The sequence below is a fragment of the Zootoca vivipara genome, chromosome 5, assembly GCF_965207765.1.
Source record: "Zootoca vivipara chromosome 5, rZooViv2.hap1.1, whole genome shotgun sequence".
Classification (NCBI taxonomy): domain Eukaryota; kingdom Metazoa; phylum Chordata; class Lepidosauria; order Squamata; family Lacertidae; genus Zootoca; species Zootoca vivipara.
The window spans coordinates 76,370,245-76,502,986 of record NC_142588.1 but is presented as its reverse complement, the minus strand read 5'-3'; the positions used below and the strand labels follow the sequence as shown (position 1 = coordinate 76,502,986).

General features: G+C 46.5%; 1 protein-coding gene, 1 long non-coding RNA gene and 1 other non-coding gene across 4 annotated transcripts; all 3 read right to left on the bottom strand.

The window, feature by feature from the left end:
* Window positions 1-64,289: 64,289 nt before the first annotated feature.
* Window positions 64,290-71,225, bottom strand: LOC148685741 (uncharacterized). The gene is made up of 3 exons (XR_015949885.1): window positions 70,875-71,225; window positions 67,877-70,359; window positions 64,290-64,512 (listed from the first exon to the last, which is right to left on the bottom strand). It is a non-coding gene; the product is annotated as an uncharacterized LOC148685741 (long non-coding RNA).
* Window positions 71,226-88,076: 16,851 nt separating this feature from the next.
* On the bottom strand, window positions 88,077-118,924 carry TIPARP (TCDD inducible poly(ADP-ribose) polymerase). Of its 2 annotated transcripts, none has more exons than XM_035133175.3 (6): window positions 118,363-118,924; window positions 114,482-115,434; window positions 93,947-94,115; window positions 92,660-92,841; window positions 90,231-90,500; window positions 88,077-88,882 (listed from the first exon to the last, which is right to left on the bottom strand). In XM_035133175.3, the coding sequence occupies exons 2-6, from the start codon at window positions 115,396-115,398 to the stop codon at window positions 88,435-88,437; spliced, it is 1,986 nt and encodes a 661-aa protein (XP_034989066.1). In that variant the 5' UTR covers window positions 115,399-115,434; window positions 118,363-118,924; the 3' UTR covers window positions 88,077-88,434. The 2 variants fall into 2 exon arrangements, with proteins under 2 accessions (XP_034989066.1, XP_060130441.1); XM_060274458.2 differs by lacking the exon at window positions 118,363-118,924 and adding an exon at window positions 116,076-116,396.
* Window positions 97,405-97,477, bottom strand: TRNAV-AAC (transfer RNA valine (anticodon AAC)). The gene has a single exon. It is a non-coding gene; the product is annotated as a tRNA-Val (tRNA).
* Window positions 118,925-132,742: the final 13,818 nt, after the last annotated feature.

Genomic DNA, 132,742 nt, shown 5'->3' with positions numbered 1-132,742 from the left:
GCCTCCTTTTGTAGGATGTTGTATGGGAGGAAAGGGGCAGTGATTTGCAACCTCCCAAATGCTGCATCAACTGTGGTTTGTTTAGGTCCACTGAGCATACCTGCCAAGTTGCTGTCAGAGAAATAAGGGACCGGGCCGGACTGGAAGTAGCGCTGCCGCCATTTTGGAACTGGGCGGAGCATGCTCAGAAGTGACTTTTGATGCTGCTTTGCCCAGTTCCAAAATGGCCACCACGCCAGAAGTCGCACTGCAGCCATTTTGGAACTGGGCACAGCAGCATCAAAAGTCGCTTCTGAGCATGCTCCGCCCAGTTCCAAAATGGCCACCGCACCAGAATAAACCAGGGGGAAACAAAAAAATCCGTTTTTTTAGCTAGGAGCAGCTGGAAAAACAGGGATTTCCCAGGGAAAACGGGAGACTTGGCAGCTATGCCACCGAGCTGGACGCCAGAGAAAGTTGTTTGGTGTCATAGTTGCCAGTACCTAAACAATTGCCTAGCAATAAGAACATAGAACAGCTGGGCTGGAGCAGACCAATGTAGTCCAGCATGTTGTTTCCACAATCAGACACCCCATTAAGTTAATTGAGTTTAATAGTCTGCTGTTCTTCACTCCCAACTGGTATTTAGAGACATAACGCTTCTCATCCTGGCAGGAGCATATAGCCACCACGGTCAGTAGCCATAGCAGTCTATGAATTTGCCTAATTCCCTTTTAAATCCACATATTTGTATAAAAGTAGTGTTGCCATACATCTGGAATTTCCCAGACGTAGCTGGTATTCAGCCTTCGTAAGCAGCGTCCGGGCAGAAATCACTGAAATGTCTGGGAAAATCCGGACGCATGGCAGCTCATGTTGGTAGTGTAGATTTTGAGGGATTTCATTACAAATAGCTCAAAAACTCGTTCTCTCTTTTCAGACTGTTGGCAAAATTTTAAAAAGCTCAACTACTTTGTCCCTCCCCCCAGAAAAACCTTTTGTGTCTGGATTTTCACTTTTTGAAATATGGCAACCCTATATATAGAAAGGCATTATGCTATTGACAGCTTTGTTTTCTATACTGTACCTGTTTTATTTTCAATATCTGCTCTCCCCCAACCGCCCCCATACTCTCATAAATCAGGTGTGTGGAACTTTTCTCATCCCAATGGCCCCATGCCCCATGGGGTAACCTTTCAGGGGCCAGCGGTGGGCAGAGAAAAAATAGAGCAGTGAATGTAACTTTTAATCTTTGTATCGTTAGCTAGTTTCCACACACACATACCTGACTTTATACATCCTTTTCTTTAGCCAGGCCAGCGAGAGGCAGTATCAGAGTTTAATTCCAGGCAGACAAGAATTGAGGAAGGTGCAAATCAGGGCCAGGGAGGGGTATGGCCTGGGAAGAGTCCCAAGGTCCAGGCAGAGAGTCCTGGGGGCCACATTCTGCCACCAGTCAAAAGTCCGTCCGTCCCTCAAAGAGATATGTTCTTCTCCCAGCTCTAAAAAGGTTTGTGTGGCTTCACTGAATCACTGATTTTATGGAAAGAAATTGGTGGTCCAGTGACAGCTTGTGGGGAGAATTTGGAAGAGCAGTAAATGCTGGCTGTCTCCTGGCCTATATACATTAATTAGGGAGTAGCAGTCCCTTAGCAGAAATAATAAATAGATGGCTCATGGAAAGGAGACTTCTGGAACATGTTTGTGTACATGACACAGCCTTGTTTATGTAATCTCTTCTTCCTGTGCACACTGCCCTGTAATAGATGTACGTTGTACACCCTGTTTGTGTACAATTATATGCTCTAGGTCACCTTTCCAACCCTCTCCTCCTACGGAATACAAGCCTTGTGTCTCCCAAAGGGTCCAGTCCAAAGATGCTGTAAAGGTAAAGGTAAAGGGACCCCTGACCATTAGGTCCAGTCGTGACCGACTCTGGGGTTGCGCGCTCATCTCGCATTACTGGCCGAGGGAGCCGGCGTATAGCTTCCAGGTCATGTGGCCAGCATGACAAAGCCGCTTCTGGCAAACCAGAGCAGCACATGGAAACGCCGTTTACCTTCCCGCTGTAGCAGTTCCTATTTATCTACTTGCATTTTAACGTGCTTTCGAACTGCTAGGTTGGCAGGAGCTGGGACCAAGCAACGGGAGCTCACCCCGTCACAGGGATTCGAACTGCTGACCTTCTGATCAGCAAGCCCTAGGCTCAGTGGTTTAACCACAGCGCCACCTGTACTGTATGTTTAAAGCGTCTCACAAAATCGCTATATAATCGCTTGTCTTATGCCAAGTCCTGCTTAATCCCAGTCATCAGCAAACAATGCCTTTCTTGGCTTCTCCCGTGGCCAATAAGACACAGCTGCAAGTCAATGTGCTGAGCCAATTTCATGCTTAGTGTAATTCTATTGTTTTAGCCTCCTTCGGAGGAACACCCAAAGGGCAGATCTGACCCATTGCTTCTTTCATGTCGATGACACATTACGTGGCGTGTGAACTGACTGAGGCAGCTGGCCTGATGTGTCATTACTACGCAAGGAAATTAAGGCCAATGAAATTTATGAAGTGCAGAGCCCATCTAGAGACAAACTCCCTGGCTCGGGCTGCTCACGCAGTCGTGCATAGTCTGAAAGCTGGCTGCAAGCTATTAATGGGGATGTCAAAAATGACACCATGCAAGAAACTCCGGAGAAATGTAGCCCCAGAACAGGGTGCAAATGCAACAGAGCCAGACCCTGTCACTGAGAATGCACTCTCTTTGTGTGTGTTCTTGTGCTTCTTCCGTCTGCTTATTATTATTATTTGTTTGTTTTTACGATGGTGGGTGGCTTCCCCCCCCCAATTGCTCAGCTGCCTTGAATCTCATTTTGCAGAATGGTGGCATACAAATCTTCCAGTCAAATCTTCCAGGGTTCCCAAATTGTGGTCAATGGACCACCAGTGGGCCACAAGGGTTCACTGTCTGTGAATTTGTGGTTGAAAACAGGAGATTGACACAGGCTGGTTGGTTGGTTGGCATCCGTCTGTCTCGGGAGGCAATGGAGCAGTGCGTCTTTGAGGGTGAAGTCAAACTGTTGAAAGGTGGCAGTAGAGACTGATGCGGGAGAGGCAGGCGCGGTGCTAGGGCTTTTTGCGCCCTAAGCAAAACACTTTCTGGCGCCCCCCGGGCGCATGCGTCATGACGCACGCACGCCGCTGATGCCCCTGCATCCACTCCATTGACGGGAGGAGCGCGGGCCAAGGGGGGAGCTCGGCGCCCTCCTGCCTGTGGAGGGGACGCTTTGAGCTCCTCAGCGGCGGCGCTCTCCTCTGAATAGCTGAAAGGCGGGCAAGGCGGCCCCAGGCTCACGCTCCCCCTGCGCGCCTCCGGAGCTTCGCGCCCAGAGCGCGAGCTTGGGGCCACCTCGCCGAGCCTCTCAGCTGTTCAGTTGAGGCGACACCAGGCTGCTGCTCCCTGCACGAAGCTCCAGAGGCGTGCGGGGATTGCTGGGAGCGTGAGCCTGGGGGCGGGGCTGCCTCCTCCCGCTCTCTGCTCCGCTGGCTGGCGGGCCCTGCTCGCCCTTCTGCCACTGCCGCTTCTCTGCCGCTCCCTGCGCACCTCCAGAACTTCTCGCTGGGAGCGCGAGCCTGGGGATGCCTCGCCCGCCTTTCAGCTGTTCAGAGGAGGTGGCCCCAGGCCTGCGCTCCCGCGCACCTCCGCATAGCAGCCTGATGCAGCACCGGCGGGCGCCGGCGGGCGGCCTGGTCAGCGCCCCCTCCATTTTGGCGCCCTAGGCCATGGCCTAGTTCGTCTTAATGGAAGCGCCGGGGCTGGGGAGAGGCATGTTTTGTTGCAGCTGAGGCAGATGAAGGCATCCAGTTGTGCTGCTGCAGATGCACGATGGTGTGTCTTCTCTCTGCACTTCTCCCAGTGGTCATTTCTCCTCTGGTCACTGCCATGGATGCATGGCCTGACTATCTATCTCCAGGCACTGCGGTTGTCTGCAAGGGATTCCCACACGGCGGGGTTGATGTTTGCCAGCCTTTATGTCATGTTTGCAGACATGTTTGTAACACAGAGTTGGTCTGCCACCGGGCCTGGTGCCTCAAGCCAGCTCATCATAGAGCACATCCCTGGGGTTCTGCAGACATGACCAAGCCAGCATTGACGTTGCTGAGACAGGAGTGCAAACATGGTGGTAATGTGGGCTTGGGAGAGCTCATCTTTGTTTGAGACTGTACTGCCATGCGATGCCCCAAATCGTCCTGATGCGGCACATGTCGAAAGTGTTGAGGCATCGCTCTGGGCGGTTGTGAGCTGCTCATAACTCACTTCCACAAAGCAGCATGCTCGAGGCGCAAGCCTGGTAAACCTTCATCTCGGTATTGAACATCACATTCTCCAATAGCCTTTTGGAGAGGCGAGCCATTGCTGTAGCTGCCTTGCCAATACACTTGTCCAGCTCAGCGTTGCTGGTTACGGTGGAACCCAGGAAGACAAAATTGTTGATCACCTTAAGTGATGTGTGAAGTGCTAGCGACCTCCTGACCCACGATGGTCTTCTTCAGGCTGATGGTGAGGCCAAACTCCCTGCAGGCTTGGGCAGAATAGCTGACGAGCCTCTGCAGTGCTTCCTCAGAGTGCGCTGTCAAGGCTGCATCATTGGCAAACAGGGGTGCCAACTTGAAGAAAATAGGGGGGGGGCAAGTAAGCCCCGCTCTACATAACCAATCACAAGATGTGGTGCCTGCACACCATCTGAATGGCAATGCCCTTAAACTTTTTTTGGGGGGGTGCACCCCCCTCAGATATTTTATTGCGGGGGGCGAAGGGACCTCGGCCCCTAGGTGTTGGCTCCTATGTCTGCAAACAACATCTCTATTACAAAAGTCGTGTGCCTCCCCCTCTATCTGCCCAGCAGTGGCAAGATCCCAGGGGGTTCCAGGCACTCATCCAGGGTCTGTAGAGAACTGAGGCACAGTGGAGACTGTCGTAGCTTTAAGAATTATGATTTATTCACATATTTACACCTTCAGCCAGCATGGAAGGAGTCCAGATCTGAAAGCAGGCATCCCCCAACCTGCGGCCCTCCAGATGTTTTTGCCTACAACTCCCATGATCCCTAGCTAACAGGACCAGTGGTCAGGGATGGTGGGAATTGTAGTCCAAAACATCTGGAGGGCCGAAAGTTGGGGATGTCTGCCTTAAAGCATGGCAATCTCAAGGGGGGGGCTTTATAGAATTATAGAATTGCAGAGTTGGAAGGGAGCTCAAATGCATAGCTGCCGAGTCTCCCGTTTTTCGCGGGAAACCCCCGGATTTTAATCTGTTTCCCGCTGTTCTCCGGAATGGAAAAAAACCCCAGAAATCCCCCGAATTTCCTACCTGCCAGAGGCTCTCTTTCGGGTGCTGCTCTGCCCATGTCTGGGCACCAGAAATCGGGCAGAGTGGCACCAGAAATCGGGCAGAGCGGCACCAGAAGTCGCTTCTACGCATGTCCAGACATGCGTAGAAGCGACTTCTGGTGCCGCGCCGCTGCTGATCCTGCATTTTTCAGCGGGAGACTTGGCAGCTATGCTCAAAGGTCATCTTCTCCTCATCACAGTGCAACACTCCAATCTAAGGCATCTCTCCTAATTCTGCTGTTGCTAAAAACTAAACCTCCTTTATTCAGTTGTATTCTAGTGGTCAGTTCTTTAATATCCTTTGAAGTACAAATGGTTAATCCCCTCAGGTGTTCCCCTGACTTCATCAATACTTGTTGATTGCATAGAATTAAAGACTGGTATGCACATGACATTTACATAGGTTAATTAACTCTTCACATGCTAATTGCTAATACTCAGAACACTAATTAAATACCTCAAACCCTTTGCATAACCCCTTTTCTAATATACAGTATTATATCCTAATAGACTAGTAATAACATACAAGTTTCAATTAAATCTTAATGTTTACTTCACCTAAACATTTAGCACCACAAATCTATTGCGATATTGATTTTTAATTGCATTTTTAATTGCTTCTTTGATTTCTTGTGTTTTCTTGTGCTACAATTTGATTCCTACGGAACTCACATTGTAATACAATAAAATTATATGCAATTCAAACCGTAATACAAGAAAATACAATATATAAGAAACAAAAGAATCAATAGAAATACAATTTTAAAAAACATACAACATTTAGCAAAGCAAATTACCTACAATTGCTACAACAGGACAAAGAATAAATAAATCATTAAATACGTCACCAATCACTCATTAATTTTTAGGTAGTCTATGTTTGGGAACCACTGCTCTAAATCAAATCAATAAAGAATAAGTAACTATGCAACTGCTAACGAACAAGTTCAAACAAATTAAGAACACCTCCCCACACATACGAACAGAAAGGCACAGAGCTTAGTAAAAATATCTCAGTACGAAGTTATGCATGGCAGATGTGTACAGGGATTTGGGGTTTTAAATATAGGAGAAAAATTCGGTTTCCCCGCATCCCCGCCCTCTCAGAAAAGACCTGTGTGTTATAACAGGAGAGAACTGAATTGACTGCCTGGAATATGATTCAAAGGTGACAAATGGGGAAGCAAAGTCTCCTTTGTGGGCTGGCATGATGTGGGCGGGTGCCATTTTCATACTGAAAGTGCAGAAGATCAGAAGATCTATATTGGGAAACCAACAACTCAGAAAGAGAAGGGTGGGTGGCAAAGCCTTCTGAAGCTCCAGTCCCACCCACCCCTTTCTGGCTGCTTCTTCCTCACCATCCTCATGTTCATTGACAAATTTAGAGCCTGGTGATGAAAATCATGCCAGCCCACGCTGGCTGATAACTGAATGGGTGTTGGGAGCAGAACTGAATGGCAGCTCTGACATAAGTAAGGAACGACTCCTCTGCTTTTCTTTTCGAGCCTGTTGCACTTTCTCCTTCATGGCCTGTTTGTGTTGGAAGGCGATATAGAATCATAGAGTTGGAAGGGACCCCAAGGGCCATCTAAGCCAACCCCCTGCAATACAGGAATCTCAGCTAAAGCATCCATGGCAAATGGCCATCCAACCTCTGTTTAAAAACCTCCAAGGAAGGAGAGTCCACCTCCTGAGGGAGACTGTTCCCCTGTCGAACAGCTCTTAACTGTCAGAAAGTTCTTTCTGCTGTTTAGTTGAAATCTCCTTTCTTGTAACTTGAAGCCATTGGTTCAAGACCTACCCTCCAGAGTAGGAGAAAACAAGTTTGTGACAGCCCTTGAGATATTTGAAGGTGGCTACCAGTATCATCTTCACCAGGCTAAACATACCCAGCTCCTTCAAGCACTCCTCGCAAGGCTTAGTTTCCAGACCCTTCATCAACTTGGCTGCCCTCCTCTGCACATGTTCCAGCTTGTCAACATCCTTCTTAAACTGTGGTGCCCACACAGTATTCCAAGTGTGGTCTGCCCAAGGCAGAATAGAGTGGTACTACCGTATTATTTCCCTTGATCTGGACACTATACTTCTGTTGATGCATAGTCTCCAGATATAATATGTTAACAAATTACCCCAGATCCATTTAGCAGCTTCTCGTGTTGGCTAAATCTAGTTGAATTCTGTGATGTCTGAAGATAGCTTTGGAAAGATGTGATAATAAATGAGTTTCTTGTAACTTGTTTAATCTAACTGAAAGATAGCCCAAACCGCCTCCCCCCCCTCCCCGCCAACCCTAAATAATCCTATGCATGCATTTCAATAGTTATGGATGTATCTGAACAGGGCAGCGGCAGGTTTAAGTGTAGTGAAACATTCCACCAAAGAAGACAACAGAGATTTCTCCTAAAATTGCTCTTTCAAGAAGAAGAAGAAGAAGAAGAAGAAGAAGAAGAAGAAGAAGAAGAAGAAGAAGAAGAAGAAGAAGAAGAAGAAGAAGAAGAAGAAGAAGGGGGTTGCTTAATAGAGCAGAAGATGCTGAATTACAGATAAATCTATTACTTACAGTCTCTCGGGTAATGCATTAACCAAATAGGCTTTATGCATGTTAAAAGCGAGGAATTAGAAGGGTTTATAAGAGTCAAATCCTGCCCTAGTTATGCATTTGCTTTGTGTCAGTGGGCATTTTGTTTAGGTGGCAGATCTGTTATGGAGGGGTTAACATTTGTCTTTCCTCCAGGGCAGGACTTTCAAGTGCTCAGCTCCTGAAACTGGGGCGTGATTTTAAAAAGCTCTGCTTCTGAAGCTTTAGGCACCAAACCCTCCCCCCCCCAAACCCCAACAATGTCCAGCTTTTCCAAATAGATTTCCTACATAATCAAATCCTGTATACAATGTGGCTTGTACTTCACTTTCCCATGCGGGGTAGTACTACTTGGTTTTGGTTCAAAAGTGCATTTGGGTCACCATTCGCTTGATTTACAAGAAGACGGAGGAAAGGTAGAGGCAACAGTAGACATTCCGATAAGGCAGTCAATATTATGCTGCACGGTAGTAGATCCTCAGAGTATCACACAAGGTGGGCTCCAGGAGAGGAGATTGTAGCTGTGTTGCAATTGTTCTGCTTGCTGTGCTGCACTGAGTTAAATTATGGCTTGGCTTAGTGTGTCATCTGAATCTGGTTTTAGCTCCATCCAGGCTAACCATGAACTGTAACCAAGGCTTGGCCTTATTGCTCATGGTTTGCCCTGGAGAACTAGACCATGAGCCCAGGTTTGAATGATATGCTAACCAGAGCTTTTTTTTTCCAGCCAGAACTCACCAGAACTCAGGTGGGCACCATTGCCAATCTAAGAGAACGAGGGAGGTGTTCATGGTGAATTCCAGCACCTCTTTTTCTAGAAAAATAGCCCAGGTTCTAACCCAAACCATGCCTCAGGGCAGTACATAGTTTTGTCCCCATCCTCCTCCCTGCCAAGTTCTACAAGAGCAAAACTGAGACTAAGTGGAAGCTGACAGGCAGCGCTGGCTGTGACTCAAAAGGCAGACAGGTGGGGGCTGACGGAGGGCAGGTCGAGGTGAGTGGGACAGTTTCTCATTGACCCAAATGGACCAGCCTCTTCTGGCAGCAGCAGAATGGCCAGAGGAGGAGCAAAGTGGTTGCGATCTCTTTTCTGGGAGCCAGCACACTTGCACATTCATGCTAAACCATGGCTTGGCTTAGTGTGCCACACAAACCAGGCCCACAATAAGTCCTGTGCCCCCAAAGTGTCTGCAGTCAGTTCACTGCTTCCTCATTTTTGTCACTGTCTGCACTGCAAAACTCGCACCCTTTGCATCAGCTCTGCTCTTTTAGGGGCAGGCGATGTCATCATCTCCAAACTCTGACGTGTATCTCATTCACAGACACAAGAGAGACTCCTAGCTATTTCCTAACCATTAGCCAACGGGTCTCTGCTTTTAACCAGCAATCTGCTGAACAAACAGATGGTTGGCCAATCTCTGCAATAATAAAAAGGCATTAAAAGGCAGCGCGGTAGCATAATAACCACAACGAACACCCAGCATACTTGTACTGTACTGAGCGGCAGAAGCTGTACCACCCTGAAGAGGCAGCTCTGGAAACCTAGGAATGTGCTTGGCAAGAGCACAGAGCTGGGATCTCCAGAGCGCTCTCTGTCACTGTTGACTCCTACAGAGGCTGCTCAACCACAGGGAACACTCAGCAGTGCTTGGGCTGAGAAGCAGCGTCTCCCTGTTTGCCTCCCTGCCAGTTCCAGGTTGGCACCTCCAGGGCTCCACGTTCTGCCCTCTCTGTTGCTTCTCCAGCTGAAATCCAGGGAAGGTGGGAAACCTCTGCTCCTCAGGGCAAGAACTTACATCAGGGATAGGGAACCTCAGGTCCAGGGGCCAAATTAGACCCTCCAAGACATGAGGGTCTAATTCCACACACCACAAGCCACGCTCCTTCTCCCCAGGAAGAGCACCCTTCACTGGCCTGGCCTTGCAGCCTCCTTGGGTGTTTCTGCCTGGCTGGAACATGCCTGTAGCGTATGTGGGTTTCTACAAGCTGGCATGCAATAATTACAACAAGAGAGCTGATGGCAAACAGAACAATCAAACAGGGGCAAAGCAACTGCTTATATGTATTTATGAGGGCCTGGGCAACACCCACTCTCAATGTGATTGGCTGTCTAATCCCCCAAGCTGTGAATCGTAACCAAGAGCTTCAGAGCCAGTGGCAGTAGCCCAAACCCTGATAATATGTCGGGATTGGGTATCATGTATCAAATCAAAACACGAGGCTCAGGATCGTAGTCCATGTAGGAATGTTCAGGGAGGCAGGAGAGGATATATTGTTTAATGATATCCTGCCTAACTTGCGTTAGCAAGTTCTATATCCTAGAGTTTAAACATTCCCCTTTAAACGCACAGCGGTTTGCTTGTTGCAAGTTCATCTGAAACTCTCTGCGTAAGATTCCTGGTAAGATCCCTTCTTGTCCCTCTTAAAAAGTATAGACATGGCAATCTTATTAAAGTCTATATTTACTCACATTCATTCAGTTCACAGTTGGATCCCTGAAGGCAGACTTAGGTTACAAAAGTATATATACATGTGGAACTATCCCATAAGGGAGTTAGTCCCAAGTGACTGCAGAAAGGCAATCACTTCTGCTCACACATAGAGAAAAACAAAATGGAGAAGAGAGGAGCAAAAGAAGATGGTGTGCTCCTCTTCCCCAGATTAGGCCACACACACCCTCTAGTCACATGCAGAGCGAGGAAGTTTGTCCCAGCTCAGGAGGAAACAGGAAGTTTCCTCCTGGCAGGTACAAAGCATCTCCTAGCATGTCCATTCTAGGAATGTTCTACTTGAATGTCCATTCTAGGAATGTCCATTCTAGGAATGTTCTACTTGACTGCCACAGTCCAGACTCAAGCTCAGGCAAACACAGACCACTGTATACATCTGTCACTCTGCCCACTTTTGCCTTTGCCCTTATCCAGCACTTCCATGCGGCCCCTAGAAGGTTGTTCTGAATGGAACGTGGCCAGCTTGATGTGGGTGGGCGGGACTGCATTGCAGACCTAGTTTCGCAACACCTCTGCCGGTTACCGAGAGGAGAAGGAGCTTTGTGTGGTGCAATCACTGTGGTGGAGCCAATCTGATGCTCCCAATGCTGTGCTCTCACACCATGCTGAGCTCCCTGCTGCTCTTCCTTGCTCTTGGTAACTGACCAGGGATCACAAGCAACCCTCTTTCACCTGTGCTGGTGTGCCGACCACTAGCAGCCCCTGGGTTGGAAAAGGTTCTCCAGTATGGACATAGGTGAAAGGGAGGCTGACCAACTCTCCAAGCAGACAGAGTAAAATCTGGCAACTGGCAAGAGCAGAAGTGGTGGTGATGACAAAGCCCACACCCTCCAACATTTCTCTGATGAAAATAACATTGCAATATTCCATAATAATACTGTAATAATAATAATTCATCATTATCTGATTGGGTTGCGCAAGCCACTCTGGATGGCTTCCAACATACTGTATATAAAAACATACTAAAACATTTTTTAAAAAAACCTTTCCTATACAAGCCTGCCTTCAGGTGTCTTCTAAAGGCTGTATAATTACTTATCTCCTTGGCTCAGGGGTCGCATGACTCCAAACACTCCAACATTTCTTAGATGAAAATAGGAACATCCTAAGGAAAAGCGGGACGTTCCAGGCATAGCTGCCAAGTTTTCCCTTTTCTCGCGAGGAAGCCTATTCAGCATAAGGGAAAATCCCTTTAAAAAAGGGATAACTTGGCAGCTATGGTTCCAGGATCAAATCAGAAACTGCGATGGCTTCTGTAAATCTGGGACTGTCCCTGGAAAATACAGGCACTTGGAGGGTCTGAAAGCCCTCTAGGTCAAACAACAGGGCCAAGAATGGGTCTGGTGATGCATTTAGGGAGCACTTGGCGTTTTTAAAAGGTCCAATGATAGAACCTGGCATGAAAGTGCAGCACAGGTTAGTGGACAAGGCTGATGGGGTGAGATTCAACCCCCACCCCATTCCAGCCTTCTGTTTCCAGCAATTGACTCCAGAACAAAGCATCACCCTCATTGCCTGGCTTGTCTCTGCGTCTGTGCGGTTGTGCTTTCTCAGCAGGTTGCGTACCAACGAACACACCTAAACTAGGGAGCATATTAAGGGGAAGAGTTTCAGCCTGGTGGTTTCTGAATGAAGCAGGAAACACCATTTGTTTATTACTTTCAGTACCGTCGTCACTTTGCAGTGGAACTTACGTGCTGTTCTGTAATAAACATGGTTTAAACAGGTGTCTGTTGATGTTTCCAATTTCAGTTCTGGTTGAAATGTTTCATTTTTGTAAGAACACAGTGTTTTCAAACGTACTTCAAACATTGATTATTGCCAGTAAAATGGAGCCTGGTCCAATCCTTTCCATGTTGCTTTAAAAACATATATTAAAATACTTCCCCCCCCCTAATTTGAGGATACACTTTTCTACTTTACAAGTGCCTCCCTGAAGACAGAAGGTGGGTGAGGATGAACAACAGAAAGAACCCCTAACTGGAATATCCCCCCCCCCAAGAATTAAGAAGGAAGAAGACTCATGTCTATGAGTTCTAGTGTTATAAGAAAGGGAGAAAGAAAAAAACTCTGTCCACTTTCTGCAATCCATTTATGATGTTACGCGTTTGTGGGGTCAGGGGCAATTACCCCCCAAAACTTAAATTAGTAAATGTTATAATTCAGCTAATATTTGGAGCACTGTATTAAGGAAAGATGCCAGGCGCACTGTAAAAATACAAGCTGTACCGATATCCCTGTTCAGAAGATCAGCCTACAGAGGTGCCATTAAGTGACAAGGGAACAGAGCACCCGGCCATTAAGAGTGATTGACAGTGCTTAGTGGACAGAGATGGAAGGATGAAAGGGGAGGTTGCCATTGTTATTGGGGTGGGACGTAATGTAACTTTTGCAGGAGGCTTTTGAAACAGAGGGTGACAGGGTGGATGAGAAAAGCTGTGTGTAAATGGAAGAGGGAGTTGCATCTGGCAAGGGTTTCTTGGAAGAAGGAGCAGGAAATGGAGAGAGAATTCCGTGTGCGTTGGCTGGGAGAGGCTGCACTGAGAGACCGGGGAGTATGGGCTGGCTTCCGCTCTGGACCCAAACTTGCTGAAGTTATGGGAGAAGCAGCAAGAGATGAGCTTGAGATGTAATGTCCAGCACCCCTTCAACAGAAGGCTTCAGGTTGTGAATATGTGTAAATAAACCATATTTCATGCAGACACTACAACCTCTGTGGTGCTTTAATTTTCCAAACACAAACTTTGAGTGCCAAGAGCCCTGGAATATTGTGTTCCACGCAGCAGGGATTGAGGTGGCCGGTAACAATAATTTTTATAAATTTCCATTATGTCATCAGTTACTTGCCTTTCCTCTAAACTAAAGAGTCCCATGTGCTCCAGCCTTTCCTCATAGGGCCATTGACCCTGGCCTGAAAACACCCACTGTCAGTCACTGTGGACAATGCTGATGGACTAATGGTCTTACTTGGTATAAGGCAGATCCCTGTCTTTTTTGTGTGCCCCTATGCTTATTGCAACTGCTTCTGGCCAGGTGGCGCTGTGGGTTAAACCACTGAGCCTAGGGCTTGCTGATCAGAAGGTTGGCGGTTCGAATCCCTGTGATGGGGTGAGCTCCCATTGCTTGGTTCCAGCTCCTGCCAACCTAGCAGTTCGAAAGCACGTCAAAGTGCAAGTAGATAAATAGGAACCGCTACAGCGGGAAGGTAAACGGCGTTTCCATGTGCTGCTCTGGTTTGCCAGAAGCGGCTTAGTCATGCTGGCCACATGACCTAGAAGCTCTACGCCGGCTCCCTCGGCCAATAATGCGAGATGAGCGTGCAACCCCAGAGTCGGTCATGACTGGACCTAATGGTCAGGGGTCCCTTTACCTTTACCTTTATGCTTATTGCAACTGCTTCTGGCCTCTTCTTTTTGCTTTAATGTTTTTGTTTTAGTTATGGCGCAGCACCACAAAGAGGAGTTCTGGGCTTGAGGGAACTGCGGTCATCACTAACTTCCTTATTCTCAGCGCCTCCGAGCTCTGCCCCCAAGGAATTGGGAAGAAGGGGGTGGTGACAGCAGTGGCTTTTGGCTGCTGTGCTCAGTGGCTGGAAGGAAAAGTGTCGGGTGTGAGGCAACTGCAGGCATTGCTAATGTCCTTGTTCTCACTGCTTCTGGGCCTTACCCCTGATGTGGGCTCAGGGGCCCAGAGAACAAGGAAGTTAGCCGCATCTGTGGCTGCTTCTCGCTCAGCCTCTGTCATGAATGCTTTAGCTGAGATTCCTGCCTTGCAGGGGTTGGAGTGGACTATATGACACTTGGATTCCCTTCCAACTCTACAATGCTATGATTTTATTATTCTAAGGCACAGGCACAAATTTGCATGTGCATTTTCCTCTGTATAGATGCAAATGTATGAGTCTCTAAGCAAATTAAGCTGGTGAGCGGCTGGAATGGGGTTTTGCAGAATGCCCCGCAGCCTTTTAAGCAAAGTAATTTTGCTTAAAATTAAAAAGTGGAGGGGAGTCGGAGAAGACCCACAGAGCCCACCACAAGATTCAGGCTTGGGGTCCTTGGGACATGTTCAAACAGCCCCCCCCCTGATCAAACTCATGCTTAACTCTCCAACAAAAATTATTAGAAATAGCCTGTAGTTAAGACTGCACAGGACAATGCTTCCTTTATGATGCTACCAGCCTGCATCTTATCATTATCACTGGCTATCTGTTTCGGTCATGTTTTGAAGACACACCTTTCCCCCTCCAGGCTTTCCCTGCTCATTAAAAAGCTGGTCCCTGCCTCCTGCATGTTATAATTCCTTATTGCATTTCTGTAACGTTTTGCTGCTGCTTATAGTAGCTTGTATTTATTTTGTATTTGTTTGTGTGTGTGTGTTTCTAAATTTGCTGTACTACATCCAGCAGTTTGTTAATTTATTTATGCAATAAGATTTCTGAACTTAAAGTTAGCTGGATGGCGTCTTGCATATGCCGGACTTGCAAATAAGGGCAGGGGTGAACAAGGTCTATGGGGAAAAGGCATAGGTTGACTTATATTTCCTGCTGAGCAGGAGGAAACTTTAATGATTCCATCCAGCACAGGAAGGTTCCTTTCCATTCTTCTTCTTTTTAAGATTAGGAAACACAGCTCATTCTTCGGTTGGCAAGTGTCGCTTTCAGAATGACATAATTCATCCATGCATAACTAAACTGCACGTATGGGGCTCCAGAAGTGCTTCCTGTTTGCTGAAAAAGCCTGTTTTCTGCTTTTGCTTCTCCACTTCCTAGGAAACAGCATTTCGCGAGAACACGTCTCAAAATGAGCCACAGCTATGGTTTATTTAGAACTATGACCGTGCACAAAACACAAATTCAAAATTAAACTAAACCATTTCCTGGCTGTAAACCAAACCCAAGCATTTGCTATTGATTATGTCAGATGAGCCTGTGTGTGTGTGTGTGTGTGTGTGTGTGTGTGTGTGTTGTGAACTCTGAAGGCTGCGTGAAGGGTGTGCTTCAGAAAGCATAGTCAAACTCCCACATGATGTAGTGATGGCCACCAACTTGGATGATTTCAAAAGAAGATTAGAGGATAAGGCTCTGCTTGGAGAAGAAGGTTTTTGAGGTTTACTAGTCACAATGGCTATGTTCTGCCACCAGTGCTGGAGGTGGTATGTCTCTTAAGACCAGTGTCTGGGAATTTCAGGTGGGGGAAAGCTGTTGTGCTCAGGTCCTGCTTTTGGGCTTCTGGTTGGCCACTGTGAGAACAGGATGGTGGACTAAATGGGTAGGCTAGACTAGGCTGACAGAACATGCCTGGCTGGCTGGCTGATGATTACTCCATCAAGAAGTGACCTTCACAATTGAGCAGAATCTGGGTACCATTATTATTTTACCAGCAGTCCTTCCACTGTTCATGGAGAGGATCAAGGAGCATGGAACAAATGTCTTAAGTTTTGATTTAACTCCAGACCAAGTCTAGCATTCTTCCTACTGCACCATACTGACACCTTGCTTATTTCCCATCTTTGCTGATGCTAGATTGGGGTGGAGCCCCATTCAGTTCAGTGCTCCAAAATCCCCTCTGGGCTCTCGCTCTCAAGGTCTGAACAGAGAAACTTGGGAGGCAAAAATCTCATTTGGTGTATCACGAATGAGCATGTTATTGCAAAATCAGGAAACTGCGAGAAAGTAATTCATACACTCATACACACACAAGAACTTTCCAGGTGACCTGGCAGAATTACTCAGAGGAAGTACTGTTTGCTGTGCAAGCCAAGATATTATGGAGTGACTGTACAAACCCTACACCCGTACTGTCTCAGTTTATGTTATTACTCATTATCGCAGGTGAAGATGAACAAGGTAGCCTAAGGCTGCAATTTCCCGCCTTCTTACCTGGGAGTAGTGGGGCCGCCTTCTGAACAGACAGTCCTTGCCACTAGGCTGCACATCAGCTGCAATCTTAAACCCAGTTAGGCCCACTCTTCATGCTACCTAATCCACATCACAGCTGCTTCCTTGTGGTAATCTTCTGTTCCCACAGTGTCTTGTGTACGTGGCTCCTTGTGCTTGCTTGTTTTTTCCTACTACCATATTTGCACTATACCACCCGATCAGCTTCAGCTGTGCTTTCCTGGACCCCTCTTGAAAGGGCCCATTTGAATGATGCAAAGTATTTCATGCCCTGTTTCCCCACCGTAACTCCAACTCGATTTCCTCCAGTCCTCTCTCTATTGATTCTGGCTGAGCCAAAACAGGGAGAGGGACGCTGCAGCTCATTAATGTGTTTTACCCTGCCTTTTGAGCAACAGCCTCTTCAAGCCAGCTTCCACTTCCCAAAAAAGAAGCAGAACACAAACCGGCGTGTGCAGTGGAAGAGACATATGGATTTCCTCACGTAAGAATCTAAAAGGGTGGGGAAACACATTTCGTTCTGATAAAGAAGGTTCAACAGCCACTTCTTCTCTTTAACATTAAGGAATTTAGCAAGGGTATTGCATAAGGTTAAGATTCAACCACTCATTTGTTCAGTGGAGGAGGGGGCATGAAGAGCCCATCCCCCTCCTCTCACTGAACCTGCCAAGCAGATGATTAACAGAATCTCAACTTTCCCCAGAAACCTTACAACACTGGTGCTAAATTCCTAGCGAGAAGCTACAGTTTTTAGTGCTTGCTTCAGCACCCTCCTTCCGCTGCTGGCTCTGAAACTTGTCCCTCCCTAGTCTCAGGTGTGATGGATGCTGGGAAGGGAGAGAGGTTCATCAAGGCCAGCCAATTCAATCCCCTCCAAATGCTTGGGAGACTATAACTCCCATCAGCCGCAGCCAACATGTGTCCCATTCCTAGAACTGGTTGCTCCATGGACAGAGAAGATTGCTTATCAAACATTCCTATGTGTGCACCAACAAGAGAGCTTGCATAATATCTGCAGCTCCTTTAGGGTGGAGGAAGTTGAGATACAATTTGAGAACACTGTGTACTGCTGCATTGCTCTCATGAATGCGGCCACCAAATTTTCTCCACTAATAGTATACTTCCGACAGTGGTCTCCTGTCTCTCTGCGGTCAAATTCTAGCCACTACGTTTCACCGTCAAATTTTGGTATTCCGTTCCTAGGATGCTTTTTGTGTAATGGTCAACATTCAGGGCAAATCTATCAAAATTCTCAAACTGCAAACAATGACGGGGAAAGTATGAAGCTTAGCACAACAATGTTCTCTCCATAATTGCAGCCATTTAGATGGTGCAGGCAGAGGATGGCGTGACCACCATCGACCCACGTTTCCCCAGACATCTCCCTGACAACATCAAGTTAACAACCCTGTGATGCGACTTCACTGCATTCAGTATTTCCCTACCTTCCAGAAGTGGTGGCCAATGAATTGGATTGCAGGTGTTAATGGAGAAATCTGAGGGCTCCCTTGGACAAAAACAACGACATCAGCCAGGAATACCAGAGCAAATGCCAGGAATACCTAGTAGGCTCGGCCTTTATTGAAGAAGACTGTCGCGACAGGACTCCCACCAGCAACAAGATGAAGCAAGATGGAAGCTCCTACAAAAGGGAACCCAAACTTTTATTAGCTGCTAATCCCCAACCTAGCAGTTCGAATACACATCAAAGTGCAAGTAGATAAATAGGAACCGCTACAGTGGGAAGGTAAACGGCGTTTCCATGTGCTGCTCTGGTTTGCCAGAAGCGGCTTTGTCATGCTGGCCACATGACCTGGAAGCTGTACGCCGGCTCCCTCGGCCAATAACGCGAGATGAGCGCGCAACCCCAGAGTCGGTCACGACTGGACCTAATGGTCAGGGGTCCCTTTACTTTTACCTTTAATCCCCATGTTACACCCCCCCCCCACTACATCATGGTTACATCATGAAAGGGGAGGTCTGGTGGCAGTAATCTGAGCATCGTGGACCCTGCCCCCTGCCTCCCCTTGCCCTCCACCAAACATCCGTCAAGTGTAACAAAAGAGATATTTACATTTCCCTGTTTCCCAGCCAAGTTAATCACACCCTTTTGTCTTCATCTGGGTTTGTTATTTCTGGAAAGGCTAGCAGTATCAGGATGCCAGGAATTATCACTCAGGCAGAGGGGCTGCTGAGTAGCTGAGCTCACATACCCTGTTTCCCCCTTTTTAATACATAGTCATAAAGTAAGCCATGGCAGGGTTTTTAAGCATTTGAGAAATATAAGACATACCCCCAAAATAAGCCATACTTCCGCGCCATGGAAACCAACCCCCACAGGCACCTCCACTCACAGAGTCACTCCATGCGGCCAAGAGCTCTGCTTAACAGCTGATCGCGCTCCCGCCTTGCTGGCTGCATCCCCGTGCTCCGCTTGCCACCACCGCTTGCCACCACCGCTGGGCTCACTGCTTCTTCCTTGCCTGGCCCAGCCAAGGAGCTTGGAGCACCCTGCAGCGGCGGGGGGAGCGCCTGAGCCAGTGGCCTCCGCCTGGCCTGGCCAAGGACGCCTGCTGCCCTGCCGCCCGGAACCGGTGGCTGCTGCAGTGCTGAGCACTCAAGAGAGCACAGCAGCGCCCTGAGCCGTAAAAACCGTACCAGTAATTAAAAAATAAGACATCCCACCGAAAGTAAGCCACCCTGTGTTTTTTTGAGGAAAAAAAGTTATAAGACGGTGTCTTAAAAAGGGGGAAACACGGTATCTACGTACTGTATATGAATTTCTGAAGTTTTCCCAGTGAGCCAGTACATAGATACATTTATCAGTGATTTGTTACATTTGGTATTTGAATAGATAGGAAGAAACTGTGATGAAGTGTTTTGTGGGGGGAAATAACAAAAGTCACAAAAGTGATTGTGCTGATTTTGGTAGTGGGCTGCATGTGCATGATATCTGCTGGAGGGGCAACCCCCCCAAAAAAAACTTTACATAAATTCCTGCAACACAGGTAGCAAGTACTGGATAGGATACCTCATCACATGTTTCTTTTACCGGATAGGGAGGCATCCATGAGCTGGTTTTTGCCCCATAACATCCAGTTCGGTTCTAGGTGCATCAACCTCAATTCACCCCTATGGAGATGGAGTGAGCCAGTTGAATGCTGAAGGGTGGCATCCATGAGCTGGTTTTTGCCCCATAACATCCAGTTCGGTTCTAGGTGCATCAACCTCAATTCACCCCTATGAAGATGGAGTGAGCCAGTTGAATGCTGAAGGGTGGCATCCATGAGCTGGATTTTGCCCCATAACATCCAGTTCGGTTCTAGGTGCATCAACCTCAATTCACCCCTATGGAGATGGAGTGAGCCAGTTGAATGCTAGAAAAGAATTCTGTGCCAATGGCAAGCACTCTCATCATTGGGTTTTCTCTTACATCCAGACAAAGCATCCTTCAGTTCCCAGCCCCCAGCTCCCAACCCATTGTGACTGGTCTCCACATCTGATGAAGTGTGCATGCACACAAAAGCTCATACCAAAATAAAAACTTAGTTGGTCTTTAAGGTGCTACTGAAGGATTTTTTTTATTTTGTTTCGACTCAGACCAACACGTCTGCCTACCTGTAACTGGTGTCCACAAGTCACTTGATTGTTTCACAGCAAGAGGTTGTAGCAATTGACCCTGGAGTGTGCAACACATGTAGCAAGCAGGAAATGTACCAGTTTGGAAGCCTACAGAGCGTCTGTTTTCCAAAGAGCTCAAGCATTATGTGTTTCTTCAGAACTTCAGAAGAGCCTGCTGGATCAGGCCAAAGGCCATCTACTGCAGCATCCTATTTTCATGGTGCACAATCAGATCCCAATGGAAAGCCCGTGGGCAGAATATGAACCCCACCACACCCTCAACACATGATTCTCAGCCATTGGTATTCCCCTGGTTTTTTAAATTTTCTTTCCCTCCTACCCTTGCAAGCAAGCAAGCAAAACAAACACAGGAAACTGGAAGCTGTTGCAGAATTTTGTACAGTGGTACCTCAGGTTAAGTACTTAATTGGTTCCGGAAGTCGGTACTTAACCTGAAGCGAACTTTCTCATTGAAAGTAGTGGAAAGTGGATTAATCCATTCCAGACGATGAAAAACACCCCCTAAAACAGCAATTTAACACCAATTTTACTGTCTAACGAGATCGTTGATCCATAAAATGAAGGCAATAATCAACGTACTGTACTATAAAATAAATAAGACAGTATTGTAGATGAAAAAAATTAACATTTGCAGTGGTACCTCGGGTTAAGTGCTTAATTGGTTCCGGGGTGCCATTTGCACCCTGAAAAGTACTTAACCTGAGTGCCGATAGTGCGTGTGCGCGAAGCGCCGATAGAGTGCTTCTGTGCATGTGCGAAGCGTGCAGATCGCTTCTGCGCATGCACGGTGGAACCCAGAAGTAAACACTTCCTGATCCACGGAGTACTTAACCTGAAAGTACTCAACCTGAAGCGTACTTAACCCGAGGTATGACTGTATAGGAACAGAGCAAACTGCCTTATACAGAATCATAGAATTGTAGAGTTGAAAGGGACTCCAAGGATCCAAACCCCTGCAATGCAGAGTCAGACCATTTGTCCATCTGGTTCAGTATTGTCCACACCACACTGAGTCATAGAATCACAGAATTGTAGATGCTCTTCAGGTATTCAGACAGGTTTCTCTGCAAGCCCTACCTGGAAACTGGTAGTGGCAGTGATGAGAAAAGAGGGCTACACACACACACACACACACGTGCCATTTCCTCTTTCACACAACCACCCATCTTTATATACCGAGGAATGGAAATCAGTGCGGAGACTCGGGATCTAGAGAGAGGGAGCAGAACAGGAGGTTGCAGGTGGAGTCACTCTCTTGTGGCAACTTGCTAAGGGCAGGTATGTGTGAGCGAACCTTCCTCCCTGTCCACAATTGCTTTATGGTCCACGTAACATCATGCAGCACACAGTTAAATAATGGATTTCTCTCCCACTGGAGGCAGCGATGGTCACTGACTTGGGTGGCTTGAAAAGCGCAAGAGACTAATTCATGGAGGATAAAGCTATCAGGGGCTACTAGACATGACGGCTATGCTCTGACTCCACAGTTGGAAACAGTATGCTTCTGAATACCAGCTGCTGGAAGTTAGCGTGGTCTTCTCCCAAGGTCCTGCTTGCAGGTGTCCTATAGGCATCCGGTTGGCCAATGTGAGAAAAGGATGCTGGAGGAGATGGGCCATTGGCCTGCTCATTCATAAGGACGATCCTATGTCCTTATGAAAACCAGCCAAGTGTTTTGTGGCACCTCAAAGACTTAATGAATTTTGTGATGACACAATATTCCTGTGGACTATAGTTCATTTCGTCAGATGCCTTAATGAAATGTGTCCATCTTTAAGACACCCAAGGGCCTTCTGTTGACTTTATTGCAACAGGGTTACTCCTCTGGAATATGAAACAATCCTAAGCCTCTTTTTGTGCAAGGTGGTGTTTGTGTGTGTGTGTTGGGTAGAACAAACTGTCCCGCCCCTTCTTGTCAACATCCTTTCAAACATTTGAAACTATTAACCTGTCTCATCTTCATGTCTTCCCCCTCAGGCTCAACACACCCAACTCCTTCAGCTTCTGCTCCCTTGATTTGTCATCTAGACCTTCTGGAGGGTAGAGTCAGGTTGAACTGACTTGTCTGCCCTGCTTTCCCCTCTCCTTGCCCTTACCTGATGTGATTTAAGTGTACAAAACATGCATACTCCGGATCTCTCAACGCTTAAGGCGTCACCCATCTGCATTAAGTCACCCTGAGAACTCAGCTGTAACTTAAAAGACTTAAACAGTGGCTTTGCTGATTCAGACTAAGCTCTAGCTCAGGTATCCTCAACTTGCGGCCCTCCAGATGTTTTGACCTACAACTCCCATGATCCCTGGCTAACAGGACCAATGGTCAGGGATGATGGGAATTGTGGTCCAAAACATCTGGAGGGCCGAAGGTTGGGAATGCCTGATCTAGCTAGTCTAGCATCCTTTGCAATAATAAGTGGACACCTGGAAGCCCAACTCAAGTTGGCCTATTTCCAATCTACCTGTTCATCCCTGCTCGGTAATAGTGACAGGCAACATGGTGCCCTCCAGATGTTCTTGGACTACAACTCCCATCAGCCCCAGCCAATATGGCCAATGGTAATGGATGGTGGAATTTGTAGTCCAGCATCTGAGGAGTATCCTGTTGGCTAACCCTAAAGACCTTATTTTTCTCTCCTTCAGCGAGTTTTTTCTTAGGTGTCAAACATTGCTACTGACAACTGGGGGGCTCAGAAGTATACATGGCACCCCAGTTAACTCCAGAGTTTATATTTTCAAACACCTTTTGAATTTGGAATCTTGGATTTATCATCTGGTTCATTCAGTGCTCAAGCAGCAGGAGATGCCGGTCTGGGAGATGCAAGCCAGGCCAATGCAAACAAAATGCCTTTATTCTTTTTATCTTAATATTTTATTTTATGCTGCTGAGACCCCAGCAAAACCTTGAGAATAAGATGGTAAATAATTTCTGATGCAGGAAGGAAAACTAATTAAAAAGTAAGAACCAATAATTAAACATAGGAAAGAGGGGAGTAAGATGAGATGCTACGATTATCTTAAAGCTAAGGATGACAGTTCTGCCACTATAATGTAAGGATTTATCACATCTTGTAATTCACTATTCCAAAGTAACATCAGAAATAAAAATACTACAAACCTGTCCTGCTTTTTGCCTTCTCTAACCCTTACTAAGGCCCTTAACTTGGCTTTATGTGCCTTATCCTAAATCCATATGTTCCATTTGTCTATATAGTAAAAGGAGTAGGTTTCTTCCAATTACACCATATTAATTCATTTATAATAATGAATTATTATAGAAATGAATTAGAATTTCTATGTGCTCTGCCACACACAAAAAAGGTCGCTTTAAGTGTCGCCAAATGACTTTTAAACAAAATTATGTTTTATAATTGCCCTTGATTTCAAAAGGAGGAAAGAGAATAAAGCACGTATTTACTTCTTCCTCGCTGAAATCAATGGGGTCTTAAAAACACATAACTTTGGCTGCATCGTGGCCATTGTTCCCAAAGGTGAATTCTGTGTAGTAAGAGACTAATGCCTGTAATTGTCCATTAAAAGTAAATCAATCTCACATCTATCAGGCAAGAGAAAGGCCATAGATTTTCTTTTTCCACAGGATGTAAGTGCTCTATACATGCATTCTGTGCTCTCCCCCCACCCCCACCTCCGCCACCCCATATGTCTTTTTGGACAGCATTAAAACAGGAAATTGATGCCATTGGGTAAATATTCATTCTTCCCATCTTTTCTCTTGCAAAACAAGTACAGATTTGCTGCGGCTAGACTCACTTCCTGCAGAACATTGGTGCTTACCTCTGTTCCATGCCGGGGGTGGGGCGGCGGGGGAGGGGGAACGTTCTCTGGTTCAACTTAAGAGAATTCTTCTTTTTTATATAAAAAAAAGGATGATGATGTGGAGTAGGAGGAGCCAACTAGCGTATGTTGAAATGACATCAATATTTTCAGCACAGCCTGAGAAACATACCGAAGGATGGTGCTTGCTTCAATTCCCCCAGACCAGTTCAGACAAGCTGGCTGCTGTGAATGCATAGGGGGCCTCTTCTCCCCTATGGACTCCACTCCCCACTAGGGAGAGGTTGAAATGCTGGTATCCTGTCTGGTATTTGTCCTCCAGACGTGCTCAGGGAAGGGTGTGAACTGTGTTGATGCTGAGAGTACTCTGGGCTGGCAGGCAGGCAGGCAGGAGAAAGCAGCAGGGTAAGGAAATGTGGAATTTGCATTGTTCCTGCTCAACAGCAATAATACTCATTCCTCCATCTTCACAGCCACATGCTGCATATATACCATACATTTAAAGCATGTGACTCCCCACCCCAAATCTGGGAACTGTAGTTTAAGAGTGCTGGGAATTGCAGCTCTGCAAGGGGGAAACTGTACTTTACAAGATTCTTTGGGAGAAGTCGTGTGCTTTAATGTATGGTGTGCACATAGGTGTGTATCGAGTCAGACTAGTATTGTCTGTCTGGCTCAGTAAAGCCAACTCCTTGGTGGCTCTGCAGAGTTTCAGGCAGAAATGTTGTGCAGCCGCACAGTTGCTACAGGATCCGACACACAACCATTGCTTCTGAAAATGGCAACCTAGGTTCACAGTGACTTCCCCGATCTCACAGGTAACATGACCATTGGACGGGGTTGGTATCCCAGAACTTCACTCCATCAAAAAAGAGAAAGCTAAGGGCCGCATTCCCAAGTAATATTAAGCCCCAAGAACCCCAGACTAATAAACTATACTGTGCATGAGCCACCTGACTGTTCCTGCCCCCAAACCAAGTGAATAAACAAACCAGGAAGAGGATTGTTTAGTGTTACATTCAAATCAGGGACTGGAATTTGCTCTGTGGCCTAGCAAGCCAGGGTTGCTAGCCATGGTTTGCTATTGGCTTTTGAATCTGCGGCTTTATGATTTTGCAAGGGAATCCAAAATCCTTGGATAGTGACTCATCATCCTTGGTAGACCCACCAACCCTTGAAAACAGAAATTCAAGTGTTAGACTTAGAGCCTGAGTTCTCTGTGTGGAATCAGAACCCTGGTGGTTTGGGGTAGATCTGGAGAGGGAGGGAGGGAGGGAGGGAGGGAGGGAGGGAGGGAGGGAGGGAGGGAGGGAGGGAGGGAGAGACAAGCTGTTTTGGTGGTTGTTATGTACTGAGCTGAATCCTGGAACAATAGAATCCAGAATGCAGCAGTCTGATTGGTCCGCAGGAGCCACCCAATCCAGTTCCAGGTGGAAGGAATGAGCAGCCAATCAGGCTGCTGGCAGAAGTGAATCTGCAACCTGATTGGCCTACAGGTCCAGCCCTGAGGTAGCCAATCACGTAAGGCCCATTGTGTAAATAATGTATATAAGCAGAGGTTTTGGGGAAAGAGCCATTCTTCTCTTCTTATGTTGCTACTACAGGCATGAAAAGAGCATGAAATTCACTATTGACTCCGAGTATATTTCAGTGGTTATGGTGGGTAGAGCTTAGTGTAAAATGTATTTAATCAAAGTGTACAGCTTTCAGGGGGGGGGGGGAGCAATGGGGGTACGGTCTTGCCCTTTGCTTTCTGGCAACGGTCCTTAAAGCCGAAGAGGGAGGGAGGGATGAAGAAAGAAAATAGGAAAGAAAAGCAATCAGGAAAGGCCTTTCCCTGGGTTAGTTTGCAATTCTAATAACTGATACTTAGAGCCTGTGCCGAACTATGCAAACAGAAGTCCTGGTCTGCAGACTGCAGGAAAGGAGATGTAAAACCTATCATGATAAGTGAAGGAAGAGCCGAGACAAGGAGAAAAAGAGCTGCTGCAGACTCCAGTCATGTGGGCGAACAACATTGCGTTTCTCCAGCCAGCCTGTGTTCCAGAGCAGACAGCTGCTAGACAACACATGATGTCGACATTGCAGCTGGGCTTCAGGCAAAGCCAAATGGGGCACAGAGAACCTGTAGGCAGCATTACTAATGGTTGGGCAGCTCAGACTTGGACCCAAGACATGAGAAAAGCATGAGTTGTAGAGTCTGAGGAACTAGACAGCAAGCGGAGAAAAGCCAACACATAACAGTCAAGTCTTTTGCATGTACAATTGTACTTTCATAATGGAGTTTAGTCTAATTTCTTTTTGAGCATTTGGAGTCGTCAGCGCTATGGCTTCCAGCTCCCCGCTGCTTATTCATTGCTACCAAATGTGGCTCATATTTAATGGAAGGTTAATAAAGTTGCTGGTATACCTTACGAAGAATGGTGTCGTTTTTGTTGTATGAACACTCATGGTGCATTACATACTAAAAAAGGAAAAGGCTATGCCCCAAGGTGCTTACATTGTAAAATAGGCAATGGGGAAGATAATGGGACTTTCCTCATAGCGAGAAGTCCAGTCTTTTGGAGGAGTGGGTTGTTGCGCAAGACCTATCAATCTACTGCAATTTCACAACCAGAAATTGCTAATACGCGATTGAGTCTTACTTGAAAATAGCAACAAGCCTGGAAGCACCTTCTGTGTTTGGAGGTGGGGGGCTGCTGTTTCTACCTACAGTGGTACCTCTACTTACGAATTTAATGCGTTCCGAACACACATTTGTAAGTCGAAAAAATTTGTAAGTCGAATCCCATAGGAATGCATTGGGATAAAAAATTCGTAAGTCGAAGCAACCCTATCTAAAAATTCGTACGTAGAAAAAATCCTATCTAAACCGCATCCAAGATGGCGGACGGAGCTCCATTTGTAAGTAGAAAAATTCATAAGTAGAGTTATTTGTAAGTAGAGGTACCACTGTATCTTCTCCCACCCTGCAGCCTTGAGAGCCTTCATATGGGAGCTACTTCCAGAAGATTTCCGAAGGGATTTTATGGCTTTTTCAGTTTGAGCATAAATGGTGGATGAAGTAGGGGTGTGTGTCATTTTTGAGATTTATGCTCACTTAAATTTTGATGACAAATGAACTATTAATTGACTTTCTTTTCAGTCTTACATTGAACTGACATTATACTTTTTAAAAAAATAATGCATTGTTTAGCATTCCTGTATGTCGGGCTGTTTTTAGGCGAGCCGCTTTGAGCACAGATATATCGGTGGGAAATGCTTTATATAAATAAATTGACTATGGCTACATCTTGATTCTACATGCAAACACACGGAGGCTACGGCACCATGCACTGCGCAACCTGATGTTTCACACAGTGGAGCTGCCAATGCATATTTTGAGATGGTTGAGAGATGATTGTAGGAGAGTTATGCTGTTCAAAAATAGTAATATACTCTTAAGCTACACAATAAAGAAAGCCTCCTGGCTTTGAAATTGTTAGAAGACTGATTGTTGCAGAAGAAATAAACCCAGCTTATACAACAGCTTATACATTACATTACACGCAGGGCCGTCTTAAGCGGGTCGGGCGCCCGGGTGCCCTGGTGCGCGGATTGCTCCGGCACCCCCGCCCCGTTTCTTCCCACGGCTGGTGGGCGGGCGCAGCGCGGTTTCCGTGCAGCTTTGCCATGCAGCGCCACCCAGCCTACCCTTAGAGCCGGCCCTGATTCCACGTTGCCTTCAGCAACGTGTAATTGGCCAGCTGGGCTCAGGTAGTGAGCAGCTCAGGTAGTGACCAGCTGAGAGGTGGGGAGGCCCCAGGCTCATGCTCCCTGCGCGCCTCCGGAGAATGGCCTGAAGCCATTCAACAGCTGAGAGGCGCAGAGGAGGCGGCCCCAGGCAGCACCGGGGGGGCAGGCTGGCCAGCGCCCTAGGCAGCTGCCTAGTTCGCCTTGACGCGACGGCCCTGGTAGTGACACTTATGAGAAGAGATATGTTACATGTACATTGTAAGGATCTCTGCAGACCTGCGTTTTATGCGATGGTGACCTGCAGCATGTTCTTGACATAGTAAAGGTGCATTTGTGCATGCATTATTTTCCTTTATTCATTGTTCTGCAGTGATCCATCCCTCCATCATTTTATTTGTAGGCTGCCTTTCCAAAGTTGAGACTACGCTCAAGGTGCCTTACAACATATAAAAAACTACGGTACATAACTACAAACATAACAAAAATAGTCAATCAACAAAGCATCAAAAAGCACACGACCAAACGGAACGATTCCCACATAAATCAAAACATCCAAAATAAAGATACAAAAAATCAACACCAGCAACAGCAACCAGGGCTTCTTTTCAGCCAGAAAACTAAATGGAACTCAGTTCCGACACTTTTCAGGTGGGTACCATTGCCATCGAAAGAGAACAAGTCCAGTGTTCACAGTGAGATCTGGAACCTCTTTTCCAAGAAAAATAGTACTGACAGCAATGCTCCCCCCCCAACAAAAACCCACCCCCCCATTTTTCCAAAGCTACCACATTTTGGGTATCTGGAGGGGCTATAGAGGAACAAAAGCCGTGCAAAAATGAATCAGAACATTTTGGTATAAAAAGTTACTGGATTTCAGCAGGATGTTACAAGACACAGTTACAGCAGCAGGCGCTGCAACCTTCCAACCTTTTGACTTCACCCCCAAAGGCGCACTCCTCCATTGTCTCCTGAGACAGACGGATGCCAACAATACAAGATATGAACTGACTCGAAATGAAGCAGTGTGACTGCCCCAAAACGTTTGTAGACACAAACACTATAGAAAATGGGGCTACACATGACGATCCTGATAGCATCATGAGCACAAATCATCATTACTATGCAAAGTATACTTGGAGGGGCCCAAATATTGCCAAAATTATTTTCGCTTCTTGCAGGTTTGTTTCTTTCCAAATCGTTTTTACTACTTCAACTATTTTTTTGTTGTTGCATTGTGTTTGTATGTTATTGCTGTTCACTGTTTTGAACGGCATCTGGTGGAGAGGGCAGGATATAAATTTGACAGATGAAATCCTGTCAATCAAGAGGAAGACCGTCGTTTCGTCTGCCTGTCCAAGTTCAAATGTTTGCGCTGGGAGCATGCGGAGTCTCAGGACGCAAGCGGTGCAGACATGCTCCTGTTCGTCTGCCCTGGCCTGGTAGGAACAGGATGTTCCTAATATTTCGCAGATTCCTTGCTTGTTCACATTCTCTCTGTTGTATTTCATCTCAAGCATCGACTGGAAAAACAAGCGTGCTCACAGAAGGGAATGCAGAGTTGTGACACACCACCTCATTTCTCTCTCCCCGCTTACCCACCCACTCCCCGTATCAAAACGCCATGCACATATATGTGGCTGCTGTGGTGCCCCGACAGGGAAACCCTGCTGCTATGCACCCTTTGAGTTCCTCAATCCTTCAAGATTTAGAAACTGGATTAACTGTGCTTTGCCATCCCACATGACAGCTCCTCTGAACGTTACAGCCCAATGAGGCCTTGTGAAACTTAATCATCCCTCCACGCTCCTTAGCAAGATCGTTATCTTCCTTCTGCAGAAAAGGAACTTCCATGCTGGTTTGGAGAAGTCACTTTGTACTGTAGTTGCATGCAGATAACAAAATATCTTGTACAGTGGTACCTCGGTTTAAGTACACAATTGGTTCCGAAAGTCTGTACTTAACCTCAAGCGAACTTTCCCATTGAAAGTAATGGAAAGTGGATTAATCTGTTCCAGATGGGTCCGTGGAGTACTTAAACTGAAAGTACTCAAACCGAGGCGTACTTAAACCAAGGTATGACTGCATTCCCTTATCCTTTAGGGGCATGACCAAGAGCTACCCACAGCCCTCTCTCCCTCATGTGTGTCATACGCAATAGGAACTTCTGTGCACTTCTAAAGGAGATGCCAGCACATTCCAGACTTAAGGTAGTTTTTGACAGCCGTCCTTTCTCACCAGCTCCCAGCCCCCTTTTCTCTCTCTTAGGCTGTGATCTCAACATACATTTAAAGCGCATACAGTATATTATATTTACTGAATTTATATCCTGTCCTTCCTCCCGAAGCAGCCTAGGGCAACAAGCAGATACAGTGTGCCTCACAAGACGAATTTAATTCGTTCTGCGAGTCAATTTGTTTAGCGAAAAAATTGTCTTGTGAATCACGGTTTCCCATAGGAATGCATTGAAATTTCTTTTTTTGCCCATAGGAACGCATTAATTAAATTTCAATGCATTCGTATGGGAAACCGCAATTCGCAAGATGAATTTTTCGCAAAACGAATTCGCTTGCGAGTCACCATTAGATCACAAGATGCATTCGTCTTGCAAAAAATTCGTCTTGCGGGGCATTCGTCTTGCGAGCTACCACTGTACATGATTTAAACAAAATTTTAAAAATTCAAAACAAAACAAAACAAATCCTTCCAGTAGCACCTTAGAGACCAACTAAGTTTGTCATTGGTATGAGCTTTTGTGTGAGTTGTTCCTTCTCCCCTACCACCCATCCTCTTTTGTCCGTTCCCGCTTGTGCCTCCCTCTGAGCTGGTGCTATTTTTCTAGAAAAAAAGGTGCCAGAACTGAGTTCTGGTGAGTTCTGGCTGAAAAAAAGCCATGCTCTGAGCCAGGGCTCCCCAAACTAAGGCCCGTCACCTTCTCAATCTGGCCCACAGACGGTCTAGGAATCAGCATGTTTTTACATGAGTAGAATGTGTCCTTTTATATAAAATGCATATCTGGGTTATTTGTGGGACCTGCCTGGTGTTTTTACATGAGTAGAATGTGTCCTTTTATTTTAAATGCATCTCTGGGTTATTTGTGGGGCATAGGAATTTGTTCATATTTTTTTCAAAATATAGTCTGGCCCCCCACAAGGTCTGAGGGACAGTGGAGTGGCCCCCTGCTGAAAAAGTTTGCTGACCCCTGTGAGCTATTTTGCTCCCTGTGACTCAAGAGCCAAGTTTCAGCACCCCCATGGCCATTTACAACATTTCATAGCAAGGGTGGGGGACCTTTGTCACTTCAAGGGCCACATCCCCCTCCTGGGCGCTCTTCTGAGGGCCACATGGCAGTGGTGGATGGAACCAAAGGCAAACGTGGGCAGGCCAGCGACAGTGAATTCAACCTTTATGCAGTCGGCTAGTTTCCACACACACACTCATCTGGATAAAGGAAGAGGAGGCATCAGCAGGATTCAAGGATAGCCAGGCTAACACAAGGTGTGAAGCAGGCCCAGTGAGGGGTGTGGCCCTGGGGGGAGTGGGTGTGGCCTGAGGAGTGTTCCAAGGGCCAAAGACACCTGGAGGGCCACATTTCACCTCCAGGCCTTAGCTTCCCCACCCACGATTTGTAGGTAATCACAGTCAAATTTGCAGGTAATTTGACTGTGCATAGCAGTCGCATTAAGCTTAGCGCATGTTGACACATTATGCACCACGCATATTTACTCAGATGCAAACCCCGCTGGGTTTAATGGAGCTTCCGCCTACATGGGGTGGGGGGCACATAAGAGATTGCGGCTTTATCTCTGTTAAATATGCAGAGTAACAAGACAGGGAAAAGAAAGGCGTGCCAGATCCCCTGCCCTCTCTCATCAGCATTCTAAGAGGTGTCTTGTTTTTATTATATATTTAAACAGTAGTCTAGCTTGTTTTTCTGTCTGCAGACCACGCAGCCTCTGCATTGCCTAACCGTAACAGGCAAACAACCAGCCATGACGGTGAAGGCTAGGCATCTCACCAGAACGTGGTGCTCAGGCAGACTTTATATTTCCTTGCTTTATCCTCATTTCCTTCAAGGGCAGCTGGAGCTAACAGGATGTTGAAACAGCACAGCTTGTATCACTGTCAGCAGTGGTTCCCATCTGCTGGCTTACCTGCCTTTGCATGAATAAACGGCACAGCGCAAAGCAGGTGAGAAATTACGGTAATAAAATACATACCAAGACGGTCAGCAATATGTAAACACAAGTCCTGTGAGGAAAGGATGAAGGAACTGGGAAGGTTTAGGCTGGAGAAGAAAAAGTTGAACAATGAACTAGCATGTATGTGCATATATTGTAATTCCCTAAATAATCCTGGGCACAAAGAAGCCCAGTTCTTCCTGGGATGGTAGCATGTCACTTCCAACCAAAATCCAATCCGATCCGATGAAAATCAACGAGAAAGCAAGGAAAATCCAGAAACAAAGAAACAAAGGAACATGTGCTGGTGCATGTTACACCATGCGAGGACCCTTCTTTCCAGTTTGGACGGTAGCGCTGAACTGGAGAGCGTGGGATGACAAATCCTCCCCTTGCAAGGACCTTTTTCTCACGTCACCTTGCCTAACCAGTGAGGAGGAGGAGAGCCATCCCAGATGTAAAGGACATGTCCTTCAGGAGTCTCTGGGGAATGTGGAGATTCCTTTCCTCCACATGGTTAGGAGCCAGGGCACCGTCTGAAGGCACATGAAGTTGCCACCTTGCTGAAGCTATGTAGGTCTGGTCAGTTTCTGGATGGCAGTCCATCTGGAAATCATGTACATGGTGGGGGGAAAGGAGGGGTGTAAGTGCCCCCAAACAAACAAACCAGGGATTATTTTGGGTATCTAGTTTGGACTACATTGAATGGCCTTAATTTGCAGCAGAGCAGGTTTCAGGAGAAGCATCTTGATAGCAAGAGAAGTTTGACAATGGAAGTGGTGACCTAGAGAGGCAATGGGTTCTCTTTAGCCAAACACCTTCTAGCTATCTGTCGGGTAGGACTTGGGCTAGATGGCCTTACAAAGGACCCCCTCCAGCTTCATGATTCTATGACTCCTCTGCTCTACACAATCCATGTCTTCTGTTTGAGTTAATCAGTGGACATGATCAACGCAGCTTGTTGAAGCTGTGCAGGCCTGCGACTGGCCAGATGGGAATCCCATGTACGCAACCTTGGCGGGACAGAAATGTAATGACTAAATTCATGAAGTCCAGCATACAGTCACAGCTGAAATAAAGTCATAGGGTTGTAGCTGTCATGGACTGGCTGGCTGAAGAGGAGTGGTGGGAGGAACCAGTCGAGGAACCCCCAGAGGAGGAAGGCTCAGAGCTAGCGGGTTCATGGTGGGACACAGAGGAGAGGTCAGAGGGAGAAGGTTGCGAAGGGGCAGCAGGGTTTAGTGAGCAGGAAGAGCTGGTGAAAGGGAGCAGTTCAGACTGAAGCAAAGAGGGGGGGCATGAGACTGCTGAAGAACCCAGGGACTCTCCCCCTCCTGCTGCAACAAGCTCCACTCCCCCTGGTCTCAAAGTGCCCCAAGTGTAATGAGAAGAGCAGAACAGAGGCTAGAGGTGTGCAGATGCAGTTTGAGACTGCTTGGGAAACATCTGGAAGAGGAGGAGCCTTAGAGAGGTGTGGAAGACGGGGACCTTCAGACATGGAAGCTGCTCAACGGGGGCCAGACAAACTCAGAAGTGTTGCTGAGACCACTAGCCTGAGTTGTAAGTCCATTTCCTTGAAAAAAGAGTTAACCTCGCTGACATTGGAAATGTGCTTCCTTTATTGCTGACCTGCATCTGGCTCCAGCCCTGACAGTGGCCAATGTTAGTCACATTAGGAGAAGACCCACTGAAATTAAGGGACACGTGGAAGATGGAGGAAGCTTGTTTTCTGCTGTTCCAGAGACTAGGACCCAAACTGTAAGGGGGAGGGATTATAGAGTAACCCCCCCCCTCTCATCAGGAGCAGTCCGTCTCCAAGCAGTCATGAAAGCGTGGGGTCTGAAGGGGCTAGCCAGGAGACGGAGAAGGAGTGCCAGGTCTCTGGCAGCATGGGAGAGCCCCTGCTCCACAGGCGGGAAGAGAGAGAGGCGGGAAGGTTGGACAGGGAGAAAGCAGATCGTAGACCCTTCCCCCCAACACCGGAATTAAGGAGGAGGAGAAAGGGGAGGAGATTCACTGTCCCAAGGCTTTTATGTTGGTCAAAGTCGCGAAAAGGGGCAGTGCCGGATTCTGATATGGAATGAGAAGACATGAAACCGACAGCTCGCTACACTGTAAATAACGTGCACCAATAAAGACTTTTGAAGGACAAGTATGTGGAAGGTCGTTACTCAGGAGTAGTCTTAACAACCTTGACCCAAACCAATGGATTCAAGTTACAAGGAAGCCGACTGACTAAACATCAGGAAGAACTTTCTGACAGTAAGAGCTGCTCGACACTGGAACAGACTCATGAGTGGTGATGGATGCTCCTTCCTTGGAGGTTTCTAAGCAGAGGCTGGATGGCCATATGTCCTGTATGATCTACTTGAGAATCATGCATTGCAAGGGGTTGGACTAGATGACCCTTGAGATCCCTTCCAACTGTACAGTTCTATGATTCTGTGACTAATGCAGACCCGTTCATTTCAATGGGTCTACCCTGAGTAGAACTTACCTGGCTCTTCATTATCCACACCATTCAAGGGTTGCAGGGCACTGCCTGATCATCTGTGGCTGGTCCAAGCCTGTTAAAAAAAAGTCCTACCCCTTCAAGACATCTTTTAAAGGAGGAAATCCAGGCACTCCTTGATGAGAGCAAGGAATCAGCCTCCTTTTCCTGGAGTGCAGCCAAAGCTGATCTGACCTCAGATGCAAGTGGGAGCTAGACGCAAAGGATAAATCAAGTTCACGAAATGGTTATTCTGCCTGTTTCTGGCTACATCAGCAATTCGTAGAAAATCCAGCGTGGTTTGTTTAAAAAAGAAGAAGCAGCAAAAAAAGAGAACATTGGGATGAGAGTGCAGATGGTGACCATTATGAGCTTAGTCTGTCAGTCCCTGTTACTCTGGCTGTTTGAAGTGGTGAATGCTCTTACTGCACCTCACAGTGATGGTGAGCCATGTTACATTTCACAGTAAGCTTGGAATACAGGCACGGGGTTTGTTAGAAATATAGAAAATAAAGCAGACTCATCATTCATTTTTCTGACCGGGGGGGGGGGCAGGAGGGGGGTGTAGGGGAAGAGTTTCAAAAATACCCAAATCTCTCTCTCTCTCTCTCTTTTTAAAAGTAATAATAAGTTTACCATGAACATAATCAATTCAAGGTCTACTGTGAATGCTGACAAAGCAGTATCTTCGAAAGAGAAAGCAAACTAACCAGCAGGATTTCAAAGCTCTCGAATTAATGAGGATTAGTGAAGGGAAAGGGGCTTGTATCACAATAATAATTTGAGGAGTATAGTTTGTTTGTTTGTTTGTTTGCTTGCTTGCTTGCCCCCCCCCCAAACTACATCATGTACTCAGCATATTTTTGCAAGCCTACTTTCACCGCCAGTCTGTCCATACCAGGAAACTATGGTTTACCAGATTTGGAACAATTGGGGACTTGAAACCTTGGTTTGAAGGTGGTTTCAGTTCCAGGTCTGTTGTGAAGATGGCGGCCAAGATCTCACAGTGAAACAGTGGTGGTTTATATATTTATATATGTCTCAACTTGTTGCTGAAATGATAACTATGTTGGAGAGAATATTCCTGTAAGTGGAGTGCATTCCATAGATGAGGCAGCACCTGAGAAGGCTATCCTGTGTCACCACATGGGTAAGCTTCCCTCAAATGGTGGCATATGGGCCTCTAGCAACAATGATGGATCCAGCAAAACCCTCAGGCAACATACCCATCCCTCCAGTGGGAGTGCAACCGAGTTCAGAACAGGCTAAACACCTAATTTTCAGAGACAGAAACTAGGTCAATCATCCATCACCCCTTTATCCAGCAGGGATACGGCTTAGGTTTATTGGTCCTCAACCAGTTCATCCAGGAAATCTTCATTTTCAGTGCACCAAGATGGGAGATAGGGATCCAGCAGAACACCTGTGTGCAAGACTCGTGTGTATCTTAAAAATCTTACATTCAAGGAAAGTTCAAGCTGAGATTTCATTATTTCACCATTCCATCACACGAAGTGTTTTTTTTTAAAGTTTTAAGAAATGGGGCAGTTCAAATAGCAGTTATGACATGGCTTCTTAGGAACTGGACCAAGCAAAATTCACATGCAGATGCACCCAGAAATGTTTCCAAAATGTATGGGATCTTGCCATTATTTAACTACAGTGGTACCTCGGTTTACAAACACAATTGGTTCCGGAAGCCTGTACTTCACCTGAAGCGTACTAAACCTGAGCGAACTTTCCCATTGAAAGTAATGGAAAGTGGATTAATCCTTTCCAGACAGGTACGCGGAGTAATTAAATTGAAAATAAAACCGAGGCGTACTTCTTACCCCAGCTGGTACCAGGGGTGGCGCCTGCATGGCTCCGTGTGCGCACTCTGCAGGGGGCGGGGTGCATGCGTAGTCCACACAGCACCCTGTACGGAGTCCGCACCTCCCCAGCCCAGCAAGCTCTGTGCGCGGGCAGAGCTTGCTGGGCTGGGGAGGTGACACAGGCTCCCACGTTGGAGCCTTTTAAGGCAACGTGGGAGCCTGTGTCCTTTTACCTCCCCAGCCCAGCAGCCGATAGCGGATTTGGCACTCATTGTAGATCAGAGATGGAGGAGATGGATTGCATTCCTTCCCGCCGCTGCCCGGTCCTTCAGGCCTTCTCCTTGGCTTTGTGGGATGGAATACTGGGAGCAGACAAGTCACAACAGTTCCTAGAGTGTCCACTTGGAGGAACACCTGACCAGGTCAGTTTCCTGTTCCTCCAAACATGCAGATGAGATGGATTAGCTGGCAGATAAAAGCCCCTAGCCAGCAGCCATTCTCTCTCTTAGCCATCTCTTCTTCAATGGGAACACAACTCCAGAGAATCTACAGTTAGGATGGTTCTCCCTCTCGGCCTGCTGCCAAGAGAGAGACCAGATGGAGCCTTACTCTACTAAGTAGACTCCAGATGTACATATTTGTAACTTTTCTACGTAAGCCTGCCTTTCTGAGATTATGCTGTCAACTCAGGATGAACCTGTAAGTAAACTCTATCTTATTTTATAAACACTGTGTTGTGTATTTCTTTTAAGAGGGACAAAGGGGATTTGCCAGGAAGTATAATATTGAAGTATAATATTGTTGCAGAGGTTCTAACAAACCTAACGCTCACGCTTTGCTGCGCAAAAAAGGGGAATGTCACTCTGCTGATATTGGAAGCTTGATAACACAAGCTTGGATAGGATCTATCTAATAATATATCCTATTCCACATCCCTAACATTCCCACAGGCTTGGCCTTTTCTAAGCGCGGGTTGGGAACGCAAAAGGGCTCCTGCGCTCCGCGCTGGCTTGGAGCTGCCAGGCGAAGCTACAAGTGAGGCGCCCTGCTGCCCCACACTCAGGCTCCTCGCTGGGAACGACGGCGCGCGGGCAACACAAACTCTCCGGCTCCTGCTGCCCCGTCAGGCTCTTCACTGGAGCGGCTCTCCGGCTGCTTTGCTTCGCCGCCAGGAGCAGTGCGGCAGCAGCAGCGGCAAGGCCACCCAGCTTTGAGCCAGAGGCAGGAGCCCCAGCCCAGCAAGCTCCGCCTCCGTGCGCCGCCCCACCCCACCCCCGCCGGCCACTGTTGGTGGAGATGCGGAGGGGCAATTTGTAGTACCTTTTGCTGCCCCCTGCAGAGTGGAGCGTGGGGCAGCCCGCCCCCGTTGCGACACCCCTGGTGCTGAGTAGAAGCCACCCAAACAAGAGTTTTCTCTTTACAGGTGCCACTGTCAATACTGAGTTTTAAAGCAGAGAAGGTGGGGGGGGGGAGAATAAACTGCAAACCACCAAGAAGACACCAATGCATTAAAAAACAAAGAAAGTAAAATAGAGGACAGGAAGGGCAGGTGTCAGCAATGCCTCCTCTCCAGAGTGCCTTGACATCTGCCCAGGCATTCCAGATATTGTCATTGGCTCTAAACCACCCCTGCTTACATGTGTGTCCTCGGGAATATCACTGCTCTGCAGAATTTGGATTGCATCTACTAAGCTGCTGGAAATCTGCTAAGGAAATATGAGCAGATAAATATGGCTACAAGGAGCTTTTTAAAAGGAAGAAAACCAATCTGAGCCGCAGCTCCCACCAGAACACATTTAAACAAGCCTGAACTAAGGTCTGGAATGGAATGTCTCATATGGTCTCTATTATTATTCACAAGTTTCCAGGCCCAAGTACCAGGAATTTCCTCCTAACCTTACACGCTGTCTGCACTGCTGAGCTGTGGATATTCTAGCAATGTTGGAAAAATATTCTGACATTTTTTCTTCCTGAAAAATGCAAAAACTTCTATTTTTTTTAGGGGAGTGGTGAAAGAGTCATGTTTTCAACACCATAAGTATTATTTATTTGCTGTCTCCGAAGAATTTAGGGTGGGCAAAAACAAAAACAATAAACCCCAACACCATTAAAAATATGAAAACATTTGAAAGCTGCCTTCAAAAGAAACCCAAAGCACAAATGATTGCCTTAATAAATATTTAGTAAAGGTAAAGGACCCCTGACAGTTAAGTCCAGTTGCAAACAACTCTGGGGTTGCGGCGCTCATCTCGCTTTACAGGCTGAGGGAGCCGGCATTTGTCCACAGACAATTTTTCCGGGTCATGTGGCCAGCATGACTAAGCCGCTTCTGGCAAAACCAGAGCAGCGCAGTGCACGGAAACGCCGTTTACCTTCCCGCCAGAGCGGTCCCTATTTATCTACTTGCACTTTTTGGCATGCTTTCGAACTGCTAGGTTGGTAGGAGCTGGGACTGAGCAACAGGAGCTCACTCTGTTGTGGGGATTCGAACTGCCGACCTTCTCAGTGGTTTAGACCACAGCGCCACCCGCATCAAAGAAAGGTTTCAAATAAAGTTTGAATGAAAAGTGTTCTTGGGTGACTCCCATTTGTTTCCACAGCCTTCTGCAAAAGACCTTCCCTGGGAAGAGGGACTGATTGTTACGCCACCCTGGGAATTCCAGCTCTCAGGACCCTTAACAAACGACATCTCCCAGAATTCTTTGGGGGAAGCCATAGTGGTTAAAGTGGCATCATAGGACTTTAAATGTATGACTTGGCTGTGGCAGAAGACAACAGTGGTGGTGAGGAGGAAGAGTAGGTGCCACAGCACTACTTGCCCCATGGCTCTCTCCTTGGCAAGGAAGTAAGTGGCTGCAATGCTTTGGAAGATAAGCAGTGCTGACTGACCCTCCAGGGACAGTCCCAGATTTACAGAAGCCATCCCGGTTTCTGATTTGATCCCGTCCCGCTTTTCCTTAGCATGTCCCTACTTTCATCGGAGAAATGTTTCAGGGTATGCAGCAGCAGCAGCTGGTCATAATGGCAGAGAGGTGGTAAATTTGCTGAGGGAGGGGGGCCCAGAGAAGGTTTCCTTGCCCAAGGACCATCCAAAACCTGGAGCTGGCCCCGATGTAAGACAGGCAAAGGCAGGCGAACTAATGCTGGTGTACTGGAAGCAGGCCCGGCTCGCCCATTGACTCTAGTGGCGCAATGCACCACGGCGCCTGGGCGATCAGGGAGCGATCAGGGGCGCTGAGGGGCGCCCCAGCAAGTGGGGGAGCTTTGCGGCAGCCACCCTTTCCCCTCCACCAGCTGCACCGCAAGAGCAGGGAGGGAAGCGAGCGGAACAGGGGCACTAGGACCCTGTTCTGCTCTGCAGCGCCAGGGTCATCCCTCACCCCAGCACTGCGTTTCATTGGTAGAGGTGACGCCACATGGCAGCACCTCTACCAATGAAACGCAGCGCCCTGTTGGCGGGAAGGAACCCGGTGTGGCCCGGCAAAGATCGCCAGTGTCGAAGCAATGATTCTTCAACATCAACTTCGTTGGACTTGTCATGTTGTTTGGATGCCTGATGATGTCTTCCAAAGCAAGTATTCTATTCCGAACTTAAAAATGGAAAGCGTAATGTTGGTGGTCAACAAAAGAGATTTGAAGACTCTCAAGGCAAATCTTAAAAAATGTAGTATAAACACTGACAACTGGGAAACACTGGGCTGTGAGCGAGAACAGCCTTTACCAAACGTGTCATGGACTTTGAAGGCACTTGAAGTCAGGACGAAAGGGAGAAACGTGCTAAGAGGAAGGCACGCTTGGCAAACCCTCACCGTGATCAACTCCTGCCCAGAAACCTATGTCCCCACTGTGGAAGAACATGTGGATCCAGAATTGGCCTCCACAGTCACTTACGGACTCACTGTTAAGATTGTGTTCATGGAAGACAGTCTTACTCGGCTACGAGTGATCGCCAAAGAAGGAGGAAAAGAGGAATACCTAAATAGTGGGAAGCCCAGCTATCACCCAGGTCTATGCCAAGTCTTCCAGTAACAGCAAGAGCTTGAGGTAGGAAGGCAGGGAACAGAATATAGGGATCAGAAGTGGAATTAGCCAGGACATTCCTTTGAAACAGCTCCTACCCTGCCATGATCAGGAGTATTTATAAGCTGCTAGGTTTTACATCGTCTGCTACACTTTGTACCCAGCCCTTTAGTTCAGTGCTAAAATGATTGTTCTGTACTTACAGAATCCATCACATCCCACAAAACTGCCAACTTCGCTTCCTCTGTCTTGCTGCTTTTTCACAAGATGCCTTTAATCCCAGCGCAGATCAGGCCTGCTATTATTGAGCTTGTAATTGGCAAGAAACCACATGCACCCATGGTTGATGTGCCTGGAAGTCAAGAAAAAACAGCTTTTATTTATTTAAAAAATGAACAGGTTTTGGGTTGCTTTTTTTAAAATCTCGATGTTTCTGAAAGTTAGGAAGCACATTTAATTTTAATTTTAAATATATATATATTTATTTATATATCACTATCATACATCACAGCAGTTTTACAACCATATAAAAACATAAAACCAAATGATAAAATCACAAAACTTAAAAAACAACAAGAAGAAATTAAAAACAAACACCAATGGACCATTGTGGGGGATGTACTGTGAATTGCCTGCATAGGCCTGACATGGGAAGTCGTTATGAACAAGAGAGAATGTGCAGAGCGCATTTTCCTCACTCACGAATCAAGGGCCGCTCCCCACCCCACCTTCTAACAGTTGCGTTCAAGCAGCAGGTCTTTCCGAACACAGCTGCCTAAGCACAAAGAAATAACTGTCCGAAATAACAGAGGTAACATTACGAGGTAATTTGATAGTAAGCATGCAGAACAGAGACAAGAACGGCCTGCAAATTCACACGCAGTCCTCGCCAAAACGCAACCATTGTGTATCACGTTAAAACAAACAGCGTGTGCATTAATGGTGTCTGGCAGCAACATCTCGGGAAGCGATAAATTCCAAGCATCCTTCTGTGCTTTGTTCTGTGGAAGATTTTAAAGCTTCCCTGGCTGGAACAACCGTCTTCAATTCACTCTGCTTTAATTGAAATAGCACAGGATTAAAGCAATATGTGGATGCAAAGGGCATTTCTACGATCCATATGCATCTCTCTCTCTCTCTCTCTCTCTCTCTCTCTCTCTCTCTCTCTCTCTCTCTCATAGCTGTCCTGACCCAGGTACATTCATTTTATATTACATTTATACCCTTCTTTTTCCTTTAAGGAACTCAAGGCAGTACACACACATGGTTCTCTCGCTCCCCATTTTATCCTCAGAACAACCCTGTGAGGTAGGTGCAGCGGAACGGGTGTGAGTGGCCCAAGGCCACCCCACTGAGTTTCATGGCTGAGTTAAGACATTTGAACCCTGGTCTCCCAAGTTCCTAGCCTGACCCTCTAACCACTAGGCCACGCTGAAGCTAGTCAGGTAGCTTAGTGAGGAGCCACCTCCCCATTAGATTGAAATGGAGGGTTCCCACCCCAGCCCCTCCGACTGAACTTGCCGGAATTCAGGTCTGGCACCTCTCAAGTGGGCGCCATTGCCATGATAAGAACAAGACAGGCATTCACAGTGAGTTCCAGCACAGCCCCACCCCACCCCCACCCCTAGAAAAATAGCACTGGATTTGATTGTCATGGTGCCTCACATAGAAACTTGGGAAGTATACGTTTGCAGGACCCTGGGAACTGTTGTTAGATGCTTTCCTGGATTCCCTCACTGGGGACCATTAACCCAGGGGTGGGGGTGGGGGCTCAGGCCCAGGTTGCCAAATGCAGCCCCCTCAGGCCACACATGCCTGTCCCCAAGCCAACATCCCTCAATGATCTATCTTCCACCCACATGTAGTTTGGCCCAGCTGGAATGTGTTAATATCTCTGGGTGAGGGACAGAAACCAGCCTGATAGGTGAAATTTGCCCCTCCTGCTTCACCCATTTGCCTCTGGCCCCGCCCATCACTGGCATGTGGCCCTTCGAGGGTTGTTGAGAAGGGAATGTGGACCTCGGTCCAAAATTAAAATTAAAATGCTCCCCGCTCCTCCATTGAAACCAATTCCTATTCGTAGTAGTATCAAAAAGCCAGCAGAGGGGATCACATTTCCTCTGTCCTGCTGACCCCCATATAAGAAACGGGGTCAAAAAAAAGCAAAAAACAAACAAACATGGATGTATACTGCACAACTCACCAGGATTTTGCAGCACAAAGCTACTGCCAGGCCATCCCAAGTCATGTCAACAGGAAGCAGCTGCCATGTTAGTTATTCATTTTATTTCTCTGGCTTGTAGAGCAAGCTTCATGACGTTAATGTGTGACTCCCTGGGCAGCTTCCAACAATGCACAAAATACAATAGTACATAAAGTATCGTAGTTATTTAAGCACAACAACACACTTGATAAAAACGAACAATAGAGCATCAGAATAATGAAACCAGGGCTCCTTTTTTCCCAGATGGAAACTGCCAGAACTCAGGTGGGCACCACTGCCATTATAAGAGTTCATGGTGAGTTCCGGCACCTCTTTTTCTAGAAACCAAAGGCCTGGGAGAACAGGGCCACACTCATACCCAGGGGCGTAGGAAGATAAGGGCGGTGGGGGCGGTGCGCACCGAGCAACGCAATCCCAGGAGCGCCATCGTCGCTGCCTGCCCCGCTCCCAAAACACGCGCTCCACCCCAAAACATGCGCCACGTCACTGCACACGGCGCGCCCTGCCCCCCAGAATGCGCGCCACATCACTGCGCATGGCATGACGTGCGCCACATCACTGGGGGCAGCGCGCCTGCTCTCTGCCCCCGGTGGCGGAGCATGAAGCTCCGTCGCTGCTCATACCATACATTTAAAGCACTGTGATGCCACTTTAGACAGTCATGGCTTCCCCCCAAAGAATTCTGGGAGCTGTAGTTTAAGGGTCCTGAAATACTCCCTATCCCCCCCACAGAGCTACAATTTGCAGAGGGAAGCAGGGGTTGATTGTTAAACCACTCTGGCAATTGGAGGGGAATAGGGGTCTCTCAGTACCCTCAACAAACTACAGCTCCCAGATTTCTTCGAGGGAAGGTGTGTGTGTTTAAAGTGATATCATAGTGCTTTAAATGCACAGTGTGAATGTGGCCTAGGATATTCCTATCAAAAGGTCAAGGGAATGCCTATACTGTATAGACACATGCAGGGCTATGGAGGTGTCCTCTGTGAAGTAGGGCATGTCACCACCTCCCTTCCGCCAATTCCTGGTTGCGAAGACCACCACACTTTCAAAGCACATTTCCACCCCCCAATAATCCTTGGAACTGTAGGTTTTTTTTTAAAGGATGCTGGGCATTATAGTTCGGTGAGGTGTAAATTACAGTTCCCAGGAACCTTTGGGTCTCAAAACAGCTGAGAGAGAGGCCAGCACAGGACTATCAGAAGGAACTTTGTCTTCTAGCACACCCTGGCCTCAGTTGACATTCCCTCAGGGGATAATCTAATGTTATGAGTCAGTGGTTGCCAGACCCTCTTATCCCTGGGTCCAGCAAGTGTTAAAATATAAGCAAGGCTAGCTTCCTGATGAGGTAATTGCCTGGGTGATGAGCCATTAAAAGGTAAAGGTAAAGGACCCCTAACAGTTAAAGTCCAGTCGCAAACGACTCTGGGGTTGCAGCGGTCACCTCGCTTTATTGGCCGAGGGAGCCGGCGTACAGCTTCCGGGTCATGTGGCCAGCATGACAAAGCCGCTTCTGGCGAACCAGAGCAGCACACGGAAACGCCCTTTACCTTCCCGCCGGAGCAGTACCCATTTATCTACTTGCACTTTTTGGCGTGCTTTCGAATTGCTAGCTGGGCAGGAGCTGGGACCGAACAATGGGAGCTCACCCCGTTGCGGGGGTATCGAATCGCTGACCTTCTGATCGGCAAGCCCTAGGCTCAGTGGTTTAGACCACAGCGCCACTCATGTCTCATTGTTTTAAAAATATAAAAATTGCAAATATCATGTGCCATCACAGATGATGATGTAAGCAAATGCACCCTCAAAAAAATTATTTCCCCCTTTTAGAACTGCTTCCCTCATGCAAATTTTAGCATAGATATTTAATCGGTTAATCAACTAAAACTGATGGTTAATCAACCAAAATATGCTTAATGGGCTGACAAGCCCCAGTTCAAAACATAAAACATTCACTGTAAAGAACTGAAAATGCTCTTGTGCCCTTAGCAAATTATCAGCACTTAGCACAGGATGCACCTGCTGGCTGCTTAAATAATGTACCAAGAAGACTGTCAGGAAAAAGCAATCCTTGTCTTTTATGTACGTGACTCTTAGCATCAAAGAATTCAGCTGCAAGCAGTTATCAGGTAGCTTTCTGCAAAAAGAACTCTGAACAATAAAGGGAGTAAACTGGAAATGTTCAGGTGCGATGACACGATAAGAGAAGGCAGACACCTCTTTGAAACATGCATATACAACAGTTTCTCATGATAACAATTCTTACCAGCAGCAAATTACTCCACGTTTTTATGGAAGAATTACTGGATTTGGCAAGGTTAATGAAAACTGTATGACTTGTTTCAGACAATGAGGGCCTTTTAGCTTTGGAGTGCTCTTATTAGTCGTGAAAGAAAGAACGGACTTGTCCCTGCCACTTTTATGTAATTTGTAGTACCTTTTGCTCCTAAATCACCAGGAGTTTCTGTAATTGCCTCCAGTTATGTTCTGGCGATGGCTTCCTATCGTCTTTTTGTCAAAAAATGCAAGCATTTCCTTTTGTCATCTGCATTATTATTGGAATTCATCAATCGCGGGTTGCACAGGTAGAACGTGCAGCCAAAGGGATGAATAGCTAACCACTCATAAAAGTTCTTGGGAAAGTCTAAAATGACCCAGGGCAGAGAGAGGAGAGGAAAGGAAGGCAGCAGTTAAGCCTTTTTCAGACGGGCAATGCGTAAGCAAATGTCCCTTAGAGCATTCCTCTGTATAAAACCCTGAAAAGATGTATGGATGCCAAGGGAGGTGGACCAGTGGTCTGTCTCTGTACAGTGGAACCTCGGTTTACGAACACCTCGGTTTACGAATTTTCGGTTTACGAACGCAGCGGACCCATCTGTAATGGATTAACTCACTTTCCATTACTTTCAATGGGAAAGTTCATTTCCGTTTATGAACGCTTCAGTTTATGAACAGACTTCCAGAACCAATTGTGTTCATAAACCGAGGTACCACTGTATAAGGCACCTTCCCAACCTTGTAGGTTTTCACTACATATATGGATGTTCTACTCCTGCCATTGTTGATAATAGAAGCCCTGTAGAAATGATAGTCTTATTAGGCCTATTAAAGACGATACGTATAGAGTTGCAAGGAAAACTAAAAAAATTGTATGGGAAATGAGCAGCCCAATATCTGTGTGCCTGCTACTTCCAAGTTCTTTTTCCAAATATTGCAGGGAACTGCAGTGAAGTAATCACCCCAGCTTGTATTTTCTGCACACACACACACACACACGCGCACACACACGCGCGCACACACACACACACACACACACAATTTTATATATATATGTCCAGTTCCTCTCTCCATTCACCAACTTGGCTCTACATTTCTATGCCTCTATCCATATGAATTTGAGCACAGATTCAGACCATTGCTACATCTAGCCAATATTGTCTACTCCAGTGTTTCTCAACCTTTTTTGGGCCAAGGCACACTTGTTCCATGAAAAAAATCACACCACCATTAAAAAAGTTAAAAAATTTAACTCTGTGCCGCCCTATATTGACTATATAATTATGACTGTAAGAAACACTTGCCAATTGCTGTGTTGGTTGCAATCTCCTGTAATAAGGCTTCACAAGCCGCTGATTTCTCTGCCAGCACAATCCTTTGCTCAGCAAGTTTCAGGTTGAGCTCATCCAGCCAGCTTCTTTAAGTTTGTCTAAAACCACCCTCCCGTGGTGGTGGCTGTTGAGAGCTGCGCCCGCCACGTGTCGTGACCCGGCCGGCTTCCTTTCCGGCGGGTCATTGAAGGTTATTGGCGGCCGCCAGGCACGTGACAATGCAAATCGCCCTTCTCGTCGCCGCACGTCGCGGCACACCAGCCAGCGTCTCGCGGCACACTAGTGTGCCGCGGAACAGCGGTTGAGAAACGCTGGTCTACTCTAACTGGCAGCAGTTTGCCGGTGTCTCAGGCAGAAAAGTTCGATTTTGCACCTCTCCATACTTTTAACTGGAGAGGACAGGGATTGAGCCTACAACCTCTCCACAGAAAAGCAGGCACTCTGCCTCTGATTATGGCCCTTCCCCCAAACTTAGTTTCTCAAGGAAACACCCACACAACAAATGTAAACTGGTTTGAAAGTGGTTTCGACTATCATGGCTTCCCCCAAAGCAACCCAATAAAGTAATCTAAACTAAAATTCTCTCTCCCTGCATCCCTCCATGGATGCCATCTGCTCCTTCAGACTAGTTGAGTAACAAATAATTGGAAACTGCAAACTGAACAGACACAGCAGTTGTCATTATCGCACAGTTCTGGGCCTGTTTGCCGAACAGTGGTTTCCTTTCTAATTAATTAATCAATTAATTTATTTGAACCGACTGTCTGCACTTTCAAGACACAGAATTTATTTATTCTTTTAAGTCGTGCTGCAATACATGTCAGATGTATGAGGAAACAGTGGCAGTAAAAGGAATATTTTTGCCGCGTAAGGGAGCATGCCCGCTTTGAGACCCGGCTTCCCCCCCTCCTTGTAGGATTTTGGGAAGTGTTACAAGGAAGAAAGTGTTAGTATGCTGGCATGTACTGTCAGAAACTGGCTGTAGGGTGTGATAAGATACAGTATGGTACATCTTAGAGGAAAGGGACTCTGCATGGAGAAAGAAAAAAGATCTCCTGCAGAGAGGAGCTGGTATGATCTTCAGGAAATCAATGACATCTGCTTTGCAGTGCACGGATGCCTACAATTTTTTCCCACGGAGAGGAGCTTCGTGAAAAATGTGCACATTAACAGCAATGGGTGCCACCACTCACGGGGCTACTGCAGGTCACGCTATACCCAGCTTGCATATGCTAACCTTCTCATGTTTCATCCATTTAAAGTGTTCTTCTGGCCAGCCCTTGCCAGTTTTCATTGTAAACTTCTCAAACCATTAAATAAGAGTCAGCACAGAGCTCTCAAAATGAGGATATGTGTTAAAATGTGGAAACCCAAGTCAATGGTTTGGGGTTGTTTCGTTGCTCAGGTTTTCAGTTTCAGGGAAACCCAAATGATTCCTGTGGCTTTTAATATATTCACAGCATAAAGATACTTGGCACATGAAAAGTCTCCAATCATATATATTTTTTTGCATAATAATGTGGGAGAGCCCAGTGTCAAGCAATTTCTCCTTCCTTGCAGCTTGTGATTCTGCTGCCTGTAACTTTATATCCCTACAGAGACACATTCTCATGTTTTGCAACCACTTTGCGATTCTAGCCTTCAGTTCTGGAACCGTTTCACTGCTGCCATTAGATCTCTTTTCACTCTGTTTTTGGGCAGTTCCAGACAGCGATTATCTTGTGGGGGTTGGATTAAAATCACATACCAACACATTCAGCTTCACCTGCTGAATTTTTGCATGTCACGCAGCTGTTGAAGCTGCAGCAGAGCTGCCAGAAATAAAGCTGGCAACTCCGGCCAGTGATCCAAAGTTAATCACTCCACCAGTGTTCTGGCATCTGTGTTCACCAGACACTTGAAACAGCAACTGAAAAAAGTCCAAGTTTTGTGCTCAAAGATTTGTGCATTACGTTTCTGAGCACAATTCAAAGTGTTGGTGCTGATCTTTAAAGCACTAAACGGCCTCGGTCCAGTATACCTGAAGGAGTGTCTCCACCCCCATCATTCAGCCCGGACACTGAAGTCCAGCTCCGAGGGTCTTCTAGAGGTTCCCTCACTGAGAGAAGTAAGGTTACAGGGAACCAGGCAGAGCGCCTTCTCGCTACAGTGGAACCTCGGTTTATGAACACATCGGTTTATGAATTTTCAGTTTATGAACGCCGCGGACCCATCTGGAACGGATTAATTCACTTTCCATTACTTTCAATGGGAAAGTTCGCTTCAGTTTCTGAACGCTTCAGTTTATGAACAGACTTCCGGAACCAATTACACCCATGCTTCGGGTTAAGTACGCTTCAGGTTGAGTACTCTGCGGACCCGTCTGGAACGGATTAATCCACTTTCCATTACTTTCAATGGGAAAGTTCGCTTCAGTTTATGAACGCTTCAGTTTAAGTACTCTGTGGACCGTCTGGAACGGATTAATCTACTTTCCATTACTTTCAATGGGAAAGTTCACTTCAGTTTATGAATGCTTCAGTTTATGAACAGACTTCCGGAACCAATTGTGTTCATAAACCGAGGTACCACTGTAGTGGCACCCGCCCTGTGGAATGCCCTCCCATCAGATGTCAAGGCAACAAGCAACTATCTTACTTTCAAAAGACATTTGAAGGAAGGCCTGTTTAGGGAAGTTTTTAATGTTTAATGCTGTATTGTGTTTTTAATATTTGGTTGGGAGCCGCCCAGAGTGGTTGGGGAAACCCAGCCAGATGGGCGGGGTATAAATAATAAATTATTATTGGTGGTGGTGGTGCAGCTTTTACATCTTCCTCCATGGATTATTTGGAAAACACAAGTGGAGGCTGCAAAAAAATAATAATGATGCAGTGTGGAATTCTGCTTTTCAGGATTCCAGGTACTCCACTGACACTGGTGTAGGGCTGCCATACATCTGAAATTTCCCAGACATAGCTGGGATTCCTCCGTGGAAAATGGCGTCTGTGCGGAATTTTCTAAAAGCGGCTAAATGTCTGGGAAAATACCCAGTTGTGCTGATTCCTGTCTGGATTTTCACTGTTTGTAATATGGCAATCCTAGTAGTGGTTGGAATGTTGGACTAGGACCTGGGAGACCAGGGTTCAAATCCCCACTCGGGCAAAAAGCTCGCTGGGTGACCCTGGGCCAGTCACTGCTACTCAGCCTAACCTACCTCGCAGGATTGTTGTAGGGATTAAATGAGGAGGGGGCGGAGAACCACGTACACCACCTTGAGCTCTTTGGAGAGAAAAAAAGCAGGAACTAAATGCAATACAGTGGAACCTCGGTTTATGAACACCTCGGTTTATGAATTTTCGGTTTATGAACACCGTGGACCCATCTGGAACGGATTAATTCATTTTCCATTACTTTCAATGGGAAAGTTCGCTTCGGTTTATGAACGCTTCAGTTTATGAACAGACTTCCAGAACCAATTACACCCATGCTTCAGTTTATGAACGCTTCAGTTTAAGTACTCCGCGGACCCGCCTGGAACGGATTAATCCACTTTCCATTACTTTCAATGGGAAAGTTCGCTTCAGTTTATGAACGCTTCAGTTTAAGTACTCTGGAACGGATTAATCCACTTTCCATTACTTTCAATGGAAAAGTTCGCTTCAGTTTATGAACGCTTCAGTTTATGAACAGACTTCCGGAACCAATTGTGTTCATAAACCGAGGTACCACTGTAAATGCATAAATAAATTCCATTCTACTCCCTTCTGTTACCTCGCTCCCAGGTTAAGCAGCGTTCCGTGGCCACAGTTCTTTCAGCCTTCATTGGGCTGTGTGGGATTATCGGCGGGTGCGGACACGAGGGAGATACTCCTACAAACTTTAGGATACTTTCAAGAATGCTGATACCTACAGTATGAATAGTAGTGTTTTGGCTGCATAAGGGCCAACATCTGCGCTATACATTTAAAACACTGCAATACCACCTTGAACTGTCGTGGCTTACCTGAAAGAATCCGGGGAGGCAAAAAAATTTAAGGGCATGGAGAGGTCCACTATCCCCCAAAGTGGCTTAACCCTCAATCCCTGTCTTACCTGGGAATTGTAGCTCAGAGGGAGGAATAGGGGTCTCCTAGCAACTCTCAGCACCCTTACCAAACTACCCTTCCCAGGATTCATTGAGGGAAGCCATGACTGTTTACAGTGGCGTGATGCTGCTTTAAATGTGCCGTGCAGATGAAGCCTTAGAGAAGAGTTTGGATTTGATATCCCGCTCCCTAAGGAGTCTCAAAGCAGCTAACATTCTCCTTTCCCTTCCTCTCCCACAACAAACACTCTGAGGTGAGTGGGGCTGAGAGACTTCAGAGAAGTGTGACTAGATTACGAGTCTATTGCTCTTAACCACTACACCACACTGGCTCTCTGGCTAGAGAACTTATTAGTAGGTATCAACCTCCTCCAACCTGGCGACCTCTGGGTGTTTTGTACTACAGCTCTAGGCCACATTTCAGGCTAAAACTCCCATCATTCCTGTCCATGGGCTATTCATAATTGGGGAGTTGTAGTCCAAGGCTGGGATAACAGATAACTAACCTAGTTGCCAAATGGCCATGTGAGATCGGAAGTGTTACCATTCATCATTTAACAGTCTGTGGCAGAGAAAAATGATATATGGCTTTCCGTTTTCCCAGGCTGACACCCACAGGCCCACCCTTCCACTCCACTCCTCTAGCTGTGCTAGAGGAACCAGCTTCATCTGGGTCTGGGGGTGGGGGCGGGGGAGGGAAAGGCCCATGAGGGTCAAAATAAAAAAATTAAATATCTACAACGAAGCCAGTCAAACCACTTTTCACTCTAATTGTTCCCCTGCATATGATGCATTGTTTACCGCGCTATAAATAGTTTGACGAACACTGCGCACACAGCAAAAGTGAAATGGGATACGGTATGAGGAAAGAGCTGTCACAACAGCTCTGAAGTTGAGAGACATGCATATGCATTACTTCTGCCTTCAGCCTGATTAAATTATACCCTGCACACCTGCAATTTTGGGTTTAAACGGCCTGATATATTTCCCTCCGATTCGCCCGCTGCATACTTGATGCTCTGTTTGGCTGCCGTGGCTTCCGCTGTCAAAGAGCCCGGGAAAACACCGTGCATCTTGCTGCTCTTTGACATGAGTGGCAATGCCTTCACACAGCTAACTCTGGAGCACTTCCACTGAAGCCAAATACGGTAAAAATAAGAAAGGGAGAATACATGGCCTGAGGGTTGTAACCATGGCTTGGCTCTTGCGACTAGGCAGACATCGCAGGTAGGACATCAGTCGAAGAGCTGATCTGTGCTTTTATTCAAAGGATCTGGTGGATCAGTTTCTAACCCAGATGTCATGGACCGGTTGGAAGCAGAGGAATAGTGGTAGGAATCAGCTGGGGAACCACCAAGGGAAGAAGGGTCAGAGCCAGGGGAGTGGTGGTGGGACAACCACTTCAGCAGCCAGCCTCATCTCTGTCTCCTGGCCTGCCTCCTCTCCTGCCTCTGAGTCTGAACCGCTCTCTGCCACAGCCTCTTCCTGCTCACTAAACTCTGTTGCCTCTTCAGCTTCTGACGCTTCCTCCTACCCCCAGTCTGCTCCCTCTTCTCCCTCTGACCTCTTATCAGTGTCCAACCACCAATCCCCTGGCTCTGATCCTTCTTCCCCAGGGGGTTCCCCAGCTCATCTCCAGCCAGCCAGTCCATGACAAAAGCTCCTCTTGAAATGGAGACAAAGGTTGAAAAAGGGGGGGGGGTCCTGCAAGATGGGAGTGTGACAGTAGTCCCACTTTTTCTTGGGACTGCAGCATGGGAAGAAAGAGCTAAACCTCTCTTCCCTATGCACTGCGGTCCTCATCCTGATCCCCACATGCCTGCTACTTTAAAAAAAATGGGGAGGAAAGATACATAAATTGCAATTATGCATTTTGCATTTAATAAGAGCAAAGCAGGTCGGGACCATTGCTCCATGTACCTTAATATTTGTCTACTCTGACTGGCAGTCATTCACCTGGGTTTCGGTCTGCAACTTTCCCCAGCTGAACCTGGGAATCGAAGCAGGGACCTACAAGGCAAATGCTTTCCCGATGAGCTACAGCATGTAGAAGTGTGATTTGGCTCCCCTCAGCCTACTAAAACAAAGCATAAAAGTGGGGTTTGTCAGAAAGATGGCCACCCCCTGCCTCCGAGCTATTTAAGCGGTCCTGGCAGCCATCTTGCCACATCAGGGGTGCCCTTTCTGCTCCCCTCACAGAAAACAAGGGCCTACTGTGCTGGTGCTGCGTTAAATATACAAATCAAATATGCTCTTGGTTTATTTATTTTCTCAAGGGCAAACAGCTGGCGACGCCTTCATATTTACAGGCCTTTAAAATTAGGACGTTCTCTTATCAGATATGCGGGGTCTCGGCTACCCTTTCAAGGAGTGGTATTTAATAACCAGGAACATATGTGCCTAATGAGCTGTGATTATGATGGAGACGCACAACCTTTCCACAAAATCTGAGGCAGCTCACTGTAAACAACTCCTGCGTGGGTTGCTCTGCTTCTCATGTCAGCTTGACCCAGGCTGAGCAGGGAGGGAGCATCGTGGCAAAGTCCCCCAAGGATATGCCAAGCCCAGAGAACTGTTTTCTTTGGGAGAGGATGTACTTGCATGGCGAAGTTATTTCCAAGCGCTTGCAACTTCCAGGGTTTTTACGAGAGCCATGTTTCCCCTCCCTTCTGTTGTTAATAATACCTTTAAAATGTGGTTATTAACCAATGGATCTTAAAGCCCTTTCAGTATACATTTAAGCAGAACTCCACCCCCCCCTTCAGCTGGAGCTTGCTGTAACTCTCAGGCCCCCCCCCTCAGGTGGGCGCCTTTGCCATTATAAAAGGGGAGGGCCACCCCTTGGGTTCTGGCACCTCTTTTCCCTAGAAAAACAGCACTGCATTCAAGCTTTGCTTCTTCTGAGTGTGGTGCTGATAATGCCAAGGTTGCAGGTTCAATCCCTGTATGGGACAGCTGCATATTCCTGCACCGCTGGGGGTTGGACTAGATGATCCTCAGGGTCCCTTCCAACTCTACAGTTCTACGATTCTATGGACTCATGCCTTCCCCTCTTTATATCAACCACTTTCATGCCTTAACATGCAGGAAGACACTTTCCCTGCTACCCTGGAGCCTCTTCAACAGCACAACCCTACCTGTGTCTCCTCAGAAGGAAGGCTCATTATGTTCAACTGGGCTTGCTCTTAAGTAAGTGGGTACAGGATTGCAGCCAAAATGCAGGGCGGGGCCTCAGCGCTTGGCAGGAGAAACTGTTGATATGACCTGACCCAGGCCTCCTTTAATTGGGGTGGACCTGACCCGGCATCTCAAACAGCACTAGCTAGCTGCCAACCTAGCATTGCTCTGGGCATTGAGGAGGCCCAGCCCACACGAGTGCTTGAAGTGATGCCATTGCTGCAGACAAGTAAGGTAGCTGGTTCCCACTGACAGATGAAGGAGCCTACCAGAGAAGGCTTTGCCTGGGGGGGGGGCATGTATCCTCCTTTACAGAGGACCCTCAGCCTTCTGCTCATTTGAAAGGGCTACCTCAACCAAGAGCCTTAAGAACAGCCCCTGCCTAAGATGGCTCAGGACAAGTGGAAAACATCTCACCATCTGTGCTTCCTAGGCATGGGGACAGGCAGAAGTGTGGACAAGCCCTTAGTGGCAGGTTTATTCTGCTTTATTGGTTGCTCTGAGGTTCTTTCACAATTGCTGTAGCAGTGCAACAAAAGCAGCACAAAGAACAACACTATCCCTGGCACATTTGTAGCGTGAAAAGTTACGGAATTTCAGCAGGAAATTACAGGATACGCACTGACTGGAAATGAAAGTCGCAGGACTGCTCCAAAACTATTGCAGGCACAAATGGCCTTGAAAGGGGAATTTTGTCTGCCACGCTGATAGCATCACGAGCACACAAATCATTATGAATGCACAAGAAAAGGATGTCTGGAGGGGCCCTATGTTACTATAACTGCGAAGATGTACAAATTTATGCAGAATTGATGTGACAACATGCATTGTAATTTGTAAGCTAACATTTATCTGGCATTATATGCTGCCGGACACCCACCCAACCCCTGTGCACTTAAGATAAAAACAAAGGATAATTTTTTCCTTTATCAAATGGCAGGACGCTGTTGCTGTTTACAAAGGAGAGGCAAAGTGCTGTGCTACGGAGAACAGCTTGTGGTTAATCCTGGTGGCTTGGAAATTTGAGACCCAAACTACCACGGCCTCCTACCTCCCCCCACTCCTGCCAGGTTCAAAAAACAAAAACCCAGCCCTGTGTTTTTGTCCCTGCTTCTGATGGTAAACAGGGAGCAGCTCTTGTCGGCTTCTGCTTTTTACAGGTCACATTTCAGATGGAAAAAATATCCTGAGAGTCTCCCAGCAAAACACATCTGAGCAGGCAGGCCACTTGCAGCTTGCTGGGAGTGCTGCTTCCAGCTGTGCCTCCCCTTGTTTGCCATCCATTTCTGCAGCACTTAATTTTTTTTAAAATACAGAGTTATTTGTCACTGTGAAGTTACATGGGGTCTGCTGGGATGAAATTAGCAGCAGCCTTGGCAAAAAAAGCAAATTGCTTCGCATGAGGAGGTATCAATAGTAGAAGAGGAAGAGGAGGGAAGGAGACTGTGTACACATTAGCGGCTAGAAAGGCAGGCAGCCAGCTCCTGTCCCCTCTGCAAGGTTTCAAGTCACACTCTTACATTGCTGTACAGAGCAGAGAGAGGCAGAGATGTCTTCACCCAAGACCCATTACGTGATTTGATTTCCCATGTGCAGAACTCCAGTTCACTGAAGCTGTCATCTTGGCATGTGCAATGACCCCCTGAACTGTACACACCTCAGCTTAACCTCGCCTTCCATTTTCCAATTTGATGGAAGTTGGTTTGAGGGACAACACATCAAACAGGAGTGTTTCTCAAGCAGCTACAGGATGCCCCGATGCCCTGGGCTTACCTGGCAGCAAGTCAAGTCCAAAGCTCAAACTCCAGGGGTCAATCCACGCAAGCAAAGTCCAAAGGCCAGGAAACATAGTTCAGGGTCAACCCAACGATGCAAAGTCTGAAGTCTAGGAGCCAAGATAGAAGTCTAGACTCCAACCCAAAGATCAGTCCAGGAACATCTAAGCTGAGGTCCTTCAACATGGTCAGTTGAGCAGACACAGCATGTCACCTCTGCTGCCCTTTTGTACTTTGCATGCTGATTGGAGGATCTGGGCTTGATGAAGCAGGTGATCCTCACCTGTTAGCCTACTCCAGCTGAGGAATTACACCCCTCCTCCCTAGCTAGTGAGCTCCACCTGGCTGGCTAGTGAGCTGGACTGTGGGCCCTTGCCTACCACAGCCTCCTGGAGCCCACTGCTCCCTACACTTCAGAGTCTCCCAAGTTCGGGTGATGGTCCTGCTGCTCTGGTTCCTGTGCACTGACCTCCATCCCCTTGCCATCCTCTGCCATCCTGTGAGTACTTCCTTCCCTATCCCCTGCTTGACCCAGTGTGTCCCAGTCCCAGCTTCACCCCTCGCCAGGACCTTCTTCCTCCTCTTCCTCCCCCCCCCCCGTCCTGCCAGTTCATGACACAGGATACCTATGGATCGTCGCTAACGTTGTTTGCATGCTGCTTCAAACACCCGTGATGGAAGTGTGTCGGAGCTGGAATAAGTGATAATCTATAGTGTGCACAGAGCCTGAGTGATACTAAGAAACTTTGCAACACGGAGGAACATTACAGCCCAGATGTTTGAGGAAACAATATGCAGATTGATGGATATGTTAAATTCAGTGCCACAAGCTGGATTCAATTCCCCCTCTCTTCCAAGATTGCTTTTAGGCTGCATTCCACTTATGGACCTCCCTCTTCCTATCTGGTTTGTCCCTTTCACCTATAACCTAGTTTTTAAAATCTGCAGGATTCCCACTTCACCATCTCTACTGCCACATCGTCCCAAATGGCGCTGTCAGAGAGCACCAGCAGCCGTTTGCAACTCATGTAAGTGAGGCAGAAAACCTTCCACTTACTCTTGCCGTTGCCTCATGGCACGGCACAACCCACCCTGTTGTTGCCTTTTGCACAACAGCCCACCGTGGGTGCGACAATTAACAAGCATTAAAGCTGAGGAAAACCACTTCCCTCTCCAACTGACCAGCGATTTCTCCCACTCACTCTGTCGCTTGAACCTCCAGCTACACTCAGAAGTGCTGCCGTGCTGCCCTCCTCCATCCTAAAAAAATGTAAAAGGTGCCAATGAACTAGCATGGCGGCAGCTGCACATTACATGGCAACCGTGGTGAAGTGGAGGGAGAAGGCAGAAGAGGAAGTCTGTGGGAGAGCCAGGGTGACTGACAGATCCTCCTTTCAGCAGCATTTCAAATTGGTTTGGGACCGATTAGCATAGACAAAATCAGAGTATGGGGAGAATAAGCAAGCAGAGGCTCGATACTGAAGAACATAAGAGGGCCCTGGTAGATTAGGCCAATGGCCCATCTAATCCAGTCTCCTGTTCCCACCAGTGGTCCATTTCAGTGGTCCTCAACCTTGGGCCTCCAGATGTTTTGAGACTACAGTTCCCATAATCCCTGACCACTGGTCCTGCTAGCTAGGGATCATGGGAGTTGTAGGCCAAAAACATCTGGAGGCCCAAGGTTGAGGACCACTGCATTAGATGACGCCAGGAAGTCCACAGGCAGGGCTTCACTCTTTGGTGCTGGATCAGGCCAGTGGCCCATCTAGTCCAGCATCCTGTTCTCACAGTGGCCAACCAGATGCCTGTGGGAAACCTGCAAGCAGGACCTGAGCACAACAGCACTCTCTACTCTTGTAGTTTCCAGAAACTGGTATCCTCTTTCCTCTCCATTGATGGCATTCACACCTAACACGACGGGCGCCATCTTCCCAAGTTGATTGAGGGGGCCTGACGTGACGTCCTGACATCTCAAGAAGTGAGGGGGTGGAGCTGAACACCCTCTGAATATTGAGGGGCCCTGACCCCATCAAAAAAACCCCACCTTTTTGGTGGGGGGGGGACTGCCTTGGCCCCTAGGATCTGGCGCCTTTGCCAACCACTAACAGTTTCCGTCAGTATTTATTCTTGTCATCTCATTTTTGACCACATCCAGCTTACCTTTATCCATGGTTCTTACATTCCAAGAAGGTCCATATAGTTAAAGGTCCGTATAGTTATGGTTTTCCCAGTAGTGATGTATGGAAGCGAGAGCTGGACCATAAAGAAGGCTGATCGCCGAAGAATTGATGCTTTTGAATTATGGTGCTGGAGGAAACTCTCGAGAGTCCCTTGGACTGCAAGAAGATCAAACCTATCCATTCTGAAGTAAATCAGCCCTGTGTGCTCACTGGAAGGACAGATCCTGAAGCTGAGGCTCCAATACTTTGGCCACCTCATGAGAAGAGAAGACTCCCTGGAAAAGACCCTGATGTTGGGAAAGATTGAGGGCACTTGGAGAAGGGGACGACAGAGAACAAGATGGTTGGACAGTGTTCTTGAAGTTACGAACATGAGTTTGACCAAACTGCGGGAGGCAGTGGAAGACAGGAGTGCCTGGCGTGCTATGGTCCATGGGGTCACGAAGAGTCAGACACGACTAACGACTAAACAACAACAACAAACAGTTTCCGTGGTAACAGAATGGTTGTTTGCATTTCTAATTAGCTAAAGGGACAGGGAGAAAGTATTAAACTTAATAAAAGCCTAGTGGGAAAGTTTGTATCTTTATGTGAGGACCATAACGCTGTGTTCACTAATTGCTGCACTACCATTATTAGCTTTGTCACATCAAAATTGAGGTTGTGTACTCATTACCAACTTAAAATAATGCAGCTAGGTGGTTCTTCTTCTCAATTCGGAACAAAAAATGTGGCAAGAGGACAGATACAGGATAGATATGAATTCTGGGTAATGTCATGTGTACACTGCTTCCCAAACAAGTAGTGAGAGCACACTGGATGTAAACAGAAGTGTGTAGATCATCTTAGTCCATCCAGGTACATCATTTGCAGACAAAAATAGAGCCTCCATTAGATTGAGCTTGTCCAAAGGATGTTCTGCTTCACATTCTGCATTTAAAATCTCCAAATATTTCCTTTTCTTCCCCTATGAAGCCAATCTTTATTGACTAGCATCTAGCCAGCCATTTCCAAATTTGTTAACAGCTGAGTAAAGTGGCTCCATATAACTTGGCTTCTCGTGGGGCGAATGCACTCCAGTTGGGAGTCACTCATGAAATTTGCATAGAAGAATGTCATGCCTCACTTCCTTGCTGGAATCTTTCGTGTTCTTGCCAAAAAAGATATGCAACATTAATGGTCATTAATTCCCTCAGATGTGCAGAGAGAACTTAGATAGGAAAAGAAGTTCCATGATAATTCCACTCCTGGTGATGGGATCTGCTAAAGGCCTGTCACTGAAAAATGAACCGAGCGTGCATTGCACGGGGGAGATTAATCGGCATTGTACAAATAGGCTCCTTCAGTACAAGGGGGAAAGGGGGAAATGGCTCAAACGTGAACATCGCCATAAAAGAACCAAGAGAATAAATCATCCCCTTACAACGACATTATTCCCACACCCCTGGTGTCAACTGCAATTAAGATCAGGTCAATGAATAATCTCAGGTTTATATCTACATGCTTGCATTGGTTTTATACGCCAGAGCCTACAATTACCTACCGGTAACTGCAGTTTTCAGGATTCTTTGGAGGGAGCCATGTCCTTTAAATGTGCATCGAATGGGCTTCAAATTCATTGTTGCATGCACCCCAATCTGCATGTGGCACAAGAGTCCTGGAGTCCTTGCCCAGTTTCCTTCGAATGAAGACCAGTGGAGGCTGTGGCATCTTTAGGGCATGTGAGCATAGGATGAAGGGGCTAATGGCATTAACACACCGACAGGTCTTGCTTCTCTATTAGGGTTTCAGGGAAGCCCCAAGTCCCGGTTCTTGGGTCCAGCACAAAGTAGGCATGGCTCTATGTCTCCAGCTTCCAGCATCAGCCAAAGTCACACACACACAGGCCCTTGCCTTGGCCTATTTCCTCCCATCCCAGGATGCCATTTCCCTCATCCATTGGTCTCTGGGGCAATAGAGCTCAGTCCTCTTCATCCTGGAGAGAAGTGACTAGTGGGGTGCCACAGGGTTCTGTCTTGGGCCCAGTCTTATTCAACATCTTTATCAATGACTTGGATGATGGGCTTGAGGGCATCCTGAGCAAGTTTGCAGATGACACCAAATTGGGAGGGGTGGCTAATACCCCAGAGGACAGGACCACACTTCAAAATGACCTTAACAGATTAGACAACTGGGCCAAAGCAAAAAAGATGAATTTTAACAGGGAGAAATGTAAAGTACTACACTTGGGCAAAAAAAAACCAAAAAACATGAAAGGCACAAATACAGGATGGGTGACACCTGGCTAGAGAGCAGTACATGTGAAAAGGATCTAGGAGTCTTGGTAGACCACAAACTTGACATGAGTCAACAGTGTGATGCAGCACCTAAAAAAGCCAATGCAATTCTGGGCTGCATCAATAGGAGTATAGCATCTAGATCAGGGGAAGTAATAGTACCACTGTTTTCTGCTCTGGTCAGACCTCACCTGGAATACTGTGTCCAGTTCTGGGCACCACAGTTCAAGAAGGATACTGACAAGCTGGAACGTGTCCAGAGGAGGGCAACCAAAATGGTCAAAGGCCTGGAAACAACGCCTTATGAGGAACGGCTTAGGGAGCTGGGTATGTTTAGCCTGGAGAAGAGAAGGTTAAGGGGTGATATGACAGCCATGTTCAAATATATAAAAGGATGCCATATAGAGGAGGGAGAAAGGTTGTTTTCTGCTGCTCCAGAGAAGCGGACACGAAGCAATGGATTCAAACTACAAGAAAGAAGATTCCACCTAAACATTAGGAAGAACTTCCTGACAGTAAGAGCTGTTCGACAGTGGAATTTGCTACCAAGGAGTGTGGTGGAGTCTCCTTCTTTGGAGGTCTTTAAGCGGAGGCTTGACAGCCATCTGTCAGGAATGCTTGGATGGTGTTTCCTGCTTGGCAGAGGGTTGGACTGGATGGCCCTTGTGGTCTCTTCCAACTCTAGGATTCTATGATTTAAGACAGGCATCCCCAAACTTCGGTCCTCCAGATGTTTTGGACTACAATTCCCATCTTCCCCAACCACTGGTCCTGTTAGCTAGGGATCATGGGAGTTGCAGCCCAAAACATCTGGTGGGCCGCAGTTTGGGGATGCCTGATTTAAGATGTGGATAACAAGTACTTAACTGGCCAGCCAAGGCCATTATTTTGGCCAAAGTATTGGTTTGACTGGTTCAGCAAGTTTCCTCTTACAGACTCTAGACTCATATATGTAGGCTCATAGGTTTGGGAGGGACTCATGGATATCCTTCAGACTGATATACCCTCCCCCCAATCCATAATGGTGTAGTGTGTGCAGGTCTACTATGAAACTAATGCACTTTAAGCTTCAGGGCCTCTCTTTAGGGCAGGGGGGGTAGAGCTCAGAGACCAAAGGATGGCAGCGCCCAGAGAACTCCCAATGGAGGGTGTTCAAAAAAGGGTGAGAGGCTGCCAGCTCTGCAGGCAAGGGGTGACATAACTGGGTTCTTGAGCCCCACAGGGGCACCACAGAAATAATGTAGTTGGTCAAGGGAGCCATGGACCCCAAAAGGGTGAAAACCTCTGGTCTAGAAGACCCAATTTGAGTCACATGACTTTTTTTTGTATATCCCCCTCAAAAAAACCTGAAGTTTGAGAGTCAGTAGAGCAGATGTTACAAAGGTGGAATGCTGTGGTAACTCCAAAACTATAAGGCACAGGAACTTTTTTATTCACACCTGTGACTTGGACATGTGAGTTAATCCAGTGCAGCAATTTTAAGCAAAATCTGAAATGTAGTAGGTTGTTGTTGTTGTTGCTGTTGTTGTTGTTGTTGTTGTTGTTGTGATCTGTTGTGGAACAACCCCCTGAAGAAGATAACAGTGGTTACCCAGATCTCGTTGCTGATTGAGAAGGGCCCCCCATAACAGCTCAAGCTTCAGGCCCCCCGAAATGTAGGTCCGCCACTTCTCTGTTTGATCAAATGAACCTGCAGTTGAGGGGAGGGGTGGTGCTTGCCACTCCCACCTTTTACATACATGATACATTTTAATTGAAAGCACACATTAAATGGCTAAAAGGGGCTTTGATTTGGTGGGGTCTAAGGATCTGATCTAGGGACCCAGGTGGCGCTGTGGGTTAAATCACAGAGTCTAGGGCTTGCTGATCAGAAGGTCGGCGGTTCGAATCCCTGCAACAGGGTGAGCTCCCGTTGCTCAGTCCCAGCTCCTGCCCACCTAGCAGTTCGAAAGCACATCAAAGTGCAAGTAGATAAATAGGGACCGCTCCGGCGGGAAGGTAAACGGCGTTTCCGTGCGCTGCTCTGGTTCGCCAGAAGCAGCTTTGTCATGCTGGCCACATGACCTGGAAGCTGTCTGCGGACAAACGCCGGCTCCCTCGGCCTATAGAGCAAGATGAGCACCGCAACCCCAGAGTCGGACACGACTGGACCTGATGGTCAGGGGCCCCTTTACCTTTACCTAAGGATCTGATCAGGAATTCCCAGCACCAGTTAGAGAGTAGCAGATCCTCTCTCCACAGTGGCCTGCTAAATGACCATGGGAGGTTTCAGAAGCAAAGCAAGACAACATTATCCATAATCTCACATGGTTTGTTGTTAGTATCTCATATTAATACCGGCATTTCCCTACCTCTCTGAACACAGAGGTTCCTTTTTCTTTTTTCTTTTGCTGTCTGCGCTAGAAGTCCCCCAAAGACCAAGCCTCTAAAAAAGAATTCAATCCTTTTAGAAGCTTCACATGCTAATGCATTTCTCAGAATCCCATTAAAATTAATTTCATAGGCTAATTAGGTGCTGTGCACAAGCTGAACTCGTTTTTGAGCACGCCAGAAGCGGAATTCTTGAAACGGTCTGATCAAATATAAATGCTGTAGACAAAATTTCCTGGCCTGAATACAGAAACCTAGAGTGAAGCAGGATAAATCTTTAAATTAGATTTTATTGTATTTTTTTAAAAAAAAGTATGTGGCATTTAATGAACGTAACATAAGACGACCTTGTTAGGTCAGACTAATGTGGCTAACCAGAAGCTTATGCAAAGCAAAACAGGAGCACAGTATTCCTCTTCCATCAATGTTCCCCAGTGTATGGTATTCCAAGGTGGCAGGCCACTGACCCTAGAGATATGATGAAGCAGCCATTTATTTATTATTATTACATTTATATCCCACCTTTCTTCCAAGCTTAAGGGGGCCCCTGTGGTTCTTCCCCATGCTTGTCCTCCTTCACATCCTCAGGTGGGCATTGTGGTTCTACAAAGGCTTGAGGTAAAACCGGCAGCCATTTTGTCTCGCTCTGAGAAACGGGAGGAAACATGGCTTATTCTGAAGCCAGGCAGACAGACAAAGGGTTGGGTGGTGTGCTTTGAATGGCAGGCAGAAGCTTCTAGGTTAAGTGTAGCAGTCCGTTGACTTCTGGTGTAAACTTGTAATGAACTACGTTGGCGTTTGTGTGTGGAGGGAGGGGGAAAGGAGATTGCTTGGAGCACTGGATGTGAAAGGGGAAGTTGAAGGAAATATGCCATGGCTGTGGGAGTTTTGTCAGTTGGAAGGGGGTTGGAGGGTAAAAGGAATTGGCTGGGTGAGAATGGCTTGAGGTGGGTGACTAGTGCTAACTGCATTCATCCCAGATTTTGGTTTACTGTGGCTTGGGCTTCTTCCTTTCCCAAATAAACCCTCTGTATGCTGGTCACCCTGGTTAATTATCCATGATAACCCGTGTGTAGAGATTTTGAATGTGACCCTAAAACCTATTACGGCTTTAAAAGGTATGATATGGGTTAAAAAGAGGATTAGACAAATTCATGAAGGATAAGACTATGTATTGGCCATGTTCTATCTGCTAGTTGCTATGATTTGGAATTGGGAAGAGCAGTCAGTTCCTGTTTGAGGCCTTCTCAGAAGCATGTGGTTGGCCACTGGGAAAGAAGGAACCTGGGCTAGATGGACCGTTAACTTGATCCTGCAGGTTCTTCTTCTGTTCTTAGCACTGTGGCAAAGTGCTGTCCACATGCCCATTGCATAGCTCGGCATAGAAACCCTGTACTGTAAAGAAAGCTCTATTTGAACCAAGGGAATTTCCATTATTGTCAAGGTGTTTCCACTGCTTTCTGCGGAGCCTTGGTTCCATTTCCCATTGGTATGCTCTGTGACATTGCAGAGATAAGCAGCCCGCACCAGGCAAGAGATCCTTAAGGAGAACCGCCCCTTGTAAAATTATTATCATGTTGTGTTGCCACGGTGAGACAAAACACAAACCTGCAAACACAGAACTCAGTCTATTATGATGTTTCCTTAAAGAAAATAATAATAATTCAAAGGTCAACATTTACTGTATTTCAAATGCCAATATATTCACGCAGAGGTCCTCAAATTTTGAACAATTTTGCCTCCTAAAGCAAATGTGGTAAAGGGACTTTTATTAGCCTCAGTAGTTTAATGACTTAGATCAAAGTTAAGAAAGTGTGGGTGGGTGTTTGGGTGGGTGTGTATACTGTATGTGCAAAGCCTCACCCAAAGAGCGTGTCAGCAATAAAAGTGAACTGCGAAAGGAGCATTATTTCTCATAATTTCTCGAAAAGGAGCAGATCCCATCATTCACTTCATTGTTGTTGTTGTTGTTGTTTAGTCATTTAGTCGTGTCCGACTCTTCGTGACCCCATGGACCATAGCATGCCAGGCACTCCTGTCTTCCACTGCCTCCCGCAGTTTGGTCAAACTCATGTTCGTAGCATCGAGAACACTGTCCAACCATCTCGTCCTCTGCCGTCCCCTTCTCCTAGTGCCCTCAATCTTTCTCAACATCAGGGTCTTTTGCAAGGATTCTTCTCTTCTCATGAGGTCGCCAAAGTCTTGGAGCCTCAGCTTCAGGATCTGTCCTTCCAGTGAGCACTCAGGGCTGATTTCCTTCAGAATGGATAGGTTTGATCTTCTTGCAGTCCATGGGACTCTCAAGAGTCTCCTCCAGCACCATAATTCAAAACCATCAATTCTTCGGCAATCAGCCTTCTTGATGGTCCAGCTCTCATTTCCATACATCACTACTGGGAAAACCATAGCTTTAACTATACGGACCTTTGTCGGCAAGGTGATGTCTCTGCTTTTTAAGATGCTGTCTAGGTTTGTCATTGCTTTTCTCCCAAGAAGCAGGTGTCTTTTAATTTCGTAACTGCTGTCACCATTTGCAGTGATCAAGGAGCCCAAGAAAGTAAAATCTCTCACTGCCTCCATTTCTTCCCCTTCTATTTGCCAGGAGGTGATGGGACCAGTGGCCATGATCTTGGTTTTTTTGATGTTGAGCTTCAGACCATATTTTGTGCTCTCCTCTTTCACCCTCATTAAAAGGTTCTTTAATTCCTCCTCACTTTCTGCCATCAAGGTTGTGTCATCTGCATATCTGAGGTTGTTGATATTTCTTCCGGCAGTCTTAATTCCGGCTTGGGATTCATCTAGTCCAGCCTTTCGCATGGTGAATTCTGCATATAAGTTAAATAAGCAGGGAGACAATATACAACCTTGTCGTACTCCTTTCCCAATTTTGAACCAATCAGTTGTTCCATATCCAGTCCTAACTGTAGCTTCTTGTCCCACATACAGATTTCTCAGGAACCATTAAAAACAGATGTGTTCTGCCAAGACTTTCAGAAATGCCTATCGTAATCTTATCACAGGGGATAGGAGGCAGTGTGTCTGGCTCTTAGCCAGAAGGTTAGTGGTTTGACCCCACCCAGAGATGGCTGCAGGCAGGATTCCTGCATTGCAGGGCGTTGGACTAGATGACCCTTGGCGTCCCTTCCAACTCTTCTGTGATTCTATGGCACAAAGGCCCCACTCACATCACCCCTCTGTTTATATACTGAGCATGCAAATACCAAAGAGGATCTGTGTTTGCTGGTCCCGCCTCCAGCCTTCATGTCACCATCAGCTCCACCCTCCCTACCTTTAGCTATACAGTGGTACCTCGGGTTACAGACGCTTCAGGTTACAGACGCTTCAGGTTACAGACTCTGCTAACCCAGAAATTGAACCTCAGGTTAAGAACTTTGCTTCAGGATGAGCACAAAAATCGCGTGGTGGCGGTGCGGCAGCAGCAGCAGGCCCCATTAGCTCAAGTGGTACCTCAGGTTAAGAACAGTTTCAGGTTAAGACCTCCGGAACGAATTAAGTTCTTAACCCAAGGTACCACTGTATATGTGTAGAAAAAGCCCCTTCCTACATAGGAAAGAAACAACCTTATACCAAGTCAGAACCAAAACAAAGGAAAGGCCCAGAAAGATGCGGAAAAACTACAGGAATCTCCAAAAACAACATATACAGTAGATCATAGAATCGTAGAGTTGGAAGGGACTCTGAGGATCCTCTAGTCCAGGGGTCAGCAAACTTTTTCAGCAGGGGGCCGGTCCACTGTCCCTCAGATCCCGTGGGGGGCTGGACTATATTTTTTGGGGGGAAATGAACGAATTCCTATGCCCCACAAATAACCCGGAGATGCATTTTTTTAAAAAAGCACACATTCTACTCATGTAAAAACACCAGGCAGGCCCCACAAATAACCCAGAGATGCATTTTAAATAAAAGGACACATTCTACTCATGTAAAAACATGCTGATTCCCGGACCGTCCGCGGGCCGGATTTAGAAGGTGATTGGGCCGCATCAAGCCCCCGGGCCTTAGTTTGCCTACCCATGCTCTAGTCCATGTAATGGTACAGTATATAAGTAATTCACAGACAAACAAGCAAGTCTACATGTGCAGTTAAACATACAGTATTTACAAATATATTTACAAATATATGTAGAAGCCACATGTATTTTTCTTTTCCTTTTCCTCCAAGGAGCTTGAGATTGTGTACGTGGTTCTCCCTTCCCCATTTCATCCTCACAGCAACCCCGAGGGCCAGTGGCTGGCCCATGGTCACCCAATGGACTTCATGACTGAGTGGGGGGGGGGGTTTCCAGCCCTTGTCTCCCAGGTCATAGTCCAACACTCTTGATACACCACACAGGCTCTCGTTAACAAGGATGGGAAAGCTGTTGCAGGACTCCAACTTCCACCATCCCTGAGCATCATCCAAAGTTGGCAGGGGCTGATGGGAGATGGAGTTCCACAACATCTGGAGGGCCATGGGCTCCACACTTTATGTTCTTTTTAATTAGGCGAAAAGCAGATGAGGAGCATTGCAGGAGCAAGCCAGACCTTAAGCTTGCACCTTTCCAAATACCTGCAGGGAATAACACTTGAGCTCAGCATAGCCGGAAATTCAGCTTTCCCTTGTAAATACCACAACACAAATAAATAAATAGAAAAATCTTGGGCAGAAGGAACCTGTTTCATCATGGGTGATGCTGGTTGCATCCCGAGCCGCTGCAAAGGAAGGAGGGGAGAGGGGGAAGTGAGGAAGTGCTGCTTGCCAGCTCTTGTTTGATGAAAGGATAACCCTGCCGAAGCCTCGCCTGGAGGGCAGTGGCTGAGTGAGTCACTGCCGAGAAGTTGTCAGGAACAAAGCTACCTTGTGGTCAGGGTATTTGTGCCAACGGAGAAAAGTATGTCCAGATCGTCTTGACCTATTCCCACAGTTTTTGGGGAGCTGGGACAGCATGACACTTATTTAAATCATCTGAAGCCTGACTCAAACAAGAGCTTGGCATATTAAATGTTTGATTTCAACTGCTTGAGCACTCCTTTTGATTATGTAAAAGACAAGCTCCCTTTTGTAACTTTCAGAATGGAGATAGTTCCCAAGGTTGGGCTGGGCTGAAATCTAATGAGTGCAGTACTTGCATTGTTCTGGATTCCTGTCCCCCTCCCCCCCCCACAAAAACCACCCTGTAGGACTCATTGGCCATCCTAAGCAAGCTTATCATTTCATGAGATGTGAGTGGGGAAGGGAGAGACTTGCTCTGACATTTCTTGTTCGTCATCCTGGCTCCTGAGACCACTTCAAAAGCTCATTGAGGGTGGTTTATTAGGGTGACGGGTACACTCGGAGTTGAGAGTGAATTTCATGCTCTTTATTCAGCTTGTAGTAGCAAAAGAAGAACGGCTCTTTCCCCAAAACGTCTGCTATATATAAATTATTTACACAATGGGCCTTGCGTGATTGGCTACTTCAGGGCTGCTCCTGTAGGCCAATCAGGTTGCAGATTCACTTCCACCAGAAGCCTGATTGGCTGCTGCTGCAGGCCAATCAGGTTGCTGACTCGCTTTATCCAGGAGCCTGATTGGCTGCTCCATCCTGGAGCTGGATTGGGTGGCTCCTGCAGACCAATCAAACTGCTGCATTCTGGATCCTATTGTTCTAGGATTCAGCTCAGTACATAACACCCACCAACCTCGTTCTCCTGTCAGCCAGCCCCTGGGCATACCTGCCAAGTCCCGGACTACAGAATCCGGGACTGGCAGCTGCATGACACCGGAAGTTGGGTAGATGCAACTTCAGGTGTCGCTTTGCCCATTTATGGGCACCAAAAATGGCCGCCGCTGGCTTCAAAAGTTGGGTCTACGCATGTCCGGAAGTGCGTAGACGCAACTTCCGGTGTCGCTCTGCCCATCTGTGGGCACCAAAAATGGCCGCCGCAGACACTGGAAGTCACGTCTATGCACTTCCGGACATGCGTAGACGCGATTTTCAAAGCCGGCACTGGCCATTTTCGGTGCCCATAGATGGGCAAATCGGGGGGGGAATGGCCGCCGGCAGGAGAATATAAGGGAGAATAGCGGGAGACGAAGTGATACGGGGGACTGCCTGGAAAAGGTAAGAAAAAACGGGGGTTTCCCAGGGAAAACGGGCCACTGGGTAGGTGGCTGCCTTCACTTGTTTATTTTATTACATTTACATACCACAATTTCCTGCAAAGAGCTCCACCCTCTTCATATCTCTGTGGGTTCTGGGAGACCAGCAGGACCAGGATAATGGGTCCTAGCTTCTTCAGCAGCCTGCCTCCACTCTGCCTCTTCGCCTGCCTCCGCTTCTGACTCTGGATTGCCCGCTGCCACAGACTCCCCCTATTCACAAAATCCAGTTCCATCTTCAGCTTCCAACACCTCCTCCCCACCCCCAGGCTTCTCCCTCTAACCCCTCATTGTCATCCCACCACCAGTCCCTGGGCTCTGAGCCTTCTTCCCTTGGGGGTTCCTCAATTGGTGCCTCTCACCACTCCTCTGCCGACCAGTCCCAATGGTAGCCTACCACTTTGTTTTTTCTCAGTCAGGTGTCAAAATGGCAAGCTGCCAAGCTACCACTGCAAACACTTTTGTTTGTGGCAACGTGCTAAATCACCATTTGGTCCTGTGACAGAATGTTGCCTCGTCCTCAGCGCACACTACATGTTGCATGCTGCTCTGTGTTACATATCTCTCTATCTCTGCAGTCACTGCAGACAGCTTAGGAAACTGCTGTATGCCAGGTCAGACTATTAACCCACCTAGCCTAGTTCTGCCTACTCTGACTGGCAGCCCTTCTCCAGGATCTCAGGTGGATGTCCTCCTCATTACCCTGCTCCACCACCTGGGGATGCGTACTAGGGATTAAGCCTTGGAACCTTCTGCCTGCAAAGGAGCACTGTGTTATGGTCCCTCCCCAAAGACTGGTGGAGGCAGGGAGGAGCTTCATAAACTTTCCCACTTGCACTGTTTCCCTGGCATACACACTCCTATCAAACTGATTTGAAGGAAATACAGTGGTACCTCTACTTATGAATTTAATGCGTTCCGAACGCACATTCGTAAGTAGAAAAAAAGTCGAATCCCATAGGAATGCGTTGGGAGAGAAAAAATCGTAAGTCGAAGCAACCCTATCTAAAAATTCGCAAGTAGAAAAAATCCTATCTAAACCGCATCCAAGAGGGTAGATGGAGCTTCATTCGTAAGTAGAAATATTCGTAAGTAGAGTTATTCGTAAGTAGAGGTACCACAGTACACAGATGTAGTAACAAGGGCAGTGCAACCACCAGGATGTATAGGTGCGTACCCATGATGTCCAAGGCATTAATTGATGACATCATGCCTGTTATAGGGTACTAGAGATCTCTCTGCAGGTACAGGATGGCTGCATTCATCAGTTTCCCCTGTGTGTTGGTCAGCGTGCACCAGGGGTCAGCAAACTTTTTCAGCAGGGGGCCGGTCCACTGTCCCTCAGACCTTGTGGGGGGCCGGACTATATTTTGAAAAAAATATATGAATGAATTCCTATGCCCCACAAATAACCCAGAGATGCATTTTAAATAAAAGGACACATTCTACTCATGTAAAAACACCAGGGAGGTCCCACAAATAACCAAAGATGCATTTTAAATAAAAGAACACATTCTACCCATGTAAAAACATGCTGATTCCCGAACCGTCCGCGGGCCGGATTTAGAAGGCGATTGGGCCACATCCGGCCCCTGGGCCTTAGTTTGGGGGCGCCTGGCGTGCACTGATCTACACACATAAAACAAATTCATGCACAGGTGTCTTCCAAAAACCCATCTCAAACCCCAACCCCAAATTGTCATGATCAGCTCCACCCGGAAACCAATGTCCCCACTGTGGAAGGATGTGTAGATCCAGAATTGGCCTCCACAGTCACTTACGGACTCATTGTTAAAACCATGTTTATGGAAGACAATCTTACTCGGCTGCGACTGATTGCCAAAGATTACAGACTCATGCTTTGCAATAGACGTCAAGAACAGTAACTCACATGGACTCACCGGCCACTTGAAATCTGGACCTACAAAGCCAAGTAATCAGTAGTTGAAAAGGGCTCTGGTGAATTGGCCCTCGTCTAACCAAGCACAGATTTCTGATTAGCAAGGAGACTGGCAGGATTCTCTCTGTTGTTCAGGAGTCCATTAGCTGATGAAAAGGGCTTTGGACAAAAGAGCTAAACAGACAAGCACCCCATCCAGGACTGTGGTAATTAGTAGGTATCCACTCCTCATTGGACTTGCAAATGATGGGTCACAGTGGGTGGCTTTTCCGCAAAGCAGTCCTCTCACCTCATGTGTAGTAAAGTTGCCTTTCTGAAAAATAATTCTTTGTTATAAAGACCAGGTTGTCAGGACTGTTCTCATATCAAGCTGGCAATGTGCTGCGGTCGTCAAGCTTTCTTCCAGGTGACCCTGCCATCTGAAGTGAGACTGCCAAGTCAGAGACTTTTGAAATCTTCAGGACCAGAATCAATATGGAAGAAGTTATATTTATCCTATTTTCCCTTTGAGCACTTCTGCAGAAGAGCTCTCTGTAACATGAAATTCAATAAAAGTCATCACCTCGCTTTGGTATGTAATTCTCGTTGTACAGGACCAGCAATCTGGTGTACAGTCTGATCCATAATTCTGCTGCAAATACAAGGGCAAACAAGAAAGCGTCATAGCTTCCTGGAAGAGCCTAGGCTTTGCATGGAAAAAAGTTCTAGATTCAATCCCCAGAATCACCAATTGAGAAGACTGGGAAAGACCTCTGTGTAAGACCTTGGAGAGCTGCTGACAGCATGGGCTTAGCCAGGATTTTTCGGGGGTGGGGGAAAGGATTTTTGTTAGGGAGGGGCAGAACCGACGTAACAGAACCGTGATCAGTTAGGTAAGTATTTCTGTTGTTTTACTTGATCGATTGGGGGGGGCAGATGCCCCTCCCTGCCCCCCTTGCCTATGCCCATGGCTGACAGAGTTGTATATGTTGGAGAGAGAGGGTTGGGAGAGAAATACTTTCTCTCTTGTAGTAGAGTTAAGCAGAATGGCAACTGCTTCAAGCCCAATAAAACTTGGTTGGATTTCCATTTGCAACGATCCATCTTTAATCAATTGTTCTCCACTTAGGCTAGACTAAATCACAGACACTTAGCTGTTTTACTAACAGAGTTTCCAGAAGTCACAGCAAACAAGTCCGCAGCCAAAGAAGAAAAACAGTTCCAAGCAACTTTAAAAGAAAAGTATTGGGGTTCCTTACAAAAAGATCATGCAGTCTTTGGGTTAGCAAAGATACAGGCTGTCAAATCTCCTTTTAGAGAGAATATTCATTCATGTGCAGTATTTGCTGAGTTGGGAACCAAAGCTGCATGGCTTCTTCTTTGCTTGTTTCAGAAAGCATGAAGGAGGAAAAGAAAAGAAAATGGAGGATTGAGGCTGCTGAGAGCCTACTAAGCCACACCCACACTGGTAACTTGAGCTCAAGGCTCAGGTTAACCCTTTCATGGATATAAGTGTGAGTAGGCAATTGTATATTACAGCAGTATATGCTACCCAGCCTTTCATAGTTGGCTTCTGCATGTGGAATAGAAAAGGGCACCAAATTGTTTCTGGAAGCAAAATATCCTGGGCCACCCCTGTCTCCACACTGTGCATTGTTTTATAAACCCCTGTCATTATAAACCCCTGTCACTATGCTGCTTCACGTGTTCCTGTTATACAGAGAAACGACTTAAGACATGGCAGCAGCTGGAGCCAGCCAGAACCGGAGAGAGTTCCTCATCCCACTTGAGAATCAAGTCCTTGGAGAGCATCAGAAGTTGCTTGATGCCATTGTTGGATTCTTTTCTACAGTATACTTCTGGAAATTCCAGTGAAAACCTTGCATAAATGAAACAAAGAGGACTTGGCAACCTACAAGTTTTGCTACAAACACCAGCAAGTGGTTTTGTCATAACCTTTTGCTCTGACATCATTCCGTGAAATTATAAGTTACCTTAGCAACAGTGGGTGGAGGTTTAAAAACCCAGTATTTATTGGATCTATGTGTTCTTTGTTCTCAACTATCCTGCCTGCTCAGTTCTTTCTGCTGACAAGATAATGGAGACCACACAGTGTCAAAATACTTACACCAAAGAGTCGTGTTAAGCTGTGCGTTTAATAGCACAGGTTGTTCAGTTCCACATTTTTCTGCCAGAGTCATTGTTCCATTCCCCATTAATAGATCTCTTTCCCTTCGCTTACCCATGAAACACAACTTTATTCTTCAGGCCCATACACAAAGCCAAATATTAGCATGAGTTTTATTTGATGATGCCAATAACTTTCATACTAGTAGAGAGGGATAAGGGAGGTGTCATAGCTCAGCGGGGAAGGACATGTTTTGCCTGTGTTTGATCTCCCTGCAGAGCTGAAAAGAATTCCATTTGAAACCCTGGAGAATAGGCAATAATATTGAGTGAGATGGATCAATAGTTCGACCTTGTATCCGTTAGCTTCCCATTTCCCCTTCTAGATATCATTGCTGCTTTATTGGGTGTTAGTATCAACCAATAGGAATAAATGGATTTGCATTTGGGCCCCCTAAGGGTGTTAAGCAGAAACAAAGCTTTCTTCTTTCAATGGGGCTTACTCCCATATAAATGTGCATAGGATAGTGTGTACTAGTTGGGTCAGGTTTACAACATTAGCCCTGCTTGTCACTACTCAGAATTATGGTCCAGTTCAAAGGAAAGGAAAGAAGCAAAGAAAATATTGTACAATATTAATTTTAGGACTGGGAGAGATCACACAATCACTTAAGTGAAGAACGCCCAGGACCCATAGCAAAGTAAACTTCACAAAATGCCACAAGGATAGAACAGCAGGGGAGAAAAGATTAGCAGAGCATTGGCATCCAGTCTCCTTTTCGGTTTATCTTTGTCCCACTCTGTCCATCATCATCCCCCCCCCCCCCCGGTAGTCTATGGAAGTCCCATAATCGAAGGAAGAAGTTCAGTAGAACAACTTAATTTTTTTACGCTCTGACAAGAAAATCTGTTGCTTTAAGGCAAGGTATCTCTCAAGCCCTCCATCAGCATCTGGGAAACATAATTTGGTTGGTAAAGGTAAAAGTAAAGGGACCCTTGACCACTAGGTCCAGTCATGACTGACTCTGGGGTTGCGGTGCTCATCTCGCGTTATTGGCCGAGGAAGCCGGCGTACAGCTTCCAGGTCATGTGGCCAGCATGACAAAGCCGCTTCTGGCGAACCAGAGCAGCACACGGAAATGCCGTTTACCTTCCCGCTGTAGCGGTACCTATTTATCTACTTGCACTTTGACATGCTTTTGAACTGCTAGGTTGGCAGGAGCTGGGACCGAACAACGGGAGCTCACCCCGTCGCAGGGATTTGAAACCGCCGACCTTCTGATCAGCAAGCCCTAGGCTCTGTGATTTAACCCACTACTCAGTAGTAAGTCCCACCAATTTCAATCGAAATTCCACTCAAGTTATATTGGATTGCAGCTTTAGACTGGCGTCATCTCTAGGCTTCCTAATCCAAGGTTGTGGAGAGAATTCCTAATATTCATCATCTTTGTGTCCTCACAAGAATATAGCTCTGTGTTTGTACATTCAGGCCGTGCCTTTCATTTAAATGATGGAGAAAGCAGTAGCAATTTCGCGGTGTTTGTGGAAACATGGTTGCTCCGACTGTCAGATGGGGTTTTGCTTGTGACCTTAAATCAGGCTTTCAATTTTGGTTTCCAAAAAAGGAATGCCAAAGAACCGACTCAATGGCATCATCCCCAGCTCCTGGATACACAATATGGCCCTGTCAGCTGCAATTCATTCATATTCTCTGGGGACCAAACCCTCGGCCAAGTGTACACAGAACTCTTCAGTTTTTGCAGTTTCCCACAAGGCCATAAATAGCTACTGAAGTCTAGCCTATAGCACCATCTTCCTGGAATGCCTTGAGCACATGCTTATTACTGAAACCTGCGATGATTGCATCTTCCAGACATCAACTGGGCTGATAAAGCTAACAGCTTTCTAGCAATCATGGCTATCTTTACTTAATTGTACCCAATTCCACCTTTGCAACTTCCAGGTCTCTTTTTAGCAGCCAAGTCCTATAGCACTGGGCATTAATAAAAAGCATTACTACTTAGTACCTTTGAGAGTGAGTATCAACTTTTATGGGCCATTTCCTTTGGGTGCTTCCTGATTTTTGAGTGTGTGGTTTTGGTCTTGTAACCTATCCACCATGCAAGGCAAAAGGTGGGTAGTCTCAGGTACAAGAGCCCTAGCATATGTGTGGTGTGATGAATTCTAATACTGCAAAGATGGAGCCCATTACCAAGATTAGCTTTTTCTTCTCCTCAAGATAACCTGCAAGGCAGTTGAGGTTTGGGATAAGAGTTTTCCTTCCCCAAGATGGGCTACTTTTCTAGGTTGATGAGCCCCATCTGCCTAGGGTTGCCAGACTCAATAGAGGACATGACTTCTGTGCCTTTAATTGCCCTGCTCTCTTTTGAGTCTGGAAACCTTAAAGAGAAACCAGCAGACCCTTTGCTTGGAAATTAAACAAAGGGTCTGCTGGTTTCTCTTTAAGGTTTCCAGACTCAAAAGAGAGCAGGACAATTAAAGGCACAGAAGTCCTGTCCTCTATTGAGTCTGGCAACCCTACATCTGCCCCTCACTTCCCTCTATAGCAGGTGCAGAAAATGCCTTCTTGACTATTGAACCCACTATTGGTCTTGTCCACTCAATCCACCAGAGCCTGTCTTCACATGCAGGGGAAGTCCATAATGCACCAAGAGTTTGATACTCTTTGGCTACCCTCACCTGGTTTGGCCAGCCAATCAAAGCCATTCCTGAGGGTTGGCCACAGGTGAGAGCTGAGAGTGCAGGCTGGGGACCAATAGTGGACAAACTACCCCAGAAGGAGTATGACATGTCTCCCACCAGAGGTTGTGTTCTCTGCATTTTTCTTGAAGCTGATGGGCAGTGAAAATCATGTCCACTGTCCCTCTAGAACAGGCATCCCCAAACTTCGGCCCTCCAGATGTTTTGGACTACAATTCCCATCTTCCCTGACCTTTGGTCCTGTTAGCTAGGGATCATGGGAGTTGTGGGCCAAAACATCTGGAGGGCCGCAGTTTGGGGATGCCTGGAGTATGGGCTCAGCAAAGGGAGGATGGGTTGTATGGTAGATGGGCACTCTGGAGAATCTTATTTATATCAATAGGGCCAGGAGTTGGTTTTGTGTCGGTACAATTTTGGGACCACAAAATGTGCATATTAAATCACAAACACCAGTGCCAAATGCTGAGGCCCTAGAGCAGGGGTCCCCAAACTAAGGCCCGGGGGCCGAATGCGCCCCAATCGCCTTCTAAATCCGGCCTGCGGATGGTCCAGGAACCAGCATGTTTTTACATGAGTAGAATGTGTCCTTTTATTTAAAATGCATCTCTGGATTATTTGTGGGGCCTGCCTGGTGTTTTTACATGAGTAGAATGTGTCCTTTTATTTAAGGCAGCCCTGTTCAGGGAGGCTTTTAATGTTTAATAGACTATTGTGTTTTATTTTTCTGTTGGAAGCCGCCCAGAGTGGCTGGGGAAATAATAATAATATTATTATTAAATGCAACTCTGGATTATTTGTGGGGCATAGGAATTTGTTCATTTTTTTTCTTCAAAATATAGTCCGGCCCCCCACAAGGTCTGAGGGACAGTGGACCGGCCCCCTGCTGAAAACATTTGCTGACCCCTGCCCTAGAGATTGCTGCGTCCATCTAGAACAGGCATCCCCAAACTGCGGCCCTCCAGATGTTTTGGCCTACAACTCCCATGATCCCTAGCTAACAGGACCAGTGGTTGGGGAAGATGGGAATTGTAGTCCAAAACATCTTGAGGGCCGAAGTTTGGGGATGCCTGATCTAGAAGGAAGGTGATCTCCCACCACCTGCAAACAACTACCGTATTAAGGAATGAGCCGGGTCTCAGCTGCTGCTTCGTCACAAGTGCTCTTAAGCACAAGTGCTCTTTCTTATTCTGCACATACAGAGATTCACACCATATACAAGCATTTTCTCATCCCTTTCTTCCTACTCATTTCCCCTTTGTCTCCTTTGGGAGTGAGCATTTGTTTCTCTTTCCCTGAATTCAGAGAGAAATGAAAATGAAAATACTGTATGAGCTGAGTTGCAAAACACAAAATGATAAGCAGCATAGAAACTCTACAGCTATTGTTATCTCAGATGAAACACTGTCCGACATCTCTAAATATTCTTCCTTGTCCCTTCCTCCTGCCCTTTTCTCACCCGTATTACCACAGCCAGCTTTTCCACTGCTCTCATATAAAGATTTGCTGTGATCATAAAGATTAACTGGGACCAAGTCTTGCCCTGCTGTGAAAAAATCCCCATGTTGATTGCATAGTAGTTAAAGTTTATTGTAATAATAAGAAGAGCCATTCCTTTGAATGGGTCTCAGGGTGAATTCACTGTCCTGAAACCCACAGGTTTTCTTATTTGCGATGTACCCAGAGTGCATGCAGACATATCCGTAAAGGAGTCAATCTGGGTATTTTATGGAAGACAATTGAATCCAAGGTAATAGTGTGTAGTGGCTTAGTTTCAGTGTGCATATACAGTATGTAAAAAGGTAAAGGACCCCTGGACGGTTAAGTCCAGTCAAAGGCGACTATGGGGTTGCAGCGCTCATCTTGCTTCAGGCCGAGAGAGCCAGTGTTTGTCCACAGACAACTTTCCTGGTCATGTGGCCAGCATGACTAAACTGCTTCTGGCACAACGGAACACCGTGACAGAAACCAGAGTGCATGGAAATGCCGTTTACCTTCCCGCCGCAGCGGTACCTATTTATCCACTTGCAGTGGCGTGCTTTCAAACTGCTAGGTTGGCAGGAGCTGGGACAGAGCAATGGAAGCTCACTCCGTCGCAGTGATTCAAACTGCTGACCATCTAATCGGCAAGCCAATGAGGCTCAGTGACTTAGACCACAGCGCCACCCGAGTCCCTACAGTATGTGCCTAATAAGCTATGGTCTTTGGATGTTCTAGACATGTATGAATCCCCTGTTATTGACTGCTGGCCAGAAACCTCTGCAAACTGTGCATATAGACGTTTGGTTGTCTGCGGATGTTCCAGATCACACTGGAACTTGATGGGAAAGCATCCCTCAACATCTGGAGTGTTGCCCGTGTTCCACAGCTCATCTTAGAGCAGCATAAAGATACAACTTGGTCAGTGATAGAATGTTGCCTCCTCAAAGCGCCGATCCCTTACATCCATTCCTGAGTCAACAAGCTATTTCCCACAGTTTGGCGCATGCAAATGTTTCCTGAAACCAGATTTCCCAAAGAAGTCATAAAGGCTTGGAGCGTCAAAAGATTCATGGCTGCAGTTGTGTGAGGGACCCAATTCACACTGCAGCAACTCTTACTGCCGAGATATATCTGTTCAAGAGGAAACTTCATCTCCCCGGTTTGGATGCAAGGGTAGAACTTGGTCGCCATATGGTACGGAGCTGCTAATTTGATAACACTTTGCAAGATGCTCTGTACATTCCGAAGCCGTTGGTATGGAAACAGCACAAACACTGCTGCTATTTTGCAGGGCTTTTGCGTCAGGTCCTGCTGATACCTTCGCTAAAAAGAGAATTCTAAAAAGATAGGGAAAACCACAGGCACACAGGAGATTGGTGAGAACTGTAAATTAGCTGAGATTTAGAATATATGAAGAAATTGTCTGCATACTTTAAGGCTTCTATAGACCCAGCCTGGAACAAAGAATTTTGCATAAGGAAGTTGTCAACAGTGTTGCCTTGAGAACTCTGATATTTAACTCCCCACCCCAACCCCTTCTTTTCCATTCGCCAAAAAAGCTGAAGCTAGACAGCACATGAATTCGTTGGTCCCTCCAATAATGGCCAAGTTACTACTCCAGCCAAATGATTGTAGTCTTTCCTCTACCTTCCCTCTCCACTTAACCCTGACCTTTCAGAGCCTCTTTGTGTGCCATCGCTCTGAAGAGTTGGGGTTATTAAAGCCCAAACACTGTATTGCTCGAGCAGCAGCAATACCCTGTCCCAACTTTGCTGTTCTTTCTCAAGTCCTCCCTGCACTTCTGTCTCAATCAACTGACCTAAGGCATATTCCAAAAGGGAATATTTGCTTTGCCCTTCAGGTTTCCTTTCTTTTTGCAGCCAACATCAAAGTGCAGTCTAGAGTCCCCTCCCCACTGAGACCCTCTCTCCCCATATAAATATCCTTGGGTTTGATCTACAAGGTGCAGCAAACTCCCCTTGTAGATTTGCCAGTGAGAGAGGAGGGGAAAGGGAGGGAGGGAGAAAGATAGACCACATCTTTATTGCTAAACTTGGAAGCTTAGCAGCTGCAGGAATGCTACAAGTGCGTACCTGAACTCACATGTAGGTTCATATGCACACCACTGAAAGGTTTAGGATATTTTGCTGGAGTTATGATGTGCGGTTGTTATCGATGCGTGTTAATCTTTAATCTGATGCCCACAGGAAGCTCTCACACAAAGATATAAGGAAAGCTAGTTTTATTATATAAAATAGATCTATCATCTATCTCTATAAAAACACATGCTGCTTTAGACATCAGAGTTACAATCTAAGCAGATAGCAAATTACAACACATACCTTGATTAAAGAGTAAAAGATTCCCTAACTATTCTAGAAGGCCTACAGAAGCATGGGCATGGCAATTTAGCTATAAACCCACACTAGAAGGGGGGGGGGGAGAGAGGAAAGTATACCTGCCCTTAAAGTGAAGCAGAAGTTTGCTGAGCCTGGGGAGCGATGGTTGAATTCTAGCCTGTTGCAGCTATGGGAGCTACTATATAACTAGCCTTTGAATCTACAGTAATGGCTTTCTCTCTCTCTCTCTCTCTCTCTCTCTCTCTCTCTCTCTCTCTCTCTCTCTCTATATATATATATATACACACACACACCGTATATAAAACCTTTCTGCCAAGGTCTGCCAGTGGAGAGGGGAGGGGGCTGTGAAATGAGTGGTTCCTACAGTTTCCACAACTCATTACAGAATAGTGAGAAACAGTGAGAAATGTTTAAAATGTTTAAACAGGATGGGGCCACCCTGTTTGCTTAACAGACTTGAGATAGGGAGCCATTAGGGTCATCTCTGTCTGAGATGTGCCTTCAAACCACCTTACCATTGTGTGGGTGGATCCCATTGAGGAGTTGAGTGTCCTGTACTTGACAACTAATTTTGCATGTGTTAATCCTTAAATCAGTTGGGTGTGAGCTCAGGATATTCCTGAATGCCTTTCAGCAGGGGGCTGGAATCTGGCTTGTTCCAAAGCTCATCATGAAGGGTCTCATGGCATAATAATAGAGTTACGCCAATCTTACACTTATGCCATGATCTACAGAGATAAACCATATCATAAATTCGGATTAACACAGAGATCCTCACAGGGAAATACCTTGGAATTTTGAGAAGCATGTCCCTATATGAGTTGTTTGACCCAGGAAGGTCCTGAAGATGGGTGCTTAAGAGAGTAGTGGAAAGAAAGTACAGTTTTTTCAGAGTTCCCCAGCTCAGGATGATAAATAAGGGACATGAGATCAAGCTGCACAATAGCTGGTGGGCAATGTGTAGGGAGTCAAGCAGACCCCCAGAGCTGGGGTGGGGGGAGTCTTTGTGGAAAGCTCAGAGCTATATATTCAATAAGATGTGTTCAAAGCATTGTGTGTATTTGCATGTTTCTTTCTGACAGGTAAAATTATAGGCTCGCTTTTAGCCCAGTAGGAATTCCAAAGGCATGAGGGCTCTCCTACCTATGCATTTGACATTGGCACCTAGGGATTTGAAGTCCCTTGTCTAACCTTGGTTGGCAGGGCTGAATTGGGCTGCAGTTCTAGAGAAGTCGAAGATGTGATTGGGGAAAGACTACAGGTTTCCTCTGTAAATGAATTCACTCTCCAGAAACTGTCTGGGCTGACCACCGCATAGCGATTACAGTGTGTGCGTTATCTGGATGTGGTATGCCCCAAATAGCTTATGCGGGAAATACAATGCTGTTATAGCAGTCTTGTGCAAAGCTTATTCGTCAGCTTTCCTCCTCTGTCCATCTTAGCAACCACCCACAGCGTGTCTGTGTGCCAGATAACCCGGCAGCAGCCTCTAGAGTTACCCTTTCGGTTTTGCCAAGGGGAAGACTGTGTCCAAATTGAAAGCATGGGAGACGGTCCCTCAAAATGTGACTGTCGGTGAGGCAAGCGAGAGCCTCACACCTGCAATATTATCATCACCATCTGCCGTGGAATCAGCCCTGAGTGTCAGCGCACGTGGCTTGAAGGATCAAACATGCAGAATGATTTCATGCATTTATTCTAGTTAGTACATTTCCTTCTGCTGTAGAACTCCGGGCACGGCACATGGAGGACCCTACGTGGTCTGGGCCTGTTCAAGCACTGAATGGACCCAGACCTGCTTAGCTTCAGCAAGGCGGCTCCATCATTTGTCCTCAGACTATGCCCTGGCTGGGACATTTGATCCCCGGAACGAACACCCAGTGACTTGAGCTGCATGCAAACTAGTTTGTTTCCCAGGAGAATTTTCCGGGAACAGCTCACACTGTTCACACCAGATAGCAAGCAGAATGGCTGCTGGTGCCTCCTCTTTGGGATTAGGGCAGGGTAAGTCTGTTTGTTCCTCTTTGTAGAGGAACAAACTTTCCCAGAGATCAATGTCTAAATTGACACTGTCAGGAACAGCAGATAATATGCGGTCTGGGAAAACTCAAGCTTGTCACTCCCTAGCTGGCAGATCTGACGCAGGCCTAGCAAAGGAGTCTTCTTGAAATGCCACCCCACCCACTGACTACATTTTTGCGCGGGATGCAGATCTGCATATATGCCTGGGGAGGCTTCAATTTAGGTGACAGGTTGGAACCCTCCCTGCCAGCAGATCTCCTAATGAGTATATGCAGGCCAGAGATTGCTTGGTGATAATTATTCATTTGCAATATGTTTGTGCTGCCTTTCTGCAAACCTCCAAGGTGGTGTGCACTACAATAGATCAGAGAGAGTAATGTGAACACCATTTTAGAAAATAAAACCAGCAACAAGCTACAAGAAAGGAGATTCAGACTAAACATCAGGGAGAACTTTCTGACAGTAAGAGCTGTTCAGAAGTGGAACAGTCTCCCACGGAGAGGTGGTAGACTCTCCTTCCTTGGAGGTTTCTAAGCAGAGGTTGGATGGCCATCTGTCATGGATGCTTGAGCTGAGATTGCTTGCCTGCAGGGGGTAGGACTAGATGACGCTTGGGATCCCTTCCAGCTCTACAATTCTATGGTTACTAAAAACAAATCTAAAGGTAAAATTAAAGGGATGCTTCCTAATGCAGAGGAAGGGAGGGAGACCCGTTGTAACTCTAATGGGAGCACATGTCACAGTGTGGGAGAGACACAGGACAAAGCCCTCTCATGTCTGACATCAAGCGGACTTCTGCAAGTGGTGGTACCATTCAATGGGCCTCTCCTGCAGATTTTAATAACTGGACAGGTTAATGGTTAAAAGCAACACCTTTGATCGCGCCTGGAAAGCATCTAGCTTGAGATTTCCACCAAAGAGCTCAGGATGGCACACCCTGGGTTCCCCCCATGTTATACTTACAATAAATCTCTGAAGTAGATTGGGTTGAGAATTGGTGGTGTTTAAAAGATCACTCACTAAACATCATGGTTGAGCAGGGATTTGACAGACCCACTACTGTACTTTCCCCCACCATACCCAACATTGATTCAATAAAAATGTAGCATTATGAGACAAGCTGTATTCCAAAGGAATGCACAGATTCTTCTGTGATTTGTTCTGACTGAGTTATTTTACTGCACAAACAAATTCTGTGCTTTGGTTATTCAATTACACACACACACACACACACACAGAGAGAGAGAGAGAGAGAGAGAGAGAGAGAGAGAGAGAGAGAGAGAGAGAGAGAGAGAGAGAGAGAGAAAGTTTTCACAGTCTACCTGGTTAAAATTTACCTTAAACTTTTAACAACCTTTGTTACAATAAATATTTTCCACACAAAAAGTACAGATCCCTCCTCTTATCTCTGGACGTTTGCAGAAATCACGTCCTGTGAACATTGAGAAACGGCTTATTCTTGCGATGAAAGTTACATGTTTCCTCTCCTAGGCGTCGAGCCTGCCTTCCGTGTGCGGGAAATAAAGATAAGAATCATTGCAGATGGTGGTTTGCCCATCTATCACACAATCTGTTTTCTGTAAGGAGGAAATGGAGACCTATCATTTGGGTAAAGCACAGAACGGTGAGCTGAACAGAAATGCAATAAAATACCAGCCAGGTGTTCTGTGCCGAGTGCTACACATGTCTGATGCTGTTCTCAGGAGCAAAGAAAGATTAATTGCAAACCAGTTTCCCCCATTTTAAGGAACAAGCACAATCTTGAGATAAAGCACTGATTAAAACAACAACCCCAACCCTCATTAACTTCAGCAAAATGTGGCAATAGCTATTAAGTTATTGGGAGGAAGTGATTGTGTCCTCTTGGGCTTCATTATACAGAGGCAAGGGAAAAAGGGAGTTTAGTTGGACATACACCCTGGACTTTAAGGCTTTGAGGAGGTGTTACTTGCAATACTGTGTCCAATTCTGGGTACCACAATTTAAGAAGGATGCTGACAAGTTGGAACGTGGGCAGAGGAGGGCAACCAAGATGATCAAGGGTCTGGAAACCAAGCCTTATGAGGAGTGCTTGAAGGAGCTGGGTATGTTTAGCCTGGAAAAGAGGAGACTGAGAGAGGATATGATAGCCATCTTCAGATATCTTAAGGGCTGTCATATGGAAGAGGGAACAAGCTTGTTTTCTCCTGCTCTGGAGGGTAGGACTCAAACCAATGGCTTCAAGTTGCAAGAGAGGAGATTGCAACTAAAACATTCCAACAGTAAGCTGTTCGGCAGTGGAACAGACTCACACTAGAGGTGGTGGACTCTCCTTCCTTGGGAGTTTTTTAAACAGAGGTTGGATGGCCATATATCATGGATGCTTTAGCTGAGATTCCTGCATTGCAGGGGGTTGGGCTGGATGACCCTTGGGGTACCTTCCATCTCTATAATTCTAAGTATTGGGAGGGAGCGCTGTAAAGGTAATAGAGCGGCTTGAAATGCAACATGCAAAAGTGTGCGTGCACTAACATGCAAAAGTGTGCGTGCACATGAGAGGAAGCAAGAATCTTAAAAATGTGCAGGAATGGGATCGGATCCTGCTCTAGTTAAGTCCTGGCCTCATATGCCACACATCTGCATCAACAGATGTATCCATTAAGTTTAGTAGCTCCAGATGTGCATTTGTATAATACATGAAGAACAAGTGTAATGTATCCCAAATACATCATTTTGTGTTGGATTTTTGTTTGTTCATTGCTGCTGCCCCCCCCCCACTTTCCCTTTTCTTTAAAGCTAATTTCCTCAATGGTCCTGCTTGGTTGGTCTCTCCTACCACACCTTGGGAGCCTGTACATTCTAGCTGGTTCGCCTATGAGCCGAGCTACGTGATCAGCAGCAGCATGTGGTCAGTTTTTTGCTCAATGGCACCTCTTCAAAATGCTCGTGGAATGGGAGTCTTTGCAGTTGGAATGCTCCCTTTTATGAAAGACTCTTTACACCCCCTTTTCTTCCCGATATACTTTGGGGGGGATGGGGAAGGCTTTGTCCTATTGCTTACTGCAAGAGTGGGGCATCTCAGGCCTGGGTGGTGGTGGTGGAGATATGCAGCCCTCCAGATGTCTCTATCCAGCCCCCCCCCCCGATCTTGTCCATCACCCATGTTCCTTGGGTCCTTCTGACTGTATGTATCCTTGGAACTGAGATTCAGGGGAAGAAGGGTTATAGTTCGTGGATAGAGCATCTGCTTTCCATGCAAAGATCCCGGGTTCAGCATCTCTAGGTAAGACCCCAGCCTGAATGTCTGAGGAGCCACTGCCAGCCAGTGCTAAGCTAGAAGAACCAAGTGTCCATCCTATGTTCCCATCACGCCTCTTGGTGATGAAGAGCCTGTGTTTATGTGCATAGAAACCTCTGGCTTGTGTGGCTGGAATGCAGCTTATAGTCACATAAGATTGCTCCACCCACTGTTACCTTTGGCCTGGCCCACTTTTAACTCAGGACACACACCTTGCTTGCATGTGGCCCCCATAAAGCTGCCCAGGAGGGAAGGTGGCCCTTGGATTGGAAAAAGCTTCCCCAGTCCGCCTTTCTGTGTACAGTGTGCAAGTCAACTCCTCAGACGTGCTGTTTATTTTGCTTCTGGAGCTTCTCGAGTCAATCCCCTTTGTCCTTCTGCTGTTCTTGAGCAACTGAAGTACACTCATCGGGAGAGTGCTGCAGAGAGAATAGCCGTTTTGCCAAACGTGCTGATGATGTAGGAAGCTACCCAGAATTGCCTATTGATTAAGGCCAGGTCTGCTCAGAAACAGAACTGCGGCAGGGTACTGCTAAGGCAAGATAAATATACTTGTTTGGGAGTGGGACTCCCAATCACCTCCAAGCTTTGTTGGCTCCAAGATTTTGAGGGTGCTTGGATACATCCCACCAGAGTTGGTCTCCTTAAACTATGGTTACCAGATTTTTTTCGGGGACACTTTTTTTGTGAAACAGAGTAGCAACAGGGTCATTAGTGGGGATGGTGAGGCAAAAGACCCTGGGCCCAAGAATGCATATTGTATAAAGGTGCAAAGCCCTTCTTTCGCACCCTGTGAAACATAAATGCAGTTTTTTTTTAAAAAAAAAACTGGGCAACGGTGTGCAACCCGCCCATGGCTCCTGAGCCTTCCCCGATCTCCTTCCCCCTTTGTTTTGACAAATCAGGGGAGGCTCCGGAGTCATGGGCAGGCATTGCCCAGGAGGGGCCAGCCTGGTAGTGCAGTTGGCTCTGGTGCCACAGCAGCGAGCAGCTCCTAAAGCCAGCCAGAGCCAACTGCGCTAACAGCCTGGCTCTGGACTGCTGAGGCTGCCGCTGCAACATTTCCCGGGGACAGATTTGCAAATCCGGGGACTGTCCCCAGGAACTGGGGACGTCTGGTAACCCTACCTTAAACAAGAAGTGACAGGACATGAAAATGAAGGGTTCTCTTGCACCTGATCTTCCTAGCAGGGTTAGAAACTGATATATGAAAACTAGGAGCTAAATGGCACTTTATACCTAGATTATGGGCGCAACAACAGAATGTCCAGGCGCACTTTTTAATAACAAGAATACAAAGCTGAAAATGAATGAACGGCAGCTAAAGTATTATGTTCATTTTTCACATGGTCTAGTCCTTCTCCGGCCCAAACCCCTAATATTCTTAAGAACTTCTCCAGTCTTCAGAGAGTAGCTGGAAGTGGGGAGGCAGAAAAAGGTCCTCCTTTCCTTCCACTCTGCAGTTTTAATCTGAAATCTTAGGTGCAGTACTGTGCCCAGAGCTCAGAAACTGCTCGAGCTAATGAAATTCTCTGTCGCAAAATGCGCCAAGAACAAGGGGAGTTTCGAGGACTGCTTCCTGGGTACTCTTTGCAAAGTTGAGAATGGTGCTGTGGTTAAAGTGGCAGGGCCTCTGCTCTGCACATGCCCAACCATGCCATTTTTCCAGAGCCACAACAAAGTGATTTTTCCACTGCTCTAAAGATATGTGTGGGAGGCAACTTCCACCCATGCTTGGCTCTTTAACAGTTTGCACTTGCCCCATAAACTCCTCAACCAAAGATTATGGGCAGACATCGAGCAGAGAATGAGATAGCGGCTCGCTTCAAACACTTCATGCCTCACCTCATACTTTGAACGACTACAATGCAAATTCTGGATTCTTAAGACAGAAGATAATCTTCGCCTGCTACAGATGGGTTAGAAAATCTGGCCCGAGTATCAAAACGGTCTGAAATGCAACCAAGTCATGGAGCTGACATGTGTCCTGCTTTATAGAGGACAATTTTCTCTTTGAAGGAGTCCTCTCTGTGCATGGCTGAAAAACAAAGAATTCCAGGGAGGGAAAACAGGTGCTTGAAAGTTGTCAGCTTGTTAGCTCCTGGGCAGCTAGCATACCTGCTCACAGTTTCACCCTTGTATGCATTGGATTTTTACTTAAGTTGTAGTGATCATTTCTAATTTTGCATATACACGTGCCAATGAAAACGTGCAAATTTTATGTAAATCTGCATCCTCGGGTAGGGTGTAATCCACTGCTTTACCAACTCCATACTTTTCTGCAAGTGTAGGACCTTTGATGGAGGAAAAGTGGAAGTTGCCACCCTTGGCGGCTGATTCTGGGTATCATTAGAGCAGAAAATTGTATTTTTCCTGCTGGGGAGAAGTGGGGAAAGAATAATAGAATCATAGAGTTGGAAGAGACCACAAGGGCCATCCAGTCCAACCCCCTAAAGAACTTGTGGGATTCTGTGCATCTGGTCCCAAAATAATGTGGGTGGCCTTGGACACCATTTTCTGTTCTCGGTCAGCTTCAGGCCACCTCTGCTTTTCTGCAAGACGGAAACCCTTTTTGTGCATTCTTGTGTAACCATCCTCTCAGCACCCGCATTGCTGAAATTGGATTGATCCAAGCAGCAGCCAGACAGTGTAGCAGTGCTAATTAATGCAGTTGGAAATGCATTACTCAGCTGAGGGAGACAACAGGTTCCACAATGCCAAGAGCAGCACAATCTCCTCTTTTTCCCCTATCGCAAAAGAAAACCTAATGTTATACACTAGGCAGAATGATAAATAGCCTGATCAAAAACTTACTAAAGGTGCAGCAATTGTTTTCACTTTATGAATTTTAAAATCATTAACTTAAAACGAAGCAGTTCCTTTTCCAAGATTAAGCCACGAAAAGAAAAACCTCTCTTTTCTTGCCCTGTGCTTTTTCTTGGTTGGATTGCATTAGATTTGGGTCCAAACCATCACCTTAAGAGGTTAAGCTTTAAGGCAGGCATCCCCAAACTGTGGCCCTCCAGATGTTTTAGCCTACAACTCCCATGATCCCTAACTAACAGAACCAGTGTTCGGGGATGATGGGAATTGTAGTCCAAAACATCTGGAGGGCCGAAGTTTGGGGATGCCTGATATAGATTATCAGTGGCATAGGCCATATTTCATTTGCACTCCCGTTTCACACAGCTAGTAACAAATTTCTCTGCATGCTATGAGCAATGCATATTGTTCCTAAGTTACCCAACAGTCAAAATCCAAAATGAGCTCTTCATTATCTAGGATGGGAGTTGCATGCAAACTGTTGATCCTGGAAAATGGTGCAGAACCTTCGAAAAACAGCGAGTGCAGACCACACAGGGTCTCCGATGAACTTGACGAGGGCACCGCTTCCACCTATTTTTTCACAGCCAACAGGCACCCACTTCTCTATGCTGCTCTCAGGCGATGAACAAGATGCCAACCTCATGCTAGTGGGCTATGAGACGACTTCCTCATTTCTGGACTCACTTCTCATTCTCATCAGCTGCCCACATGCAGGCTTCCCTCCAACCCTGAAACTGGACTTTTCCAGCCCAGTGCACATTTTTTACATGCTGGCAATTCAGCAGCTTTTACAGGTCCTGGTTAAAGGGGCCAAAATCAAGCTCTCACCCATTCATGCAACTCCGAGATCGCCTTCAGTGCTGGCCCGCCTGTCAAAAGGTTGATGCACGGGATCAAGTTCTGCTTCACCAACACATTCCCTGCAAGGAACATGAGTGCACAAAGCAGCCCCCAGCAGGCCTGAACGCTGCTGCTGACGTTGCTAGGGGGTGTGTGAGCATGGTTTTGGGGGGAAAGTGGCCTTGCAGGCAAAGTGTTTCCTCACCCTTGCTCCAGGGGGAGATGGGTTCCCCAGATGCTACCTGCAGAGACTTGTATGGGATTTCACTGCTGTGACCACAACAGTTGCAGCCAAACCTAAATTCAAGTTTGAGAAATCTTTGTGCTGGGAGGCAGCAGAAGACAGAAGCAGCAATGCTTTATAAGCGAGAGGTTTAACACTGACATCTGAGCTTGGATTGCTAGGAGAGGCTGTTTTGCAGCAGCATCTGAACCAAGAAAACGCCTCTGCGCATTTTGTTTTGTTTTTAAAGGTGAGAATTCTGCTCTTTGGGCTTGCATGGAATGTCAGCTGCCCAGTAAGAAGGAAAGCTAAGCTAGGCTGTCCCTGTGCCTTGAACAGCAGCTTAATTTGCACAAATCAGCAGGCGGAACATTCTGCAACATGGAGCAAAGTATCTGCAGATCGAGCTGCGGGAGCAAACGTTGGCAGCCTGAGAATGGCGCAAAGCTTAACCAGGCAAGCCGGACTACAAATAAGCATTTGAGACGCACATGTTAAGGTTCTTTTTTTAAAACATTAAGTTTACTAACATAAATAGTGTTTATAACAAAAGGCACAGGTTTTTCTTTTCTCCCCTCGACTATAAACAATGGAAAAATATTTACAGTTTGCACAGAATATAGCAAGTACACAATTGGTCTTTTTCAGGAGTTTTAAAAATGTCTTTTTTCCCCTGCCCCCCTCCCTCCCTAACCCCTTAGCATCTTTATTCAGAGTTCCGCAATTGTTTCTTTTTCCCCCCCTCCGCAGCAAAAGGGATCCAATTCTACAAATATCAGGTTAAAAAAAGGTTGTTACAACAACAACAAATCAACATGAAGCAATTCTCTCTCACACATCCCCATTTTGTTCTCAGATCACGACGACGTTACTAACTTCTTCATACTGGATTACGAAATAGGGATAGCTCTGGTCATCGTTGAAAATGACGAAGATCTGAGGCTCGAAGTAGTTGTCCACGCAGGAGTCGTACAGGTCGCTGGTGATGCTGGTGGGGTTCATGGGCGGAGGCCTTCGCATGGTGTGGTTGCCGACCGTGTACCTCCCTGTCAGTACTTTAGCCAGGAACATATAGTGGATCCCTTTGGGAGATCGCTTGGAGAAGTTGTGCGAGTAGCTGGCTTTCCGGGCAAAGTAGCTGCCTTGCCCAAACATGGTGGCATGCTTCCCACAGACCCGGGGGTCAAAATTATGCTTGCAGATTCCGTCGACCACATCCTGCGAGGTGCCGTGGAACAAATGTCTTTCGTTCATAATCCTGTCCAGTCCTGTCATCTTTTTAGACATGTACTCCTTTTTCCTGGAAGCGGGAAAACAAAAGGAACCAGTGAGTTCCAACAGGCACGCGGTAAAAAAAATATAATTACAAAAATCTCCATGCACGAATTGATGTGGAACAAAACAAGCACACCCTCCTTTGCGCTGTGTGTGTGGGGTTTAATGCCTGAAGGTTTGTGTTGCCGATACTCAATGTATGGTCCTAAATCACAGGGTGCAACAATTTCGGCTCCAAAATACTCCTTGTCTATCTAACTCTTGCCTCTCTGCGCTTCTTAAGGGGAGCTTAAGTAAAGCTCTGAGGATATTACCTCAGACTGGAAGTAGAGAGCTAAAAAGGACAGAAGTCCAGCATAATGACTTTATTGCCAAGCTTCTGGGACATGCCAGACTGACAGCTGGAATACCTGAAAGTATCATTGCATTGAAATAACAACACACATTTAAAACAGACGCGAGTGCCTTCTTACACATACTATACTAGTAGTGTTAGGGAAAGGCTAGCCCAGAACATGAACACACGCACATTCCCCTTCCTTGTTGTGCAAGCTATCTATCTATCTATCTATCTATCTATCATCTATCTATCTATCTATCTATCTATCTATCTATCTAACTATCTAACTAACTAACTAACTATCAGCAAGCAGTATTTTACATGGGAGAGCATTCAGGGCTCTGATTCTCCCACAGCTACAGCAACAAGGACCACAGGGATTTCTGGTTTTCTGATGCACAGGTAAAAAACCCTCCACCTAGACTGGAAAATGGGTCACCTCCCCACCCTGCATAGTTTTGCTTCAGTGTCCCTTGCAGCAAAATGTGTCCCTGGTTTAGCAAATGTAGAAAGAGGCCAGCAAATTTTAATTCAAGCTGCTCACTTTTAAGACCTCTCCAAAAGGAACAATTACTCCTCAAAGTCCTGAGCTGCCAGGTTCAACAAAAGGACTTCTCATTTCTAAAAAAAAAACTAAACAAAAAAACCCCAACCAAAAATGGTAGAACAGGAAGTGACAATGGTAGAAAATTCAGAGCAATTTCTGGGCTTTTGCTAGCATTCCTAACAATGAGAGCCAGAATCAAACACGCTCCCACGACTCTGGTGTTTTTGACTGGGTACACAAAACAGCGACTCATTTTTAACAAAATGCTTACACTTTGTATTAACAATAAAACTGCCCTTCACAACTGGGCCAATTCATTTTACATGGTAGTTGCAGTACTGGATTTCCTGCAATATGCAGCTGGTTGGACCAGACGACGTTTGAGGACCCCCTTCCAACTCAACGATCCTCCCCCGACGAAAGCGGGGAGGGTTTCCCCCAATTAATAAGGAGGAGGAGAATTGTTAATATATGCGTTGGGCTCACCTCTTATACTTCTCCCACAAAAACTGGTTCTGAACTCGCAGTATTTTCAAAATTTTGTATTTGGTCTCCGGCACAGTCTTATGAAAGAGATTGTAAATGGTTCTGTAGCTTTTGTCTTCCTTTGACACAGGCACTTGGACGAAGTCCTGAGCTGGATCCATGCTGACCCACGTTTCAGGGTAGAAGTTTGGAGAGGGAACGGCAGTCGGGGATAAGACTTGTGAGTCGGCTGTCGGCACCACGGGTACTGTGGGACTGCCACCGAGAGTCCTGACGTGGGGAGAAATTGGGATATTGGATCAGTACAACAACAACGAAAAAACAGTAATCTGAATATGTACTTTTAGAAGTATTTGGAAACAAGATTTCTTTTGTTTGGAGCAGGGCAACTGTTCACTATAAGAACCACCCTCCTGGATCGACCCAACGACCCATCTAGTTCAGCATCCTGTTCTCACAGTGGCCAACCAGGTGCCCACTGAGGGGAGATATAAATTCAATGAATAAAAATAAAATAAATAAAGCAACAGCACTCTCCCCTCCTGTGGTTTCCAGCCGATGGATATTCAGATAGCACGCTCCCTATGTTTTCAGGGCTTCTTCAGTAGTCTAGTCTCAAAGTATTGATGCGTTTACTGCCGTTTGATACAATTTATTGGCTTAATCTTACAACGCTAAATCGCTTAGCCTCTGAGACTGGAGGAGGAACATCATGGTCAGTTATCTAGGTTGTGGGTTGTACTTGGGAACAATCACATGATATACCATTATACCTTCAAGCCTAAGTTTTTAATTTAGAAAGCTAGGGGCAAAAAGGACCGACCACCAGGATAAATAGCAGCAGCTCGTATGATAATATTACTGGGATCCACGGACACAGAGTCGTCTTGGGATTTTTCACTGGGCTTGCAACGCCGTGCTGTAGAAACACAGCATGTTTTCGATGCGTATGGCCTGTCCTAGTGATTGCTCCTGCATCTGCTCAAGCTGGTCCCAGGTGAGGAATCCCACCCCTCCTACAAGGAGACACAGTTCCCGGAACATTAACCTGCCGTCAAGGAGGTCCCACGAGCACAGACCACGGAACACACTTCTGTGTATTTAAAACCTGAACACCAGGTGTTCAAAGCTGGTTGGCTAACAGCAGCAATGGACTTCATCAAGGCTGCTACTACACTGGGGCTCAATGGAATTTCTGCACAATTTCCCCACGTGTAAAAGGCCCACCGTGCTGATGTTCTGACCAATCTAGCCACTTTCCTCTCTGTGGTCTGTCTCTCCTCTCTAGGAAGAAACTCTGTCCACAACTAACTTTTTCAATTTCCAAACGGCATTGCCTTTATAGCATCTCCTTCCATTCTGTTTCCCCTAAACCGCAGAGGACAACCAGAAGTACAGTGAGGGGAATGGGAGTATTTAATCCTCTCCCAAACACATAATGGCCCAATGGAGGGGGGGGGAACTACACCTCCTTCCAATATTTGGGGAAGGGGCAATGCCCACTTGGCTACAGAATAGTTAGAAGCCTTGAAGCCAAGTTGCCATTCTACTTCCAGCTGCGGGGAAGCACCCTAGATCAGTTTTATCCCTGCTGAATTTCTGGTAGTTTCAAACCACATGCAACTCTTGTGACCTAAAAGTCTTGTGGAGCAGAACCCAAGGGATGCATATGACCAAGGGTTATATTCCAAAAGGCTGCAGTAACAGCTGGTCCTTAAAGGTGCTATAAGACCTTGTGATTCCTAAGAACAGATTTACATAGCTGCTGACCCGTTAACTAATTTTGAAGCAGCAACTACCCATACTAAAGGAGGTTCGCCTCTTTTGGAGCTAGCCAGATAGCCCAGCCCACCACCAACAGGGCTCCTAAGCCTCTATAATGTGGGGCGAAGGCAAAACTCCACCCAATGCCGTTCCTCTGACCCACAGAGCATCAGCAAGCAGATTTTGAAAAGGACAGGAGCTTCAGCAGGGTCAGGCACCAGCTCCTGGGAATTATTATCCAATCCCAAAAGGCCCGATGACCTGTCATATTGATTGGTTCACGCAGCAACTGCTGTAATTGCCCACTGATGCAAAATTTCCAGAGCTGCTCCCCATCTCCTGTACAGTGCCAGGGAAATAATGCAAGGAATATCAGAACAGAAATTCCCTTAATACAGCCGAGGGACCCAGAAGAGAGTATGGTAAGCACAGAGGTCATACACAGAAGTTGGATAAATCAGATGCATCTAAAGCATGATGCTATGCAGCTAAGCCCACCCGAAAAATCAGAAGGTGGCCATTCATTAACATTTGGGTAGTAAGTCAAGAGCTCTCAATAAAGAAACACAGGCACTTCAGCGTTAGCAAGGGGGTTGTGGGGGGTTCACCCACGTCCATTTGCCCCAAAATAATGGTCACTGCTGAAAAGGATTCCCATCACTTACTGCAAGTATGGCATGAGGATCACACAGGAGCGGAAAAAAGGTCTCTTCTTGATTTCTCTCCGAATGCACGAATTCTGCTGGAAGCCATCTTTAATGTTCAGGACGTAACGGTTGTGCCACGTAACAAACCGGACCTCTGCCAGCCCTCGGTAGTTGGCTTCTTCTATCAATCGCACGACAGGCTGTTTTGTTTTGATTAAAAAAAACAACCAAGTAAAAATTAATAATCCCACGCCACCGGTGCAAATATACTTTTGGTTTCGCTCCACTGGTTTTTTTTCCGGCAGGGTTTTCCAGTTCTGCTATCATTAAAGATAGTGCTAGGTACGACTATATGCATTATCCTGAAGGATTACGGTTGACAACCCCCCTCCCCCTCCCCTCCCCGCCACACTGAAATGGAAGTTGGAACAACTGAGCAGAAGCAGATTAGATTCAATGGCCTTTCCAGTCTTCAGCTTCTGGAAGGTGGGGACCTTCCAGAAGAAGAGGACACATGCATATTTAAACTCCTTCCAGCTTCTCCTTCCAGCTTCTGGAGAACTTCTGGAAGGAGAGGATACATGTGTATTTAAACCTCTCTTGTGAAAGTTAAGGGTGTTAAGCATCAATTGGGTGTTCCTTGAAGGGACACTGGTAAGCAGCATAGCTGCCAAGTTTTCCCTTTTCTCGTGAGGAAGCCTATTCAGCATAAGGGAAAATCCCTTTAAAAAAGGGATAACTTGGCAGCTATGGTAAGCAGTTGCACAAGGTCTTATTTCTGCGAACATGACAAGTGTTTTCCTATCGACCCAGCACTCCCTTAAGATCTGACAGTTGCTAGAAGGCAACTCCCATCATCCCCGGCCAGTGGCTATACTGGTTGGAGCTGGTGCGAGTTGGGAGTCCAGCCACATCTGGAGTGCATAACATTGACAAGCCCTGAACTGGTCAATGGATACTTCCTCTCCTCTTCCTCACCCACCTGTGCCCTGCTGCCAAATCTGCCCCGGAAAGTCTGGAAAAACCCAAGAGCAGTTTTGGGGGCTAAGCAGATTTGGGAAGTCCCACTGAGCTTCCAAAACTTTCCACACGTAGCTATTTTTCTGGATACAGAAAAAGCTACCAATTTACGCACAACCTTTTCATTTATCCTTGAGCATCTTGCAAAGCAGGTTAGGCTTGTTAACGGTGATTTATAACCAAGACCACACAGTGGGGGGGCATCATGAACCAAGGCTTCCCACATCCACACACCCCAACATTATTCCTGAAACTTAAGGGCAACGGTGGGGGGGGGGGAAATACCTCTGAATATTCTCTCCAGCCAAAATGATCCCTGCAGAAATACTTCCAGATGGTGTAGTAGTTGGAGCTGGAACTTGTACACACAGGCGTAGACAGCCTCCTCAGCTGGTCAAATTCAGTCGTGTCATAGAGCGCCAAACCATTCAAGTCGACTAAAAACTCATGGCCCCTGTGGGGAGGGAGAAGAGCAAAGGGTAACAACTCAGTATTCCCTATCCATTCAAGAAGCGACTGGAGGTTATGATGTTTCAACAGTTGCAAAGCTTTGCCCATTCTTCCTTCTACAGATTGGGAGGCAAACCAAATGCGACCCACGGTTCCGCAAAACCAACCTCTCAGCCTAACTTACCTCACAGGGTTCTTGTGATGATGTAATAGGAGGAAGAGGAGAATGATACAAAAAGCCGGGGGCATATAAGCAATTTATTAATAAATTAATCGTCCACTTTTTTAAAGTGCCTTGTGGAAGATCAGGACAAAACCAGCTGGGCACCATCCTTTCATTCCACAGCACCGTCGCAAATAATTACCCTCTCCTCCAGCAGCGGCTGCTGCTGCTTTTTGGGGAGGGCGGGTGTTTCAAATCTGGGACCACGGTGTGTGTGTGTGTGTGTGTAGAAATGGGGTCAAACACCTCCCTGCACACCATAGCAGCAGTTATTTACATTAAGAGCATGTATGTCAATTGCATATCCTTTCATTTGGCTCCCAGAACTGACCGACTGGGTTTTGTGCAGGGAGAGAGACAAATGTGTGTGTGTGTGTGTGTGTGTGTGTGTGTGTGTGTGTGTGTAGCAGCGAACTATTAGGAGCAAGGAATACAAGCCAGAAAAATGAATACAAAACAGGATGCAGACTTTGTAGAATTTGCATGCCCTTGCCCCACACATCAGGGAGAACATTCTTGGGCAAGATGGATTTTCCTTGCATCAGTTCTGGGACAACACCTTCCTCCCCCTCACTCTGCAATCATGCATAATTTTTGCTGGAAAGCTACACACCTACTCAAGTTATCAGTTGGATGCTAAATGCTAATCAGACAGGAACCAGGTGCAACCAAAAACCCTTGTGAGTCAAATGCTCCAATTCATTCACAACACCACCATTTAGTGCTTCTTCCCTGCTGCCAAAGTTAAACAGGGCATGTGGTCCGTTGCGCAAGAGAAACGGGGGCAAAGGAAGCATGCTAGGTTCCTTGCACTGCACTAGTGTTGTTCTCTAGATCAGGGCAGCAGCCAACGCTCTCCCCCCAAATTTATGATCATACGCTTGCCGTCCGATGCAAGACATCCCGAGGTGACTTGCACACGCAACTGAAGAAAAGCACCACCAAGTTTAACAATAAAAACAATACCCACCCCTCAAAAAAACCAGAAACAGCAGTAAATGAGATTGCCACATCCCCTCAACTGCTACATATTTTCTCCAAAAAAAGCAGGTGGTTTGTAAAGGACAAATAGGGCAGAGCGCCACATTCCTTGCTGCACTTCCTTCTGCAATAACCCAGCGGGGAGCTCTATTAAGAAAAAGTGTTCAATTGCTGACAGAGAAGAAAGCCAATATTGTTTGCGTTTTGGAAGAAGAGAGACAGGCTGCTGTATTGGGGGGAGAGGGGGAATGCTTACAATATGTGAGGAGGAAGAAGGGATCTGGCACCTATGAGTAATTAACATGCTAGCTGTGGCACAAACCTTTCTATTCAACAGCCTACGTCATCAGATGCATAAAAACCAGCAAAGAAGCTGCTTTTCCTAAAGTTTCCTAAAGTTAAAACAGATCCATTTGTGCCATGAGATTTAATGAGAGAGAGAGCACTCCACACACAGGCAAGCAGAGATCATCGTGCTCCAGATCACCCACATGTTAATGTATAACCCGCAATTACTGGTGGACTTTACTTCTTTGCGGCAACTTAGCTCTGCTATCAAGGAAACCTTTTTGCAAATGGGGAAGTGCAAGCTCGATTAGGTGTCGCGCACCTGTTGCCAAGTCACCTGCTAAAACTTCTCTTTCAGTCACCTGTGCAGGAAGAAGGGAGGTGAAAAGATAAGATGAAGAGATAAGCAAAAGCTATTGACTTTTCCCCAGTTACAAGATGTAAACTGCGGTTGATTTGGCAAGACAACTTCCCCAGCCGCATTCCCTATAAGCATGCAACTTTAGGGATGCTATTTGTAGGGTTTTTGAATGGGTCAGAGGCGTAGTTTTGGGGGGGGTGCACACTGGGTGCCACACCATGGGGGGCACTTACAACTGCCCTACAGCTGATGGGGAGGCAGTGGCAGAGAGAAGTCCAGAATCATATGCTGGAATGGGTATTAAGTACGTAGTTCTTGATGTCACGGTGCAACAAGAGCAGACACATCTCTCACAATAATCCTAGAACAAGTCTGTGGAATGCTGTCCCCAAGGAAGTTCGCCAGGCACCTTCATTATACACCTTTAAGCGCCAGGCAAAAACGTTCCTCTTTAACCAGGCCTTTGGTTGATCCGATTTACATCCTATGTCCTTTTTTTTAAAGGTTTTTTTTTGGGGGGGGGGGTATTGGGCTACTGTTTTTATTTCTATTAGGCATGATGTGGTTTTATATCTTGCTTTTATTCTGAGACCCCCAGGTATAGGACGGTATATAAATTTAAATGAATGAATGAATCAACATTCAATGATGCTGAATTTTGGAAGATTCAAGGAATGGGAAAAGAAGTGCATCTCTTCACATGGCACATAGTTAACTATGGGAAAATCCTTAATTAAAACAAAAATAAACTATGGAATTTGCTCCTACAAGAGGTTGTGATGGTCACCAACTTGGATGGCTTCGAAAGAGTATTAGACAAACAGTTATCAGTGGCTGTCAGTCACAGTTGCTTTCTTCTACCACAACCACAGTCTAAGGCAAGATGCCTCTGAAGACCTGTCGCTAGGAATCACAGGTGAGCAGAAAGCTTAGCTGTTGATGTCTGCAAATGTAAATGGGGAAGAGTGCTAAGATTGCTCAGGTTCTGCTTGTGGGTTTTCCAGGGGCATATGGTTCCTCAGTGAGAAAAACAAGATGCTGGAGTAGATGGGCCTGATCCAACAGGTGCTTTTATGTTCTTAAAAGGTAAAGCCCCTGACCATTAGGTCCAGTCGTGACAGACTCTGGGGTTGCGCGCTCATCTCGCATTATTGGCCGAGGGAGCCGGCGTACAGCTTCCAGGTCATGTGGCCAGCATGACAAAGCCGCTTCTGGCAAACCAGAGCAGCACACAGAAACGCCGTTTACCTTCCTGCTGTAGCGGTTCCTATTTATCTACTTGCATTTTGACGTGCTTTCGAACTGCTAGGTTGGCAGGAGCTGGGACCAAGCAATGGGAGCTCACCCCGTCACAGGGATTCGAACCGCCGACCTTCTGATCAGCAAGCCCTGGGCTCAGTGGTTTAACCACAGCACCACCTGGGTCCCCATAAACTTTTATGTTTCCGCCCGGTTTCAAACCGGGGACCTTTCGCGTGTTAGGCGAACGTGATAACCACTACACTACGGAAACTTCTATTTTATGTTCTTACTTGGTAGTTAAGTTTTGGAACAGGGTTCAGCATAGCTTAGGTGAAAACAGCATTCCCGACATAGTTTTCATTTAGTCTCGAGTGTCGAGAAACACAAGTCAAATCAGGCCAAATTCAGGTCGCAGAACAAATGTCACCTGACTGGTTATAAATAGTTTCACACTGATTTTTTGCACTGGAACTACCGGTATGGAAAGTCAAGCAAAACTTTTCCAAGGCACATAGAACACTGGCGATGGAAAGTCAGCTACAAACACGGAACCAACAGCAACGGACCTCTTTCACCTTTAACCTTCTGCACCCAGGTCCGTGTTACAGAAAAGCTTTCGGCAAAAAATGTACATAAGCAAGTGCAGTTTTGCATGTGCCCGTTTACACAGATGCAGTTTCAAAGAGCACCCCCGAGGATACAAAACATGTTGGAATCACCTTTGAGAATTTGCAAACAAACAAGGCCTTTAAGAAGTGAGGGTCCCATTATCCATTTTCAGGCTACTACTACATTTCCAAGCCTTATTTTAGCTTCGCAGAAAACCTTTGCTCTGTTTAGGCTTGCTGAGTATTAACCCTATGGGAGCATCCCGTTCCCACGCTAGGGGAATGGAAAGTGCCATGTCTTCTTTTACAAGCACCGGTTGCAAAGCTTTGTGGCTAGAAGCAGTCGACACTGGATAGATCTGGGAGCCTTTACATATTTCAGCAACATGCATTTCTACTCAGCTCTGATAAACAAAGCACCGTGCAAGTGTATCATTAAATCTGTACCTACAAAATGTAGATCGGTACAGGGTTCATGCTAGCTACTCAACAACCCGATTTGTTTACACAATGCTACTGAGAGTTTAAAAAGCAACAAGCACATTGGTGTTCTGCGGACAGCTTGCCCTGCACGCTGCTATTTGATTACGTTTTGATCCTATCCTATCCTACCGCCAGAGAGTGCACAGATGGTTCTTTCTTGTCCATTTTATCTTTTCATCTCACTTAAAAAATCAGCCTGCAATGTAGGTTAGGCTAGAAGGGTGTAATTGGCCAAAGGTCACCCGGTAACTTGCATGGCTAAGTGGGAATCTAGACCAATGTCTTAAGGATTACACCACAATGAATTCTCCAAGTATAATTGGCATCACGTTCCTCCATCATGCACACCTGTGCCCATCAAATGTGCTGCAAAATTGCTCCGCAGTTTTCTTCCACTCACGCTGCCTTGAGTCGTGAGTGTGAGACAAGCTCAAGTGCTCCTAAAAACCAGTAGCAGCAGTTTAAGTTTTAAACTTGAACACAGCTAACATTTGAGTGTCAGAATGAAAACAATTAGCAATGCCACCCTCTCTGCCCGAGGGTCACCCTTAATCGTAGGCAGCCGGATGAGTAGTTATTTACAAGCCTGCATGATTTTATTCAATAAATACAGGTATGGGAGATCAATATTCCCCAAAGGTTCCAGAAGAGATAGGGCAGCAGAGATAGGGTTGTTGGATGGATAAAAGGGTCATGATATAAGGTCCTTCAAAGAAAGGTTGGGGCCAAAGATTAATAAATTCCCTAGTGACTTTACAGAGGTACCTCCACATTACCAAGCCACCCAATTCATAAATAATTTATTATTATTATTGAAAATCACCAGGAGGAGCCTATTCCACCAGCTCCTCTTAGAGTATTATATTTCTGATTTACAGTAATAAAATTATTCCTATGCTTGCTTCAATATGAAGCTCTCACAACCTCAATAAAGCTGTTCGGAATATTAAAACAGAAAGCATACTGGGATGTTATTGTCTCATTTGTTGGCAGCCGGTTGAGATGGAGAAATAGCCGAAGTCTACATATTTTATAAGCCCACTGCATGTTCAATGGGATATTTGAGAATTTAATCTGACAAGTGCATTAGTGAGACTTGATAAATATTGATTTGCTTGCACATTCCAAGGGAACAACTCAGGTTTATATTGTACTCTTGCAATTTATGCTTCGGATCCTCAGGGGGTTTGAGTCCAGGTTTATCATCTCTTAATATTACAGCCTACGCAACAGCCTCTTTGGAAACTCACCTACAATTCCAACCTTTGGGAGCTCGGACTGTTGTTTTTCATGTGTGCCCGTAGCAAAATTTATTAAGTACTTTCTAGATAGGCAAGGGATTTTAGAAGAGAGCAGAAACATGTAAGATTAAGACTTTTTCTTTTTCTTTTGCAAGTAAGAACTTGTTTTAGACAGAGGAGGATGAACAAGGAAGCCTAACTGCATGAGAGTAGATGTCAGCTTTATTTAAAATTGTGTGCTCACCTTTCAGCACAATTGAGATCAGCTGGAGAAGACTTGCCATGGGGGTGCCGTTCTGCCCGGGAAGTTCCTTGTGTGACTGCAAGGATCCCACCCCCCCACCCCCCATCCTCAGTACACTGCAATGATGTGATGCCTTCTCAAGGAGGTGCATTGTGCGAATCCTGAGCAAGCTGACATTGGTTTCCCAAATTTCCTGGTCATGGGAGTTTCTACACGTGTATATGGAGCATGGGCAAGTTTGGGGTAAGGTGGAGAGGGAAGCACACAGAGGCATGCTGGGGGCATGGGCTGCATGAATACACCTCAAATGTCCTAACACAGGAACCCCCAAACTCGACCCACCAGCTGTTTTGGGACTACAACTCCCACCATCCATAGCTAACAGGACCAGTGGTCAGGGATGACGGGAATTGTAGTCCCAAAACAACTGGAGGGCCAAGTTTAGGGATGCCTGTCCTAACAAAATGGAATTGTCAGTGGTGCTACCTAGGACACACAAACACTTCTGAAGGAAGGCTGTTTCCATACGCCTTATTAAGTAGAAGAGATTAGTAGACAGGATGAACTTGACTAGTTGAGAAGATGAACTTTGTGTTGCCACCTCAGTTCTTAAGCATTTGCTTGCATAGCTTTAGTCAGAACTCTTGAACGCCACAAGTGCAAAGGTCTGCAGTGGGCTATGGGGCGGAAATGCCCCAGAAGTCTAGCAGTGCTGTGCCCCACTGAATATCTGGTTTGGAAAGAGTCACAAAGCCATGGGTTTGTCAGAGCAGCTGCGGTAAGGAAATGACACCCAAGAAAATCTCACATTAGCTGTTGGCAAAGAATTTTGCTTACAGTACTTGTATTTTGTACTGAAGTTCACCCACTCACTTAAAAAAAAAACCTCCAGAAGAGGTTGCCACATGTTTTATGCTCATCTAATTTTAGACACATGTAAATAACTCTGGCACAGTGCTAAAAATGCATTCCTCTTGGCCCCCATCCCATGACATATCTGTACCTGACTTGAACCAAAGGGGTGCTAAGATTTGTGGTACAAATATTACCAGCATAGTTTGCTGTTTTAAAATAGCCAAAGCTGCACCAGTGTTTTGGAATGAGCTTCCGCTGACACTATGGATGTTTGCTTGGATGGGGAAAGGGGGGGGGTTGAAAATAGAAGCCGAGGAACAAGCGAAAAATGGAAAACACTAAGGTCAGGAAATAGCATTGTGTCAATACATGTTAGTCAGCAGGCACACTAGTGCTCAGGAGAGCCTGTTTCTTCCCAACTGGAAATTAAAAGCAAAACAGGAGAGAAGAGGGATTCAACCCACTTGGAAACAAGGTTGGCTGTGGAGGGAAATGTTCTCCCTGCCATAGTGTGTCGTAGCAGAAAATATTCAATACGGCTGCAAGTTCTGGGAAGCGAGAAACAACTCATCCGGGAGTAGCCACATTTGAAATAAGTGGCTTTGGCTTCTGAAGCCCTACCTAGCATACTTAAGGAAGCTACTTCCTTCCTCATGCCTCACGATTTTCAAAGATCAACCAAGAACACCCACTTGGTTTCACCTGGGCTGTGAAATGTTGTTGGCAGGCGAGAGATGCCTTCACTGTAACTCCTCCAGCTGGTAGGGAATTCCCTTTCTGCCAGCAAGTAGCCCAAACTCAAGGGGCTGGAGGAAGTCAACAAAGGCCTCATCTGCATTATACTGTACATTCAAAGCACTGCGATACCACTTTGAACAGTCATGGCTTCTCCACAAAGAATCCTGGGAGCTGGAGTTTGTTCCTGGTGCTGGTAGTTGTTAGGGAGACCACCTCCTCGCCTCACACAGCTGCATTTCCTAGAGTGCCTTAACAACCAATCCCATTTTCCCCATAGAATTATGGCATGTAGAGTTTGCGCTCATCGCCAGTTATTATACAGTTAACGAAAAACGCTCGCCAGCCAACATCAAAATTAATGGAGAAACAATCAGCAGCTTCTGGGAGGGAAGAATGATTTCAGAAAGGAAGAAAAAAAGGCATTTTTTTGGCAGCATTCTAAGAGCTCAATGCCGTAGGAGTCATAAAAATATAAACCGATTTATAGAGGGGCATCCAAGTTCTTTTAGCCATGTATGTCTGCTTACGCCATTCATTTATTCAACTGTATTTGTGACCCCTGCCTGCAACAAGACCGGATCTATCTGACTTTTCCATATACAGAACCTCCCATTAAGTAAGGTGCATACCTTTAAAGCACTATGGTTCCACTTTAAACAGCAATGGCTTCTCCCAAAGGATTCTGGGAGCTGCAGTTTGCAATGGGTGCTGAGAGTTGTCGGGAGTCTCCCATTCCGCTTAGCAGACCTATCTTTCCCAGAGTTCCATGGGAAAGAAGAATTGTATCACTGTGAGGTGGGTGAACAGGGAGGAGTCCCTACAGCTCCCAGAATTATTTAATTGGGGGGGGGGGTTATGGCTGCTGGAATCATAGTGCTTAAAATGTGGTATGAATGTGACCAAGATGACTCCTAATCTGCAAATTCTGGGCGGGGAGGGGGGAACAGAGGAGGAGAAAGCGTGTTTGAACTTTCATTAAAGTTTGAACTCATTACAGGCTTTGCCAAGTCAATGAAGACAGAAAGTCAGGCCACCGTCACATGGATGTCTTGGGTGCACAGAATGTTTAACTGCAGTCTCCCGGTCAGAACGCTCCTGACGTGGGACGAGAGGGCACCATGCCTCATCAGCTGCAGTCGAACAACTGTTCCCTTACTCTGGTGACTGTGCATTGATTCATCAACATTGGTCAAGCGGTTGTGTGCCTGGAGTAAACACACTGCAGTTCCGAAGGAAGGGGGGGGGAGAAAACACCCCATACACAACACACAGTGTGAAGTTTTGCTTAATCACTCTTGGAAAAGGGTTCACAAAGCCCTTTGTTCCCCTTTTCGCCTAGCAACAGTAACTATTTATATGCAGCAAAAATACAAGCCAAAGAAGTCCCCCACCTCTAGTGCAACTCCTGGCTGTGAGCATCTCCCGTAGGCTAGAGTCAGTTTTAGCTCCCAGGGCACTGGCAAACACTGGGCAGGGGGCTAGCGCCTCTCTGCATGAAGTGACATGCATGCTTTGTTGCTCAACGTTATCTGTCGAAATAATGCGCTAGCAAATGAGCTTTCTATAAAAGTTCCTGCTCCAGCAGGAGTGGGCCAGTGGAGAACTAGGTTTTACAACCAGAGTGCACAAAACCGAGTTCCTTGAATAACAGCAAAGTCAAAACTCTTCTTTGCTATAATAGGTTGTCGTCGATACTCATCATTCCAAAAAGAGAGTTGGGCCTAACTGAAACGAAGTTGGTTTTCATGGTCATGCAGCGATTTCCAGAAAAGAATGCTTCATTGGGCAGGGTAGCATAGTTTACACAAAGCCACAGAAAAACAGAATATGATACTAGGCACAGCACTTTAATTTTATCTTTTTTAGTCTTCATGGTGTATGCATTTGCACAGATAAACTTGAGAGACTGGGCAGTACCTGACAATGGCTTCATATCCAGGGGAGAGCTCAGGAAGATTTCAAATGGCATGAGCTTGTTTCTGCTCAAAGATCACAGAATTGCTTGCTGCCTTTGAGCAAAAGGAGAAGGCCTTCCATTTGTGGAAATGTACATTACGGTATTTCTATAGGACACAGAATCCATCTTTGCTTGGCATAAGATTTAAGCCACAGTGCAGTCCTGATCACAGGGTACTGAAAAGGCAGTTTCCCAGAGTTTCTGGCTTCCCAAACCCAACTTGTGCTCTTCAAAATGAAGAGTGTGCCTAAAAAGCTTTTGTTTTAAAGAATTGAAGGATTCCCCAAATCAGAAACACAAAAGGAACAGGAAGGTGTTAATACATTTCGTTCGTTCGAATCCGAATCTGGCAAACACTGACAACTTTGGTTTTATAGCCTCTCTATAATATAAAGTCACTTTTCAAGTAGTCTCCAATCCAATAATAAAATGATTTATTCTAAGCATTATCCAACAGGCTGGTTAGTCAAGCTGAAAGAAATATACAAACTATTTATCTGCCCAAGGAATTCATAATGGCAGGAACACACTTGTATTAGAATAAAGATGGAGCTGGTTCCTCACATTACAAGCTCATGCCCAGATTTAGGCTGCTATGTTGATCTTCATGTGCATCTTGATACAGAATTCTGCCCAAGCTTCACAGACATCACCATATCAGTAACGATGCACTTTTTGTGTGATGCAGGATCTGCTATAGAACCTCATACAGAAGGCAAGAGAAGCCTTCCCTAGGCTCCCAACTCTCCCTGGTGACTTGGATTTGTCCTGCTTGGGGATCGCGTTCTAAGACATACAAATTATCCAGCCTTCCCCCATTCCACAACCTCCCACACCTTCTTTAAGATTACGGTATGTCTATTGCCAAAGCTGGGCAACTTCTGTGTTAATCAACATGCTGGTCACTTATCTCTTAACTTCTCAAACTGTGTCTAGTCTATCTTCCCCACATGTGCACAGCCAAGCCCTTGAGCTGTGCCAGGCACCCAACCTGTCAGTCAAAGCCACCTGGCTGCAAATACCATAAATACAGAACAGTGCTGCCTTTATTGCTGTGTCCCTTACCTTTGACCATTGACAAATGCTACGTGCTGAGTCTACAACCTGAGCAAGCTGATCCTACCTAGCCTGGGTGGGATCTTTCAACACTCGCTCAGCTTCCTAAAACAGGTAGCCAGTGGGCTACACTCCATACATGATTGAACTGCAACTCCAACGTTGGTTGGCGCTTATAGGCGTTGTTGGCTGGACCCATAAAACATCTGGAGGGCCATCCCTGAAGTACAGTTCCATCTTTCCCCTTTGGTTTCTTATTCTCAATAACTGGATTTTCATAGCCCTAGCTTTTCCCTCCCAGCCAGAGCCTAAGGGGAAAGAGGAGTGGTGACAGACTACTGAATAAGTCACTTGGCACAGCTGGCCATTCCGGCAAAGGCAGAAGCGCCATACCTTTTTACCCATGGCCAGTGTAAACTTGGCTTTTTTCGGGGATCAAAAGCCTGCACTCCTCTGCCTTACAGAGCACTCTTCCAGTTTCTTCCTCCTTGCCCGCTCTCCACAGTCACCCCTCTTAACCATCTCAATTTCCAGAAACCTCAATGCAACTGGCACAGAATGTGTATATTCTTGGTCCACATGTGCCTTTGACCTTTCCATCCAAAAGCTACCAGAGGCTGACAAGAACTGTTAGCACAAATAACTTTGCAAATACTTGTCTGATTTTTCTCACCCTTAATCTCACCTCATCTGTACCGAGACCTGCGGGTATAGGGTGGTATACAAATTTAATAACAACAACCCTAGGAAACCTATTTACCACAAGGACACAGTCTTGCAATAATGGAAAGTATGTTTTTTTTTAAGCATCTGAACATAACTACCCCTTGCTTCTGCACTGAACTCGCTGCAATGACAGTCTCTAGGTGCTTTAAATAAACACAATGGAAAACCACCCCGATCACATAGAAAGGGAGCGGGCAGGAACTCCCGTTTTACCCCCAAAAGGTTGAGGAGCACAGAACTGCTTATTTTTCCAAGCACTTTTCTTCACAGCTAAGCTTCAACAACAGGGGTAGGCAAACTAAGGCCCGGGGGCCGGATGCGGCCCAACCGCCTTCTCAATCCGGCCCGGGAATCAGCATGTTTTTACATGAGTAGAATGTGTCCTTTTATTTAAAATGCATCTCTGGGATATTTGTGGGGCATAGGAATTCATTCATCCCCCCCCCCGAAAAATATAGTCTGGCCCACCACATGGTCTGAGGGACGGTGGACCGGCCCACGGCTGAAAAAGGCTGCAGACCCCTGTTCAACAACAGCAGTAGCAAGGAGACACTTGCCCTGGATGAGAAGCAGTTGTGGGAAGGGGTGATGATGGTTCTGCAGCAACCGGGGTAAGATTTGTGTGTAAAGAAACAGACCTGGGGGGAAACTGCCTGCCATCCCACCTTTTGGGGGGGGGGCAGCAATTATCATAAACTGCATAGACTGCTTCAGAGTATTATTAATCAAGGGTTAATAAGCCTGATTGACTGCTGCTGCTGCTGCTGCTGCTGTGTTTACCTACAGGTATGTGCAGTTTCCTTTCCTGTGAGCAGGGCACGGTATGTTGCCCAAGGAACAGGATGACCTAGACCTGGAGCCAGGTGACAGCTGCTTCCCCCCTCAATCTTATCTGCATAGTAACAGGAGTAAACAGGAGTCTGCTGACAATTCCCCTGAAACTCCTCTTCTACACGTGCCTTTTCCAGCTTCCCCAGATCCACACAAGATATTTGCTTCATATGTAAATACAGGCTTTGAAAGGGGGTTGGGGGGAGGATACCAAGAATTCGCTGGAACTCAGAACACCGGAAATCAGCAGTCATCCACCTCTTTCTTGTTTAGATATTTTGCTTCCACCCCCCTACATACACACACCCGGCAAAAGTACACAGCTGAGCGGATAGAGAAAACACCACAAAATTCATCTGTTCTTATTCATAAGGGCTTATTCTCCTTCATTTCAACAGCTGTGCAGATCGCTCCGTTACAACTTTCAAAAGCAAAGCCAAACTCCCATCTCCAAGAAGTGTGTTTGGAGCGGAAAAACATGCAGACTTAAAAGAAGAAGCTAGATTTAAGAACCAATTTTTTTTTAATAGAAAGAATGCAAAATGCAATCCTCCCACGTAGAATGTACTCTGTGTTGGAAGTGGGGTGGGGGGGGGGAGAGATTCATAGTGCACGAACTTGATAATATTGGGCATTATTATTACCCACTTCTTTTCATGGAAGTTTTGAGGACACCTCAAACTCATGACCTCGACAGCAGTTATATGTACCTTATGTTGCTAGAACAGCAATGCATTCCGTTTGGAAAAGCTGATTAGCAGAATGGAATAAAACGAAACCGGTTTGAACTTCTTCCAATGCAGGAAAACGAAACTAAGAAGTGTTTCATAGGGAGATGGACCTACAGGTGGAAAAACCTTAAGGTTGTAGAAAATGGACTATCACTCCAGGCGCATTTAAAAAAAATGTTCTTCTGTACTGTTGTAAGAATTTTAAGGTCTTATTAAATGTTCATAGATGTGCCAAGCAAACATGTGCAGGAGGGCAGTCCTGTAGCCATTTTGACTCTCCCAAATTGACCTCAGATATTTCTCTGCAGAGAGGGAGGAAATGGGAAGATCCTTACAATTGTCTTTGGACTGTAGGGGCTTACACCTCCCTGTAAAGGTATGGTTTTGATTATAACAAAAGGTGTGGTTTCCCAGGTTTGAGACTTTGGACCATGTCTCTTCCTCAGCAGGAAAGGACCTTTGAAGTTCCTGGCTTATCAATATGCAGATAATGTATTGTTAGTTTGCTTGGGAAGCTACTGTGTTAGTGTGAAATCCTGTTTTCTTCTGTGTTTATTTATCCACAGGCTCACCCTATTCACACCTCAAATGTGCCCAAGGCAGGATTTGTGAACACAGAAAATGGGGAGGGTTTTTTTTTAAACAGGGAGCTGGCAGGACTCAGATTTCTGTCACAAGGGGAAAGGGACCCCTGACCATTAGGTCCAGTCGTGTCTGACTCTGGGTTGCGGCACTCATCTCGCTTTATTGGCCGAGGGAGCCGGCGTAAAGCTTCCAGGTCATGTGGCCAGCATGACAAAGCCGCTTCTGGCAAACCAGACCAGCACATGGAACTGCCGTTTACCTTCCCGCCGGAGCGGTACCTATTTATCTGCTTGCACTTTGACGTGCTTTCAAACTGCTAGGTTGGCAGGAGCAGCGAGTGAGCAACGGGAGCTCACCCCGTCACGGGGATTCAAACCGACAACCTTCTGATCGGCAAGCCCTAGGCTCTGTGGTTTAACCCACAGCGCCACCCACGCTCCATTCTGTATTGAATTGTGCTTATTAGTATTTTAATTCATGTGGAGTGTTTTAATTGAGTTGATACAGCAATCGAGAAATTTTGTTGTTCCCGCAAGGGGACAATGACAAGATCTATTCTATTCCTGTCATAGAATGCCCCTTTTCTATGATGTAGGTGTGACGTGTCTGGGGGTGGTGGTCTTGGGCTACACCCCTTCTGTGATGTACGCATGACGCTTCTAGGGGTGGCTCTGATTGGAGGGGGGATTTAAAATGTCTATGTAGGGGCAGGCGTGCTTTTGTTCTGCGTCTTTTCTTTCCTCCTGGGTGTGAGAGAGAACACCCTGTTGCAACAGTCAAGATCAAGCTTATTAAGCTGCTTTGCTTCTCAATATTCTTTGGTTGGCCTCTGTTATTTTACCCTACTGATGGAGAACCTCCAAAGGACTCTACAAGGGCTCTTGTATACCCCCTTAAGGGAATAAGGGCAGATTTTGTTTATAACAGAATAAATATAAGAATATGAGAAGTCCAGTTAAGCAGAGAATTAGTGCAGCAAGGACAGGGGGGTTCACTATGTGCTAACTTTCTACCTGCAGACGAGATCTTTCTGTCCTACCAACTCAGGAAATCTCATTCTGCTGCATGAGATGAGTATCTGTCTTGAGATGAGCATGGGGACCAAACAGCACAACAGCCAAGTGTTGGTCCCCAAAAATTAACTCTGAATTTCTGAAAACTAAATTTATAAGAAAAGAAAGGAAGAAATAGAACAATGGCACTCTGCATTTGAAGAACAGTATCTACCCTAGGTATTTTCCTCAGGTCCTTCAATATGGCGGGTGTTTTAGAACCCCATCACAGTGCAAACTATAAGGGTTTTACGCAAAAGCAAGCCCCACTTTGTTTGCAGGGTCTTACGTCCAGGTAAGTGGATTACAGCCTGAAGGTTCTTTACCCTGGGGTTTGGCAATGAGCTACAGAGATACAAATGAAAGAATGTCAGAACGTATCTGGTCAAAAGCCACCATGGGAAGGCATTTCTGTTTTAATATGCTGCAGCAGGATAATAAGAGTACACAGATTTATCAAAACAGGAACTTCTTTTGTAAGAGCCCCATGGAAATGAACGAGGTGCTAAGTAGCAATAGGGGCCCACATGCCTGCATTCCACCACAGCGCAGTATTCCATCTTTACCCCATAGAACAGTGGTCTTCAACCCCCGGGCCACGGACCGGTAGCGGTCCGTGGATCAATTGGTACCGGGCCGCCTAAGGATCATTAAATACAATTAAATTAAAATTATTAAATCAAAACAATCTAAATAAAATATAAACAATAAACGCACCCCCCCCCTCAGTGGGCCACAGTAAAATTATCAAACGTTGGCTGGTCCGCGGTGATAAAAAGGTTGGGGAGCACTGCCATAGAAGACAGCAAAATAACATGGATGGAATCCTGAAATTAAGGGGGAGGGGGCACAGGTATCACACAATCTACCCTGAACTGTTTCTATGCCAATTGGTCATTTTAAGAACTACTACTGTATTTAAGAGTTTAAGAGTTTAAGAGTTTGCTCCCCTCCCTTTCCCTTTTACCTTGTGTGTCGTGTTTTCCAGAGTGTAAAGCAGCAGGGCAAGGGACTCTCCCGCTTTTTAACTGACTGTACATAAGCTATTCAAGGGAGCCCTTTTTGGCTGAAGGGCAGGGCACAAACACTTTATAAATAAATGCGCATTTTAAAACAAGCAGGGGGGCAATTGCCAGCCACAGAGAAGTACTTTAGTCCTCAGGGGAGCCAATGGCTCAGGAACTGCGAACTTACTTAGGAGCACAAAACAATGACAATATTATGGACACAGAGCATAATGATGGGTCACTGTGCCATGTAAGCTGTATTCAAAACAAAGGAAGGGATTAAACAAAAAAAAAGAACCCCCCCTACCCCCCCTGCTGGTTACTATCCGAGACTGGCTGCAGCTTGTCCTCTCCTGAAACTGCTGAAACAGACATTTCCTTGTTGCATGCAAGCTTTATCGCTCAGCTTCTAAAGCTAGGCTGACCAAGAGAGATTAATAGCTTTAGCCCAACAGGGGTGGTAACCATGTGAACCAGGAGGCTCTGGCAAAACAAACTCAGGCGCTCAAGGTGGCCAGGTGCTGACAGGCCACACTATCTACACCTAGTTGCCAGGAGACACAGCATCTGAGGAGGAGAGGGGAAAAGAAAAGTTGCATTGACCACAGGGCAAAGACTTGCAGGGGCCTCTGAAAGTTACAAGATTCCCAAGTCATTTTAAGTCAGAAGTAGCCGGGCTGTCTGGATTGATCAAACATCCAGAGTTCGCAAAGGATCTCAGGAGTAGCCCAGCCTAAGCATCTGCTAAAGCAGGGCATTATGAAACATCTGCAACAGACTTTGCTTAAACAACCTCAAACCAAAGACTTGTCTGCTCTACTGTTCCTCCTAATGTTTAGCTTACATCCTTTTTCATTTGACTGATTCACAACCTACTACCCTCTGAAGAAACAGAAAACCATTCTGATTCATCACCCAGGGTGTGGTTTTTTATTACAGTATTTGGTTTTTCCCCCTAAGTGCTGATAGTTCTCTCCTTTCAGGTTTTGCTTTAATGACTAGTGAGCCATTGTGCATAACGGCCTCACTTGGGTCAGGTTTGCATTACTTAGGTAAAGGTAAAGGGACCCCTGACCATTAGGTCCAGTCGTGACCGACTCTGGGGTTGCGCGCTCATCTCGCATTATTGGCCGAGGGAGCCGGCGTACAGCTTCCAGGTCATGTGGCCAGCATGACAAAGCCGCTTCTGGCAAACCAGAGCAGCACATGGAAACGCCGTTTACCTTCCCGCTGTAGCGGTTCCTATTTATCTACTTGCATTACTTAGCATCCTTTTAAAGCCGAATCTTGCTGCCCATCCCTTTGATCATGCTCTCCACACATTACCTGTATGACATCAGGTGTAGGACGGGTAACTGACTTGCTCCAAACAGGAAAGTCTGGTGGAGCCAAAGACCCAAAGTTATTTGTGTTGTAGTTTTATGTTGTGAACCACCCTGGGATCTGTGGGTATATGTACAACTTTATTATAAAGTTCCCAACCCTTGATCTAGATACCAAAGAATCACCTAAGGAGCTGAAGTTCTTTTGCCTCACCCCAGGAAACCATACAACCCTGTAAAAGAGGTTAAAGGCCAGGTATAGGCAAACTTGGCCATCCCATCATCCCTAGCTAACAGAACCAGTGGTCAGGGATGATGGGAGTTGTAGTCCCAAAACAGCTGGAGGGCAGAGATTGCCTGTGCCTGTTAAAGGCAGTCTTGAACACCAAGTCCGAATTATGTTTTAAAAATCCCTAACGACGACGAATACTACAAATGCAAGGAGTATGTAGGAAATGGGATTTTTCTTGAAAGAAAGCATAGCAGCAGAAACAGTCACTGAAGCTTTGCCATCTTACACATAGGAAATTGAGAAGAAAATTTGTTGATGCAATGCAATATTCATTGGTATGATGGAATCTTCTTAAAAGGGAACTTCTGTGACATTTTGTCTTCCTTGCAAATGATGGTAAATGTTGGGCTGGAAAGAAGCTAATTAGGACGTTGCCACAGTTAAGTGTAAAATCATGTGGGTGTTCCTACAGTACCTCACACATGGCCTTGATGCTGACTTGCAACTTGTGAATATAAAACATCACAGGCACAAGTTCTTTCTTTGGAGGCAGATCTCCGAGGGTGTCTATCAATGAATGAATGAATGGATGGATGGGAAGCCGCAATCAATGAACTTCAGTCCACTGATTTCAATGAGCCCATTCCAAATACTGTATGACTAATGTTGGGCACTGCCTGTAGCTTTCATGATGGTCTTTACATGGAAGGTCTTTCCACATAGGGAAACAGCAACTGTTGAAGCAATGTTCTGGCTACAATTTCAGCAATAGCAAAAGTAATGATTTACACAACTTGGAAAAGTAATAAATCCACAGTGACTCCACTTTGCTGCAGAACGAGCCCTTGTGTTCAGATACGGGCCTAGGGAAGATTAGCACCAGATGCTGACTTGCAAGAAAGAGCAGGGTTTTATCTAGGTTGTGACAAAACAAGAATGCAGGTTTTTAGATCTACTCCTCGTCCTCCTCCTTCCAGATTTCAAAGCAAAAGTTCCAAACTCTGGATAACCACAATGAAACACAAACAGCTCTGAAGCATTCAGAATGCTTTTGGCACACAAACAAAAATGCTACTTGAACCACTTATTCAGGTTTAGTACTGCACAGTCTGAAGAGAGATGGGGAGATTATCAGGCTCATTATTTACAACATGTACATTATTATTCCTCAGACCCAAGCCATCCCCAACAGAAGATCATGCAGCTTCTCCTTGATGCCAGATTGAGAAATTCCACAACATCCTCAGGCAACTGTTCAACCACACAGCTGTTCCTGTTACTAGACAGGCCTCCCTGCTCAACTCACCTCCCAATTCTAAACTCTGCACTGGTTGCAACTTAAAACCCACTGCTTCCTCCCTCCCTTGTTAGCACAAGTCCTGTAGGAGTTCCCTTGCTATCTCAGTTCAGCCGCACATGCCAGAGTCTGGAATTTGCAGGCAGCGCCTGAAGGACCAGCCTGACAGCACAAGCAACTCAGCCAGTTGCTTGGGGCAACAGTAGTTTCTTTACAGATGAGGCAATCCGAGCAGGATGCCCCAGGAGCCCTTGTGATGTCACAAAGGATACCAGGGCGTCCGCTCTCGAGTCACGGCAGTGGAGCTACTTTGAATGGCAAGGAGCCCAGGGCTAGGGCTGAATGCTTGTAGAACCTGCCTTACCCCTCCACCCCACCCATTTGCTCTAGTTGCAACTAATTTGCGTGACAAGGAATTGGTTCATATTTCAAAAGTGCCAGAACACCCTAATTGGCACAGTTCCTTTGGAACAATGCAGGTACACAGACTGAATCCGGAACACTGTGTCTTCCTTCGCAAGAGCCCCGGCATGTGCAATACTCGAAGAGATGCAGCAATGCCACCTTGACAGAAAGGGAGCAGGAGAGGGAGAGAGAAACGGCATAAGCAAAGGTTTAGCTTCCGGGGGCTTCCACAGTTGTTCCTTTGCAGGCTGGCTAAAAAGAAGACATTCCACATTTCTTTCAGCTGTGCAAGATAAAAGGAACAACTGCTCTGTTGACATTTACTTCCATCCTGTGTGCAGCAGCAAGTGGCACGAAAAAAGGAAGAAATCCAAGCAATGTTTATTATTCTGTTTCCAAAACACAACCGTGCCAGCCAGCCCCAAATGTTGGAGTGAGTGCTCCTAGGGGTGGTGGTGGTTTTTCAAACACACATCGTTTGGGTTGGGTTGGCTGAGGTGGTTGAGCACGCTTTACAGATGTTATGGGACAACCTTGAAAATATGGTGCAACCTCCTCCCACTTGGCTCTCAAGGATGCCCTTCATTTACATGGAGCTTTTTGTGTCAATCACCAACTCGGCTGGGTTTGAAAATAGCCATATATCCTTTGGAATCAAGGGAACAGATGCACTACTCTTTTAAAAACATGTACATGGGCCAGCTCTCTTTAATCGGCCTCGTTGAGTTTCTCTCCTAACACTAGAAGTCAGGAACACCCAATGAAGCTGAATGTTGGAAGATGCACAGCTGACAAAATACCTGTTTTTTTTTCTTTTTACACAACATATGAACTATGGAATTTGCTCCCAATGAGAGCCACCGACTGTCTTTAAAGCAAATTTGAATTAGGATTAGAGAAATTCATGAGGAATAACACTCTCAGTAGTTACTAGTGATGGTGACTAGGTTCTATCTCCACCAAGTTTCCAGGTATCAAAGGCAAAGAGAGTGCTGTTGGCTTCAGCTTCTGCTTTGGGGCTTACCATAGACATCTGTTTGGCCATTGTGAAAGTGGGATACTGGAATTGGGATGAGCCACTTCGCCGATCCAGTGGGCTCTCCCTTTTGTTCATACGGGACAGGATTCACTCAAGAGCAATGCGTGCATTCTCCCCCTCCCCTGTAGACTACTCTTCCAGTGCCTTAAATTTAGTCCACTTCTCTTGTGGCAAGTGTGGATACCAAGGGTCTGTAGTTAATCTGGATTAGTTAATGCCCAAGATGAAAGTCCAAATGCCATGGCTGTTTACACGCATCAAAAGCTCACTTCTACTGCCCCTAAGTTTTTGCAAGATCGTAATGCAGAAAAAACACACCACTTACTTGTTCTTCTATTTCCTACTGTCTAGTCAGCCTTCTTACAGTTCAAGCACATAGGCCAATAACCCTCCACATGCTGTGGTTTAGATGCACCCTTTCAAATCTAGCTGGGCAGTTTCCATTGAAGTCCATGAATGCTGGGTGCTGGACACAATGAAAACCCTCCAACTACCGTATGCTGTTTGGCCTACAACTCCAAGCATTCTTGAACTTTGGTCATGCTGGGTAGGGCTGCTGAGAGTTGGAGATCCCAAAACATAGATGGCCACAGGGCCCCCCAGCCCTGTTTTAAATGAAAGCCTGTTAAAATTGGGCTGTTCAGTTATCAGCTCACCTGAGATTACATGGATACTTTTGAGGAGATTAAGGGCGTGCCACCTAAACAGCTACTGATTAAAAGTCAGACAAAGGAATTTTAGTAGGTCAATAATTCAAGGTATATGCAAGAATGCACTTTTGAGAAAAGGGTTCCCCAGAGTTGGCTAAGATTCCTTTATGTTTAACACAATGGCAGTTAAGAGAAGGAGGGAATCTTATCACTCACCGGTATCTCATTTTGACTTTGTCGTTGTCTGGGTTGCAGTAGAGCCTTTCCATTTGCTCCTGAGAGTCAGTGGTCACACTCTGCCACACCTGTGTGGCTGTCCTCCTGACCTGCCAGTGATAAGGCAAGACCGTGTGGTGCCTGGGACAATCGCTGCCGAGGAGGCAGACCCCCTGTAGAAAATCCACGCAGATGTCCACCCCGTCCTTCTGGTGGGTGTGATATTGCAGCTGGTTCAAGAGTTCAAACACAAGGTCGAGGGACGCCTCCTCGCTTTTGTCCTGGAAAAGCCCAGCTCCAAACTTCTCCGCCGGGTTCAAGCGGCACTGGACCATGAAGCCGTTGCTGTTGTTGCTGTTGTCCTGGAGCACCCCAGGATAACCTTCAAGTATCTTGTCAGGGCAGGAAAGAAAGGCAGCAGCATCGCTGGAGGCAGCATGCAAGGAGTGGTCCTGGAATGGCTCGCTTGCAGGAGAGGTAACGGAGGGGAAACCCTGCTCCCCGGGCTGGGCCTCCTGGTCAGGAGACCCGTCTGATATTTGTCCTTGAACGTCCGAAGTCCCTGCCACCAGCACCGCCATGCTGCTGTCCGGCTGAGCGCAGGGAGCCGCGATCCCCAAGACCTTCTTCGCGACAGGTTCGCACAAGTTGCTACGGTTGCCGTTCTGCCCTCTACGCAGGAAGAAGGCATCCAGGGCGCCAGACCCCAGCAAGGTGGTGAAGATGGGCCGCAGAGCCCTCAGCGTCCCTGGGCCCAGCAGCTTCTGCACTTGCTTCTTCTTGAAGCAAGGCCTGACCGGCGGCATCTTTCCAGAGATCCTCGCCGGCGGAGCAAAGGCCTCCGAAGGAGCGGAGCCCGGCACCTCCTGGCAGCAGGCCGGCTGAACTGCGCAGGGAGGTCCCAGTTCGGTCTCCATCGCTTTGTAGGGTCTCCTTCCGAGTCACACAGGCGCCTGGAGCAGAAGAAGGGTGGGTGGGAAAGAAAGGGGTTAACGTTTCCCTTCCAGGGTTGACACAAAAATCACATCTCCCACACACACCCCAAAAAACGCAACACACCTATTTACAGCATGTGAGCAGTCCTTAGCAAATACAAAGAGTGAAGCCAACTAAACGCCATTATCTAAAAACACAAACATTTGTTTCGCCCTCCCTCACATACATCCTTGGAACAGGGTGGGATCTACCTTTTCTCGTTTATTGGCACAAGGCTGTGGCTTCTTCCTATTCACACAGATGCAAAACATGCCTCTCCTTTCTGTCTCCCAAAGACCCACACAGACAGACTTCTCTCTATATCTTTATATCTATCTACCCATCTACACACACACAGGAGTGCAAACTTGGAATAAAATATTGGGGAGGGGTCCCCAGGTAAGCTCTGCCCCACATAATTGATCACAAGATGCAACCCACGAACACCATTTGACTGGCAATGCCCATCAACTTTTGGGGGGAGGCTGGACGCCTGAAATATTTTACTGGGGCAGGGGCAAAGGGACCTCTGCCCCTAGGACTTGGTTCCTATGACACATACACACAACCCACACCTATGCCAACTGACTTCCGAAACCCTGTTTCCACAGATACATACACAAAGACTCTCCCTCACGGAAACGCAGGGTGATCTCTCCCCCTCCCGGCACGCCAAGTCATTGGAAGTTGCCCAGATTCCGTGTGCGGCTCGGAACCGAATGGGTAAGAAGAGCATGTGAGAATGCGAAACTGCCCTTGCAGCGGCTCCTCCCCAGAAGGGAGAGTTGCTCGAGAGAGAGACGTCAGGAGGAACGCAGCTCCCCCTCGGGTGGCCCTGCGCGCCGCCGCCCCACTTGCGGGTCGAGAACTGCCTCGTCATTCCCTCTCCCGAGCCTTTGAGGTAGTTTCGCATTCCCACAAACAGCCAGTCATCCTGCCTGAATCACACGTACGGTACCAGCCGCTTCTGACTAAGCAGCGGCGGAGCGGACAAGCTGCCCTGCCACCTGCAGGACTTTCTCCGGCATTGCAGGCAAAAAAGTTTTTTTGTATGGGGTTAGGCATACATACACAAAAGCCACGATGCTCCAGTGCCTGGGAATATTTTAATTAGAAGATCAAGAGCCGCATTTCCAGGTTTGGGATATCTACACCGCTAGAAAGGACCGTTATATAATGTGTGCACTGAGGGTTGGGGGATAGAGAAAAGTATGTGGATATATATTTAAAACATTTACAGTATTGGATTTAAACTCTGGCTTCTACAAAGGAACATCTATTAAACTGGTGCAATATTCAGAATCGGGACTTCTTACTGCTCGTGAAGCCAAGGTTTGCTTTATACACAGCTAATAAAATTGTATAATAAATAATGATTTTATTAGGTATATGCCGCCCCTCTGACTGGGTTGCCCCTGCCACTCTGAGCAGCCCCCAACAATATATTAAAAGCACAATAATATATCAAACATTAAAAACTTCCCTAAGCATCAGGGTGAAGGTCTGTCTATTATTCCGTTTTCATCGTGGAACAAGCCAGCCTTTATTTACTTGAAATTCTGCCAAGCATTTTTTCCATGAGAACCTTACTCTGCGCTAGGTAAATGTGTCTGTCATACAAGAATGTTCTCAAGCCATTTACGGCCAAGTTAAATCTTTCTCCATTATTTGTCTACTCAGAAGTAGGTCCTACTGAATTCAAATTAGGACTACCTCCCCATCCCCCTTCCATGCAAATCCCACAGCCTGGCAGTCCGTGTGGCGCTTAAAGCCAAGGATGAATCCAGTAAAAAAGGAAGTGCAGAAAAGACGCTGTCTACCAGTTCCTTGAGCTCAACGGTCACTCACTTCCCTTCCCTTAGCTGCTTTGCAACACCAGGATCGAGGAAGGTCATCGAGAGGTTTTTTGCCCAAGCGATAGGAGGGGCACCTTCCGAGAAGCTTTACTGTTTGCAGAGGATAGAAACTAGACGCAGATTAGTCACCCCCGCACACAATTGCCCCGAGTGGTGCAACAGTGGCGATCTGGATTTTGCAATGTGGCAGTGGTAGAGGGCCTAATCCTGGCAGCAGAGCAGTGGGCGACCCTTCCAGATTAATGAATGCACACTACTGAAAGCGTGGAAAAACTCTTGGCAAGCCTGCAATGAGCCAAAGGCTCCGCTCCAATTCCTGCGCAAGGCGCTTTGGTTTCATTCACTGGCCGAGAAGCCCGGAGGGGGAGTCGACAGTTCTTTCTCTTCTTTTTTTTTGAAGAGTTGACTCTACGGCTAGGATCGCACCCCCACTCCGTCTGCTTCGGCCAAGCCCTTTAAGTCCTCCCCTCCCCCATCCCGATGCACTCACCCCACCTCCCCGGACAGAGAAGCCCCCAGGGGACTGCAATGCACAGCAACGCCGAAGCACGTCCCTTGGAAGTCCGCGGGACTTCCACTTCGGAGGAAAAACACGTCTAGGATCGCCCTTCAAGGGTGCAATCCAAAAGCCCCTCTTTCTTTGGAAGAAGGACCCGCAGTATCCGGTTTTTTGGTGTGTGTTTTTTTTAGGAGTGGGTGCGCCGAGCAATCGCAACCCAGTTCTTAATTTTGGAATTTGCGAGGTCTTTTTTTCTTTTTTGGGGGGAGCACTTTTCACCTTGCTCCCCCGTTTGCTCTGCAACCCGGTCCTTGTTCTGAAGCTCAGCCGCACTTTCATACAAGAGCGCTCGCTTCCAAGTTAAATGCGCATAAACAGGAAAAAAAAACCATCTCAGCAAGAAAGGACTTTTCCCCTTTTAAAAAAAAAAATTAACACGCGAAGGAGCACCAAATCCTCTCTTTAATTCAGCGCCCCTCGACAAGTAGCCTCTTCATTTCATTTTTTTTAAAGCAAGCAAGCAAGCAAGCAAAAGCCTCGAGGGAAGTTACCGGAGTCTGTTCTGGCAACCGCGGCGCCCACCGACGCTTCGCTTAACCTCTCGGCGGGCCGACTGCAGCAAAGGCGACCCCAAGGCGAAGAAGCCCAGCCCGAGCCTAAGGGCTGCTGCTGGTCCTCTGATCTGCGGCGACGGAGCAAGGAAAGCCGGCAGAAGAACAGAGGAGGAGGAGGAGGAGGCGGCGGCGGCGGCGGCGGCGGCAGAAGCCCGGAGCCCCGGCTTCTCTCCTTCCCCGCGTTCAGCCCGATCTGCCTCTTCCCGCATGTGACCCAGCGGCGCCCATTCCTTTTGCAGCTCCTCTCCTCCTCCTCGCCCTTCTGATTCCAGCGGCGACTGCTTCTCACATGTTCCTCTGGAGCCGTTTTAAGTACCGCTTCCTGAAAAGCCCTGGCCGGGCAGCTGCACCATGGGGGGGGGGGGTGGAGCTTTGCATGCGAAGCGAAGCCTCGCCTGCCTTCTTCCTTCCCCTTCCCCTCCCCCCTGCTTTTATTTGCAAAGCTCTCTCTGACTCGCCCAGCCGCGCCGTCAGTCCGGGCTCGCATTCCAAGCCGGGCTCCGCCTCCTCCTCTTTCCCTTCGCTGCTGCCTCGCCTAAGCCAAGCCCACTCAATCAGGGCGGGCGCGGAGGTGGGACAGTGTAAGCTTCCCTGTTCGCTCATTTGCATAGCTGGGATTCTAAACTCTGTGGGTGGGGAGAGGGAAGGAAGCGAGCGAGCGAGCGAGCGAGGCGCGTGCACATGTGCGCGCTCTCAGGCACACCCGGACCGCTTGCTTTGCAAAAAGGGGCACTTTGTTCCAGGCAGAGCGAAGTTGTTGCACGGCAAGAGGCGCTGCGCAGACACGTGCAAACACACACCCCGTCGTCGCCCACCCCCAAGCACCCGCCCCTCTTCTTCCTAACCCCCCCCCCGCACACACACACCCTGCGGTAACCCGAGAGGTGCCTTTTAACCGAGCACTGCGAGGAAACGGGGCGTGGGAACGGGAGGAGGGCGCGTCGTCCTGCGCCGCGATTGGGCAATCTGAACTTGCCGAGCAACAGCCCCGGGTCGGATTTCGGGGGAAACGAGAGTGAAGTACGTTAGTTTCTGTCTTCGAGCTGGCGAGGGGGAAATGGGAAATGGAGCGACGGGCTGTTGCTGTCACATTGAGAGCTGGCTTAGCAGAAAGCTATCTCCCCACCTAATCACACCCCCCAAGTTAAATCTTATTTGTACTGTATTGTCATCCCAATAAAGCAAGGAGCCGGGCCAAAGAGGGTGGGGACGAAAGTCGAAGCTGAGAAACGGCTTCAAGAAGAGCGATTCCGTGCAAGGAAAGTTGTTCGTGAGAAATGAATGAGCAGATTTCATATTCGCTTTTGGCACACAAACGCACACGAGAACCCCCCGAGCACTGATGACTAGTTGCCTTGTCCTGTTGGGAAGTATCGAGGTGCAAATACGAAAGGGGTTATTTAATCTCTATTTACTCAACGCACCTTCCCGTCTCATGCATCTCGTACTATTTGCATAGAGAAAGCTGCGGGGTTGCTATTGCATTAATCGGCAAAGTATCTCTCGGACTGCTATTGAATTCCCCTCGCAGCAAAATCCCTGAGCTGGTGGCCTATTATAGAATCCCCATTTTACAGAAAGAGAAACTCTAGAGGTCTGCAGGTGTATTTTCCTGTAAATTCTATTGGACCCGGTGGGGTTTACTTCCAAGTAAATATATATAGGTTTACACTGTAAGGGAGTACAGTACTTGGGAGTAAGACCCAACATTCGAGGATAGCCTTCTGCATGAGTTACAGTATAAATTATTGTTAATTATTAAATAAATAATCAAATTTGTATGAATTAAATTCATCCGTAGATCTCGGGATGGTTCAAAATACCTCATAAAAATGAGAACAACCCCCACAAACCAATATCACACACATACACTACAGTATATTATTTAAAATACTATATTTTCCAAATTATTTTTTATTAATTTTCCAAATTATTACAGATCAAACCGAATTACTTTGTTGTTGTTTAGTCGTTTAGTCGTGTCCGACTCTTCGTGACCCCATGGACCATAGCACGCCAGGCACTCCTGTCTTGCACTGCCTCCCGCAGTTTGGTCAGACTCATGTTTGTAGCTTCGAGAACACTGTCCAACCATCTCGTCCTCTGTCGTCCCCTTCTCCTAGTGCCCTCAATCTTTCCCAACATCAGGGTCTTTTCCAAGGATTATTCTCTTCTCATGAGGTGGCCAAAGTATTGGAGCCTCAGCTTCACGACCGAATTACTTTAATTGAATACAATTTCATAAAATCAGGTTTCCCGCTCCTGTTGCAAACATATGCGGCGTGGGGGTGTCAGGTGGGCTGTTGCCCTGGGTGCACTTGGGGGGGGGGGTAAAACAGGCGCCCCCCCTGCAGAGATCTGGGCTAGTGGGGGGTGAAGCTCATGTCCCTCCTGGGGATGAGGGCCTGGCGAACATGCTCCTCCCCTGCCTGGCGCACATGCACGCACACTCACCCTGGGCGCTGGTGGAGGTGCTATGCCTCTGACTCCTGCTGCTACTCCTAAGGCAGCTTTTAAAGGCAAAGGCACCCTAGACAAACGGAAAATGGCAACCCTACAACTGAATAGGTTGAATACCTCTGCTGCCCCCTTTACAATTCCTTACAGGCTTTGCTCTACTGTCTATTTAATTTGCACATTAAATTTTTACCTGCAAACAATGTCTGTTGATTCTGGGTGGTAAAATGAAAAAAGGGGGGGGGAGGCCACATTTCGAAGTCAACATTTTGATTGCATTTATTAAGAACAATGAAGTTAGCATTTTTACCATGCCAGTCTATGCAACACTTGTGTTTGCTCGCTTTCGCCACCATGAGGCCCTTCCTCAGTTTTGGGTTTTTTTAAAACACACACACACACACACACACACACACACACATGGTGTACATATTTCCCCTGCTTTTATGACTGAGGAAGGCAAATGGTGTGTTCTCTTTCCCCTTTAACTGCCACCTTTCCATCATGCTCCTTTTGCGTGCTGTGACCAGCTTGTTGTCCCTCCCTCCTGCATGCTTCTAGCATCCTCTGTACTGAACATTATGCTCAACAGTGACATTTGAGCAAATATGTCAGGTCTACCTGGCATTTTACCCTTATGAACTGTCAGGCTGGAAGGAGAGATGTGACACATTTGTTCACATGGCCCTGTCAAGAACGCTGCTGAGGACTTGGCAGAAAGGTAGCTGTCAGGCTTTGAAAAAAGGCAATTCACCTGTAAGCTTCTGGGGAAAGGCAGCTATTCAGCTACAAGCTGGGCGGGAGGGAGGTGGAAAAACATTTCTGCTACTGTCTGTCAAGGGGGCTGTTAAGAATTTGTGGCCTTATTATTATCCATTCTCTCCCTCCCTCCCTCCCTCCCTCCCTCCCTCCCTCCCTCCCTCCCTCCCTCCCTCTCTCTCTCTATGACTTACAGGCAGAATACTTAGCCAAGTATTCTTGAAAGGATATTGTAGAGCTGGGAAAAGGTTCAGGAAACTGATACAGGGGATGGACCAACAACTTCCCTTGGAGGAAAGGTTGCAGCATTTTGGAATTTTCTGTTTAGAGAAAAGGAGGGGCACAAAAGAAGCGTTTACAATTCTCCGTGGAGAAAGCAGACAGGGAAATGTTTCTCTCTCTTGTAATGCCAGAACTCGTGGACATCCAACCAAGCTGAACGTTGGAAGACTCGGGACAGATAAGAGAAAGTACTTACCGTATTCACACAGTCCATAGTTAAACTGTGGAACTCGCTCCCACAAGAGGCACCAACTTGGATGGGTGTAAAAGAAGAGTAGTCAAATTCATGGAGGGTAACATCAAACAATTACTGGCTGGGTGGCTGTGCTCCACCACCAGAGAACCACCTGCTGCTGAATTCTAGTTGCTGGAAACCACAAGAGAGGTCTCCTGTGTTCCTGTCCTGGTTGTGAGTTTTCCACAAGCATCTGGTTAGCCTCTGTGAGAACATGATGCCTGACTAGATGTGCAATTGGCTTGATCCAGCAGGCTGCTCTTAGGGTCTTAAACTGCTTTTTGGCATAGCTCTGCTTCTTTATACCTGCGGGTGTGGCAGCAGATGTTCTGGACTGTTGTCTTGCCTCGGTAAAGGGCTGGATGAGAGCCAACAACCTGAAACTCGATGGGTACAGCATTTGTGTGGTCAGTCCTGACCACATCTAATAGGAGACCATGAGAAACTTCCTACGCACATATCATTTGAAGAATACCTGCATGAGAAGGAAAACCATGCACTGCAGATTAAAAACCCATCAGCTGAGAGATTGGTGGCAGTTGGCTAACATATCAGAATTTGCAAAAGGTATTTTAGAAGTGCCTCTCATTTGGGATGGAAATCACCTGTGTAATTTATATCTGGAGGGGGGAGAGCGAAAGCTTCTGTGTGCATGTCCTGTGAACCACTAAGAGGAAGAAGCATGTTTCAAAACTTCCTGCACCATCGGTCTCACTGTTTAAAAACACAGATGCTTTTGTCCTGGCTGGAAACAGCGAGGCATCTCAGGGGAGTTCGATGTTATGTTTTGCAGGCTTATTCATCATCTTGACCTAATCAGTTGGAAGCTTTGGTGGCAGAGCAAGCCTCTGGAAATGGAACCGGGGAGATAAGACCCACATCCGTTCCTGCATTGCAGTAGAGGCCTCGTATTGCAGCCCTCAAGATCCGCCTGTCTCTCCCGCCATGCAAGGCAGCGGTTCTGTGTATGGGCAGACGTGCACTTGGAGACGACCTTCAGCTAGGGAATGACTTCAGAAGGAAAATAATACACCGGCCATGATTCACAAGAGACAGTCATCCAAACTGTATATCAGAAAGCAAGCTTCCTCCTCCCCCGCAAAACATTAGCAGCCGCTCCTGTCTGCCTGAGAACATGCAGGTGCCGCGCACTGATGTGGTTTTCTACCACCAAAGCACAGAAACAAAATTAACGAGAAGAATGAAACAGAGAGAGGCTTCCAAGATCCTTGCAAGATTCTCGCAAGGGTGGAACCCATAGCTGCCAAGTTTTCCCTTTTCTCACGAGGAAGCCTATTCAGCATAAGGGAATTTGCCTTAAAAAAGGGGATAACTTGGCAGCTATGGTGGAACCTGGGGCTGAGCTGACACCCATATCTAAATACAGTATTCATGCAGGGTAACATCTATATAGTGCTTCCATACCTTTCAGCCTTCTGATCTGAGCAGGTGCTGCCCAAATGCAGGGATGTACTCTCCTGTAAACAGAATAAAGGAAATGATACTGAATCGGACCACTGGGTCATATAGTTCAGCATTATCTGCACTGGCTTAGGTCTCCACAGTTCTGGAAGGGGGTCTTTCTGATATGCTGGAGATCAAACCTGGGACATACCCCATATTCAGCCTGTGGGAATGTTAACAATAGTAGGAGAGGATATATTGATTAAATACTATCCTTCCTCACTCAAGCTAGTGAGCTAGTAGCAGAGCACATTCCCTTGTACATTGCAGGAAGCTAGTTGATGGATTCGTGAGAATCATTTGAGTTGTTAAGCAATCTAGTCTGGCTTGTCCAGATTGGATTGTTCCTGGTAAATCCCCTTTAGTTCCCTCTTAAAAACAACAATGACACAACAGTCTTCTTTTAAAAGTAATGATAAGGTTTACTTACATTCAATTCATCGTATGATCCTGAAGGCAGACTTTATCTTGGAGTTATAGTTACAGAGAAAAGTGTGGGTTCATCCCCTGTGAGCGATGAGCCCATGTGCTGCTGGCTGAGAGCCAGCAGACAGCAAAAGGCAAAATGGAGAGAAGGGATCAAGAGAGAGAGATGGCTGCATGACTGGCCCTTTTGTAGGGTCTGCCAGGGTCACACCCATCTACCTGGTCACATCCAGGGGGAGGATGCGCCAGACCAGATGTGTCAGGAAGTCCTCCTGGCTGGAGCAACATTCCCCTGTGTGTCCACACTGGATCTCTGTTGAAGGAGCACCTTTTACCTTGCATATAATCTCACTCAGGCTCCCAAGTTTAGGAGACTAACAAAGCTTTTTGTTTACTGCAGGAAGTAGATCTTTCATAGAAAAAAGGATCCTAGTTCTATCTGACTAAGGCATTTGAGACATGCTTGCTCTTACAGACAACACAGAGGTCTCCTCCCTCAAGGTGAGGATGAAGAAGAAGGAAGTAGAAAATGAGGCAGGAAAAGAGCAAGCAAAATGGTTAAACTATGGAACTCCCTGCCACAAGAGGCAGTGATGGCCAGCAACCTGAATGGCTTTAAAAGAGGAAATTCTTGGAGGATAAGGCTTCTCAACGGCTACTGGGCATGATGGCTATCTTCTGTCAAGAGACCATATGCTTGTGAATACCGGTTGCTGGAAACTGCAGGAGGGGAGAGTGCTCTCACACTCGAGTCTCGCTTGCAGGTTTCCCACAGGCATCTCCTTTGGCTGTTGTGAGAACAGGATGCTGGACTAGATGGACCCCTGGCCTGATTTCAGCAGGCTCTTTTTATGAGAGTATCAGCCCAACAGTGAAAGAAGATCAATAGGTCAGCGCAAGGACAGCCTGGGAAGATCAGAGGTTCCTCTTTGTCTACCCTTCGCTTGAAAATATGCCAGCCTACGGTGCAAGCTGAGTAGCACTTCGAACAACCAGCCTCCACTATTTGCTGCTAAGGAATATGCAGCCTTTGAACATGGGCTCATGCCTGTAAAGTACTCTCAAAGCAATGTTGCATTTATTCCAGTGCACATGGCAATTTATTCTGTTTTGGGCATGTTTCAGTCAGAGGTTTTTCCCACAGACTGTGCATAGATCTGTGTGTATGTGTGTGGTTTTTAAAGAAACTGTTATTAATTTTGCTTTGCTACAGCAGCTGCTTGCTAATCACGCTGTCATCTTTGCCTCAGTACGCTGTGTGTGTGCATATGTGCTTTGCGTGTGCATGCCAGAACATGGTGGGTTAATTAAACATGGCGGTGCCATTGGCAAAGATGCTTCTGTGTGTGAGTCACACACTTGCATTTGATTAGTAGTCTTCAGCGGAAGGTGAGGTTCCTTGTCCTGTCAATTTTAAGTGAGCCGAGAGTTAGCATAATTCTGCACATCTTGGTAATTAACACCCTTGAATGAGTCAATTGTGCGGAGCTGACTAATAAAGTCAAGACCATTGGTCACATGACACACCCAGCTTGCCAGTTCCTTTGGCAGGAAATTTGGATGTAAGAAAATATGGGGTTGTGCACCAAAATGCAAAAAGTTCTCGTGCATGCTTAAGATAGCAAAACTTGTACATAAAATATGGCCGTTTATAAACAGCAACAGATTCTTTGAACCATTAGGGCCTGGTGAACCGTCTGCAAGTTTCTGAGGCTGAAGCAAAGCAGGGCTGGATCCTTGGATAAGAGGATACATGCAGCCCCTGGGTAAGAACAGAATATAATTAATATACTGTATAATGTTGAATCTCTTAGAACGAGATGGGCCTATTTGAAATGTTGAGTCAACATTCCCCCCTTTTTTTGCAGATAGATCTGGATGGAATTGTTAATTAATTGGCTTGGAAGGTTACTAATATGTTTTGTAATGCATAATCATCTTATTACTGGGCCTTACTCTGATGTTTATGAGAGGTGATTTGGGCATGGTTTACTTTGGAAAGGTGGCACCCCCCCAAATATATATATTTATATGATGATACTAAATAAACTGAAACAGGACTGTTACAAGTGTTGCTTATGCAGCAAAGCAAACAAACTTGAAGCCTTAAGATTATCTTATTGTTGTGCTTTACTTTGATGTTTATGAGAATTACTTCGGGCATTGCGTACCTTAGAAAGATGGCATCTAGAACAGCGTTTCTCAACCGGTGTTCCGCGGCACACTACTGTGCCACGAGACGCTGGCTGGTGTGCCGCGACGAGAAGGGCGATTTGCATTGTCACGTCGCTGACCCGCCGGAAAGGAAGCCCTGCAAATCTGACACTGCAAATCGCCCTTCTCGTCGCTGCACGTCGCGGCAAAATTTAGAGTCGGCATCCAGCCGGAGGCCAGAGAGGGCGCCGCCGCCTGGGGAGGAGGAGGCAGGCGGGGAAGGCTGCGCAGGGCTTCCCTTCGCCGGGCCAGAGCGGCGGCGGCTGCCTGGGGCGGCTGGGAGGGAGGCGGCGGCAGCTGCGTGCCCGTGTCTGTCCGCCTGGGGTCTGTGCGTGCCGTCTAACGTGTCCCCGCTCGCTCCGCAGGCTCTGCGCCTGGTGGGTCCGCCTGGCTACTGCGCAGCAGTTCTTCAGTGGCATGCTTTACGTCTCCCCTCCAAACTAAACTAAATATAGGGCGGCACAGAGTTGGTGTGCCGCGGGATTTTTTTTCATAGAACAAGTGTGCCGTGGCCCAAAAAAGGTTGAGAAACACTGATCTAGAAAACTGAGGGTGCTGATGAGAAATAAATGGAAATGGAAAAAAAGAAGAAGCTTGAATCCTTACGATTATTGTTAAAATTTATTACAATTTTATCCCACCCTTCCTCCAGGGTTTCCACCGCCTGATTTTATGCTCACAACAACCCTGGTAAGGTTTTTAAGATCGGGAGATAGTGACAGGCCCAAGTTACGCTAAGTTAGGGAGCTTCAGGACTGAGTGGGGATTTCAACCTGGCTCGTCCTTCCCTGAGATCTGTAACACACTGGCTATCAGTTACATCAGAGGTGGGGAACTTCAGGCATGTGGCCCTCCAGATCTAGCCATCTGGCCCTCAGAACTCTCACCCGGCCACACATCTCCCCAAACCTGCTTCTCACACCCCAAGTGTTTCCCCCCCAAGGCTGGAATCTGTAATTGAACCCTGACTCTTGTGCTAGCCTGGATGGAAGATACAGAGAGGATGTGCAATGTGCGCAGAAACGAGTCTTCTGTAGAAACTAACATTCATTGCTTTGCTCTCTTTTGCCTCTGGTCCTGTTTAACACTGATATGTGATCCTTGGAAGGGAGCCCAGAAGGGAACCCTTGAGCTGAAAAAGGTTCCGAGGTATGAGAGGAGATATATCTCAAGGGCTGTCACATGGCAGAGGGAACAAGCTTGTTTTCTCCTGCTGTGGAATGTAAGACCCATACCAATGACTTCAAGTTACAAGAAAGGAGATTCTGATGAAGCATCTGGAAGAACTTTCTGATGGAGCTGTTCAACAGTGGAACGGTCTCCCTGGGAAGGCTCTCCTTCCTTGGAGGTTTCCAAGCAGAGGTTGGATGGCCGTCTGTCGTGGATGCTTTAGTTGAGTTTCCTGCATTGCAGGGGGTTGGACTAGATGATGCTTTGGGGTCCCTTCCAACTCTACAGTTCTATGATTCTATGAACATACAGCTATGGCAGGTGTGGTGGGGCTGAGTTATGGAGCTGCTGGTGTCACTGCAGCTTATCTGAAAGTCACCCCATTGAACATTAGTGGAACTTAAGTCTAAGTGTGCTCAAGGTTATGCTATTATCAGGAGGAATCCAGGTTTGCCATGGAGTAGAAAGCCAACATACGGCTGCTGCTAAAATCTTTTGTTCATTGATGTTCACACTTTGCATCTTTAAGTATACATTTCAAGTTAGGTGTGCACCTAGAAATGTGTAAGGAGGCCCCCAAACCACAGATAAAAGGGGTGATGCAGGTGCAGAGACGTTCTGTCTGATGACTGCCTGGGAGAAGAAGAAAGATTTGCTGATTAAGCCTCCTAGGAACTCCCAGCCTTGGAATAATCGAAGGCACCAGCCTGGGGTCAGCTGTGAGATGCTAATTCTATGGGCATGCACACATAGCCAGTTCCAGTAGACAATCTGAGCACACATTCTCATGGGAAATAGGAGCATGAGCCAACTAAGGAGCAATCCCTTTCCATATTAAGTATATTCCCAGTTAAGTATATTCAGACATACTGTACTTTGTAAGGATCACTTATTAAGGAGTTGTATGGTTCACTCTCTCATCAGTGCCTCCAGAATGAGATGAGGAGAGTTTGATACTGGCGTCGGAATCCTTGGATTCCTTCCTTGCCTTGCAAGACTAAGATAATGGAATTCCAGTGATGGTATGAAGCGTACTTTATAAAAGAATCTCCCTAGAGCAATATGAGGTCTGAATGTGCAAAACAACCACATGAAAACTAGGAGAGGCGAGAAGCACATTTACGAAATCACATCGCAGCAAAATGTTCTTCATAATTATTAATTGGAGCCTTAAGTCTGAACCCAGCAAAATTTCACACGGGTGCTTCATAATTCTTCCTGCTCTTGGATTGCCCCAGTGCCTGAAGCCAAATATTTCATGTTGCCATTTGAATTAGATGGGTGGGATTGCACTTTTCCCTTTCCTGCCCCCACATTTGCAAGGACATGCGCTGGTAAGTAATACTACCGGTAGGAGCTGCAGAAATTGAGGCAGTGGGAACAAATGCACAGCACTGAACACGCCACAAAAGCCTTCCGAGACTTACAGTGCAAACTTAACCATGTCTACTTGGAAGGGAAACCCCCTTGAGTTAAATGGGATCTACTCCGACAGGGAAGTGTATGTAATAGGATTGTAACCTGAATCAGTGTAAGATCTTTTAAAACAGGCACCCCCAAACGGCGGCCCTCCAGATGTTTTGGCCTACAACTCCCATGATCCCTAGCTAACAGGATCAGTGGTCGGGGAAGATGGGAATTGTAGTCCCAGAACATCTGGAGGGCCAAAGTTTGGGGATGCCTGTTTTAAAACATGCAAACAGTGAGAATGCAAACAGGAGTGTGGATTGTTCTACAACAAACCCTGACATTCCACACAGGCAATGGAAATAATATACAGTACAGCCTACTTTGAAACGAATGGGGTTACGTTAGAAAGGATTAGACTTACTAGTTAGTTATCTCAAAATAGTTGCATTCAATGCTAATGCTGGGTTACACATCGTACTGGGCACAGAGGTGGCATGTGATGCAGTCTACTCAGAAGTTTCACTGTGCTTAATGGAACCTACTCCTGGGTAAAAATGCATAGCATTGCTTCACTAGATCATCAGAACGGCCTTCCTGGATAAGGTCATAGGCTCATCGAGTACAGTGGGTTGGGAACAACTGCAATCATCATTGACCCTTGACCAGCCAAACTGGAATTGATGGGAACTGGAGTCCAATTTACCTAATCCAGTCTCCAGCAATGGCTGGTCAAATGTCCCTGAATCACTCACACAACTAACTGCAGCTGATCTTCCACAGTCTCTGATACCTCTAGATATATTGCCCTTTAGCTTGGAGGTTCCACTCTAAATCACTGAAATATTGCCTCCCCCATTTGTCTAATTCCTTTTTTAAAAAACAAAAACTTCACACAGTGCTTTTTATTTTTTAGGGTTACTTCACACACATTATCGGGCTAAATCCATAACATAGGGCAGTATTATGCATGAACCCCGCACACACACACATTGCAAGTGGGAGATTTGAGACAGATTGTGGCTTCCCTAAGGCCATCAGAACAGGTTATAGCAGAGATGAGAATAGGACTCAGGTCTTACCTGAGTCATAACTGTCTCTAGCCTACAGTGCTGCATTACCAGGGCAATCCTACACGTGTCTACTTGGAAGAAGGCCCTTTAAGTTCAACAGGACACATGCCCAGATGAGTGTATGTAGAGGTTGCCACCTAATTCTTGCTTGAAATCTAGCCAGATCCTATCTGCCTCCTGCTGCACGAACGTAAATCCACGTTCTAAACCAGCCTTCTCCCACGTTAATCAAGAAGATCTTCTGCAGAGGACCTTCTCCAGATCTCTCACTAATGGAGGAGAGGTGGGTGGAGACTGATAACCGAGGACAGAGTCTTCTCTGCGGTGGCGCTCCAAACTCCATGACAAAGTTGACTTTTTATCATTTTTGTGCTAGGCTAACCCCCTTTTTATTTCCCGGGCCATTTAGCTTGGTACTTTGAATGCTGCTTTTTATCTGATTTTGCAGCTGCAGATGTTACTCACAGATTTCTTGATATTACATTTGTTTTTCATTTTACTGCTGTGTTTTTAATCTGTGCCATGGGCGCAACCAAGGGGAGGGCAGGGAGGGACAGCTGCCCCCCTAAATCAATAAAAACACATAGCAAACTGAGGTTCTCCCCCCCCAACAAAAGGTCTGCCCCCCAAGCTGCCTACACCCATGACCTGTGCTATAAATCATTCCAAGAATTTCTGCAAATGTTAGAGTAACAATCCATTGTGTGCTTATCTGGGATTAAGTCCCATTTAATTCACTGGGGGTTGCTTCTGTGTAAACATGGGGTTGTACCACACCTTACTCACAGTAGACCCATTGAAATTAATGGGCATGGCTAACTTTGGTCCAATTAATTTCAATGGCTCCACTGTGGATAGGACTTAACTGGATGCAACCTCTGCATAGGATTGTGCTATAGCTAAATACCGGTAGTAACGCAAGCTTATCCATGTCTACTCAGAAGTAAGCCCCATTTGAGTTCAATGGGACTTACTCTCAAGTAAGTGTGTGTAAATTGAACTGTAGCCTAAATATCCTATCTAGCAGTCACAGCAAAATCAAACGGGGAATGAACTGTATATGTTAATTGTTAATTATGAAGAAGGCACACAGTCTAAATTTTAACATTACTTACATATCATGCAGGTGATTAAACCTAAAGAGGCCTGATCCTCAGCTACTCTGTTTGGGCAAAGAATGGGGCTTACTTACGAAGAAACCAACACTTCTGAGGACAGAGGTAATTACACCAAATTACTGCACTCATGCAGACAAACCCAATTCAAAGTGGCTATATATAGTTGTGTAGATGCGAAATGTGAGTGTTTGTATTTTCATTAGGCAGCTATGTAATTTAAGATGATATGTCATGACACAAGCCGAAGGATTACAAAGTGATTTCTGAGGCTATGCCACACATAGAGGCAGCGGCAGTGACCACCATGAAAGCATGATCTCATTTCTAAATACACGTTTCTCTGCCCTCAGCAATAGAGCACAAGCTTTAATTAATTCTTTTCCACTGGCAAATTGCACTCAGAATGTGTGCATTAGTTTATAATTCAGACTTCCACGCAGTTACTCAGTATGTACCCTTCCTTTCCATAATGGATCACACAAGGTGGTTTTCTCCCTGAGCTTTTTGTACTTTTTAAGAAAAACAAATCCTGGCTCCAGCATATTTCCTGATCTTAGACAAAAATCAAAGAGAGCCACCTTTTACACCTAGGTTCTATTTTTAAAATGCCAGCTGTGTTTAGATGTAACAGAAAACCTTGGTGAGGCTTCACACCAAATGAAGTCAGCGTAATAAAATAAAATAAACCCAAATCCCATTTTAGAGTTATCAGAATAACCTTCCATGAGCTTGGGCTGGTGTGTTTCCCTCTGCAAGAAGGGGCAGAAGATTAACTGCAGTTTAGGGTATGTTGTTCAGACCATGTTGTTGTTGTTTAGTCATTTAGTCGTGTCCAACTCTTCGTGACCCCATGGACCACGCCAGGCACTCCTGTCTTGCACTGCCTCCCACAGTTTGGTCAAACCCATGTTCATAGCTTCGAGAACACTGTCCAACCATCTCATCCTCTGTCGTCCCCTTCTCCTAGTGCCCTCAATCTTTCCCAACATCAGGGTCTTTTCCAGGGAGTCTTCTCTTCTCATGAGGTGGCCAAAGTATTGGAGCCTCAGCTTCACGATCTGTCCTTCCAGTGAGCACCCAGGGCTGATTTCCTGTAGAATGGATAAGTTTGATCTTCTTGCAGTCCATGGGACTCTCAAGAGGGATCATAAACACTGGTTAATCTTAACTACAGTTACTTGAAACAAACAAGCTTTGCAAGCTGTGCTACGAATTTGGCCTGTTTCAACAGGTTAAACACAGTTCATCTGGGTATAGACGACATGGCAAGTTGCGGTTAATCCAAAACTGAAGTGAAAGTTTCTGAACTCTCCTTGCAGATGTGCTGGAGGAGGACAAGTGCAATAACTCATGCTTATTATGCTAAACTGTGGCTTAGCATTATGCCCAAACCAAGGTTGTTTAATGGGATTCCACGCAATTTAAAAAAACATCCCATGTGTGCTTCCCTCCCCCCCCCATTATCCACACAAACGTCCAGATCCAAGTGACAGCTCGCATTCCCCCCTTTTAATGTGGATTTTCCTGATCCATGGATAATGGAACAAGGAAGAAAATCACATAAAAGCACATGTTGTCCAATTGTGGGTATACTAAAATGCATTATGTGGGTTTCTTTGGATGTGTGTGTTGATATTTTGCTGGGTGCCATTTTTCACCACACACCCTACTTCCATTGGCAAGGCCTCCTTAATAGGCTGTGTGTGTGTGTG

What these genes read in the sequence shown, in the direction of transcription:
- TIPARP (XM_035133175.3), bottom strand. Translation starts at nt 115,398, where the DNA reads ATGGAGACCGAACTGGGACCTCCCTGCGCAGTTCAGCCGGCCTGCTGC. An exon ending in GCTGGAGAGAATATTCAGAG is followed by an intron (nt 92,842 to 93,946) that starts GTATTTCCCCCC and finishes AAAACAAAACAG; the next exon opens with CCTGTCGTGCGATTGATAGA. An exon ending in ATCCTCATGCCATACTTGCA is followed by an intron (nt 90,501 to 92,659) that starts GTAAGTGATGGG and finishes TCCCCACGTCAG; the next exon opens with GACTCTCGGTGGCAGTCCCA.